Source organism: Amblyomma americanum, chromosome 2 (assembly GCF_052857255.1).
Source record: "Amblyomma americanum isolate KBUSLIRL-KWMA chromosome 2, ASM5285725v1, whole genome shotgun sequence".
NCBI lineage: Eukaryota > Metazoa > Arthropoda > Arachnida > Ixodida > Ixodidae > Amblyomma > Amblyomma americanum.
Genome location: NC_135498.1, coordinates 55,870,295 through 55,976,199, shown reverse-complemented (window position 1 = coordinate 55,976,199; position 105,905 = coordinate 55,870,295). Strand labels below are relative to the sequence as shown.

At 45.8% G+C, this 105,905-nt stretch overlaps 4 protein-coding genes across 6 annotated transcripts; 2 read left to right on the top strand and 2 right to left on the bottom strand.

The window, feature by feature from the left end:
- Positions 1-16,966: 16,966 nt before the first annotated feature.
- Smg5 (Smg5 nonsense mediated mRNA decay factor) lies at positions 16,967-54,411 on the bottom strand. 2 transcript variants are annotated; one of them, XM_077654402.1, is made up of 21 exons: positions 53,997-54,411; positions 50,270-50,368; positions 49,241-49,361; positions 48,382-48,544; positions 47,186-47,302; positions 46,383-46,554; positions 42,963-43,055; positions 41,107-41,181; positions 40,354-40,487; positions 38,707-38,853; positions 36,643-36,717; positions 34,684-34,747; positions 33,428-33,548; positions 33,051-33,129; positions 29,377-29,510; positions 26,693-26,833; positions 22,733-22,976; positions 21,392-21,482; positions 21,028-21,108; positions 20,063-20,226; positions 16,967-18,291 (listed from the first exon to the last, which is right to left on the bottom strand). In XM_077654402.1, exons 1-21 carry the CDS (start codon positions 54,065-54,067, stop codon positions 18,215-18,217), a joined length of 2,463 nt encoding a protein of 820 aa, XP_077510528.1. In that variant the 5' UTR covers positions 54,068-54,411; the 3' UTR covers positions 16,967-18,214. The 2 variants fall into 2 exon arrangements, with proteins under 2 accessions (XP_077510528.1, XP_077510529.1); XM_077654403.1 differs by lacking the exon at positions 42,963-43,055 and having other exon boundaries at positions 53,997-54,213.
- Positions 24,000-24,871, top strand: LOC144121286 (vacuolar ATPase assembly protein VMA22-like). The gene has a single exon (XM_077654407.1). The coding sequence runs from the start codon at positions 24,020-24,022 to the stop codon at positions 24,650-24,652; it is 633 nt and encodes a 210-aa protein (XP_077510533.1). The 5' UTR covers positions 24,000-24,019; the 3' UTR covers positions 24,653-24,871.
- Positions 54,412-54,683: 272 nt separating the features above from the next.
- Positions 54,684-61,652, top strand: LOC144121284 (T-cell activation inhibitor, mitochondrial). Its single transcript, XM_077654404.1, has 2 exons — positions 54,684-55,889; positions 56,491-61,652. The coding sequence occupies exons 1-2, from the start codon at positions 54,832-54,834 to the stop codon at positions 56,927-56,929; spliced, it is 1,497 nt and encodes a 498-aa protein (XP_077510530.1). The 5' UTR covers positions 54,684-54,831; the 3' UTR covers positions 56,930-61,652.
- Positions 58,045-85,723, bottom strand: LOC144121285 (uncharacterized). Of its 2 annotated transcripts, XM_077654405.1 has the most exons (9): positions 85,529-85,723; positions 81,693-81,852; positions 78,317-78,465; positions 77,536-77,718; positions 75,427-75,543; positions 72,605-72,691; positions 71,021-71,159; positions 69,516-69,606; positions 58,772-60,721 (listed from the first exon to the last, which is right to left on the bottom strand). In XM_077654405.1, exons 1-9 carry the CDS (start codon positions 85,661-85,663, stop codon positions 60,685-60,687), a joined length of 1,098 nt encoding a protein of 365 aa, XP_077510531.1. In that variant the 5' UTR covers positions 85,664-85,723; the 3' UTR covers positions 58,772-60,684. The 2 variants fall into 2 exon arrangements, with proteins under 2 accessions (XP_077510532.1, XP_077510531.1); XM_077654406.1 differs by lacking the exon at positions 69,516-69,606 and having other exon boundaries at positions 58,045-60,721.
- Between the last annotated feature and the right edge of the window lie 20,182 nt (positions 85,724-105,905).

The window sequence follows — 105,905 nt, the reverse complement described above, 5'->3', positions numbered from 1 at the left end:
TCTGTTTTCCGAACCGAGGAGTGGGGGAAAGAAGGAGAGGAAGAGCGGGTGGGGGGGGGGGGGGGGTGGAGGAGGTGCATGTCGGCTGCGCGGATGGTAATGGATCAGCGACGAAATGGCCACGGACGCCCGCCGCCGTGTTCCCCTCCGTTGTTTGAGCGTTTCTCGGAGCGAGCAACAAAGAATGAAACAGCGGTTGCTTGCGGAGGGGGGAGGGGGGGGGGGGGGGGGGGGGGACTACCGCAGGCAGGGACGAAGCGGGGAGGGCGATGGAGCGCGCCGGCAATGGGAAGAGGAAGCGAGACTATCGTCTCCCTCTCCACTTCTCATGCGTCGTCTCCCCCCCTGACCCCCGCAACTCGCCGCTTCCACATCCCCTCTTTGCCCGGTCCGGTTGTTTCGTGTCGGGGAGGGGTGTGCCCGCGCTCTCCGCACCCGGCGCGCGAAACGGCGAACCGCGCTTGTTCCGCTCCCGCCGCGGCTCGCCTGTTAAGCTGGAAGCAAAAAGAAACGAAAACGCGGCGAAAACGCGGCTGGGTTGTATGCTTTATCTACACGGCGTCAGGAGAGGCATACGTAGAAGAGAAAGAAAGGCTGTTATCTTTATATCATACTGATACGGTATTCTGACGGTGCAATTCTCTTCATTGCGCGTTGTTCGCGGCCATCTGAAAAGCATCTTTTGAACTCATTATGCTTAAACATGTGAGCATGCAGCCACTGATAAATACCGTTATGAATAAGACTGGCCTCGGTGGTTTGTCGTCTCATGGTTTCCCCAAAATGTCGCGAGGCTGTGTTTCAGTGGTCTAGCTAAAACAGGGGAATACTTTGCAGAACTCGTTCCGGCAGAACAACTCAGCCCCGACCCAATATATCCTTCCTTACAAGCACGAGCGAGCTGGAGAGTTTGTTAGCACTAAGAAGTCGTCGAAATAGAGTCGACGATGCGTAAATTTACGTCTTGCCCACAGGGAAGGCATGTACCCAGCATACTAATTTCCAGCTTGCGCGCGTCAAAAAATAACGAATGGATCATGTAGCCTGTTCCAAGAGACGATGTAGTGGCGGAGATTCTTATCTATAATAGAGTTTACGACTCATTCAGATAAGCTGTTTGTATATAGGTTACGGGGACATACTCATGTAACTGCAGATTGTAAATGAACATAGAAGCATCAACGAATTACTTGAAGGGACACTGAGGTCGATTTCATCTAATGTTCGTTTTTAGTAATAAATTTAATTCTAAAGCTCTCTACGTCCATGTTGACGTTCATCCGGTAGCAAAAGGTGCGCTTATTGCTGAGACAATTGGACTTACAACTTTAACCTCCACGCAGTTCATACCAGTGATGTCTACACCAAAAAGGACGGGCTGCCACTGTTCTGAAGTAAATGGCGGCGTAACGTAGCCTCTGGGATCGGCGCACAAAAATCGGTGTCGACGCACGAGCACTTTACTTGTGAAATCGGGTGATGACGGCGATACCTATAGTTTGATGTTTGGCCTTTTCTAGCTTATAGCAGGTCAGTTTTCGGTGAAATAGCCTCTTTGGCAATAGAAAACGATACCCTGCCGATACTGGCCAGCTTCTACTCTTCTTCAGTGGCCCTTTAAATGGCGTGTTAATGAGACAGACAGCGGGCGGACGGAGGGACATATATTAGTGTTGGCAGAGAAAAAGAAAGAAAAATAATGTTGGCCAGCCAGACGGGGGGACAGACAAGCAGGCAGGCAGAGCACGGTACTTGAAAGGGCCTCACCGCAAATGAACCTTCAGGCAGTTTAAGCCCTGCAGGTAAGCAATAAACTGCGTTCGATAGGGTCAGAAGCAACAAGCTTAATTTGACCGCCATAGAGCACGCACTTTTGTTCCGGTTCATGTAAAGTTTCCGTAATGGTTAGGCAAAACCAACCTAGGGGTTACTTACTCTTTACCGCAGGGCGATCGCTATTGATCGAGTCAATCATATGACTTGTCAAATGTCTGTGTTTATAATGCTTCGTAACGCTGCAGCACGCAGGAACAGGGATATAAGAAGTGTAGTTCTACCAACTGATCAAAACAAAATGTGTTGCTGACGGAATGAATCTGCAAGCTTGCCAACGTCACAAAGCACACCGCATTTGCAAGGGAACTTTGCAGGCTATGTACTGTTGCTTCGCAGATGCGAGGTTGTTTAAATTCTCTTGCGTGAGCAGTGATCCTTGACGAGTTGGTAGATGATCGCTCGGTAGCCTTGCCCGTATACGCTCTTCCGCAAGTGCAAAACGCGGAGGATGAGTGGCATATATGGACCACGGTATTTTCTTTTCTTTACATTCTCGATCAAAACAAATAGCAGATATTATATATCTATCTGTATTAATAATTATGCTGAGAAAAATACATAACATCTAGCTGTACCTTACCGATACTTCACCTATGGAAAGGAAAATGATAGGTGTAACGTTAAGAAACAGGAAGATTAATGCAGAATGGGTGAGGGAACAAACGCGGTTTAATGACATCCTCGTCGAAACCAAGAAGAAATGGGCTTGGGTAGGGCATGTAACGCGAGGGCAAGACAACCGATGGACAGGATACCAAGAGAAGGTAGGCGTAGCAGGGGGCGTCAGTAAGATTGGTGGACGGATCAGCTTAAGAAGTTTGCGGGGATATGGTGGCCGCAGCTGGTACAGGGTAGGGCTAATTGGAGATTTATAATAAACTGCCCATCTCCAACCAAAAAACTGATTTCAAACCCAACGTTTGGAAGCCGGCTCGCTCCGTGACTGGGGGCAGTAGCTGACATCTTTAAGTATGGTGGGGAGGAGGGGGTCAAAGGAACGAAAGCTGTGATGCGAAAGGCGTGGAGGAGAGGGAGGAAGGGAGGGGGGGGGGGGGGGGGGCGTTAAGGCTGTGAGTCACGTTGTCGCGCTGTGGGGAGGCGGTCAATGGCGTTTTTTTTCTTTAAGTTGCAGAGTAAAGTACCTGGGCATATACTGGGGGCAGGTTTCTTTTTGTGCGGTTGATGTTGTTCGGGGTGGCTTGGATGTGCCAGGATTCGAGGAGGAGCCTTTTGCTGTAATTTGTTTCGGTTCCGAGGATGCTGTCCTCCCTCGAAGTTGATTCTGTGGTCTGAGAATCAACTTCGACGAAACAAGCAACCCCTCGAAATCTGTGGTCTAAACTAAGAAGATAATGAGACGATTGCTCCAAAGCATTACGGCTTTCCGATGTCCGTGCGGGGTCCGGTTTACAACAATAGGAGGACCGCGGGGCTCTCGGGGACTCTTTTCTTCATGGCTTGAAGCTCTCTCAGGTTCCTGGAACTTTTCTTCGCGGTTTAAGTTGTCATTTCAGCGCCCCCCAAATCCCCTTTCTTCACGCTTGAAATTCCTTCGGTGGGCTCGAGAGGGGGAACGCGCCAGTACAGGGAGCATGGAGGTGGATGGCTTTTTTCGGGCGCTCCGCCGTACGCCTAGGATGTGTGCATCGAGTTGGGGCTTCAGTCGTACTTGAAGAAGCGCTTACAATCCATGCTCCTTCGTTATACTTGGGGAGGAGGGAAAAAACTATATTCGGGACCAGTACTAAATTCCAGTGAAAAGGAGCGCTTGCTGCGCCATGGCCCATTGGTCATCTGCCGAAACCGAATGAAGCCAAGCAGGAGGAATGGCAAAGAGGCTAAGGAGGAGGAGGGACTTTAATTAAACAGGAGAGGTCTGCCTGGTTGTCGGCCTGGCTTGCTACTCCAGAAAGAGCCTAAAGAATTCTACGGGGCATTCGATTTTGTCGGCCTTTCTTTTTGCATGAGAACTAAGCTGGGTTGATCGATACACGTAAATATTCTGAAACATGCTGAACACGCAAATGTCCCCCCGATATCCCACCTTCAGAAGCGTTCCGAAATGCACCAGTGTTAAATAAATAAAGAAAATGAATACCGGTTTGTTTTCGAGCGTGGACGATGTTCTGCGACTCCAGCGGCGGTTTAGATACAGTCCAAAGCGCCATGGCGCCATACCGTGGGCACCGCTGGTATCACTAGCAGTTGCTGCCATGAGCGCGACCTTCAAAACGGGCGCGGTCGTCGCTTAAGTGACGCGTGGAACAAACAGCTTCAAACGACTCGCTGAAAATTGTGCAGTGGTTCATTTCGACAGTGCCAAATTTCATATAACTGAATGCACATTCAACGTTTTTGTTCTTGGCTCTGGGACTTATTGAGGCTGTCAGAACCCACGAACCAATACGGTCAGTATATGACTGTGGTATCTTGTGCGGTATTCACGCCATGTGAAGAAATGAAAATGTTCAAGAAACGTAGTTCTTATTCCCACGCCCTTCTGCCTTTGGTTATATTAAACGCATTATTGTTATGATACGTTCAGTGGGTAGGTAATATGGGGTGCTCTTTACAGTGTAGCTGTTAAGCACCTGATTCTGCGGTGTCTCCTGCAAGAGAGTGAGTGTGAAGTTCGCTGACCTTTCTTTCCGCGAACTAGTCGGCCTCGTGTTCCCAAGGAACGCAGTGGGGTCGGAAGCGGTTGTAATGTGATGAGCGCGTCGCCAACAAAGGGACCCGTCCCGTCCATGCCTCCGCTTCCTGCAGCGGACGTCCTGGTTTACCCCGCGCTGTCACGGGCATAACCCATCTTCAAGAAGCCTAACCATGTGCAGCTGTCGACATGTGTGCGTCGTCAAGGGGTTGACGAGGCTTCGGGAATGCAGGAGATACGGTTGAGTAGGAGCCGAGTGACCATGAAGCGCATTCTTCCCTTAACGAGTGTGGTCTTTTCGTTTTTCTGTAAAAAAAAATTGAGTGATCGTCTCCTCGCACCGCAGCGGTGGCCAAGTGGTTGAGCATCCGCCTCGCATGCGGGAGGTGCGGGGTTCGATCCCCAATGCCGCCGGGTGCCCACCGGTGATACAGTGGGTGCAAGCTTTCCCCTGGTCTGGTGCTCGGCTTCTTTAGGGTGAAATGCTTGGGAAATGGGTCTCTGGCCCCACCTTGAGTAATCGAAAATACCTTGTTCCATGGCGCTCTTTGACCAAAGATGCCCTTGCGCCATTAAAATCCATCATCATCATCATTATCGTCTCGTCGGCATATGCTTGTCTCGCATGTACGTGTGCGAAAGAGAAAACAGATGACGATTTTAGGAATGTAGTAATTGTGGTGCCGTGGAAAATGGTAGTCTTGGTTGTGCTGTTTGTGTGTTTGATTGCAACCTCTTCTTTCCGAAATGTTTACTCAGTACTCTTTCCCCAATCTGTGATTAGTTGGCGGAAACCTTATTTTCCTTTCCCTAACCCGGATTGTCGAGGTGAGTCGCTTGTAATCTTATTGGTTGCTGTCCCCGCTAAGAGCGGAGACAGAGGGTTTAAAAACAAGCGCTCTGGGTTGAACCGAGGCTGAATTCGTCTGATCAACGGTTTAGTCATGTCGTAAATAGTTCTCTCCTTGCTCGTTTCTTCTTGTTTTATTTGTGTTGTAAATAAATAGTCAACCTTCTCCTTTCCTCGAGTAACGTGAATGTTTGCGAGTTAGAACCACCGGGTCATCAGGAAACCCCGATTTCATCATCAACAAGGTGTTTCCTCTCATCGCCACCTGAAGGGGATTGCAACTGGCGCAGTCTGAAGAGGGGGGAACTCAACTGCGAGGAGGACACTCGAAGGGAAGGGTAAAGGCCAGGAAAAAGGCTTCCTCCTCTCTTTAGAGATAAACCTGTGTTCCTGTAGCGACCCGAGTTATGCCCAGCGTCGCCCAAGTTCCGAAGAGGTCGAAGGTGTTAGTACACGCCAGAAAAAAAAAAAAAATGCAGGGACCTGATTGCAGTCTGGCGGAGGCCAACAGGAGACATCCCGGCCAGGATAGCACAGAAATGTAACGATATTCTTACTTCTTAGTGCAATTTTTTTCGAATGTTTTCGAAACGTGACATACAAACGTTGTAAAAACCTTTTCCTACCGTTATTTAAACATTTAAACATTATATGTGCGACTTTCCCTAAAAGGGTAAGTAGTCTTGAGAGACCGACCCGCCAATTGTGCCGATACGTCACAATTTCAATTAACAGTTTGCAAGCAATATTGGGAAACAAGGGCGTCATACACTATACAGTATACGAGACAAGTGCAGTCAGATATACTACTATAGACTGCACTGAAGCTCCGCCAACATTCAGGACCGCCGAACAGAATTCCTCCATGAAAAAAAGTATACCATCGTTAACGATAGTCATGTTATCTAAAAAAGATGCTAATCACGAGAAGAATTATAAGCTCAAGGTTTTTTTTTTGCTTCTGGCTTGCTTCATACAGTCTAGCACTAAAAAGTTTATTTTATTTTAACTGTTTTAATTGGTAAGCGGAGTAATAGTACAGTGAACTAGAATAGGGGTGTAGTAATAGGACGCTGCTGATCGTGGCCAGTGTTAACAACTGTTGTTTTCTAAAGTTGTTTCGTACTATTATACTTGAAACTCACTCATTTTCTAACATAAAGTACATAGGCGATAATGCTGGCTCAGTTAAGATACAAAGTTTTGCTACTGAAATTTTGGGGCTGTGCATGCAATCTATACGACAGGTATTTATACTGAAAAGTTGTGCTATAGGACACTTAATAAAAAAGCGGTTGGGAACAATGGACAGTGGTCCGCCGCGTGTTCTTTATTAATTCGCTGCCCAACGACAACAGTAAATGGAATTAGCTTTTTAATGTTTGGCTATATGTCGAGGCATCGAAATTTCTGAGCTTATTCATCGTCTTGTTACATATTTGTCGTTTTGGTCACAAGAAACTTTAACAAAGGACTGGTTTTTTGTTGCCGAGGAATTCTGTGTGGTGGTCATGAATGTGGGCGGAGCTTCACTGCTGACTCCATTTGTATCCGAATATATAGTTGCAAAACATCATTACTGCGCGGGTAAAGTTCTGAGACAGAACAGTTTAAAATATTGGTAATGTCCTTCTACGGTATGTATTTTGAGCATTATAATAACATTACAATTAGTAACGTTGTGTTGTAGTAATGATAAGAGCATTAAAATAACATTTCAAATAAGGCATCACGCAACATCAAAAGTTATTCGTTAATTTCTAACATTTAGCATAACGTTTGAATGTAATGTCTCTGCAGCTTACACAATAGTTTATAACATTATAATGTTCGATGGCGGTGGTGGTGAAAAACTTTTTTAATGCTAAAAAAATGAGTTTGGGAGTCTCCGGAATAATTTCGACCACCTGAGGATCTTTAACGTGCTGTGCGATGTCAGTGCACGTTCCCCAGGTGGTCGAAATTATTCCGGAGCCCTCCACTACGGCACCTATTTGTTCCTCTCTTCTTTCACTCCCTCCTTTATCCCTTCCCTTACGGCGCGGTTCAGGTGTCCAACGATATATGAGACAGATACTGCGCCATTTCCTTTCCCCCCCAAAAAAAGAACAATTATTATTATTAGTCAGAAGACCCCGCTGCATGGTCGGAATCCTTAGTCCGGGACACCGCACGACGAGCCCCGTCTCGCGCCCGCTTTACAGAGCCTTTTGGGACTCCAGTGTGGAGCAGGTGAGGAGGGCAGCCTCTCATGCCTCTCGGGTAGGGGTAGGAGTAAGGTGAGAATTCTGGGTACATGCCCACACCACGTGAAAGATATCGCAGATCGCTCCACAGTGCAGGCAACGCCATGTATGTTGGGATCAGAGTGTTTGGCTATGGAAGGACAGAGAAGAGTTCCTGTCTGCAGGCGCCGCAGAGTTACTCAGCCCCTTGGCGGAGGCCGGGTAGAGGCGGTGGCTGTCGCAGTAATGGATTAAGGTTTCGCAATGGATTAAGGTTTCGCGGAACCGCAGAATCGGTTGATGAGCTTCTGAGCCAGTAGAGCTAGGATGAAGAGTCCGGTGTGTAAGCGTTCGGGCGGCCGCATCAGCGATGCTGCCTGGGAATGCTCAAGAGGACGGAGTCAAGACTCAGGACACCTGAATGCTGTTACTATACTCAGGGCCGGCCTTACCTCATTCGTCGCCCTGTGCGAACTCCTGCCAAGGCGCCCCCCCCCCCTTCTCGATTGATTTTTTTTCTTTCTGGGGGACACCTGACATTAAAACAAAATTGTTTTGACGGTTCATTAACGTGACCTGTGTATGGCCTTACCTCATTCGTCACCCTGTGCGAACTCCTGCCAAAGCCCCCCCCCCCCCCCCCCCTTTCTCTATTCATTTTTTTCTTTCCGGGGGACACCTGTTATTAAAACAAAATTGTTTTGACGGTTCATTAACGTGACCTGTGTATTTCAATGGCTGAAACCTGAAGGAAGACAGTGAATCAATAGCGCCAGCCAGAAGTCCTCACCATGACTCCGCCCTAGGTTATACCTATAGGTCCCAGCGGATCACAGACCGCTAACATTACAAGCAGCTGTTACGGTTTAAAAGCACATACGCAAGCAAAGAGGCTTATCAGTGAAAAATAAGTTTGTTTGCATTTCCAGACAGCTTCAGTTATTCTCCAAGAAGGTTGCGCGCACGAACAAAGCGGAAATATTGGCTGTCTGATTGATTTAAACCTTTATAAGAAACCAGCCAATGCTAGCACATGAATAGAGGGGCCATGCATGAAGACTTATTCCCAGACTTGAGAGGAAGAACCCGCCGTCACTTGCGAACAGACCATTTGCTTTTTTTTTTTTTCGGGTAGCAGCGCCACCGAAAAGAGTTAACTTTTTCCACATGCCGCTGTCAACCTTCCGCAAAGTAGGAAAAATGATACTTTGTCCTTGATACACTGTCAAAAAAAAAAAAAAGCTCCCATCACACTGAAGACCTTTTGTCCTTCACCTTTGCCGGATCGAGTGTTGTTCGTGGGCGGGCCGTAGCCGGGATGGTTGACATTTGAACTTTTTCGGGTCCGCACGCGGAGAAATTCTGTCCACAAAAAGGCGCAAGGTGCTCCCTCCCTCCCTAGAGATACTGCCGTTCGTCTTCTACTAGCGTGTGAACAGCTCTGCGCAGGCACGCGCTGCTGTGTCCAGCCGCCGTAGCCACTCGTCTCATCAGTCCTGTAGCCGAACATTACGAAGACTCAGACCACAGAATCAACTTCGCCGAAACCCGCATCCTCGGAACCGAAACAAATTACCAGAAAAGGCTCCTTCTCGAATCCTGGCGCATCCAAACTACCCGCAAACAACATCAACCGCACAAAAGAAAACCTGCCCCCAGTATACGCTCAGGAACTTCGCTCTGCAACTCAAAGGAAAAAATGTCGCCATTGACCGCCTCCCCACAGTGAGACAAACGTGACTCACAGCCTTAACCCCCCTCCTCCCCCTCCCCCACGCCTTTCGCATCAAAGCTTTCGTTCATTTGACATCCTCCTCCCCTCCATACTTAAGGTGTCTTCCACTGGTCGCTCTCGCTCTGAGCGCATAGCGAGACTAGTCAAGCCGAATGGTCAGCGAGTTTTTAGAGCGGAAGCGCAGGAGGCAAAAGGGGGACGTAACTTCCGGAACCACTACGCGCACCGCTGCTGATACGTCAACAGTAGCCGCTCGTAAGGTCCCTTGATTACCTTTAGCCGCACGTGGCCGCACACAGTTTGCATCGCGGTCGCCGCTTAGCCTGTGTCGATCGCTACCCCCGGGTTTCCGTCCCACGGACGCTCATTTTTCGAACATCGCCTTGTGGATAGCACTGTCGCCCTCGTCTGAGCTGCTGCTGGAATCGCTGTTGTCATGCGACAGCAACACAGACCGCGTTCCTAGAGTAGTTATCCGGCGTCTCTTGGACATTCTGCCTAACACAGCGCGGCACCCGCACAGCACAACGCAGCAAGGACGCTACTAATCAAATCAAATCAAATCAAATCAAATCTTTATTTTCTCTCTCAAGGAGGAAGAGGGGGTGGCGTGTAAAAGCCGCATGATTGCGGCTTGACGAAGCCCGGGCCCCTCATGTACAATTCGGCAGTAGATTGAAAAAAACAAACACATTTAGCATCAAAAAGTTAGTTAGAAACAGATTTCGTTAAATACACTTCAGCTTAAACGCAATGAATATAAAAGAACTTTTCAACACCATTCAGAAAAAGAATCTGCAGCAGTACAGAGCCCTTCATGGCAGTCAAAAACACAGGATACAATAAAGTAAGCAACAAGTAACAAACATAAAGAACACCAAAAAGTACAAACACAAGCATACAGAATTTATCAGGCGTTAGCTGCAAGAAAATGTGCCTAAACTGCTCGTTTGGACATCTTTTCCGGGCAGATATCGATGGCCGCAAGGTTATTTAAAGGAACAGCTGCGTGATAAGAAATGTACTGGCGACCATAATCTGTACGACAGAAAGGCACAACCCATGAGTCATTTCGACGAGTATTGTAGAAGGAAATGTTGGGTCGAAGATTTATAAAGTCCAGGAAGCTGCGATTACACGTCAAACCGGACGAGCGATATGTAGACGTGAGACGAAAAAGATAGATGGATTCTATGGGAATAAGTTTAAAGTGATGAAAGTAATCAGAATATGCGCATGACATGGAATATTAGCAATTGCACGCAAGGCACGTTTCTGACAGATTTTAAGTTTCCCTGTGTTTTCCTTAGATATGATTGGACCAGACTAGATGGCAGTAGTTTAGTGTAGACAGAAATAGTGCGTTATAAATTACGCGTTTAACTGCGGTTGATAGGAAGTGGCGGTGTCTGTTTAGTATCCCGCAAACCTTGTTAAGTTTATTCCAGAGTACTTCACCATACTTATTCCACGTAAGGGTCTCAGAAAACGTTACGCCAAGGGTCTTAACTTCGTTAACAATACTTACTTCCACACCGTCTAAAAGTATCTTACCTTCGGGGTTAACATTTGAGTTCTCAGTGCGGAAAAGAATAGCCTGTGTCTTTTTAGCGTTCAACCGTAAATGATTTCTTTGCGGCCAGTCGCTAACAAATGACAGTGCATGGTTTGCAGAGTAAATTAAATCAATATTTGCCCCTCTGAAAAACATAGCAGTATCATCCGCGTAACCAACCCATGATATGGCGTCATGCAGGGAACAAATATCATTAATATAAACAACAAATAACAAAGGCCCAAGGATACTTCCTTGCGGTACGCCGGAAGGGATGCTTTTCATGTTAGAATTACGATTATTGTGATTTACATATTGGCACCTGTTATGAAGATATGAAGAAGATTTGCACTGCCACGCATTCCGAAGTCCTCCAGCTTAGACAGTAAGGTTTCATGATGGACACAGTCAAACGCTTTTGAAAAATCAATGTACAGACCTAGTACAAGTTCTTTACGTTCAAAAGGCGTCAATGATGAGTTCCTTTTCAGCTAACAGTGCTGATTCCGTGGATTTTCCTTTCACAAAGCCATACTGATACGGCGAGATCAGAGAGAATTTGTTTAGGAAACTGTAAAGACGCGTGTGCATTATCTTTTCCAAACCTTTTGGAAATATAGGCAGTACGGAGATGGGACGAAAGTTATTGATGTTATTTTTATCACCTCCTTTGTATACCTTTGCGTCAAAACCCTCCACTTGCTTCTGCCTACGCGCAGGGGGACGCAGAGGCCACACACCGCTTTCGCGAAATGGGGGAAGTGGCTCGATCTGTCACGTGGACTCATCTCGGAGCCGCTCCCACTTTTTTCTCGGAGCGCGTCAGAGCGCTCTGATGGAGGCGAGCGCTCGGAAAGAACCAGCCGAATGTATTCAGAGCGGCCGGTTTCGACCAGCCGAATGTGCGGTCGCCTCTCAGAGCGCTCTAGAGCGATCTGAAGCGACCAGTCGAAGACACCATTAAAGACGCTAGCTACTGCCCCCAGTCACCCCTGATGAAGGAGCTGAGACGGCTTTGAAACGTTGGGTTTCAAATTAAAATTTTTGGTTGGGAATGTGCGTTTATATTGAGTATTCAAACCCAACCAGACAGGCAAATCTGTCAAAATGTCTAGTTACCAGTCAAGGGGATCTCCTCGTGAACGGAAGGCAAAGAACGCCGCTACGGCTACGGCATACTAAAGCTGCCAACACTGCGTCGTCGCATCTGTTGACTCGTCCGTCCTCACTTCGTAAGAGGTGCCAATTCTCGTGCCGCGTGTTTTTGCGACGATGGTGTCAATTGTTTTTTTTCCCTCTATGGTGGTGAGGCATGCTGGCGTGACTGGGGCCTCGCCAGTGTGCACGGACAGGAAGGTGATCGCACAGAGAGCGCGGACCCCTCAAGCTGATACTTTTAACGGCAAAGGATTAGCTTTTTTTTTTTCTCCGCTGCGCTTGCCCGGTTGGAGCGGGGACACGAGTCTCCTGCTTGAAGCCCCGCTGGCTTTGTTGCTGGCGTGCTTCTTCGGAACAGCTAGGCGACATGCGGAGAGGACGGCAAAGACAGCGGCACTGACTGATCCTCTGTGCGAGTCCTTCTGAGTCAACCGAGCCTAATGCTTCACGCGGCGCCCCCTTCATGCTGGCGCCCCGTGGAACGGCACTGGCCACCCACCCCAAAGGCCGGCACTGACTATACTAAGCAAATAGGCAACTGAGGCCCACTCCTACAAATCACTAGCTGGCCGTTACTAATAGCCCCGTCGCTTTCTAGAATTTCGAAAAACCAGTTAGCTTCGGCGCTGTGGCTCTGAAAAATTTGGCCTCTACGCGTGCGTTTCAAACATCGCGCGTCCTTGACGTCTGCTGCAGCACCCGGCCACATACCACTCCACGGCGCGCGTGTCATGTGACCTTCAGAGGAGTCCTTCGCTTTCATGTCTGCTCTAGAGCAGCGATATGGGCCGTACAGCGAGCAGCGGAAAGCTGTTGGCGTTGCAGTGCGCACGTGCCAAAGGCGCGCTATGTTCAAAACACACGAGCGAAGGCCAACATTTTGTTGAGCGGCAGCGCCGAAGGTAATTGCTTTTTCGAAATTATAAAAAGGTATATGGCGGATAGTAAAAACGGCCAGCTACAAGCCTGTAATTGCCACTATAGCCGTCTAACTAAAATAATTAGGAGTTTCCGTGTTATGAATGAGTTACCGAGTTTACTAGTTAACATGACTGCGTTTGTCACATGATTACGGATTAATTCAATAAATGATTGCTCAAATTCTATTCGCTCTCATATCGCTCACGACTGAACGTCAGTGCGCGGAGGCATATATACATGCACAAACGAAGAAAGGCTTGGCACGCATTGTGCATGCATTCAAACAGGCAAAAAAAGAAAGGTCAGAAATGTTAAACCACAACATTTTTCGCTGTGAAAAAAATCGGTTCCAAACCTGCAACCTCCATCTGCAGTTAACGCTTTCAGCCCAAACGAATACTCCACGCCCCCCCCCCCCCCCTTCCCCCCCCCCCCCCCCCCCCACCCCTGACAACCATCGTGAAGGCGATTGAGACTTCTGAAGAAACGCTGCTGCCTGGCGTTCGCGGAATCAGTGGCAGAAGCAGCGACGACAATGGCGTCGACGAACGGAGCGCTGTTCTCATCAGTCACGCTGGGGTTGACAATTGACGGAGAGCTGCGCCTTCGACAGAGGTTCCGCGTTTCGGACAACAGGCGAGGAAGTGCAAGGTCTTTCACCCCCTGCTGGGAAACGGCTTGACACTCCTGTGCCTCGCGGGCGCATTCCAGACAGTTTGCTGAGAGAGACCCCGATTGCGGAGACACACCCGTCTCTTACAAGAGTCTCTTTACTGAGACGCACTCTCAGTTGCTCTCACTTGTACAGTATGCAAATAGCCTGTATAACGTTTTTTCCTTGCTTTTTCCTTCGTTACCACGTCTGCGACCTCCTCGTCCCTTCTCCGGCCCGACCACGCTACCCGAGTTCCAACAACTGGTGGCAGCGGTGGGATGCTGCTACCCGAGTCCCAACAACGCACGGCGATGAGCGCTCATTTAATTTCTTCTGTTGACCGGCAAATCACTTCGCAATAATAAACGATGTTTGAAAAGCTACCAGTAAGCGAAGCTTTGAGTAGCACAAGTACTACTGAGATCAATAGGCCATCCTCTGTTGCACCAGCCGTCAGCTTGATTCGTGAAGACCAGGAGGCGTCACGCCTTCCGACATCACATCCACATATATTGGGTCGACCCCTCACGCGGGGCAATTAAGGTTGGCAGTAGTATTTTACTGCCACGCACTGGAAAGATTAGCCGGCTGTGCACTCATCGGGCATGCGCCTTTGCCACCGGTCCCCCTGGCTGTCGGCGCTGCGGCCACGCACTCCCAGTTCCCTTTGCCTGCCCGTGATCCTGAAGGCCAAGCGTGATAGTCTGTGGGGAAGGGGAGGTGCTCGCAACGCTGCGGCTTGGGAAACAAGGAGTGGGCCCTTTTACCAAGAAGCCGCAAGTTCAAAGCAGCGGCGTTGTCACGAGATAGAATATCATCTCTTGCATATGTGCGACAAAGTGATGGATTCCTTCATGCTCTTCCCGCGGTCGGCATACAGCTGTCTGCATCGCAATATATGTGAGAATGCCCCCGGTGACGCCTCACGATGTGCGGTGCCTTTAAGATATGGCCCGCTGACCACTTGTATATTAAAAAATATTTTGGTATATTCCTTTGATATCAGAGCCTGAAATGTGTTGACGTGAACCCGTTTCATAGATTTACCGGAGCACAATAGGCACCAAATTTCTGGTTGCGAATTTTCTTCTCTGCAATGATCATGCATCCGTGGTGTTCGCCTATGCGTCCACTTAATTTATAATTGAAGTTCTTTTTTATTTAAGTTTCAACAGCCGCAAGCGATGGCTATGGGGTCAAAGGTTAGCTTAGGTCATGCGAGGCACGAAAAAAACTGCGCACTAGTCAGGGCTTCTACACTTATCCCGGCTTTCGAAGCATGTTTTTCTTCATGCCTCACATCATCTGCATAGAATTCTGATAGCGTAGTCATCGCTCTGCTCTTAGGCGAACACCATACGGCGATCCATGCAATGCGTCTTACGCATCATTACAAAGAAGACAACCAACTGAAATTTGGTGTCTGTACTTCAATTCTCCTCTACCCCTAGCTAACCTCATAAAACAGGTATATAGAGCTCTACAGCCGGATACAACTCAAGAACGGAGCGGCAAAAGCCCCTCGAGGGTAGCCTTCCAGCCACAATGGCTTCGACGTCATGGCATAGGCCGGCCGGTGCCTTTTCGTGAATCGAGGGTTTCTAAAGATGGGAAGTTGACGCTTCTTTCTCAACGATATAATTGGTTTTTGATGGAAAGGAAATGGCGCTGTATCTGTCTCATATATCGTTGGACACCTGAACCGCGCCGTAAGAGAAGGGATAAAGGAGGGAGTGAAAGAATAAAGGAAGAAGAGGTGCCGTAGTGGAGGGCTCCGGAGTAATTTCGACCACCTGGGGATCTTTAACGTGCACTGACATCGCACAGCACACGGGCGCCTTAGCGTTTTTCCTCCATAAAAACGCAGCCGTCGCGGTCGGGTTCGAACCCGGGAACTCCGGATCAGTAGTCGAGCGCCCTAACCACTGGGCCACCGCGGCGGGTATTTCTCAACGTCAAAAGCGAAAGAAAATCGCCACCACCAAAATGCGTGGCACTCGAACTGAATGAAAAATTTTATTGAAAAATTTGGGAGGGTGATGTGGGTAGGGTCCCTACTCCGGGACACCAGCGGCTGCCGCTTCTATACGTGCTCCTGCTAGAAGGACCCTTTGGACCATGCACCCGCACAGCTTTGTCCATCGCCGGCGCGACTAACGGGTTTGCAAGAGATGATTGGATTGGTTTTGTGGGGTTTAACGTCCCAAAGCAACTCGGGCTATGAGGGACGCCGTAGTGAAGGGCTCCGGAAATTTCGACCACCAGGGGTTCTTTTAACGTGCACTGACATCTCACAGTACACGGGCCTCTAGAATTTCGCCTCCATCGAAATTCGACCGCCACAGCCGGGATCGAACCCGCTTATTTCGGGTCAGCAGCCGAGCGCCATAACCACTGAGCCACCGCGGCGGCTTCCACGAGATGACATGAAGGGAGGGGGGTGGGAAGCACAATGTCATCCTTGCATTTTTATTGGCTATCGATGAGTAACCGGTTTTTCCGCCGCCAGTTCCATATTGATCAACAGAGGTGGCGAATTTCGGCCCCTCTCAATGCTAAATGCCCTAGTACGCACCAAACACTTCAAACTGGGGCTTGCGTGCTTTGGCTTGGCACAGAGGAGGCCCAGAAAATTTGAAGCCTTATGTCTAACAGTCATGTCTCATGCACAGCGAGTCATTGAACGCCACTTGTATAACGTAAACATACAAGCCTCAAGACTGTATTGGCAAACAAGATGAAGGCTTGCCTATTTGTAGCCAAAAAATATCAAGCAGCAATGATGTAACTTCGCATCCAAATTCCACTTGCATGGCAGTTCTATTTGATATAAACACATAGCTTCCTCACTATCAACATTTGCATAGAACGCACAGACCAGAACTTTGCTGCGCTCCCCGCATGTTGGAGCAAAGAAGTGCTCGTACCCGGAAAGCCCGATTGCTTGGGATAAGTTAGGTTCACAGATGACTAATATAGGGAAGTGGTTGTTGAAAACATATTGCCGAAAACTTGAGATTCATGACTTTAGGCCTCTTGCGTTCCACTGGAAGACCGCAGCGCCCCTGACTTCCTCACGAAACGTGGGAAGTTGGCCAGCCATTCTGTTTTAAAGATCTTGTAGTGCTGAAACCAGAGAGTCCAGTACGACGTTTCGGGCGGTTGACGATTGCAGGGCCTGTATCAGAGGGCGAATGGCATTGACCACCGTCCTGAGGATCACGAGGGCTTGGCGATTTTGCTCTGGGAGCCTTTCTCTAACGACAGGTGAGCTCGGCGATGGGAGGTTGCGCTGAGGAGGCTCAGCAAGACGTAACGGCGGAAGCGCTGGCCAAGCATTCACACACGAAGAGGCACAAATGAAACACAAACCAACACTGCCAACTCAAAATATCTTTATTTGAAATGAACAATACCCCATTCTGAATGGCACTGATTTTAACAAGTGTATCAAGTACAAGTTTGCAGACTTTGGCATCTGTAAACACAAACGAAATGTTGCAATAACTTGACCAGTACTTGTAGCCTTTGTGAAAAAAACGTACAAGACAATAAAACAAAACAAAAACCTGACTTGCTACCATGTCACCTGGAATCATTACCAGCGTTGGACAGCATCAAGACACTTCAGCACAGTACTTTGCATGCGCGAAATTAAAGGAACAAAACAAGTGGCTCTTGCACACCAACCAATGAAGCAAAGGTGTCATACAGCTGAAATTTTTGAGCACAGCTGCCCTTGTTACTGCTGATATTATTCTGACTATCAGGCTACAATTAGCCTCAACCACTGAGTGGGATACTCACCAGTAGAGAAATTTCTGGTTACAATCAAAATGTGAACGAAACAGACACACTGTCAGTTGAGAATGTTGAAAATGCAAAAAAATATTGATACGAAACTGAAGCAATTAAGTTTATTGTGACAAACTTAAAATTTCTGAATAAGATGCAGGAGTGCTACCAGTTGTGCATTTTTCTACAAATAAAGCCATGAAAATTCTGTTCACGTACCAAGCGTTTTACTACGATACCTTGAACAGGGTGCACAACATGCCCTATTCGCAGCGCCCCCACCTGTACCTAATTGGAGACAAGGAAAAGGACACAAAAATTGGCCAGTAGTGTATTTGAAGAAAAAGAAAAGAAGATGGCAGAACCAAAGGTTTGTGCGCCTGATTTTGTTGGATGGAAAAATGGAACTGGGTTTGTGCTATCTTTCCAGTTCAGCTGGTTGCACCATGAGCAAATGCAACCCAACAGGACTGAGACTTCAGCATGAACTTGTAAACTGAATGAGAACTCCCCACCATGTGGCTGACTGTTTTGCCTCAAGCTGTATGCAGCCATTCGTTCAAGGGCAGTGTACAACTGCCAATGAGCTACAGGCAACCGGTCGACCTTTCACAGCAAAGAAGCCACTTGCAAAACCATTTCATCAGAAGCTGCCACAATGGGCACATTCCGACCTATACCTCGGCGCTTAGACAGGATCTGCGCAGCTTGTCGCAGACTAGAGCGCGGCGCCCAGGTGAGTCGTGGGTAGGCCTGGTTTCTCCACCCAAGGGGTCGTCCATTCTGCTGCCAAGCTGTGTGTGAAATGAGCTCTAGGCAGTCGGCAGGACTTCACCCGGGTTGCGTTCTGGGCACATTCACAGTCAGCCACTTGGCAGCAAATGTTTCCACGTCCTCCATGCTTATGCCTGCATTGTTGAAGGGCAGTCTTCTATTTGAAAGTCACCCAAGCACACAGTAACTGGCAAGCAAAGGTAGCCAGCAAGCAGATGCAATGGAAGAGACAGTCATTTTCAGTGTAAGCAACATTTTTAACAGCAACTGCAGATTAATTTGTTGAAACTCGAAATGGAAAGTGCACACAAGGAAACAGAGGCATGTCCCACTATACTATCATGAATATGTCTGCTAAAGTTACACCATGGCAGTAGTTGGAAGACATTGCATTGATCATGTTTCGAGCACCTCACTAATAGTTAGAGGGACACTGAGGACAAATTCAAGTTGGCTTACATCTATCTCAGCGTTCTAATGACAAAGACGTTACTTTCACTCAGAACAGAGCTTCTGTAAGCTAGAAAAGGTAAAAAACTGACAAGGCGGTTACCACTGTGTAACACGCGAGAGAATACGAGGGCGACTTCATATCTTTACAGTTCTAGAGAGCTATTTTTAGTTTTCTCCCAACACTTGTTTTTCGGCTGGCTGTTCTCTCCAGTCTGCTGCTCTAGATGCGCGGCGCCACTGATGGCCTCCTGGGGCGGCACGTTTCACAGCAGCTGCTGCAGATGGACCAAGCTCTAATTCCTCTGTTATCGCCATACCCTCCTTCCTCTGTCCATTGCAGCCACCCTCCCAATGGTTCCCATGGTAACCACCCAAAGGTTACACATTCCTACACTCTCCCCATACCATCCTCCTTCCAGAGTAACTACCCTCTGGGTAGTTCCCGTAGCAACCACCCCCGCTTGCGCCTTACGCTCTTGCCATACCTTCCTCCTTCCATGGTAACCACCCTCTGGTTATGGCTTCCTACGCTGTCGTCATACCCTCATCCTTCCTCCTAACTCTCCTCCCACTGCCAGGGTAAGTGCCCCCCTGGTGGTTCCCATGGCAACCATCCACTTTGTGACTTCTTATGATCTCGTCACACCCTCCTCCTTCCACGGTAACCATAATCATGTTGGGGGACACCTTTGCTCTAGCCGCACACCTTCCGCTTACGCCTTCCTATGCTCTCGCCATACCCTCCTTCCGTAGTAATCTTCCTCATTCTTCCCGGGTAACTACCATCTGGGTTGTTCCCATGGGTGGCCTTCTTAGGCTCATGTCATACCCTCCTCCTTTCAGGGTAGCGACCCACTGGCTGGTTCCCACGGCAACCACCCACCGGTTGGTTGCGCCTTTATACGCTCTGGCCATGCCCACCTCCTTCCACGGTAAACATCCTCTTGGTGGGGATTCCCCCACTCAAGTTATAGCCCCTTTCTTCCATGGCAACCTCCCTCAAAGTGGTTCCCATATCAACACGCTCACCGGATACGTCGACGACTGCAGCATACTCCTATACTACTGCTACAACGACGGGAATGTGAAACCCAGGAATGGGCGCTTAACAGCTGTCGCTATTAAAAAATGAAATACATGTGTCCCCACCACTGGCATTTTCGCAAGTAAACCGCAGTGAGTCAAGGTAACTTCCTGCGCACAGATTCCCCAAGGCTAGGCTACACCACCGCTCACCTCGAAATATGATCATGGAGTCCTTTTCAGCCCTGGCGTCACAATTTTGAATCAAGTGGCAATAAAATAAAATAAAATAAAAATAAATACTTATCTCAAATAGATGTGTATTTTTGCTGTTGGACGTTTATCAACATAGCTAGGAAGAGCTATAGAAAGAGCTATAGCCACAGAACTACTACATGCAGCCCAGACGAGCGGTGGTGATGTGCTTGCCTGCGGTTCGGGCGAGTGCAGTTGCATTGGGGGGCAGACCTCCCGCGGCCCCCGGTGGTCCTGAGCAGACGAGGAGTGTGACCATGGGCCGGTCGGCTGGGTGTCCTCCTCGGGGGCACTGCCGCTCCAGGTGGTGGCAGCACTCGAGGATCTGGAACAGCTCCCTGTGTCCACAAGCATGGCAACAGTCAGACAAACCACTCTCGGCGCTACTGTGATGCAGAGTGAAACACTGACACAGAGGCACAGTGCAGGAACGCAAGACAAAAAGATTAGTGCATTTCTCATCCGCTCTTCTACTTGTCTTGTGTTTCTGTGCTATGTCTCTTCTGTGTCAGTACTGTCAGTGATCCTCCAACACGTGATGCGCAGAAAGTGTGCGCAGCGGAAAGAGCGGAGTCATCTGGCAACCGTGGGGGGGGGGGGACAAGACAGACAACAGACTATGGATTCCGCACTGTACGAACGGGTGTATTCACTGTCAACTTAACTTTGTTTAATGAACAGTTATTTCAAAAAGCAAAGAGGCAATCTGCTGTTAATTTCTGCCCCCCCCAAAAAATTTTGCCTACAGCACTGTGATGCAATCTGCCATGCACACAAGCTCCTAGTAGCAAAGATAAATGCACGGAACGCAAAACCTAATGTTAACATTGCATCAAGAGAAAAAAGCATGCTGTTAGTCTGATGCACTTTTTTTTAAAAGCGACAACTGCTTGATGAGAGGAGTGGATCCTGATTATGTGTCTGCCACAGCTGGGCATAAATCCCGAAAATGTGTGCTGACCTGTGAGCACCATGGTAGCAAAGAGACATCCTCCCTTTCTCAAGTGAACCAGCATGTGTGCACTCCTACCGCTATGACATAATCTGTACACGAGAATTTGGCCCTCCAATAGCCGATGCTGAGAAGCCCTTCCCCTAGGATAATTGCGCAGAGAAAAGGCCAACAAGCAAGCACCCACCAGGCTTCCTTCTCCTTGCGCTTGGGATACTTCATGGGTGACAGTGAGAGGCGCTCGTGGCTCTTCTGGGAGCGCACATACCTGCACCGAAATGAGGACATTTGTGGTAAGTATCCACAATCACCGCAGAAAACTACACCCTCTCCACCAAAATTGATTAGGTTTTTCTGTGAGTTTTGGCAGCATCTACTAAGCTGGGCGCTTATGCCTGAACAAGAGTTTACAGAACTACACAGTCTAGTGTTTGGCCTGTTACATCGGCTCAAATTCAGCCAGCAAGCTACCTAACCGCTGTGCCAGCTCCTTGTTCATGAAACATGCTAGAGTGCATACTGTAAAGGTACTGCCAAATGTGTCTAAATACCTGCTGCCTCGACGCAGCTCTCCTTCCAGCCACCGGATCGACTCGCGGGCTCCAACACTTTCCCGCTTCAGCAGGTCCAGGCTTGAGATCACTGGAAGTAAACAAACAACCAGACTTTGTTAACACTAGCATGCTCCATGACAAAACACCACCAGCAGGGCTGCCCTACAAGTAATAAACCAGTGCACCATAGTTGGATGCAACTCAAGAACGAAGCGGCAAATGTTCCTCAAAGGAGTCCCTCCACCCAATGGCATCGACCGCTTCTCCCACTCTTCCCTTTGACAGATTCCTTAGGACCTACAAGCGCAAAATCAAAGGGGGCGGCTGATGAAAGGGGAATAACCAGGGATTCATCGGATTAACCGCGGCGTCATGAAAATCGGTTGACGCCATTGGTTCGAAGGCCTCCTCTTTAAGGGGCATCTGCCATTTAGTTCTTGGGTTGTATCCGACTATAGGGTTTCATGATATTAGTGTGCACTCAAAAGAGAAAGAGGCAGCCCAAAATAGAGATTCCTGTCGTCCTATTCAATGCTTAATTAAAAATAAACCAAAGATTTTGCGAGTTAATTTGTGAGTTTTAAATGTCATAACCCTAACTTCTGAGCCTTCTCTGCAGAGTGAAAGAGACATGAATGAAGCATAATTATAAGAGATGTGCTAGAAAATTTCTACACAATGCAGAAGACTAAACTTAGCTAACCTGTTCACATCTCATTGGGCTTACCATTCCATGACATGGAATGTGAGCAAAGTGGGTTTCAGTGTCCTCTGGAGCAACCTATTCACCAAACTAAGCCACGAAAAAAAAAAAAAAATGCTGCTCTTCACTCAAACAATACTGCAACAATACTTCATTAAACATTGCCCACAGATAGTAACTCCTCTGCTAAGTATTTGTGCTACTTGCATTTATTCTGTTCTAGATAATTAGTGTTTGTGCAGCATGAAGCCCGATTAACCTCAGCGGGGGCTAATAATGTCTTCTCTTATGGAATCATCCCAACCACAACAACTGCGGGACAAAGGCCGCTTCCATATCCTTCCAATTAAGCCTGACCTGCACCAGTTGTGGCCCCCCTTTCCCTACAATCTTCCTAATCCCGCCTGCCCACCTAACTCCCTGTTGCCCCCAGCAACATTGGCCTTCCCTTGGAATCAACCCTGCTACACTAAAGGACCACTGGTTATCTTCCCTTCGCATTACATGTCCTGCCCATGCCCATTTCCTTTTCTTGATCATGGCTAAGATGTCATTAACTCTAGTTTGTTCCCTCACCTATTCTAGAAACAAAAGAGCTATAAACTTCAAAATGCTTGAAAACGAGGGAAGCTCACCATGTGATGGCACAACAAGCACGAAGCGCCGGGAGGCCACCAGGCGGCGCAGGTGGACCAAGCGAGCGCAGAGGACCTGTGTGTGCGGCACTAGGAAGGGTGGTGGCGCTGCCTGGCGGCCTGCCTGACCCAGCTGCCCCTCGAGGTCGCGCACTTCTTGCTCTAGCCAGAGGTGGGCCATGCTGCGCATTAACCGCTTGCGCTCGTCCTCCCCTCCTCCCCCTTCACCGCTGCCCAGGGCATCCTGCACCGTCACACAAGCAAGAGGTATGGTCACGTGACACCACCACACGGCACCACACACGGTTTCACAGGAGACTGCATACAACTTTTGCTACCTTCCACCTGTCAACAGTGCCTTTGTATCTGCAGCAGTACGGGGCACGCAAGTGCACATGCTCCGAGCAAAGCTTTCGTTCCTTGACTGCCAAGTGCTGTAACAAACCTGCAACCTATGTTTGCAGACTTGGTGTCATCAACCAAAACGATACAAAACATAAGGTAATGAAGTATACTTTGGCTAGCAGTGGTAATTATTTCTGGAAGAAAATCAAACAGTATCGGGCGTTATGCCTTCTCTTTAGCTTAGCTTTGATCAACACAGGCTGACACGTCAGATATGCTGTCAACATATCAGCTAGCAGCGCAGCATACCTAGAACTCGGACTACCCAAGTGCCTGCATCCTAGTGGCACAGGCATGAAATTGTGCATATGCTATGGTCGAGCGGCTGGGAATTTGACTGTACACATATTCGCTTCACAAGCTGTCAGTCATAAAGAAAAAACTACATCCAAAATAACTTCCACTGACATCCGAGCGTGTCAATGGGCGTGTCAATGGGTGCGTCCTATTTTGGCGAGCGTTCACAGTGCCAAGAAAAAAACTAAACTCCTGCCGTTAATTTTCAATACAGAAGGGTATTCTAGGTTTTTCTGTCGTGTGGGAGCATGTTGTTAGGTCATGAGTTATGCTTGTGTGGCAGCTTTCCAAACCACCACATCCCTGTGCACAAACACGTTTAGAGACAAGCATAGAAAAATATGGACTATCCCACATTAAGATCAGAAACCATAAGCAGCGACAAAAAAAAAAAGCAAAGTGCACAGCTAGCATTCCGAATAGCAAGAACGCACGCGGGATTTCCACCGTTTTGAAAACGGCGCGCCAAAAAATTCGCCGGCAATCCGCCGAGCACGAACGACAGCGCTGCCATCTGTCGCCTAGCGGGAACACCGCATGGGCGCAGAGGGTCACGTGCACATCGCCATCACGTGAGTGACCAATATGGCCGACGCAGCGCGGTCCGAAACCGCGGAAACCGCCGAGATGTCCGAGAAAGCAGCAGGCAAGCAGGCCGACCTTTCGGACAGGGAGCGAGAAAAGTTGCTCGAAAATACAATTGGTGCCGCCGAGAAGATACTGCAGCTGCGCGAGAGCCTCAACGAACTGATCGAGACCGGGCTGCTCGAGTTGGCACGCGCGCGCTACGCGACCGGCAACAAATCCGTGTCCACCCTGCAGCTCAACATGGGCGATGTGGACGCGTTGCGCACCGTGCGAAGCCACTTCGAAGATCCGGATCGACGTTACCCCAGCTTTGAACTGATAGACGCCGGGTCCGGCGGGCCTCAGAACGCGGACAGAGCGGAGGGCGGAGTCCGGCAGCGCAACCCAGCGAAGGAGCAGTCAGCTGACGAGGCGACGCAGTCCCCGCCGCCCGAGCGCCCTACACCAAACGACCCACTGCGCTGGTTCGGCGTGCTCGTGCCTCAGTCGCTGCGCCGCTCGCAAAAGTGCTTCGTCAACGCACTCGAGGTCATTATGGATGTGGCTAACGAGCAGTCGCGCTTCGCGGCCGAAATGGACGCGTACCGGGCAAGCCAAGGAACGGCGGCATCACGCGCCGCTGAACCGTGAGTTCACCGCATCTCGAAATAACCTACGTTAAGCAGCCTTCACGTGCTCCTGGTTCAGCGATTCAGCGCATCGAACGGCCAGCAAACAGACACATTCATCGCCGTGTATGCCATCGCAGATTCGAGCACGATTTGTACCGAATCTGTGTGTCGTTCCTGCGAAACCTGTACAAAGCGCGTTGTGGACCAGTTTTTGCATATAAAGACTAAGTACCGTTTACAGTGACGTTGTCCTACTCGGCACAGAGCCAAGCGTAGAGTGGGACGTCTGCAGCGCAGTGAGCAGTAGTAGTATAAGGAATGTTCCCAACGATAACACACAGCTCAATGGTAAAGCAGTCTTATTCTTTGCCCGAGTGCCTCAGCTGGCCGCTTAGCACATGCGACATATTACAGCAGTCTCTGACAGACTGTTGTGAAGGTCATTTTGCCAAACTTGTGCGCCCAGCGCAGCTGAGGTCTTCTGTTTCCTGATAAAATGGTGGTAATCTACTCGGCACATGAACAAATGATTTACTTGCAGGAAAAAAATTGCTTGCTCTAAGCACATATTCAACGTGAGCCAGTTCACGTAACCATACGAAGCCTCAAACAGGAAGGGAACCACACACACATCAACCATCTTTGTCTTGAGTACACCCAGACCAGATCAAAACAAGAAGGATGCAGTTGTGACTGAACAGAAGCATAGCCTTCTTGCCAGTACCACACTTACCAAATGCAATTCCTGGTGGGCGTGGTTTGGAACTGCTGTAAGCAACTTTCTGGTGCGAGTTCCATTTTCACGACTCAATTTCATTCTATCGCAGAACAATTTGCACACATTAAATCTTGCCAGAGGCCATGGCATGCGCAGAAATCGTCATCAGCAGCAGACAGTACCTTTGCACCAAACTACCGCACAGGGCTTCCACAACTGAATGATCTCAACGTTAACGCTGTGTTCGAGACTATCATGATTTACATTTATTTGGTGGTATGCAGCATGCATACAAGGCGGCATGCCGCAGGTGCTTGGCACAGATGATGGCAAAATGGGCTTTATGAGAACAAATGGAACTGCGATGAATGATGAATCCTGTGTGCACTGCATTGTTTCTGTGTAGTGCACACAAATCTGGTGGCATTTCAAAGGTGCAGTTGAAACTGGGTGCATTTTGGTGGGCACTGTTTGTATGCTTTCTGTATCGCCACAGCCCGAGTAGCTCCGAAATCACACTTCAGCCAATTTTGACTGATGCCAAAAGACGCAGTGCTTGGACATCCGAACCACTTAGAACCAACAAAATGTGCTCCATACTTGCAGTATTTGAGCTCTTTACAGCATACTTTTATGCCGGCTCTACCTATGAATTGTTAGCTCATGACTGCTTCCCAGAAATTGGCTAGGAACATATACAATCATAATCGAAGGCAGGGCTGACCTATCTACAAGGGAGTCTCAATTTTTAATTTCACCGTTTAGGGTTATGACTACACCATTTTGTTTCACAGGCTCAATCCGGTTTTTCACATGGCTGCTCTGTGCATGCGCAGTTACGTTAGCAACAGGAGCAAGCGACAGACTGCGGCAGCTGTCAAGCACAGACATTCCACTTCATAGGCGCAGTTGCCGCCTTGTGGAACCAGACTGCACCTGCATCGCTGATGTGCATTTGTTTCCAACCAGTAGTAGTAAGAAACTTTATTTGGCTGCAAAATTAAGTGCCAGGAGGTCAGCAGCAACCAGTTTTCAAGCTCTCCACTGAGGGTGTTACATCTAGAGAAAAAGACGGACTTTGTGGTGCCAAAACATTGTTCCGAAAAAGGTGAGTTTTTCGCCGCCTGTGCCAAGAGATATCCAATACAGCTGGCAGATGCAAAAGTCTTATTGCAGGCAAAAATTTACCAGCTTCCTATTGATACCAGAGACCTATGCAATCCTATGCAAAATGGTGCCTCTCAAGAGACCAATAGTTATCGCTACCTTAAATGAACATGGAGGCAACCAAATGCCTGCCGCAACTAAACAGGAGACACTGAATGAAGGAAAGCCACTTGCATTGCTCAGGGGCATGGGTGACAAAGTGCCATTGGTGAGCACAGGTACCCTGGCCTGGAATTGGCCACGGATGAACTGTAGACCGGAGCCCGGCCTCTCGGACAGCCACTGGCCAAAGCGTACCAGGTACACCAGGCGCAACTGTGCACAAGGAAGCGACACCACATGTTTACTAATCCAACAACGAGGCAACATGCAGATGCATAGCTTACACGTAGTAGCAGTAACTACCATCGCAAAGAAATGCAATGTGCTTGAAATTCTTTCATGCAACAGTTTTTTACACTGTGAGAACTTCTATCTGAAATTGCACCTTTATGCAGTGTGATGCATAGAGATATAAGACAAGGTGTGCAAAAAACAATCTGTCACAAAAAGTAGCAAATTAAACTGCTGTCAGCAACTTAGTTGGGCAGATGCTGCCACAAAGGTCTCACTGCAACATTCTTCTGTGCCTGCAAAATAGGCCAGCGTTCAACTTCACAAACAGTTATGAGCACATTTTGCATCTTTTTCATACTTCACACAGTCCTTTATTTTTGTTAAGCTTCTTGGCTCACAAAAATTCTGTGGCCGATATTATTTCCCCAATTATCCAATTCAACATGTTCTCACATCTCTTTGCAACTGTGCATAGTCAACGACCGATTTTTTGGACTCTCTTGGGACCGTGAAAACTACCGAAAAATCAGGCAGTCCGGCGTTTTTATGGAGGAAAAACGCTAAGGCGCCAGTGTGCTGTGCGATGTCAGTGCATGTTAAATATCCCCAGGTGGTCGAAATTATTCCGGAGCCCTCCACTGCGGCACCTATTCCTTTCTTCTTTCACTCCCTCCTTTACCCTTCCCTTACGGCGCGGTTCAGGTGTCCAACGATATATGAGACAGATACTGCGCCATTTCCTTTCCCCCAAAAAAACCAATTAAAAAAAAATCAAATTTCACCGAAAAAATCACGACTTATTATCAATATGCCGGAGGAAGGGGTCAACTGTATTGTACACGTTCTAAAGCTCCTCATGTCAAAATTTTGCCACTTGACATGTGCACAGACGATGGGTGGCGGCTGCTTTCACGAGCTCGGCCTGGCTGTGCTGCCCTCGAGATTTCGCCGATGAACGCACAGGTTGGGACATAGTCTAAACGGGAAAGCGAACACGCCGCTGCGGGAACTGCACTGCGCCCGCAGTATGATGGACCTGGAACAAGAACACGATGATAACGAAACAATAACAGAGAAACAGCGCTCCGTCGGCGTTGGGCTTCGTCATTAGGCCTAGTAACTAGAGCCAAAATCGGCATCGTATCTGGCGCTCTTTCTGCGGAGGCTTGCGTATAATGAGAGGCGTCTTGCCTGTCATCAAAACGCTAGTTGTTTACGGTTTTGCGATAGAAAAGTCAGGGTTTCGGTGCGTTTTGCCACGAGTATGCTGACCTCACTTTAAAATGCACCACCATTTCCTCCCGCACTCGCCATCTCCGTGAAGCCACACGCCTCCCACACGCTTTGCTGCTGCCTCTTTCCCTATCCAGGACAAAAGACTCTGCACAGATGAGTTCCGAGAACTCCGACTACCGTTCAAGTTCGTGCTGCGGAACACATTCAAGAACAGTACAAATTCGAAACCATGCGGGCGCAATGTGCCGACTCGCGCAGAATTTCAGCATCGCAAGTTAAGAGGCTCCCTTTAAACTTGAACTTTGTTTGTTTTCTTTGATCAAGTTTTTGATCTCTCCTGCAGTTTGAATTAATGAGGTCCCACTGTACGCATTATATGGCGGCTTGGGTACTGGCGGCAAGTGCAAACGAGGTCCGAAAAATCGAGCAGTCAGTTGTAGTGCGTCCGAAATTTCAGGCACTCTTATACATTGGCTCTATGGGCCATGTCGCGGTGCTGCGGAAAAGTCCGAATAATCAAGCACGCCGAAAAAATCAGGCGTTCGAATTTTCGGTCGTTGACTGTGTTCATTTCATTTCATTTTAATACCTTAAAGACCCACTGGGGGTATTACATAAGGGGTGGGTACATACAGTCAAATGAACAAGTGTTATGTTGAAAAATGGTTGGTAACAGCTTCGGCGAATGTGGATGGGCATGAGATGGTAGCGATGTCATTGTTTTAAAATGTTTTAAAATGACCAATCAGTGGTCATTCTTCCCTTGTGCATGTTGTTTTCTCATTGCTACTTGTAAAATGACACAGCGCATCTGTATCTCAACAGTCATGCATTTGCACAGAAGCCAAGGTGTCCTCAAGGCACAAGCTTTAACTTTTAAAGCTGATGCTATTAAGCAGCATGTAAAGGTAATGCTGTTGAAGTTTAACGGCACCACTCAAGTGTTGAACAAACAGCCATACAGCGGCCTGTGATGAAGGAAGGCGGAGAAACAGTTCCAAATATGCACATGTGTGCAAAAGTGCTCGCCACTTCCAACCTGTTCTGCCATAACACATTGCCACAGAGCGCCCACTGTACAGCAAACCATGCAGGTATGTGCTGCCAGTGAAGTAGTACAACTGAATGCTCCTTTCGTGCATTCCATGGCAGCAGACTTCAGTAACACCGTCTTCTTAACTACATTCCCAAATAAGCGAGCGTCTCGTCAATTTGCACAGCCCACTGTCAGAGCCACAATGTTCGCACATGACACGATGACGGCCTTCAACCTGAACACGCCATACCTGGCACTCGTCGCACTGTTCTGTTCTCAAATCCCAGTTGATCTTGCTGTGTGCTGCGCAAAGCGCAGCAGTTCCCTGCAGGCAGATGTCTTCCGGCAACGGGAACAATGTTGCAGTGTCTGGCAGCGCCACCTCTGCCCAGCACACAAAGACAAAGTTTCGCACTTTTACAATGTAGTACAATCACAATACGGTGACACTGCATTTAACTGCAACATTAATCCAACCATACGAGAGACAAATGGGACCCAAGCACAGGAAGCCGAAGGAGACTGCACTGCCTGCCTTGCTTACAAAATTAGCTAATGCCATTATCTGGTTAGAGATGTGGTCACACCACTACCCACGGCAGCCATATGTTCCTATTACTTGGGAGCATCAGCACTATCAAGGTGGGACGCAGCAAATAAAAGGGCTAATTTGGTAACAATTCACAAATTTTCAAGCATTCTTTTTGGCAATCCTCAGGTCTTCATATGTCTCGTACTAAATAATCGCGGCCAAATATGCAGTAAAGACATTTTTTTTTTACGAGTGACTGTAGAAAACTGTGAGCAAATCATACTGTCTCAGAGCATTGTGGATTTCGCGGCTTTTCAACAACAGAGCACTGCCACCTTAGCATCAATGTAAAAAGGAGAGATGAGAGCTTCTGCTGGTTGAAATGACACACTTCTCTGACTAAAATCAAATGCAAATGAGGGAAATAAACCATAGGGTCAGTTTTTGCAGCTTTCACTTTTTCTGCAGTTGCTATCAGTCATCCCTTTGGGCTTCGTAACAAATGACAGCAGAATGATTCTGTTTGCTGTGCATGCATCCCGAGACTGTGAGGAGTGCAACAAAATCTCATTTTTTCTATGTACGCATTCAAAAGTTTTGGAAGCTATTTTTGTAAGAATCATTTTCATGTAACTACGCATGCTGGAGTTCAGCTTTATCTGCAAGAGCACTGGGCATCTAAAAAACAAACTAACAGCATTATCGCACAGAACAGGGCTTTTGTGAACATGCTGGCATAAAATACTTGCGCACTTTTTTCTCAATTATTTAACAGATCGTGGATGACATTACGAAGGTGTTATATGTTATTTCTTGGCAACTTAACAGCTAGCCAAAACAAAAATGCAGTTCTGAAATCTACATGAAAAATTACATATATGCACCAAATTTGGCTACATTTCATGCATCAATAACGAAAATAGTTTTAACTGTCGCATCCCCAATTAGGTACAACGAACTTCCATTATTTCAACACAGTTGTGACTTGCAAGTTCAGTATAAACTACACGATGCATTCAAAATTTACAGCGACTCTATGATCTTCTTTTGGTGGTGAGCGCTCATGCTCAGAAGCCAGCACTGTAAAAATGACTGTGCAATACCAATACAAAATTTGAAGGTTGATCTTTGTCATATTCATGACTAAAACAACAGCTCCAACTTCAGCCATGCTCAGTCATGACTCTTGGACGTTTTAATTGCTGCTGCTGCCTCACAAAGACTGTGCACCGCTCAGAAGCTACATTTTACACCAGGTAACAAGGGGCCCACCTCACAAAATGGTCTACATGTAGAAAAGGTATGTGATGGGGTCAGGGTCTGTGCGGCTGCCAACGGTGATAGCTAATAATAAGTAAAAACATCAGCTGGTCACAAATTATGTTCACATGCATTTGTAAATCCACCCGCTCGTTAGATGGCACTACGCACAGCTTCCACAGCCCTACGAGGTACCAGAGTATAGTACATGCCATACTTTGGCAATGCCCTTCACTAAGTTCACTTCTCCAAAACACAACCACTGTTTTTATTTACCTATTTTTTTTGTGTGTGTGTGGCTGTGCAGGGGGCAGTTGCATGCCAGGAGCATGGTCACATGAATATACTGTGTTCAGAGGTGCAGAAAAAGAGACTTCTCAGACAGTACCTGCAGCACAACTTGTGACGCCTGCGACATGCCCATGTCCGATTCGCGGTTTGAACGATGCAATCCAGTGGAATGCTGTTAATTTGAACATCTCATTTATTAGAACCGATACTTTGGTCCCATCAAGGTGAAGTGCTAAAGAACTGCTGCATAATTCAAAGTTTTTGGTCCCCTTCTACTTCAAATTACCAAGAATCGACTGTACTTGGTGTTTCATGCTCAAACTAACAAGCTTTATGTTCCTCAGAAAAGCACAGACTTATAGGGGCCTTTGCATGCAACCAAGTTAATGTGAAAGGTAGATTAACCAATGTTAGAGTAATAAAATTTGAATGTACTAGCAAAATTATTCGGTTTCCTCAAGTACTAATGTGGAAACCGACAGCAGTTAGGTTAGCTTAGTGTAGAATGCCCATGTGCTAAGCCAATGCTGTGGTCTATGAGGCATGCCTCGGAGAAGGACTCCAGAATAATTTCGAACCACCCAGGGGCGATGTGCACCAAAATCTCAGTACACAGATACTTTTGCACTTTGCTACCAAAGAAACGGAGCATCCATAGCTGGGATAATGCCCATAAACTTGTCCTCATTAGCCAAGCCACTCAGGGACCTTGGATGGTTGGCTGACAGTAGCGATAAGCACAGTGTTAGCCGTGCTCTCATAGCAAAGAAAATGCACAAGTCACTGTCAATTTGTCTCTGAATCTAGGTGGCTTGAAATCCTTGGTGCAATCCTTTAACTTCAAGAAGGTAAAGTTTCTGAAGGATGGTGCACACACTACAGTCGAAACCCGCGATAGCGAAATCTCGAGAATACGAAATTCTCGCCGCAACGAAATATTTCCGAGATCCCGGCAAATGCCCATAGGGGCCAATGTATTTCGTATCTCTCGGTAACGAAACATTTTTGTACCGCAATCCCACGATAACGAAATTTGCTGCAGCGTCGGTCCGCATACTGTCTCCCATATTATGAATAACAGCGTCAAAAAAGCACTCAAATTGAGCAAACTGCAATAGCGCACTTGCGTGGCTACAGCGAGAGCATTGGCGCCTGGCAACCTTGCAGCCGGAACAACTTTAAAAACTTTAGCCACCTTGAGCCGGTGCTAGCCACCATACCGGCGCAGCGCGTGTCCTCTGTGATCGGTTCCGGGTGGTTGTTTATCTCGGAGGCTATGTTCAGGGAAGGCAGCCTCGCAGCGACACCATCAGGGGGCGACACTAGATCATCAGCGCTGCACTTTTAGGCCTGCGAGCGGTGCACATGTGTTCGTTGTGTGTGGTGGCGGTGTGTATGAGCAGCAGTCCGCACGTTTGCGTTTGAGATGTCTCCGCCAGCCAAAAAACGTGTGCGAAACTGACGACACCGAGGACCAAGGTCCACAACATGGAGAGACGGTAAACCCGAACCCGAGGAATGTGTTGGACGCCTTTGACACGATCCGGTCGTTCTTAGGCGCACACGACGACGACGTGGCAATGGATCACTTCTTGCAGTGTGAGAATAGAACCATGAAGTTGCTGCAAGGCAAGGCTCGGCAAACTAAGACTGACTTTTGGCAATAAATTTTCTTTTTGCGGGCTGTTTTCTATCTTTTCTGTCTCATTTTCGCAGCAACGAAATTCTCGCGAAAGCGAATTTTTTTGCTGTCCCCGGCGATTTCGTTATTGCGGGTTTCGACTGTATTATCACACCAGTAAAGCAACGATGACTCTGCAAAACTGTGACGCTGCACTCACCAACTGGGTAGGCAGGTGAAATGAATGGCAGCAGCAAGTTGAAAAGGGAAGCCAAGTTCTGCCACAGCGGTGTTCTGGCCTGGTTGCAGCGAACAGAACAGAACGGACAATTAAGGGCAGGGGGTTCTCGCACAAGTTAAGGGGCTGCATCATCACATCCCCTTTCACCGTTGTGACAATATGTCACGGCCATGTTTCACACTAGGTTTTCTCAATACAACAAACACAAAACTATAACAGTGGAGTGCCCAGTAGATTGCTTACTACTTGCCACTGGTTTGGGCTGTACAGAAATGAGTGGCAGAAACTGCTGCTGCTGGCTACCAAGAAGGCACAAAAATGGCTCGAGTGATGCCCACCAATGGAAGCACACTTGCCTGTGTGCAGGGTCCGATGATGTCAGCACGTCCCAGCAACCAGTCACAGAGCACTTTCACCGTTGGCAGGAGGCCAATACGCGACAGCTCGGTAGATATCACGTCACTGTCTTCGCTAGCACTGCAAACACACAAGGCCCTGTGCTTTCAATCGTCGCCGCTATGTCCAGGTAGCAAGCAAGCACCATGGGTGGGATGCGAACCCCAATGTCTAGTAAATAGGCCAGCTAAGAAAGACTACCAATGGCAATCTTAGAGGCGTCCACATTTTGCTACACTCTGAACACAGCATTATGGGCATGCCCTGCACCGCGGTTAAAATGCATAGGCTGACTGCCTACAACATAGCAGCTTATATATAGCATGCTTCCTGGATTGATACCACGTTTACTTGATTCTAACACATGCAACCATTTTTCACGGTCAGGAAAAAAGAAGAAAAAAAAAGTGCAATGCTTTAGACTCTAACGCGCATCATATTTTCATGCTTCGATAAAGAAATGAACTACCTTCTCACTTGGAACAATCAACTATTATTGCAACCGCTCTAATGTCATGATGAAGTGAACAGCGCCACTACCTCATCCGCCTTTCCCCCACCTGGTCGGCAAAATCGTTATGCCTCACTGTTGCTGTCGGAAGCCTCCTTGTTGCAATCAATGGCCAAAATCATTTCATCCTCAGTGCCGTCCATGGCGTTTGAAATACCGCACTTCTTGAAGGCCTTGTTGACCATGGCAGACAAGATTGTGCACAATGCATCCTTCACCCATCCTGCAGTGAGTCATGCTTCATCCTGTTACTTGGGAGTTTCTGGAAACTAGACCTTCCTTTGCCCACTGAAACCTTTGCACATTGATTTGATGGTAAGAACTGTGTCTCTCTGCCCCCGCCAATCAGGCACACAAGTTTTTCAGGAAAACCAAATGCATTGTGAGGTGCCCCGACTGCCACTTGCTTCGGCACACAATTTAACCCTTTATTTTTTACAACCAGGCACTGTAGTGAACTCAGCACGTTTTTGGAACCGATGCTTCGATGTTGGCTCAAGTCCAAGTCGGTGCCTTGCCGAAGAGAACTGATTTGATGGAAAGAAGCTAAGTCACAAAGCTAAGTACCAAACCATTCCTGATCATCACCTGAATGAACACTTTGTTGAAGTTCCATGATTTCGTGCAGCGGCAAACATAACCAGGCCGGCTACAATGAAGACAGCCTGTGCAGGAATAGCACAACTCAAAGAAACTTCCGCCCACCTGCTAAGAGGAGGAGTACTGCTTGACGATGATCCTTGATCTGCTTCAGTGCCCAGAACCCAGCCTGCAGAAATTAAAAAAAACAGTATATGAGGGCTGATGGCAGAGCCGCAGCGCATAGTGCCATAGCTCGGGGCATGCTAAATGGGACTTTAGTGTGGCCGGCAAGGTCACTTTCTCGACAAGCAGAAACTGCATATCAGGCAGCTTGGTGTGGCTAAGTGGCTCATCTGAGAGTGTGCAACACTGCCTCGGGAAGGAAATTGTAAACTGTGTGGTTTAGCGTATCAAAGAAACACATGGACTATGAGGGAAGCCATAATGGAGGGCCCTGGGCTAATTTAGACGACTTGGCTCTCTAACGCGTGCAGACACTGCACAGCACATGGGCGCTTTTGTATTTCACCTGCATCGAAGTATGGCCGTCGCAGCCACCAACAATAGACGGGCAGAGCCGCCACCGTGGCTCAGTGGTTATGGTGCTTGGCTGCGGACCCGAAAGATGCTGGTTCGATCCCGACTGTGGCGGCTGAGTTACAATGGAGGCGAAATTCTAGAGGTCCATGTATTGTGCGATGTCAGTGCACATTAGAGAACCCAGGTGGTCGAAATTTCCAGAGCCCTTCACTACGGCGTCCCTCATAGCCCGAGTCGCTTTGGGAAGTTGAACCAAACCAACAGACAGGTAGCAGCACAGTGACAGCTGTTGCTGAGTTTAGCATTTTAAGCAGCAGTGTGTAAGCATAAGGCAATTTTATGATTTACAGGGTACTGCTTCTCCTAAGTAAAGTGAAAAGATTCAAAGAGAAAAAGAGACAGCTGTGCTCAACAAAAGTTTACACTACTAACGCTGCAGTGACAACCTAGCAGCAGCACGTCCACCTTTTAAGCTGGCAGTAGCACTAATTTGAATGGCACTACAGTTAAACCTAGATATAAACGAAAACAAAAAGTCCAGGACTTTGTTACATCCAGGTTTTCATTAAATGCAGTTTCGTGAGAAAACTCGAAAGGACAATGCAGAACATTAGCAGTCGCCATTACCTCTACCACTGCTCATGCAGGACCGCTACGAGTGGGGTTGGGAGAGTGGGGAAGGTGAGGGCATTGTGGCCGGCCTAGAGAACAGTGCATGCGGTTGTGCCGCCGCCGTAGACCGCGCCAGAGGCTTCTTCTCGCATGTTCCCTCTCTCGGTATGCCCTCTGCAGTTAGCTGCCCCATGAAACAGACTCTTCGCCTTGAGCCGCCTGTGCTCTCCACTGCACCCGCTTCCGATGTGCAATTGGAGCCGGAAGCACGCAAGCAACCACGTGGCGGCGATGAGAGCACACTGCTCATACCATTTTTTTTGCTATGCCGTATTATTTTTTGCTCCTCTTGAACACGAACTGTTGTACCATGTGGTATGAAGTTCCAAAAGCGAAAGCTGTGGAGATGCACAGACAGCACCTGAGCACGGCGCGTTGAGTCAACAGTATTCGCTCACTGCGACCGTACGCATTCCTCTCATGTCAGTTCGTGGTTTATCATCATGAAACTTAACTGCCAAATTTCGTAACTCTACATAAGCTAACAGGTAGTCGGTGTAGCGAGTTCATTATATAAAGGTCAACTGCTGCAGCACTTTTGTTACATGGAGGTCTCAAATACACGCATTTCAATGGGGATGGCGATGGGGAATCAAGAAACTTTGTAATATCATGGAGGTTCGTTGCATTCAGGTTTAACTGTATTGCCAGGGGTAAAAATGCTTGGAAATGACACTATAAATAATGCGACCTCACTCAAACTGGCCACTCGATTTTAAATGATTTGAAATTTATGTTGATGCCACACAAGTGAGGACTTCTGAGATGAAATCACAAAGTTAACTATTGTCATGGAAATGAGATATCAGCTAAACATGCTGATGTATCTTCACACTTTTACTTGCACCAAAACAATATCAGGAGCCTGACCGTTAGTGGTGGCAGTGATGTTGGTGTCCTCTGGCAAGGCAAGGTCAGCTGATGGCTCCAGGACTGCACTGGCATCTGCACAGCAAGTTCCCAATGTAAGGCACCCAACTGGTCCACAACATGCACCATGCACAATAGAACAAGATATAAAACCGTTATAAACTGACTTGCAAGAAGCCTGTGACTTGCAAGGCTATATTTTCTTTTTCTCTGCTTTGTTAGGCAGACATGCATGGAGCTACGTGCTCAGGAAGCATCTTTGCCACTCTCATTAAGGCTACTAATAATGATCACCAGAGCTGCCTTGAAGAAAGCATTCACCAAGTCAAGGTCACGGACAAGTTCCTATGTACACCTAAAAGAAAACACAAAGCCAGAGCAACCACCTCTAACTTTTCGACACCGGATGAAAACCGCCATTCTGGCCTTTGCTTCTGCCAAAAAAGTACTACAGTAAAGGATAAACAGTCTGACCCTTGGCTCTGTTTTTAGAATGCTCACAGACCAGATTAGCATTTGTAGCCTCATTTCAACTACATTATTTACCAGTTCTTTTTTTTTAGTTTTCTTAGCAAAGTTGACCAAGCATTGCTCAACCTTCTATCAGGCAGCTTTGCAGCATGCCAGTTAGCCTAGCCCCACAGAGTCCCTGCGTCACTAGTGGCCCAGTACACACACTGAATCACTGACTTGCATACATGGCAGTAATTAAATTACTGTAATGAAATTACAGTAATTAAATTACTTTTCTCGGAAATTTGTAATGTAATTCATTACTTTTATGGGCTGGTAGTTTAATAATGTAACGAATTACTTTTGAGAAGTAATTTCATGGAAAAGTAATTAATTACTAGCAAATTACTTTTGCTGAATTATGAGTCCGTGCTCCTCCTTGTATGGGCCATGCTTTGGCCTTGCTTTTGCGGGGTTGAGTGTCTGCAAAACAAGAAAAGCGCGTGGCCAGCAACAGCCAGCCCTCCAGCGAAGTGGCGCAGGGCCATCAGGAGAGCTCCATAACCATGGCGCACCGTATTGCACCTACACGCACACACACATTGCGAGCGCTTGAGCGAGTACTTCCCTCTAGACTGCTTCCTGTCACGTCGCCACACTGACAAGAAATCGCACAACTGACACTTAACGAAGTTGGGTGTGAGTTATCGGGACAGCTTCTGTGGCCGGATTTGATGACCTATTTTTAACTAAAGGGCGACATAGGCAACATGCTATCCATGTGTGCCAACGTGCCTCCAGAAAACAGCAGATATGGCAGCTTGTCTGCGCCCCTTTCCGGGAGGATGAGCCTGAATAAGCAGTGGATGCAAATTCTTAAGAGGGTGGGATTACGCATGCGACCTCATCTACGTCAGCAAAGCGGCTGTTCAATGGACTACCGCTACCTTTCTTCATCATCATCATCAGCCTGACTACGCCCACTGCACGACAAAGGCCTCTCCCAAACCTCTCCAATTAACCCTGTCCTGTGCCATCTGTGGCCACCTTGTCCCCGCGAACTTCTATTCTCATCCGGCCACCTAACCTTCTTCAAAGAGGGGCAAAATTTCCAGCGCCCACTTTGAACCTTGGTGACGGTGCAAACAAAGGAAAGGAATCTAAAAATTTTGTAGGAACTATGACCAATGCGCAACTTTTATGCGTCTAAACAAAAATTATTGTAAAAGTAATTTTCATTACTTTTGGGAAGTAACTGTAATGCAATTACCTTTTGCAAGCAGTAATTTGTAATGTAACTTAATTACTTTAGCGAGATTTCTAGGATAGTAATTAGTGATTTAATTGCTTTTAAAAAGTAATTTTGCCATGTATGCACTCCTGCCCCCAAATTGTGAAAATATCACTAGATTAATTAGTGGGGTAATACAGTAAGAAGAATTTACACTCTGACCATATTTATTATGAATGCTCCAGTTATTTCACTTGTCAATGGTGTAGCCAGCCCTGCACAGCTTCAAGCAGCCCCCTCGACCTTCACAGCCACCACGCTATATACACCATAAAACTTGACTAACATGCTTCGAGCGAATGCAAGGAACACGAGCTCACCAGTGTCGCCATGGCCAGTGGTTTCCTCGTGCTTCCGTGGTGGTGGTGTCAGGGAGCACAGGGATACCAGGTGAGTGCACGTGACAACCACGTGGGAGAACATGTTCAGCGTGAAGGCAGCGGAAGCACTGCTCAGGGGGTGTGGGCCTGCGCCAAAACCACCTTTTTTTTTAGCTGGGCTGCGTGGACCAGTCGTGGTTCTGTGGCATTTGATTGTTTACTCTGCCAGTGCAACCGAAACACGATGCCTGCCAGACATGAAATCCTGCTATGGTCTAGTTCAGGGAACTTCCTGGGCTACGGCCAGATAAACACAAACCCCTTTCAACCCTGCCAGCATGCATTACTCACTTATTGAGCCAACCTTGAGCGTTTGCACATCCACAATTCGGCCACAGTGTGCAAACATGTGAGAGACTGCCCTTTTATGTGCACCCTTTGGAACCTATTTTTGGTGAAACCAAGGAATTCTGTAATCTCGTGAGAAAATAAGCAAATTGGCAGCATTGTGCCTCTTATATTGTAAAATGAAATTTTGTAGTTGTTTTATACTCTGAAACAAACTTCAATGAAGCAGAACCTAGCTCTGAGAATTGTTTGCACGGGGGAAGGACTTGGAGAATCAAATCACACACACAGGGTTTGGACTTATTGGTTTTTATTTTTTCAAAATATGGCAGACTTTTTTCGCTGTTGATTTCAGAATGCAATTTTCGCTTTTTCTTTCCTGGCACATAGTGTTTTTGAAAAACGAGTTACTTTTTTCGGTGAGTTAATGTGGCAATCCTGTGTGGTCAGAACTCCTTTAGAGCCTATGTCAGCATGGACTTTCATTTACCAGTAATTAATGTGCGAATGATAGTACTTGGAGGTGTCCTTGTAGAAGGGATTGCTATCGCCATTAAAAAAGTAATGTGAGTTGAATGAGATAGCCAGCAGACAAAACGCAAGTGCAAGTTTACTTCTAAGGAATAGGTTGACATGTTGTCATTGGGTTGCCGCGCTGGAGTGAGCAAGAGGGCGGGGCATCACATAGTCTGTGTATTGATGGTAGAACTGCTCGTCAGTTGTCGCGGTAGCCACAACATCCTACTTTTTTGTGACATTTCGTGCCAGTGTCCCTCCGTGCAGTTGATAAAGTTACTTAACCAACTGACTGTTTTAAGATGGTGATGATAATGAACAAACAGTTCTTAGCTACCAGGCGCGAGGAGATGATGGTGCTGTCCGGTCTGCAGAGGTGTGTACGCTTACGGAACAATACCCACAACTGTACAACTGCGCTGCTTATTCAACCCTATATCACAATCTCATCATGCTCCTGGCTCACCTAATTATATAATTTTCAACTTTGACTGAGTGTAACTTGTACTCAACAGCCAGCTAGCTATGCCTTGCATGCTAGGAATGCTGACCTTTTTCAGTTCAAACCAAAATCTGAAGAATGAATTTGGCATACTTTTATTGTTTCTTTTTTTTCCGGTTCAAGCCGAAAACTCCTACCCCTACACATATGGTGACCTGAAGACGAAACAAAAACACCTCACTACAGCGGAAATTTTGTTCTAGCAGCATTTGTTAGAGCAAGATATGACTGTACAGAGAAATTCAGCCAACAAGAAAAGGAAAAGACACAAGAGTGGTCACCTGACTTGTGCAGCTTGTCAGTGCAGATGATGGCCATGACAGCAGCTTGAAATACCAGGCTAGCCTTTTCCTCAGGCTGCTCCAAAATGGACACCAACTGAGACAAGCAGTCCTCACACAGGCTCTGGAGACCGCTGAATAAGCAGGGAAACAATTTGTTCAAATCAGAACTGCACAAGTGCACAGACTTGTCAGTGAGCGGGACAAGTAGATATTGACGAGTACAAGACAGTTGCGACCCCAAGCCTATGCACAAAGGTGGGTTGGTAGTCAAAAATTTGCTGTCAATCAAGTCTGCATTTGATCTACTTTTAAGTGTGCCAACCGGGCTCTTAGTGCAACGCCAACACAAAAATGTTTTGTGCCAGAAATGAAAAGTGGCAAAAAATCAAGAAAGGTTTTCCTCTAACTCCAGTACCGTCACACGTGGACAATATTTAGCATTGTGCAAGAGTAACAGTTACGTGGGTGTGGCAGCAGGCTTGTGTTCAAGTGTTATGGGACTGCGACCGGCGTAGGAACCTCCAGAACATCAGCACACCTTTTTTCCACGATTTGAAAAGTGCCACAGAGGTGAGATCAGTACTCACAAACATCATATAACCCAGCATCAACATCTGCACAAGTGTTCCAAGAATTCAGGAGGTGCAAAGGGAGGGTGCTGGGTATAGATTCATAATTTGCGGACCATGCTCGCACTGGCAAATAAATACAAAAAGATTTGGTGGCACAAAAATCACTGTGGTCGCTCACCTAGTGTCGCTGGACGTGTAGAACTGTTCACATAGCCTTAGGTAGCTGCTTGTGAAAAGTGTGGATGGTGTGCACCTGCATAGAGTTTCACAGCAAATATTTAGCACTAGACTGCCACTCACAACAAACCAATTATTCAGCAATCACGCACTGACGCTGAACAGTCAAACCTCAATATAACGAACCTGAAGTTAACAAAACTCGCAAAGTCACAATTTTTTGTCCCCCCCCCCCCCCCCCCCCCCTCCACACACATATTTTTGCGATTTAACGAAGTGCTTTTATATCGCACTTTTAAGTCTTTGCACACTGCGTGCATGCACACCTTGACAACCAGATGAAAATGAAAACTTTAGCCGAGACTGGCCAAGATTTGCATGCACTCTTTTATGCTGTAGAGCAGAACAGCAGAATGTATCGCTACGCCATCTGTCATGCACTACATGTGAAACTCGTGCGTTCCACCACTAACCACTTGTGTAGTGCAGCGTACCCTGCCGCCTGCCATTGGCTGGGCGCTGCTTTGTGCTAGGAGGTTCGATGTATCCGTTTCGTCTTCTGATCAGTTATTTTAGGCCAAAAGAGGTCTGCCATACTCGCTTGGGCTCTTTCTTATGGTATGTCAACAAGTAGTCCCTTTTGACAAGGTAAGTTGTTGGGCGAGTTGGTTTCGATATTCCATGACCACAGCACAATGAATGGGACGTAGAAGAAGGACACAGGCAGGGATACAACACAGCGCTGTATTTTTACTGAAGTAGATCAAACTCACATCCAAAAGAGCCTTTGTACGAGAAATGAAGTTCGACAAGGTAAGTTGTTGGCGAGTTGGTTCCGATATTCCATGACTACAGCGCAACGAACGGGACGTAGAAGAAGGACACAGGCAGGGATACAACACAGCGCTGTATTTTTACTGAAGTAGATCAAACTCACATGCAAAAGAGCCCTTGTACAAGAAATGAAGTTCGACAAGGTAAGTTGTTGGCGAGTTGGTTCCGATATTCCATGACTACAGCGCAACGAATGGGACGTAGAAGAAGGACACAGGCAGGGATACAACACAGCGCTGAACAACACAGTCCCTTTGGAATGGCATCATCATTGCTCGGCACCTGCTGGTGGGTGCGTGGTGGTTCGTGTGTTTATGTAATCTGCCGCGGCTTGAGAAACTGTTCATATCACTTTGAACAGCAACATATTGAGGCACCACCCAGGGGGACTTCATTTCCAATCAATAAAGATGTTTTTTTACTACTACTACTAACACACTTTGGCTGGAAATTTTTAAAAAGCGTATCATCACGAAATTGGCATTAACCAAAATCGTACCACCAAGATTAAGCTGTATTTACAAGGTGCCATCCATCAGGAGTGTCCTCGGGACCATAACCTCAAAATAACGAAATTCGCGATTTAACAAAGTTTTCGGCAAGTGTGAGTGTGACCTTGTTATATCGAAGTTCGACCATTTTTATATACCCTAGCAAACCTATTACATGAAGCCATGTTTATATACATTTGCATCATGATAATTTGAACTTTGAATGGAACAAAAAGTTTGTTCAAGTTATGTGGAGTTTGATCATAAGACAGGCAGGCTGGTATGAGGGAATGCCACCCTGAGTTGCATGGAGCACGGATAAGCGCATTGCACATACATCAGCACACGCTAGAAATTTCTGTGCCTACGTGGCAACTCAGCAGAAAAAGCAAGTGGGGTTGAACTGCAGTGGCCAGCAATGTGCGTCAGCACAACGGTGATGCCACCCAGGCACTGTTTTAAGGAGGGTTCTGCAATGTGCATTCTGAAACCTCAATATATACGCTGCTTTGCATTTCAGAGTGCATCTCACCTCTCCCCCTGTGCAGCAGGCTGGCTGCTGTTTTTGTCCAGTAGGCGCAAGAGGTTTCCCTGGGCACCTTCAAATGGCTGGCTGCTCTGCAAACTGTGGAACACACAGGAGGACCATCCACTGAGGTGATGCCCTTCAGGGCCCGACACATGGCTTGTTCTGCTCCTTGGCTCATTCAACTCAATTCCACTAAGGATAACTCCCGGCAAAATGCGCACTTAACCAACATGAAATACAGTCCAACAATGAATGCCACTTGCAAAAAATGTCTCACAGCTGTTTTTCCAAAGGAGAAATTTTGTTCAAAAGGCTATGGCAGCAAGTACAGGTGATGGAACTACAATGTCAACAGAGCAAGGCAAGCGTGGTACCCTTCAGACATGCAGGACTACTGCAAGCAACCACAAACAGTCGAGCAGTGTTGGAAGGGATGTGCTGCAAAGGTGTGGCTCCAGTAATGTCGTTCCCAATCACGTCAACACACACCACAAGGCTGCAGATACCAAAGGTTCTAATACTACAGTGCAAAACATGCGACCAGTGAAGTCCACCCATAAATGGTACAGCATAACTCGCAGATGTTACGAGACAGGAAGAGAGCAAAGTGGATCAAGGAACAGATGTGAGTTAGCGACATCCCAGCTGGAAACAAGCAGAAATGGGCATAGGCAGGGCATGCAACATGGAGAAGTGATAACCGATGGTTCCTTAGGGTAACGGAGTGGATTCCAAGCAAAGGCAAGCAGAGCCAGGGGCAGAAAAAGAGAGGTGCACAGATGAGATTAAGAAGTTTGCAGCGATGAAGCGGCTGCAGCTGATGCAGGGCAAGGTTAATAGGAGGGATATGGGAGAGGCCTCTGTCCTGCAATGGATGCAACTTAGCTAACGGTGATGATGAACCAGCCGATTGTGAGAGCCATATTAGAAATATTCCCTGCACACAGCAGAGCTACTGCTGTAGCCTTTTAAATTCTGAACCCACAAAGTATTTCAAAAACAAAAAATAAAAATACAAAAATGCCGTAAATGGGCACACGCCAGGTCCGCACGAGGCTATTTCACACTGCCACTATGAATGACCAGTCACAGGATACACCTAATGTGACATGGCTATGCTCGTCTTGTCCCTCTGTCATAAATCTGCAACAGTCTCTTTAGGAAAATGCAACACACCATGTTGCTTTTCTTTTTTTCACTCATGCCTCTAAGCGAACCAATCCTCAAGAATTTCAAAAGTTCTGTGGCAGCCATACTCGCACGACACACTATATGACGACACATCAATTGTTCAAATAGACGCTTCCAGTTCAGAAGACCAAAGGCATCTGCCAGCTGCAAGCAGTTGGCTTTCCTGCGCGATATAAATGCAACACATATGAATGCAAACCTTTCAACTGCTAACTGATGCTCCAGGTGTTATTTTATTGCTGTAGTATTTTAGAAGGTCAAAGTCTCAGAGCTAAATCCTGTGAACCTAATTAAACTCCTCTTCTCTCCCCTGCTAAAGAACGTCCTTCTAGGGTACTTTTATAACTTTCTTAATCAAGCATGAAATGATTACTGGTGGGGAAAATATAGTTTTGGCCAAGCTCTCACAGCTTTTCCCAAACACAGCCCATCACCTGCCACAATGTATTTACTAGTGCTTACTAGTGAGACAATTTGGGAGGTCTGTTCATTACAGGGGGTAGAGTTCATACTGTGGTCAAGTAAAATTTTTCCCAGTTTGCAATGACTAATGCAGGGGGTGCATTTACAATGCGAGTCTGTTATAAGCAAAATAATAAACAGAACAAATGCACAGAAACTAAAATTTCCACGTCTTAAGGCCAAGAGTGCCATGCCATCAATTCCATTAATTCTATCATATGCCATCAATTCTATCATAGGCCCATCACCGACAGCATGTGTTCAGAAGGGCCAGTACTGCCAGTGCAGCGCACAGTGCATGTGGAAGGAAGAAGAAAAACCTCCAAATGTCACAGTGAAAAAGACAACCCACGGAATGACAGAACGCAGACAATGAACCTCGATGACAGCAACAGTTCACGCGCTTCTACACAGCGTTTCTAACTCAGCTGGTTTCAGCCACGAGACAAGCTGTGTTTTTTGGAAATCTCTTTGCTTTATTCTCCTTCGTTTGCCACAACATTAAAGGGACGATGGCAGTAGCGCGAAGGACAAGAATGACAAGATGAAGTACGACACGACATGGGTGCTTTGCCGGAGTAGAACAATGGAACATGCAATACTGCCCGTTGTAGAAGAAACACATTGTGGCAAAAGTGGAAAGCTGGGCTAGTTGAATTGAATTTATGATGGTAGTGGCCCAGCTTTCCATATTAGTGCAGTGCATTTCTTCTAAGACGAGCTTTATTGCATGTTCGAACTTCCACCTTTCTAGTCCAGGAAAGCGCTCGTGCCATGTCGTACTTTGTCCTGTTGGCCCTGTCCTTTGTGCTAATGCCATCATGAATTAATTTCAATTAGCCCAGCTTTCCACCTTACTGCAATTAAGCTCAGAACAACTCCATCCCATCCAATTCCAGTTCTAAGTAATAATAATTGGTTTTTCGGGAAAAGGAAATGGCGCAGTATCTGTCTCATATATCCTTGGACACCTGAACCACGCCGTAAGGGAAAGGAGGGAGTCAAATAAGAAAGGAAGAGAGAGGTGCCGTAGTGGAGGGCTCCGGAATAATTTCGACCACCTGGGGATCTTTAACGTGCACTGACATCGCACAGCACACGGGCGCCTTAGCGTTTTGCCTCCATAAAAACGCAGCCGCCGCGGTCGGGTTCGAACCCGGGAACTCCGGATCAGTAGCCGAGCGCCCCCAGTTCTAAGTAAAAATCAACTCTACGGCCTTCTGACTATGCTCACATCTGGTCAGCAGGAAAAGATGCATTAAAAAATGGACTTAAATGAACCCCCCCACTACCCTACTCTACACCTCATTTTAATGCTTCAAATTTTCCAGACAATTTTACCTCGCGTAATGAACCCCCCCCCCCCTAACCCCCCAATTTTCAGATATTTTCGGAAAACAATTCACAGGGACACGTAATTTTATCATGCGTTGGCAATGCCATAGTATTAGCAGCTGTTAATGCTTTCAGTGGAAGTGATGTCACTTCCCTCTAGCCAATGGGAGTGCTCCCATTTGGTGATGTCACTACCCTCCAGCCAATGGGAGTGCTCCCATTTGGTGATGTCACTACCCTCCAGCCAATGGGAATGCTCCCATCCGGTGACATCACTTCCCTTCAGCCAATGGGCTAATTTCATGACTGACAATGCATTTTGGCTCTATGGAGCTTTTAATGCTGATACATCATGCGAGTAAACACGGTAATCTGTCGATGAAGGCCAACTCATCTCCTCTGTGTCCCTTATAAAGACAAAGGATCAATACTGACCACCGCAGGAAGTGGTAGGCTGCCTTGAAAGAGTTGCCACTGGCGAGGGTGCCCAGCTGGTTGTGGGGCATGCCAGATGCTGGGTCCAGTGTCAGGGCCTGCCAGTAGTAGCGGGCAGAAAGCTCGGCCCAGATATTGCACTCGTCATCCTCGAGCTCACTCAGGTAGCGCGCTGCAATCACAGAAACGACACAACTGTGACCTACCACTGCTTTTGGAGGATGGTCCAACCTACACCTCCGCAGTCACTGTGACCTTCCCAAAGCAGCTGCAACTCCGGCTCGAGAAACTTGATGCAAGCCCTTTACTTTTGACAAACCACAGGGCACTGCCCTTTGGGTCACACAGAAATGCATGAAAGGGCTGCTCTTTAGGTAAATGCACAGCCAGAATACACAAATGCTAGGCAGGTTGCCGGCGAATGACAACAAAAGAAGACTGCTGAATAAAGGATGCTCCACATATCTCTATACTTTCCAACTTAGTGTGAAAAAATATAAATGTGCATCCTCTTAGTAGCACGTATGTGCTATTACTGATGCAGCGAATAGAGCTTGGAGTTAACGAGAGCCAATGCTGTTGTGTACACCTCTCAGCAAAGACAAGCATCAGCAAAGCCATACTGCCAAGCTCAAATACTTAAGTTTGAGATAGAGAATCACTTTTAACACAGCTGGCTTCACTTTAGCCTGTGTTTGGCGACCCTACTTATTTTATTAGCAACAAATTAAATTTCATTATGCGGACAAGAGGTGGTGCAATGTTTTGTACCGCTACCACTCCGATTGGAACAACGGACTCACCGAGATCACCCAGAGCAATGAGAAAGCGGTGCGAAGCCTGCCTGGCCCACGGCTGGTTCTCTTCTGGGAGTGGGCTGGGTGCATCCTCGCCAGGTTGCCGCTGGCTCCAGCGGCAGCCTGTACAATGATGGTCCCACATGACAACCATACTATGACCAAGTGCACAAGGGACGGAACACCTGATTATGCCATTGAATGTTGCATTTACCGTCAATTTTTTGGTTATTTCTACACTAAATTTGAGAATGACTTTTGGATATTATGCGCCAAGAGAAAGACTAGTTACAAAGCAGAAGAAACTGTGCTTGGCACGCATAATTATGGAGTAATCAATAAATAAATGCTCAAGCATTGTTCGCTCTCATGTTGCTCATGACTTAACGTGGCTTGTAAACTTGCAGACTTGGTGTGGGCCCGAGACCATGCTGGGGTGCTGCAGGGCACCCACAGTGATCAGCTGCCACAAGCACACTGCGTAGCATGGTATCGAACCCTTCGGACCCAGCGGCCGATACTCTGCAACACTCATGTCAGTGCAAGCCCTGTGCTTGAACGCTCGTGTTATGTTTGCGGGCAGCTGTCTGTGAACTAACATCTTGCATGGCAATTCAGACAAGTCCTAGCCCCTGATGCCACTTACTAGATAATATAAGCAAGTACGGCCAAGCACTCAGCTATGAAGGACTGTGGCAGAATTGCAGGTCGCCTATCACTGTTGTAATGACACCATAGACAGTGCTGCCAGTTACGCTGACCACAATCAACACAAGCATATGCACGCTAGTGAAATTGCTTTTCTTGCTAAAAAAACGTACATGAATGTGCGTAAAAGCATCGAACTTTGCCTAGACCATCAACCCCGGTTTTCGAAGGGAAGTGGACAGCGCATTGAAATTGCCTTTAATGTCTCTCCAGTGCAGCCTAACATGGCCATGAGAAAATTGCTGCCTTACCAACTCAGCACTTTAGAGAAGACAGCTATCTTTATCGATTGAAACAATTTGCTCACAGCACAGCGAGGTTAACATTTGCTCACAGCACAGCGAGGTTAACATGCAGTGGCAAAGAAGGCAGCTGAACACCTTCAGGGCTTCTGCCAGCAGTGCAAGTCCCAAGTGAATGGCCCCTGCACTGCTATGTTGGCCCCCCGTCTTATGACAGTCCATAACATGCGGCTCTCTGCAGGCACCACTCACCCCTAGGCAGGCCACGGTGTGTCCAGAGCAGTGGCACATCAACATGTGCCTCCAGATCCAACCGAGCTTCAGCTTGCACCCTCAGCAGCAGGTGGTGGTAGTGGCCCAAGCCAGACAGCAGGTGGGCTCGTAACTCAGCAACAGACTCCTCGTCTGTGGAAGCCTGGGTTACAGTAAAAGGCCCCACCATGTTCCATCTTTTATACCTGGCAGCTTCGTGCCAATGCCATCACTGGTTTTTGCATTTCTGGTCTCCAAAACCATTTTTCGGCTTCTCACTGCTTTTCTCAAGTAGCCCCATTTGCACATACGGCAGAGAGAAGGCAGCGAAGATGAAATTATTGACAGCCTCAATGAACAACGGCATAAGAGAAGTCCCCATCCACAAGTCAACGTTTCTAAAAGAGGACTTGTCTTTGTCATAAAGACAACAACTCTTGTCAAAACGTTGGTTAGTGGGCTGTGGCTTCCATTCTGTCCTTGTTCATTTGTGCTGCCTACTTGCACCTAGCAGGAATTATTAGCAAAAAAACTCGCTACCCCTCTGGCGAGTCTCAAAGCCATTCTAAATGATTAGCACATATGAGGCCTCCGGTGGCCGCACTTACTACACTAGCTGCATCTTGCCGCTGAGAGCACACTGAGTGTACACTGCACAAGAGAGTGCAGCCTGAAATGATCAAGCAACGAAACAACAGTGCACAAATATTTTAATGGCGCACAAAAACTATAAACCAATGGACCAAATAAAAAAAAAGCCCCATTAACACCAGCTTCACAAGAGCTCGTGGAAAACCACATCTGTGTATGTGATATGGTTACCTGTACTGAAAGCCTGCAAACATGCAAAAAGCAATACCTTAGTAGCTTTGAAGTGCTGCACAACATCATAGTAAACCTTGCGCCAGGTGAGTTCCTCTGCTTGACGGCCATACTCCAGGGGAGCAGTGAATAGGAGGCGCTCACAGTAGTCCTTCAGCCTGCACGCACACGTAATACACAAAGTGAGAGGGCAAGGCATTGCTGCGCTCACCAGCGCAGGAAGTGCTGTTTAGAAATGCCAGTGAACTATGCACCCAAAGGCTACTGACGTTAGCTGTTAGCACACGTATAACAAGCAATCAATAGGTCGATCCGACGGTAATGCATGAGTATGGCTCGTTGCTACTGAATAGGTCGCCACACACTGATTGATTTCTTTGCTCTTTGTTGCTACTCATTACCGTTTAAGCCCAAGGCGCATGGCTTGCACACGCGCAGTAGTGGCGGCACTGCTCAGCCCACTCCTTTGTTCTCCCCGGTGCCATGCGCGCCTGTCCCCACGGCAACTGGCACCATCTCCACGTAAGGGTATTCCTTTCCTGCTCTCACAACATGTCCTGTGGTGGCTTAGTGGGACGTGTGCTCGGTTCCCTACCCAAAGGTTGTGAGTTCGAATTGCGGTCGGCAGGTTTATTTCCGGTTTGTTTCTTTTTCTTACATTGCTCCTCGGTGGCCTCAGTCGTCGGACACTGTTTTCTGACATGGAGCCTCTAATGCTCCCACATTAAAATCCCCAGCTATGAATTACTGCAGTGAGCGTCGGATTTGAAACAGTGCCAAAGCTGGCCAACTCAACTCGGATGAAACTGCTTCAGTCTTCATCTAAATGACTCTTTAAAGACAAGCGGTAGACTGGTAACTTCACGATATCTCTAAAGCCGGGCAATGTAAACAAAAGGCCTAGAAGGTCGATAAAATCACTGTTTAAGTGACAATAATAGTATCTTGTCACACACACACACAAAAAAAGCACGTTTACATTGAGTGCACACTAGAGCACAATGGCTTTCTTCATAAGAGTGGAAGTAACTGGCAGCCGTGTTCTCCCGTTATGTGCAGCACATACCTTGCCCTGAGTTGTGTCACCTCTGGAGCCACATAGGCCCCAAATGAGGAAGCGCCACGGAGCCACTCCTCCAAGCGGCGAGCTGCTTCTGAGGCACTTCTGCAAAATGGGGCACAAGCACAGAAACATCTGACTACTCATGCAACGAGCTGTGTGCAATACGGTGTCCGGTAGGCGGTCTCAATACTAATTATATTATCAAATGAAACTATGGCCTCTTATAGCTGGCAGCAAGTCAGGTTTCCTATGGTGATTCGTACCCTCATTTAATTGCCAACTAATGGCAAACGTAATAAGGTACAACTTTGGGCTTGTTGGTGCATCACTCTTGAAAAACACAGTGCATGAAGACAGGACAGAGCACAGACAGCAGAGGTTTTCATGATAACTGTTTTCATGTTTTCACGATACCTGTATCGGCGTCCTAATCTTTCCGTTTCTTGCTCTGTGGCTGAGCATGCGCACTGTTTTCCTCGAGTGTGGATTTCAAATAAACCTGCAGTCGTCAGTTAGCGCTCGTCCTGTGTTGTCTCTGCACTGTCCTGTCTTCATGCGCTATGTCTTTTTCAAAAGTAATGGCAAACCTGCTACCATCCACAGGGGATGGTGCCACTGTTTTAGCAATGGGTGTCGCAAGTACAAAGTGGATTTGGCAGGCCTGATTACCAGTTCGTGAGAACGATGATGCTACCATCTACAGGGGATGGTGCCACTGTTCTCGCAATGGGTGACACGAGTACAAAGTGGATTTGGAAGGCATGATTACCAGCTCGCGAGAACGATGATGCTTATATATCTTAGGCAAAAACACCGTGCTTTAAAAATGTGGTGCTCATAGGATAGCAAAACTGAATGCAAGTCCTGTGAAAGACATGAGCATGGGCTAGCTCCTGCATTAGAGAGAAAAAGCCATTCTCATCTTAATAACAGCACCTGCCCAAAATTGTCATTTTTGAATATTTTGGTCGCCGGCTACTTGGCTACGACAAATTTTGGTAATTTGTTCGAACTTTATTCGCATGATATTCGCTCTGGGAAGCATGTACGCTATATGATCATACCAGTTTGCTTGTGGATGGAACAGAACAACCCTGCATCATCAATATAGACAAAAAAAGTCATCATGGGGAGGTAAAACTATGAAGAGGACAAATAAAATAATCACAGCTCAAAACTTCTGTATGTTTCAATCACACAATGAGGGCAATAACAATACCTGTCCTTAAGCAAAAGTAACGTGACATAATAAATGAACAGAATCTAAAACATTTATGCACATTGAACAAGAGTAACTCATGTGCCTAAGTGTAAACTTTGCTTTTCAATTTTGAGTCTTGTCCTCAGAGTTAATGAGGAAGTCAAACACCTGCTATCGAGCCCAGCTGCATTACAGCAATGCTGTTATTGTTCACACTTGTCTGCACAATTGCAAATGCAAGACGTGCATTTTATGAGAGCACATAGAAATATGCTTTTATTATTTGCTGTTACTTTTAACTGATCGTTTGGAAAGAAGAATGTAAACTATGCTGCAGCTTCTAACCTTATACTGGGTGATTTTTTTTAATGTTTACAGGTTTTTATTTTATAAATATGAGAGATATGTCAATGCGGTCTATGCAGGTGAGTTGTAGAGCACGGCAGACATATGTTCATGAATGACTTCAACAACTAAGCAATTGCTTAACTAGAACTGAGTGATCATACCACAAAGCTGAACGCCACCAACATCCAAGAGGAGCCCAGCTTCTAAATTCTCTCCTTATGACTTACAATGACTTACACGACTTCTCAGCCAGCTACTTCATAGCAATCTTTGGTCTTCATACTCAAAATGCCACAAGCCTTATCACGACATAGTATAAGGGAGCATTAGAGACCCAAGAATTAAGAGGATGAGCTAATCACACAGCTCTTTTCATTCCCAAAATTTTGTCTTCCTTTCAACGCAAATGTTGAAGGATAATAAAGAGATAGTTATAAGAATTTTTGATATATGCTATAAACTTCGCAATATTCTTTGGCACGGAGTGATATATCAAAATTCCGAATATTTATTAATCAGCCAGACCAGGGTTATCAATTTAGCAGCACACTTGTTATGAAATGCTGGCCAACAACTAAAAAGCACACCCCCTCCTCTCTTAGAAGCCCGTCCTACATAGTATGCCACATTCAGCAACTGCAGTGTATTTCTAAAGGCGAACATACTAAGTGCATTTCAATCTGCCTCCAAGCATAGTGAGTGCACACCTCGTTCATCAGTCACGCAGTAGTGATGCAATTATGGAATCAGAACAAAGAGAAAATACCAGCAAAAGGTCACAATCAAGCTTCTGCCCCCGCAGAGTTGAGTGGAGCAAGTCAAGCAATACGGCTAAGCACATTCCTCAAAGAAGGAACCCCACAGGTCCCTATCAACACTAAATCAATATCAAGGGAAATTAAATGTGCTGGGAAAAAGCAATGTACTCGTATGTGGCAATGTGTGAGGAATGCAAGCAGCAAGTGACTTCAGCTGTAAATGTGAACTCCTAGTATAACAGCAGAGGGAGTTAGTAGACAGCTAGCCTAAAAGGTAATAACCCGGATATTAAAAGGCATTTAATGGTGCGACGCCTGGCTCTGCACATAAAACCATCATGGCAACCATATATAGCAAAGGATGCGTGCATTGGAACGGTTCTTTGCAACTCTGCCATTATCGAACATGACAATTGCGAAGTAATTCTTAAGTACTACTAAGGAAAGGATGAGATACTGGATTAATTTACAAAGCCAGCCACTATTATTCGTAGCGGATTCAGGCAGCCGACTTCCAAGAAATAGGTACCGCTGGTAACAGATAAGAAACGCTTCCACATCCTGTGTTTATTATAAAATCAGAATTACTGCCTGGATTCAGAGTGGCAAGCAACCGGCGGCATTGCTTCAAATGCCCAAGATTGCTGCGATGCGTACAAACCGAAACCACTAAAAAACAAAAAAAAAGAAGCAAAACCCCGGAACTTTACAGGCGGTAAGAACGCTGCATGGGGAACGCTACCGCGTTGCTTACTGGTTTGAACTGAGCGTTTAGACGCACAGCCATGTGCAGTTGTTACCCCGAGATACCAGCGAGGAGAAAAGAAATGGAGACGCCGATAACTAAAACGCCTTAACTTAACGCGACCACTCGTTTTACGCGCGAACATTCGCCCGAAAACTGATTACACGTTGCGACGTCAGCATGACGTTCACGATCACTTCCAAAGGAATCGTAACATGAATGCTTTTATAAGCAATGAAAATATGACACACCAGCGGCTGCATTAAATTTTAAAAACAGCAGAAATCGCAAAGCTTAACAGTGAATTCGGCATCACGACGCAAAGCCCCGCGTCAAAACAAGCAGTGCATTGTTGAACACCTCTGTCAAGCGATTTATAGCACGATCCTTTTTCCGCTATTCTCCGTGACGCAGCACGAAGATTGGCCTCATAAAGATGAGCCAACGGTTATTCTGGTGCGTATGAAGGGACGCTATCGTTCAACGCCCGGTACACTCAAAGCAAACCAGCGCGGCGTTTCAGACGCATGTTGCTGCGTTCGCCACGAACGCGCGCTGTTGCAACGGCCAGCCGGCTGCAGTAGTACGTGTCCGGAGATAGCATGGACATTTTTGCCGTTGACGATCAGCGATAATGCTGAAGATCGCAGCGAGTAGCAAAATATAAGCCTAACTTACCGATATAGTCTCCTGGATAACTCCGAGCTTTCATACTTCGCTTCAGTGTATGTCTTGGCACCCTTCTGCATTATATCACCTGTTCATTTTCATGGGTTTTCGCTCCCTGCTACGCACTGCTATGCCAAAGTACCACTTCGCGGTAAAAGTGAAGCTGTCGCTGGCATAACATGCTGTTTTACGTCCGTCGCACATCTGGTCATCTGCGCCCGTCTGCACGCGGGCGCTGATTGGGTCGGACTCACCATCATATGCCGACCGCGCTTGGCTTGGCGCGGCTGTGCGGTCGGCCACATCTTTTGCTGTTTGCAAGGCGGTTTGTGTTTAGCCTTGTTTACAACCGCTGTCATGTGGATGTCGCAAGCGCAGCCTTGTTTAGAACGGCTGTCATGAGGAGGTCGCAAGCGCGAGGCACAAGGCGGACAGGACAGTGAATACTGCTATGTTGAAAAAAAAAAAAAACAGGAGTCTTCGGAACGAAGGCGCTTCAGTTCTAAGCCAGTCTAGGCCACTACGGTCGTAGACAGGTGTCATTACTTTATTCACTCTTGTTTTCTGTTAATTTCTTAGGAAGACGAAAGTATAGTTACACCTTCTAATAGCGATGCAGCGATCGAATGTTACATGATTTGAACAATATTATTACTTTTTGTAAAAATTAAGCCGAGCCAAGTCATAAGTTGGATTGTTGTCTGCTACGGTACGGCGTCACAGCCTGTCTTAACGCAATGACAGTGCCAAGATTTTCAACATTCGTGCCCCTCTGGACGCAAATAGCAGACTGACGACCTGGGCGCATACCTCTGGGACTACAAGCCGCGCAAGGTCTGCTGAAATGTCTACGAACACGATGGTATGGGCGCGGACCACCTTGCGATTTACTCGCTGCCGCACCGCTCGCTGGCTGTCCAGTCAGCCTCCAAGGACGGTAACCTGGAACGATGTTTCAACAGCTCTACGCCCGTTCTACTTCATCGTGCACCCTGACATGTTTTGGAAGCATCCGACCGAGAAACAAACGAACGAGAACTCTCTCAAGCAGCTGAACGCCTACATAGATGCTCTGTTGCTGAAGCAGACAGCGAGACCACTGAACCTAAGCTTCTATCTGCGGCGTACGAACGCAACGGCTGTTCCACCGCAACCGTTCAAGAGCGTGGAGATTAAGCTCGTCAGTCAGAGCGTCCACACTACCGTGCACAATGTTTTGACGTCTTGCAGCCTTCCAACTGACAACCTGGACTCGCTCAATCCGAAACCGCAAGGAGCTCCTGCCGCTCACGACAAGCCGGGCAGTGAGCACAGAACGTCTTCGTCCGCAAGGTACGAGTATGAACCTCCCGTGGGGAACGACTTCCATGCTCGTCACGAGTGGACCGTGGAAGGCCGACCCAGCTGGCAGCTTGAACGCTTTCTGCGCGACAACGTCCGTACGGCCCGCGAGCGTTCGGCGCTGAGCGGGCCGGTCCGTGCCGAAGCGGTGCGACTTTCCAGAGAAGTCGTGACCGACCTGGGGCTCGAAGACCTGCGTTGGGAATGCGACTGGGGCTCGGGCCACTACCGCGGATCTCTCGAAAGCTTTCGTCGCCTGTGCCAGCAGCACCCCGACGTGGCGGCCAACCTTCGAGGGCGTACGGTGGTGCTCGGCAGGACCACGGGCGTCTCGCTGGACGGGCACGTCGTGCTGAGCATCGAGGACGTGCGCCACAGCTGGCTGTCTCTGCTCCGCACCCTGTCCCGGTATGACGCGTACGTGGAGCTGGTGCCGCCCGCCGAGCGCGCCCTGTCCGAGGCTCTGCGCGGCATCCGCGTCGAGCACCGCAGGTTCAAGCCGGCGGTGGCCGCCAAAGCGTACGTGCAGCAGCTGAGCAAGCTCACTGTGGCCCTACACAGGTGCGTGCTGCGTGGCATATGTTGGCGGCGAACTGCGTACGTATATATTACCTAGCAGGATCCTGCGATTTGGCTTTCCGCAAGACTACAACTTGATCTGTTTTTGCACTCGAACTTCGTATATTTTTGTGTGTGTCTGTAATTTGGCAAGCACTGATGGATGAGACTGAACCATGCAAAGAGGTGTCAGCTTGCAATGGGGGACGTTTGAAGGTTGGCTCAATATAAAGTGCATGCAAAATTAATGTGTAGCACAACATTGCCAAGAACATGAGGGGCCAATGGTCCAACCCCTGTTTATTTAAAACACTGCAATTTCATTGTGGTTTTCTTGGTTTAATTGAATAACCAACACCTTGTTTGTTAGTTCTGGCCATATGCAGTGTTGGCACAGGCAAGGCTTTAGCGATCGGACCATGCAATGCTTAACTCTGAGGTTGTGCTGGAACAGAAGAGTAGCAATTTGGGCCTGTTGGTAGGTCATGACGAGGTGTGGAAGCGCAAGAACATAAGGACACATCAGAGAAGTGGACGGGACGAGCGCTGGATTCATGGTTAGTATCAGTCATAGCAAAGGGTCCGATTTTTGCTTCTTCTCCAGGCACATCTGGGCCAAGGGTCTTCCCAGCGACTGGCCAACGCGACTTTCAGATCACCAGCTGGGTGTCGAATGTGAGGCAGGTCCTCTGATGCTTTCACCCACGGGCCAGTTTCTGGCCCCTGCTTCGTGCCCGCCGGCACTTCTTGTGGATTTTGTTGGATCCCGGCTGTCTGCAGCTGAGCAAAGACGGCTCCTGTACCGAACCCAGCGGCGCCTGGAGACAGAGCTGCATCAGCTCTGCATTGATGTGCTGCACCTGGAGTCTCTTTCCAAGGAGGACGACGTCACGCCAGACCGGATGGTGGTCTGCTGCGAGCGGCTCCTCAAAGCAGCCCTTTGGCTGGAACCACTGCTTGATGGCTGTCGTCTGCACGTGTCTCACTATTGCAGTGTCCTGCAAGATGGGCTCGTCTGCCTTCCATGGGATTGGCACGAGTAGAGAATTGCATGAATGTAGTGGGAGTGGCATGAATATAGTGATAGTGTGTGAAGGAAAACAGAGAGGAGGAGGAATAGCATCACAGGTTGTTTTTCGATTTCCTTTCCTTACTCAGGAATGAAATTCGGCAGAGCTCTTGAAAGTGCTTTTATGCGTAGGTTTAGATGTGTAGAATTCCAAAGGTTAACTCCTCATTGCTTTGTAAATGTATGCAGGAGTGTTCAGGATGTGTGTGGTGAAAGGTGCTGGCATGCAATCAGACTGCGAGTTGGAATGCTGAACAATGACATCACAGTGCTACTCAGAAAGACAGATCGTGTGATACAAAAATTGTATTGTTTCTAAAGGGCAGCTGCAACCTTATTCGTGGTAGCAGTATAAAAAAAAAAAAAGAGGTGAGAACTTTGCAAGGAGCACAGACTTTGGTCATATGTGAAAATTAAGCAAGGACAGCGCAGCCTCGGGAGAAAACCTTGACTAAACATGCTCCAAGAAGCAAATATTCATAGCCCACCTTCAGCTTTTCATTGCGAGAGCTTCATAGTACAATGCACTGCTTGGTGGGAAGGTATAAAAATGAGTGTCCATATAACACTGGAAATGTGGCAATTTAGTTCGGTTCTTGACGAGTTCCTAAACGTCTTATGTTTTCGTTCATAAAAAATTCTTTGGGACTTGAGTGCTATTTTCTATGCTTTGTGATTAAACTAACAGGCTTTCTTGCATGTGAAACAGGAATCTCCGAGAGCACTTCAAGTACAAACTCGGAGATTATTGTCCCTGAACTCATAGAATTTAAAAGAAGGTGATGCATTTCCTCCAGCCATGGTTATATACAGGCTTATTCCAAGCCTAGGCTAGGTCACAAGGTTTACTGTAAGGCGCTAATGTCTGGTGCAAGGGAATCTCTGCATTAACGTTAAGCAGTGGTCAAGAGATTGTTCTCTTTGTGCTCCCAGCAGTGGTAGCCTAATTTATGTCCTGAATTTGCATTTCGTGCCAGTTTTTACTATTACTATAACTGGTACACATGACCCTGGTGGCTACATTGCAGCCGGCATCAAGCAGTACTCATGGTGTATAGAGAGTGATGTCAAGAAGTTTGTCCAGATTACTTTGTAAAACAACACAAATGCTTTATTGATTGCCATTGCTAGTGAAAAAAATGTACAGCTTTGGACCATGAACATGAGAAATTGACCCAAATTAACATGTTGAAGATTTCCAACTACAGACAAGAGAAATGCTGACTCGATGACATAAAAGCAGTATTGGTCTCTCTTCAATAACTTGCAGTCCTTTCCGGTGCTTCTCAAGGTATTCATGTATATTCCGTGTTTACATGCTGCTGCAAAAGCTGCAGACAAGGACTGTTAAAACAGCTAAACTGTGCTCTGCAGTAATAAGAATTCAACTTGCACCGTTACACTTTCACAGCTTTAGTCTACTATTTCAATTCAATTCAATTTATTTTTCCATGTACACATGGTGAGGGTCGAGGGAAAAAAGCCAGAAATTGTGGCTTGACGTACCCCTCGGCCCCTACATTGCAGGGCAGCAGGCAACATGCAAATTGCGTACACAAGTAACGTCGCAAAATGCAAACAAGGTTTGTTAGAACGGTTGGTGCATCATTAAAAAAATAGCAAATAAAGCAACAGAAAAAATTACTTCATAGAAAAACAGGTCTTTGGTTATTCAAATCAGGTCAACACTTTATGGAACGAAAGAGATAAAGAAGCAGTGAAAGCATGGTGAAATCTAAAAAGTAGCACATACGTCCTGTATATCTTTGTGGCATGCTCGTGATACATGAACTTTTGCAGCATGAAACTTATTTAAAAGACGGGGCAACGTGTTTGCTAGGCTATATGCACCATATATTCTGCGGCATGTTGGAATATGCCAGTTTGCTGTGTCTGCTAGGGTAAACTTGCATATTTATTTATTTAATTCACATTTTGTTTTATGTCCTTATATCTTTCAGCCAGCCTAACATTAAACATTTCAGATACTTTTACGGCATTGAACCGGTGGAATAAATCACGTGTTTATATCAGGACAGACATTTAGTATTGCACATAGAGCCTTCTGTAAAACGTAAATCTTATTTTTATTGGTACCTGTAGTTGTTCCCCAAACTAAGTACGCATAGTTTACTCGGGACATAAAGAGCGAATTATACAGAAGTTACAGCTTGCCTGGCTATGAATGCTACCCAGGAAGTGTTAGCTGTTCATATCCCTTGAATTTCAGGATAATGCAATGGAACATTTTTTAAAAGCTGCGTGGTGCTCCAGCTTTATGCTACAACATTCAACTTTGCACCGTGGATAGTCCAGTTTTGCAAATTACAGAAAGCCAAGAGGAGATATAGTGTACCCACTGGTTTGCCATGACAACACAAAGGTCTGCCTAGCTTAATAGGGCTAGCCTCCAATGCTCTCTAACCTGACCTGTCAAAGCCATGTTTGAATACGGCAGTTTTTAATACGTTTATATGGGTTTGAATATGAGAGTCACACCTTGCAAAGCAGGTGCAGAACAAGTGCTGAAAATATAAAAACATACAACAGTAAATGTCAAACAAACGTGTCACAAGTATATGCACATGATCAAGACATGCAATGTTCACTGTGGTGTTTGCACATGAGACACACCTAAACGAGTAATTTGTGTATCACATCATGATGCATTGTGTCATAAGGACCACTCAAATGAACGTTGTATTGTTTCTACCTTCATATTACCAGTCTTCTGGCATATGCTATAATGAAGGCACTAGACAGAAACCACTGACTGCAAGCATTAAGGGCCAACAAGTGGTTTTGAGCTGGAAAGCACGGTTGAACCATGGTGACAGGTTCAAGGTGCAAGACGAGTGATTTATAATATCTGGTGACATTGTTCAAAAGGCACACAGACTGACTGCAAGGCATACAAGGCAAGGCACATGCTTTGTTGAATCTCAGTATTTCAAGCAAGTAGACTAGTTCAGCTTTAAGTGCTGACAGGTCGCCAATGATCTGCTTACATAAATTAATACAGATCCCTACAGACATTGCACAATGATTTACGAAACGAATGAATAACAAACCACACAGTGCGTGATAGTCAGAATGTCGGAACTTTTTGCCAACAACAGGGAAGCCCACAAGGAGTTTGTTAATGGAAAGTAGAAGTTTCATGTGAGGTACAAGAGGCGTGCTAGAGCTGTTGGAATAGTGGCTGTAATTTTTACTGGGTTCAATCGGTTTGTTGATGACCACTGTCTCAGAGATCATGTCGCGTGGAATGAAGCACACACCACACACGAGGTTTTCATGTTTGTTGCAAAGGAACAGTGTGCATCAGTTCAGTGTTTGTCAGTGCAATCTGACGATTAACAGTGTGATAATACTTGTATAATGCAAGGAATCAGTGCGCCCTGGAAGACCATGTGGCTGGCATGCAGACAACGATAAGTTCCTTTTGCCACTTGTTGCTTGATTGGTCAGGCAGTGACATCACAGAAAAGACGTACACGTATCTTGACTGCAAATAGCACGCTAAAAGCACTCCAGGGACAATTCATTTGCTTACTGTAGATGTACATTGTGCTTTGAGCTATGGCATGGCACTTGTATTGGCTGCACAAGCCTCAATCTCTCAGGTGAGCAACATGAACAGCAGAGCCCGCAGCTTCCAATATGTGCAGCAGGCTTCACAGCCATGTTTTAAGACAAGATCACACTCCATCTTCACATGCAGTTTGGTTACTGGGTTCTTGCTTGTTGGTCCCAATGGCTTCCACTGGAGTTCCCATGGACGTCAAAGAAAAAAAAAAAAAGGCGGGATAAAAGCTCACACACTATGACATGACTTTGCTTTGTCATGGTGGTTGACCTGCCTGCACAGGTCAACTCACAGAACGTGTAAGAAAAGGCACGTTAACACAGTTAGCGATAGATTGGTGCGACAAAAGGAAATAACGGTGTGCAACTTCATGTCCTCTCTTTCCTGCATGCAATGAATGAAATTACGGCATCAATTACAATACACATTGGACACGGCAATGGGCCTACAGGTATTTCTGATTTTGCACAAGCCGGTTTTCTAATGAGCTGATACATATGCTACTTCTCCTTCCAATTTATCAGGTGCTTACTGTTTCATAACCACTATTTGGCTCTTTTTCCAAATTCGTGAGCACAGAAAGGGTGGTAAGGTCGACTTTGGGGGTGGCGACCATTTCCTGACTTTCCTCACACATGCACTGATAGTTTTCATCTACAGATGCTGCCCGCCGAGTCATTTGAGTAACTCAGGTGGAACGCTGGTTGGCATCGTTTATGGTCAGAACTAGGGCGGTATCTGATCACCTTCGAACCTCTGACTTTCGTTCTTGATCAAAGAAAACATTCTTGTGAACATAAAAGGCTGACTTGAGGAGATTTATAGTTGAATCAATTCGGCATGCACTTACATATAATACAACAGTCATGCCAAGGATATGTGCTTGTAGCACATCATAAGCATCTAAGGTGCAAACTATGGCAGCTCATTCCATGTATTTTGCAATATGCAGAGGTCACAAGATAATTTTATGGCTGTAGCATCCTGTGCCTTACACTTCCTTCAACAAAATTCCCTTCTGTGCTACAGTTTTGACATTTGATGCAGAAAAAATTGTGTGAAGATGCTTTGCGACTCTGTTGACAGCCAATAAACATTACCAGCACTATTCCCTGCTGCCTGTCGTGCAGTTTTCACTGCTATGCCAGGATAAAAGTGATGGCAGGGAATCATGCATGCCTTTGAATATGTTATAAGGGTACAATAATATGCCACTGTTATGTATGTCATGTTAGGATTGCTACAGTGACTGAAGACATGTTAAGGTATTGTGCTGAAATTTTGTCTTTCCTTGAAAGGATTGAAAATATCTTCAAAGATGAAGGCAAACAAGCATAAGAAAGATGATGACAGACGCTTATATCACAACTGCTATAGAGCCTACAGCTTCCACTACACTATTTGTTTCTCCGATTTCATGCTTGCTGCCGTTTAAGCACTTTATAGTGCACTGATCCTGCTCTCTTATCCAGCCAGTCTAAAAGATAAGGGAGCACAATGTGTCTGTGGTGCGTGGATGAGCACATGAAGTATCGGAGACAGATATTACATCAGAAACTCTTAAAGAGGGCAGTATAAGGGAGTGGAGGATCAGCTGCACATGCAGAGGGTGTCTATTACAAAGTGGCAAATTATCCCCAAAGGAGGCACCCCCAACCAATGTCATCGACCAGCTGTCATGATGTCGTGGCTAATCCCCACGCACCTGCTAGCGTGACATCCCAAGGGGGTTGGCAGGTGCAAGGAAATTAACCACAGATTAACCACATCAACCACTGTGTCATGACGGTCGGCTGATGCCATTGGCTGGAGGGCCTCTTTGAGTGGGATTTACCGCTTTGCTCTTGAGTTGTATCTGACTATAGTTGAAAAAAAAAAAAACAACTCAGACTTTTCAATCTCCACAGGTGTGATGAAATGGCAGCAATAGGTGCTGCTGAGAATTGGATATGTAATTCATTGGATGCTAGCTGCAGCTTCCATAAGGCTGCCATATTTTATCAAGATGGAGGGCAATCAAATGTTGGAATCATCTTTGCATTAAAAACATCCAGTGATCAGTATAAAAGAAACAAGCTTGGGCTCTTCATAGTACGATGGTATTGATATTACGGCAACAAAACGGCCATTCTAAGATACCCCTTTTCATTCCAATATACTTTCACTTCTTCCAGCAACAGAAAAAACGATACTCAAAGGTCTCGCCGAACCTTGTTACAATGCCCGACTACCTCTGACTGACAAAAGTAGCGCTGTATGAAGGAAGCTTACATTAGTAAAAGCAATACACACGCATTTCTTCAAATGACATAAGAACCAATACATTATTTTCTAACATGACAAAACTGCTTTATCATGCAGCCATGTGGAATTTAGATTCAAGGGCTTTGTGCCCATACTGCTTTACAAGGTGTGCTGAACAAACCCCAGGACACATAAATGTGTTTGAAGAGAACTTGCAAACCCTACATCCATGATGTAAGTGGTTAACAATTTACAGTGTCGTGCAGCTAGCCACACATCCACTGCTTACATGGACTTACTGTTTCCAGTAGAACAAACTGAGACTGCATTATAATTGACAACCATGATGACTACAAAACTACATACATTAATTTGTTATTAATCCCTGAAGGTGTTCATGAGCACTTAAAAAATGAATATCTGCTAGGCACAACCAGTAAATGTGCAGATACATACCATATTTGTGCGGGTAAGAGCCGCACATTTTGAAAAATAATTTTGGCGTGTTTAGGCCCTTAACCAAATAAGGGGTGTTGCAGTTCAATATTCAAGCTATAGTTTGGGAAAACTGCTTTACTGGCCCATACAGTCCGATGCTAGACATGGCGCCTAGGTGCCTATATGGCACCCACACAACTGTGACCCTTACCCACATACATACAGTAGGTGCCTTGAGTCATAATGAACCCAGGCCATCAGATGGCCAAAGGCAGCCTGAGATATCAGCGGTACTTTGTTTACAGGTTTCGCTTTCACATACATGTCCATCTATTTGTCTCTACGACTTGTTCAAATGTTGACAATACTGTTATTTTTAGAGTCTGCACTATATATATATATATATATATATATATATATATATATATATATATATATATATATATATATATATAGTTCTTCCTACATGGTAGCAACCCCATCGTTAACCTGACACTGCATCGTTACTGCAGATAACCTTGGCCTGCTAATAAAACCACATTATTGGCGTTGTTAAGGGGGGGACACTGGTCTTTGGGATCAAAAAATGACTCCAAAATCAATTTTTTAAAAATGTCATTTTTGGAGCCTACAGCTACTATTGTTCAACTCTACCAGTTTTCTCCTCCAGGGAATTTGTATTTTGACCATAATATTAAATTTAGATCACTGTGTGGGCTCAATTTGTGTAGGAGCAGGCGATTTAACACCATGAAAATTTTGGACACCAGGCTGTCTTAGTACGTCAATATCTCAACGTCTAGGACAGACAGACATGTCATACTGTTTGCTAAGGGAAGCTGAAGGCACAATGTATGCAATAATCGAAGCACAATTGTTCAATCATGAATTTATAATTTTGCAAAGTTTATCAATGCATGATATTCACATTTTGAATGCTGCTATTCTAAGTGCTGTAAAGTTACTAATGAGGGCAAAATGGAAAAACTGCTTTGATAATTGCACTCTTTACTCACTGTACTGTGTAGCCATGGGTTAAAAATTATATTTTATTGAGCCATTTTTCTGTACTGAGGTACTAATAAATGACTAATTAAAATTAATTATCTTAGTAAATAATGAATCAATTAGAAAAACATTTCTATATTTGAAATCAGTATAAAAACTGAGCAAGGTGACACAGTTTCATTAGGATTGGACTAAAAATAAGAAAAATAGGTCTAAGACCAGTGTCGCTCCTTAAAGGGACTATACAATGAATAAAAAGTCGCTTGTAAATGTTTTCAATGCTTAGAAATGAAGCTAAGAAGCATTCACACCAAGTATGAGTCTTCGGAACTGAGCCGGCAATGTATTCTGAATTTTTAAAAACCGTGTTTTTCAAAATTCGCGGGCCGATTGGTGTGCTCGTAGTGACCGATTTTGAAACTAAAATCGTGAAAAAAGACGTCGCTGTACCCATGACGTCGCCAGGCCACCACACGCTCTCATTCGCTGGAGCCGCGGCAGCTACGACGTCACAGGCGCACTTCCGGTAGCCGTGAAAATCGTCTGCTCGTGCTGCCGCACGACCCTCTCGAGCAAGTGTGAGCGAGGACATTGCCTTCGCGCGTATGGTTTCAATTTTCCTCTGCCGCCTCCTTCTGTCGGGTGTTCTGGAGCCACTTGCAATGGCTCGTCGAGTCGCTACTGTCGTCGCTGGCATTCAGCCGGTACGGCGTGAACCCATAGGGCTCGATGCCCATCGCGGCTGTAAGAGCGAGCAGTCGCGCCTCGAGATCCGGGTCCATTACTGCTAACTACAACAGACGACAAGCAAAGAAACCCCCCGCGCGCCGCAATCACGCCACCGATGCTGTTGCTGGGGTGCTAGGAGCGGCAACCGAAAGTTGCAGAAGGAACGTCAGCGGATGACGTGTTCATGGGCGGGGCCCAGTCCCAAAGCTGTTTTCTTTATTTTTGTCTGGTGCTCCAAGTGTACAAGTTGAGGGGGGAGAGGAGGAGCGTAATTTTTAATCGTCTATATCTTCGTTGTTATTGATGCTAGCTCAAAAATTCTTGCGTTGGGGTGACGAGTGATGAAATGCCCATCTCTCGTCTGCTTTACGTAATCTCAATTAATTTATTGCATAGTCCCTTTAAGGGAGCGACTTGTGAGCCAAAACCACCCTGTTGTCTCCGCTTCCTTCATCTGTCATCCCATAAGTGCAGTTTTACCCTGAACACGTGTGCCTTTTTATTCAAATTTCTGGTAAAATTTGGCTTTAATGAAATAAATTCCGAATTTCAAACAAGATCTTTGCTCAAAATTTGCATAATTTAGTTAGCACTATTGTTTTGTACGGCACCACTTTGCAAGCCCATAGTTTCAGCAGAAAAAAAAAATTAAAACCAAGAACCCTGAAAGGTGGTCATTTTCCGCTTGGTCAGGAAAGAGTTAAGTTGCCCTCAAGAAATGCTACTGCCAGTAATTCCATCCACCTTGTCTCGACAAAAGAAACAGCATGTTATAGTGACTAATGCCATTCAATGGCAAGGAGGCTGGGCATATCTATTAAATGCAGCTTAAAAAAATATCCACCAATAAAATAAAACAAAACATAAAACCCAAGAAGCTCTAAAACCCACAGTTCTTCATGACGCCAACATAGCATTCAATAAATGTGCAGTTTTGAAGAGCAATACCAAAACTTAACTTGTTCAGTGCAAGGGCAATATTCTCTCAGTTATCAAAACAACAAAAGGAATACCATGAAGGCTGTGAAGAAATAGGAATTAAGCACACCTCACACGAGTCACAGATACCTGCACTGAACATAGATGTTGTGAAGCGGCAATGGTATGATGTTTCCAAACACCAGGATGCAAGCACATTTAAACCTGAATCAGAAACATGTTCTTCCAGGCATGGCTTTTAGGCCAGAACTGCATTTTTACTAGCCTCATGCATCTAGTGCACCAAGAAGGGGGGCGAGGATGATAAAAAAGAGTATGCAAGCAAGGGAGCACAGCCAATGGCTACAAAGCAATGGTACACTGTTACAGCTTTCATTCGTAGCCATTGCCTGCACTCGGGTGGGTAATGAGTAGCTACCCCGTTGCTCGATACCCGCTCGACCTAGGGATATTCTTCTAAACACTTTGGACTAGGGGCATACGCAGTGATGCAACAACTTATCGACAGCAGTGGTGTGCAAGATATGTAACGAGGCCTGGCTAAGTGCTTGAAATAATCGCATTTACGCAAGCAGCAACTCCAAGCATCTTTGGCTTTGGTCCCACATTGGGTTGTTGCATAGTAGCCAGCAAAGGGATAGTACCATTAAAGAAAGAGCAGTCATGCTTAATTATATGCATTCACAGTAAACAAAGAGTCACCTCTGCGCATGCTATGGTGCTGCTGCTTTTCATGCCACGGGATGGCAGCGATCAAGATTTGTGAGTGCAAGCTTTTAAGATGCCCAAGCCCATAGTGCCATGTGCAACCTCACCGTGCAGCCCTCCACAAGGTACTCACGGCTGCTGCACTGAAACTCCACTTAAATGAACTTCATAACTGGGCAAGCTCTCATATATTGTACTGGCAGGAGAGATGCAAATAAAGTGCAAAATTGCACTTTGCAGTAGCTATGCATAGTATTCCATGCAAGCATCCCAGCTCACTTTAACAAATCTGTTCTACAAATTAAAAAAGAAAATCTGCACTGGAACCACATGTAACCATTATATTACATTAAAAAATTTATGGTGAAGACTAGGCACAACTTCCCATGACTAAGAGCAGAAGCAGGATGAGGCAGTGGTTTAATACTTGCCCTATTTTGCTTCCACACTTTGTCCTGGCTGGCTGTGTCTAGTTCTAGTTCTTATTGTTGCCACATACCATTTGACCCAAGAACCTGTACTTCCCAGCAACCCATACACTTATCACACGATTTTGGTTGTCAGCTACTGCACACTGAAACTTGTGAATACGTTATGACAACATTTTGCCCACTGTCCTTAGATTTGAAAATGGGGGCTGTCACCTCAATAAGCGTTACAATATCAATTTTGTAATATACAGTCACAACATGTCAACTAGGTGTGCTGTTTGTTATCTGCTGCGACAAGTATGACCATAAGCCTTGTCCAGTCCCGTGCAAAAGTTTCACAGCATTTTCACTGCCATGCTACGGTGCCAATGGTAGTTCCACCTTTTACTGCTTGCATGAGGACTGTTATCAAGCTGTATAATATTGCCACACCGCTGACACTCTCTTGGTGCCACCTTGTGGCCGAACCTTATAGCTTAGCGCGTAGCCGAGCGTCTTCTTTGTCTTGAATGAGCGCAGCTGTTCGGTGATCCTCGCCCCAGTAAACGGCTGTGCTGTCTTGCTTCTTGCTAGATTTTTTCAGTTACAATATCGCGATACCTGTTTTAGTACTGTAAAGAAGTGCGCCTGTGTGCAAAAGGCTGTTAAGTACTGCGCAACCTCAATGCTCGGCTGCATGAACTATAGAGAAATGGGAAACTAGGAAGCATGCTCATTAGCATTTTGAAAATACTACATTGAGCAAAGCTATAAACAGGGTTCTCTGTAATCCCATTTAGGTTCAGCACATGTGCCCAGGAAACAGAAGTATACAGGCACCTTATGAAGACATGACAAGACAAAGCTGACACACACGTGCTGATTTACAGTTATGGCTCATGATACATGACATAATGTCAGCCATCATAAGTGATCGGATATAATATTCACTGCCAATTAGAAAAAAAAATCGAAGGCATGATGTGATGGACATCACGAGAAAGTATAGCAGACCAATCCAAGTTCACTCACAACAGGAAATGAAAATGTGGATGATGGTTTACATTCAGAATGTAAACCTATTTAGGACAGCACAGAGCTTAATAAGGCTGAGTTGTAAGTCACCACTGCATGCATGTAGTCATTGCCTTTGTCTAACATCAGCCTTCATTACTATCCTTCCTGTCTTTACTTTACCCTATCTGTCACCCTTGCCATTCCTTTTAGCTTGGCTGGCTGCTGCATGTCAGGTGTCCAAGAAACAAGTGGCAGTTCCTGTGGCCTGAAAACATCCTTAATGTTCCTTAATTCTGGTTATTCAGTGTTCTTTAACGTTCCCTCTTACTTGAATTACTGCTATATAAAACATTAATACGATCCAAACTCGAGTATGTGACACTGGTATAGGATCATGCTCATGAGAACTTAATTTGTGATCTCGAGATGGTGCAGAATAATTCTGTATGTTCTACCCTTGCTAACTACAAGCACGCACCTAGTATAACTACTGTGAAATCTAATCTCTGCCTCCCATTGCTCACATCGCGTAGAAAAGTTCCGTATCGCCCTGTTCCAAAAATTGTACCATCATCCCACTCTATGTGAATGCCTCATCCCCCCAGCCAATTTATGCATCCCACCGCATTGATCATCATCACAAAGCCAGAATTATAGCATGAAACACAAAACGCTTCTCGCAATCATTCCTGCTGCGAAAGTTATGTGACTGGAGCCACCTTCCTGCAGAAGTTGTTGACATAAACAATTAAGAGCAGTTTCGCGAAGCACTAGCTTACTTCGTATATTCAGGTGATATTTAATGTTGATGTAACCAGTACTTTTTCTTCTCAATTTTTTTATATTTATCACTCCCTCTGTGTAATGAGTTTATGATTTATAGTTTATCACGGTTTAACGTCCCAAAGTGACTCGGGCTATGAGGGATGCCGTAGTGAAGGGCTCCGGTAACCTCGACCACCTGCGGTTCTTTAACGCGCACTGACACCCCACAGTACACAGGCCTCTAGAATTTTGCCTCCATCGAAATTCGACTGCCACGGCTGGGACCAAACCTGCGTCTTTCAGGTCAGCAGCCGAGCACCATAACAACTGAGCCAACGCAGCAGCATCCCCTGTAATGCCTCTGGCCCTGAGAGATAATACAAACAAACAAACAAACAAACAAACAAACAAACAAACAAACAAACAAACAAACAAACAAACAAACAAACAAACAAACAATTTTGCATTTTATACAAATGCCTGTCACAGCAGCCTCATTCTCCCTTCCTGCTATGTCTGCACTGCGCTGTGGCATCAACTAGCCTGACTGCTCATCTCAGCTTAATCTCTCTCTCTCTCTCTCATGCACGCACAGTGCAACGTTCATTCACGTGGAGTTTCAAAGAGCAGCGTGCAACCTTGTCGTGCCCATCACCAAACAGCGACGTGCCAGCCGTGCAGAGAGCCTTTGCCACAGCCTGCAAAAGCCTCACCTGCAGGGTGAATGCGCTACACCCACGTCAGGAGCAGAGTAGCGGTAGTAAGTGGAAGGGCGCAGCGACTCCAGTGACTCTCCAGCAGACACTGCTCTCCCCATGTTTAAAAGAGAGCCCCCCTTAGTTGCTCAGCAGTAGCTGGCTCATGGGCAGCGATCAAAGACAAAAGGCGCTGTGAAATCATGAAAGCTTGCTAGTGAGTAGAAGATACAAAAAATCATGAAAGCTTGCAAGTGAGTAGAAGATACAAAATGTGCAGTGGAAAACTATGCAAAGGCCAGAAAATCTGTCTGAAAAAACCAGCATTAGTTCATCCTATATTAGCAATAAGCTCATCATAAAGTAAGGCTTGTAGTGTTAATGTTGGTCCTACTTAGGAGTTCTACATCTCTTTTCAGACAAACAATAGATTAGTTTAAAAATTCTACCGCTGCTCTTATAAATGGTGACATGCGCCCATTTCCTTTAAAGAAGTAAGTGGTCATAGGATAAACGATAGTGCTAAAATGTCAACACATGAGCATTTGCCAGAACATAACATGTGCAAATTAAAACCTTTAGGCCACAAGCTGCTTCGCCAGTAGCAAGCAACTTTGGCAACTTTACAGATAGCCAAGCACAATCTGAATTTCTTGAAACCAGTGGCCTTGGCTAGTGGTGAAGCCAGAAATATCTACATGAAAGGAGGCATAAGACTTTGTGGAAAAAGGGCATACTGAAACTTAGCTGTCAGTAAGCCCCATTAAGCAAGCTGAATGACACTTCAGGTGGAGGTCTGGGCTCCAGCTAGTTGGCTACCACCTTTTCGTCATAACCACATGTGTAGAGTCGTCAGCAATGTGAGAGAGAACAAAGAGAATTCGTTCATTGATATCCATAATTGTGTTTGACAAGAGCATTTTTTTTTGTCAGTTTTCTAACTAGATATCCTCTTGGCATAAAACATCTAAAAGTCACTCTCAAATTTAGTGGAGAAATAACCCAAAAATTTGCAATTTTCTAAAAAAGTTTGTTCCCTCTCATACTGCTCACGACTGTACACCTTTGGTCAAAAACTGCCAGGCCGCATGGTTCACTCTTCAGTCAAGTAGTGGGGGCCCTTATGACAGCTTTGAAGCTATAGGTCTCTGCCGAGTGAGAAAGAACCCTTGTCCTCAACTTTTAACACTATTTGGCTTTTTAAGGTTCAGTTATGGTTCTAAATTGCAGTTCAAGAGCAAACACTGCCACCTGATGACTTTTGATTGAGGCTGTACTTAGCAACGGCAGCACACTTACACGCCTGCTGTCACAGTGGAGCATGTATTGCTAACAATAGTGACAGTGTTACACTCTTATGACAGCAATTGCCTGTTTTGCTGCAAAATCTTGCCCAACATCATCACTGTGTTGATCCATCGGTGACTGATCTTTCTCCAATATCTGTCCCAGTTTTACTCTGTGTTGTAGCCTTTGCTTTCCCTAACATTTTCAAAGAGATAAAAAAAAGTATGCACGCTTACGTTTTTCCCGAATCCCACGGCCAAAGTTGCGCACCACGATGCCCATGTTGATTGCAAGCAGCACCCGAATCAGCAGGGCCACTACAGCACATGCCACTGTGGCTCGGTAGAGTGCCGTCTCTGCTTCATTTTTCTTCAGCTGCAAAGAAGAGTATCAAGCTTCGTTCAACTGGGAAAGTGGTATTCACTCAGGAGGCACTCACCGGCTAGGCTTCACTGCCTGTCAATCCACTCAATAGAGAATGTCTCTATTTTGACAGAGCCCACTCAGAATGATCATGCAGCTAATTCAAAAGAGTAAATTTTGCCTTTTTTATTACTTTTGGGCACTTTTTGTGGATTTGTTACATGCCAACAGTATGGCTCCAGCGACTAACTGGTGCAAGAAATTAAGTTAACCTGTGTGGCAAAACACCAGTTTTACATAATTTCAAAGACAGGCTCATAGCTAGTGTTACGTGAAAAAGTCTGATTTCTGATTGAGGGTTGTAATTCCTACACTGTACTGCAGAATATTGGTTGTCATTGTTTCATGACACACTTTTCTTTCACCAAACACTAATGTAACGCAAACTTGAAGATTAAGCTAGGATTTATATTTAGATCTTTTGAGTTATCAACCAACGCAGTTACAACATGGTTGCCAATTGAACTTTTAGATGTTTCAGGTCATCAACCAATCCAATCACAACATGGTCACCAATTTAACGCACACAGCTTTTTAACCTCTGGAAACTGTCATGCAGAAACACTGCCAAGGCATGCGTTAGAAGCAAAATCTTCTGTAAAAAAATAAACAAATAAATTTTTGAAACACATTTAGAAAAAAACGACCATGGTGTCAGCTATCATGCAATAACTGTATTCATACTGCACTTCCCACAGAAAACTTCCTTGTTCCACTAGGAAACAATTCTGACGACTGCTGCAGCTCGCACAATTCTTCCTGGAGCAAAGGGCTAAGTGTGGTGCCTCCTCATTTACCATGCCTACAAAATGACTGTGTCCACTCCCAGCACCTGCCGATAAGCGTGTGCAAACAGCGATATTTTTATTCTGAAGCAAATATAGAGCAAACAATTTTCTGCTAGAATGCATTTCAAATCAAAGTGGTTGACACTGAATTGGAGGGAACATTCTGCGGTCACCAAAATGAAATAAGCTGACACAATGAACTTCCACAAGCTGCATGTTGAACGAGCTTAGAAAGCAATCTTCTCAAAATGGATGGAGACACCATGTAGCTATGATAACATGAACTGATAACAAGATAAACACTGGTAAAAGAGTGCAGAAAAGCATGTTTGGGGTCAGCTTAATGGGTGTTAGGCAAGCCCAGGAGCATGCCTCAGTTGTGTCTTGTATCATTACTACAGTCCGCCTCCAACTTCTTTTTACTACTGCAAATTTTCTTATGCTTTGATGCTGTTGCTTAGTTTTGCAAATGTGCATTCACAAGGGTTATCACCACAGGGTCCTTCCACAAAAAAAAAGAGATGCAGGCAGCACCCTTGTGTTGGTGTTTATCTCACTGTTGATAAGTGTTAGAAGGTGTGTTTGGTAAAGAAAAGGGGGTTTACTTACATGATAGAGCCTTAGACCTATGTAGACGACATTTGGGAACCATAGCAGTACAAACAAACATAGCCATGCTTTGCTTTCCTTGTATATCTGCAGTGAACATGAGAAAAAAGTTTGGTCACACGTTAGAGCTGCCACTTGCAGGAAATAAATTTCCTTATGAATTTACAAATTCATCACCAGCTTCATTCTGCAGCTATATGCATAAGCATGCATGCAAATTGTAAATTTCAGGGTTTAACCTCCTGAAGAAACACATGGACTATTAATGATTGGATATCAGGAAATTAAAAGCGCGGTAACCGCCTCACTTTTCAGTGGACACTTCAACTACGCTGTGAGGGAAGGGAGGAAGGTGGGAGTGAAAGAACAGAGAAAGAGGTGCCATAGTGGAGAGCTCCAGAATAATTTTGACCACCTGGGGATCATACAGCACACAGGCACTTTTTGCGTTTCGCCTCCACCAAATTGCGGCAGCCCTGGTCAGGTTCGAACCCGAGTACTTTGATGTACTACGAGGGAGGCCATAGTGCAGCGCTCTGGTTTAATTTAGGCCTCCTGGGACTAATGTACACTGACAATGCACAGCGAACTGGTGCCTTTTTATTTCCCCTCCATGGAAATGAGACTGCTGTGGCCGAGATCAAACACATGAACTTGGGATCAGCAGCTGAATGGCAAAGCCACTAAGCCACTGTGGGGAGTGAAGTTTCACTCTATATCTATAACATGAACCTGATGCTATGAACGCTATGAGGACCTTTTGAGTGGGGGCACGAAAAACTGAACAACACATAGTGCATAATGAGCAGAGATAGAAACTGCCATTAAAATAAAACACAGACGATTTAGGTTTCACATGCCAGTAGCATTACAGTAATTATTTCCCGCATTTTCTTTTTTTTAGCGAACTCCAAGAGATACTGGCAGCTATATTATATTTTCATCTTGAGTCAATATTGCATGGCTGTTTTCAAGTCAACGACCTTCTTCAGCTACACAAGTTCCACTGAATCGACTAATATATACCCTTAATGGCAATATCTTCACATGCATACTACATGAACCACCTCCTTTTTATGGCTGCTAGGTGTCATGTGCATATTTCAACAGCTTTACAAGTGCTGTATTGAACACGTGTGCATCAAAAAGAATGTGGCCATGCATTGTCGAGGGAAGAAAACAGAGGAGGAAAGTGCACTGGCCAGATTAGGGATGAGCATGAGTCCAGCTGTTGCATTACGTATGTGTGCATGTGGTTTATGGTTTATGAAGGCTTAACGTGCCAAAGCGACTCAGGCTATGAAGGACACTGTAGTGGAGGGCTCCGGATAATTTCGACCACTGGGGTTCTGTAATGTGCACTGACATCGCACAGTAGTACATGTGCATGTGTATACACAAAGAAATGAATATGTATGTAAACAAACAAATAAAATACACAGCTCCACGGGATGATGTGGTGATTTCATATGCTAGGGGCTAAGCGTGTGGAGTGGCCTCACCGCCATGCTCTACATCAAGACATGGCAAGCAGCATAACCCTTTGGAAGGTCAGGAACCATGCCAGTGAGTACAAGAGAAGGGAAACCAGCAAAAGCAGTGGGAAGCATGAAGGTATAGAAGAACGGCGTGCTCTTCAGCAGAGGAGCATGGACCTTGGAAAAAGGCCGGGTGTCTGAAACAGGATACCACAGAAGAAACATGCGCACAAGGCAAACCAGCAAAGACGGGAAGAACAAGTCGCAATATGTTATGCTCCAAATGCTGACTGGCGGTGGCATCTGCAGCAGTAAGAATAGTACATGAAGAGTGCAGTTATAACATTATGTCCTTCTAGGATATGCCTCTGATGAGCACCTTGACTGTGTGTTCTTCAATAAATTATTTCTGCTGCTTTTGATGTGTTTATCATGTTTGAGTTGCAGTAGCAGCAGCGCTGCCAAGGCAAAAGTAAAAAACGCACACACAGCAACTAGAAGCAGGAAATCTATGCAATCAGACAAGATTCCATCAGCCAGAATTGTCTGATGTCTTCCCGAAATGCCAAAACTGTCTTATTCAACTGACAGAAGTTGCAGTGAACGTGGCGTTCGACATGACACTAGCTGGTTGTTGGAAATATACCACGTATGCATGAATGTATTGCAAGCCTTTAGGATCATAAAAAAAAATTACGGTTACAATGCAGGTATGGACTGTTCCAGAAAGCCCTAGCTGAAGGTTATATGTGAACATAGCTTTGTCTTCCATGCTGCCTGTATCATTTAAGAAGGAATTCTTCAGCAATGCTGCAGGAATACACACAACACAATCAAGTGTGGCAAAGCCTTCTATGTGCTAGTGCATATGACCTCACATGCACCTGTGGCCGCCGTGCCATCACTGTTTCATGTTTTGCGCTGCCCAGCCCTGCACCCAATGTTGCTTTTTTCCCTTCCCTACTCTTCAAAGCTCTTTCTTTACCCTCCCTTTCTCAATGGCCCACGCAGCCTTCTTTCCATGCTCTCCAGGGTTCTCACCAATGTATCCTTTCCAGGAGAATGTTGGTGCTACGGAAAAATTGAAGGCGCTAACCTGACTTGGATCCTCAGTGAAGATTAGTTCAAACAGAAAATCCAAAGCCGTGTAAATTATGAATTTTCATGTCACATACATTAACTGCAGATGTGAACAGTTGTGGATAGAGAAAAATAGTCACTTACGAGTGGCTTCACCAGTTCCCATAAATAGATCAAGTGTAGCCAACCTCGGCCACACAGCATAAACTGTCACAACTTCCGTAAGGCAAAGCAGCAAAGTTCTACAGACAAAACACCACTCACTGTGCGGATTCCGGCCACAGCCCAAAATATGGTCACTGGTACCCCCACAGCTAGGACAATTTTCTCAGTGTTGTTCATATTCGTGCCATTGTTCATGACAAAGATCAGCATGGTGCCCTGCAAGCAAAGAGTGCCAGATGTCATTGGCCAGTTGGCCACAAAACCAAATTAAAAATGCAAAACAACACTCAATAGGCAAATGCTAAGTGCCTATCTCAACTGGATCTGTTAAATCTGACTAAAGGCAATCTAGTTATTCATGGAAGTAGAGTGTAAATTTGGCCACATATTTCTTTTTATTTACTGCATACTGTAGATCATTTTACAGATCCAAGTAGGGTGGAAACACAAAAAATCACTTCCCACCCTATAACATTCATTGTGCTGAAAAATTTCACTCATTTTTCATAGGAGGAAAAAAAAAAAAATTGAAAGCATCAGAATGAGCAAAGTATGGGATTAGTCAACCGAGATGACAGTGAAGTGTCAGTTGCATCAAGAATGTGGTAAAGGATCAAGTGCCACTTTACTGTTTACTAATAAGTGAATAAATTCTCACCTTATAATTTTCCTTCCTACTATGAGCAGTTGGATACAGCTTATATTAGACTTTAATTCTTAATGTAATTCTTTCTAAAGCTCTTGAAAATCACAGAAATTCGAGATCCTGAAGTGTCACCTTTGCAGCAATCTGGCTCAGTAACAAACAGGTTTCAATTAAAACTCTATTGATGATAGTGTTGAAGCACTTGTGGTAGAAAAATAACATTCACCTTAAACAGCACCGTGCATGACTGACTTAACAAAACCATGTTTAGAGCAATTTAAGGTGTCAGTTTTCCCCTTTCACTGCTCTAACAAGTATAACTTACACAGAGTTTTTGTACGTTCTCCCATGAAAGACATACAAAGTTTCAAAAACAAAATTTCCAGAATTAATCTGAAATTTGCAGCAATCTCTTAAACTGAAGGATTTGACCGAAATCCCACTTTATCAAATAACCAGATCTTTACCGTTGCTTTTAAAGGGACACCGAGAACAGTAGAACAGAAAACGGGGCAAGGTGGTGAAGGTTGAGTGCTTCGTATGTCTGTTTCTTTCCTCACCCCGATTCTTCTGCGCTGTCCACTATGCTAAACTGAGGACAACTTCGTTTAATAATTGTTGTCTTGAGCAAAAACTGATTTCCTATCTCTTTCTGGCTATGCTCACATTTGTCCAGCAGCAAAAGACACATTTATCACCACAAAAACTGGATTTAAAAAATGTTTCCGCCACTCGTTTAAACTCGTGATGTCTACACCGAAAACAATGGGTTGCTGCTGTTTTGAAGTGAATGGCACTATAGCATAAACTCTGGGATCTGTGCCCAAAACACCAAACTTGGTGTTCATGTGCACATTTTACTCGTGATGGGCACACCTACATTGTTTTTTTTGGTATTTTTTAGCTTACAAAGGCTCTGTATTAGGTCAGAGTGGTCTCTTTGCAATAAGAAGGCCCCTATCGATATAGACCAAGTTCTAATTACCTCAGTGTCCCTTTAAATGCGTTCAAGTCCATATGAATTGGTGTATAGTCATTGACTGGGAGCATTTCTTCATTTCCCAGTGTGTGTGAAGCATACAGCAGAAGCTTGGCCTTTTTGGCAGGTATGTAGTATGTGGTGCTTAACATAACAAAGTTGCATGTGGGTTGTGACAGATGCTATAATGCTATAATTCTGGCTGCCACAGTCTTTTTTTTGACGCATCCCGACATCACACAGTCCACAGGTGTTTTTGAATTTCACTTTCACTGAAATGCAGCTGCCATGGTTGGCATTCGTTCTTGTCATCTCGGGCTCAGCAGCAAATCCCATGGCCACTGTGCCCCATGCTTGGTGTAAGAGTGGCCTTCCGAACAACCTGCAGCCTACTGTATACTAATGTTTACACACTGCCAAATGCTACTGCTGATTCCTTCAAAAAATGATGAGCAGGAATAAACTTGGAAAATATAGCGCTACTTTTCACCCTCAGCAAAGGTGTTGTGCCATGGCTACACTGCAGTGCAGTAGTTGTGGCTGACTGCAGGGCTCTTAGACAGGTCGTCACTATTGACCTTACCTGCAGCTGCACGTCGAAGAAGATGAGAGAAGCACAGAGGAAAAGCCATCCAATCATGGACTGCAGATCTTCCTTGGCGTTGATTAGGAAAAGCAGCTTACGGTCGCGCCGATAGCGAAGCATTACCCGCCCGCCAAGGAACACGATGGCAACTAAAAACACGACGGCAATGCCTAGCCGCACCTGCGTAGAACACGCAACAATTTGGATTCAAATTACTGCACAACAATGCATTTCAATAAATTCACTTCAAGCGCAGCTAGAAAAATATTCTGAACCACAGTGAGCACCTCGACCTAAAGCAGCGCTACAACTTGCCACTCAGTAGTTAAGCATTTTTTTTTTTCACCTTCGCACCGCTGAAGCTCTACCAAAGGTGTTTGAGAAAAAAATAAGGGGAAAAAAAAAACTAACGATCCAACACACTAATAAACTGTAGAAGGACATCTGACTTAAAAAATTTCCACATGAAGTGCCCTAAGGTGGCAGTCTGGGCATGTTGGTGATTCATGATGGAAATGTACAACGCAAATAAAGACGAGGACACAAGTAAGACACGTGTGTTCCATGTGTCTTCCTTGTGTCCTTGTCTTTATTTGCACTGTACATTTCCATTATGAAGTGTCAGTACTAGGTATTTAATGATTTGCTTCAAAGCAAGTTAAAATGCGAGGCCTTGGTCCCTATACATCATACCGTATATTAACATGCTACTTGTGAAAGATGTCTTGCATGCCAGTTACCAATACTTAGTATATATCATCTAGACCATTTTCCGCACCCATTTCAGAGTTCTTTCTCCAGCTGCATGTGCAGAGGCAACGTTGATGATCAGGTAGCTGATGAGAAGAACAGTGCTGACCAAGAAGACTGCAATCTCATGGTACCTTTCTTTCAGTATGCCATGCACAATGTAGAAGAAACAGAATACTGGAAAAAGAAAGAAAGAATAAAAAGGTATTGAAAATGCAAAGGCAAGAGGACTATCCATGGAAACTGCATGCAATTAAGCAGTGCACTAAATAATTAAACAACCAATCATGTATGTGTACGTTCTATGGGCACAATGTGGCAACTTGATCAAGGGTGCTCTAAAGTGGGCAGGTCTGCGCGCCACATAGCCGATTGCAAAATGACCTGTTTATATTTGTGTTCACCTATGCGCAATGTGTTTATCACTTAAGCCTACTCTGGTGTAGAAATTACTGGTTCAAACACTGCAAGCTGAAAATTATGAAAAGAAAAACAAAGCACCATGCACTGCAAAGGTACATGCTCTGTCCGCAGTGACTTATGATTCAATTCTGGACGCTATGAATGCGATGGCGATAGATGGCAGCACGTAACAGCACTCAGCTTCTTTAACAACATGAAAGATTTGTGACTACAGCTTGATATTTTTACTTTCTGACAGTAGAAATAATAAGAACAGGAAAAAGAGAGGCAGATAGGAAAATGTTTCTAGTTGGTTACACCGTACTGGGTGAAGATAGGATAAAAAAACAGGGAGAGAAAAAAAGAAAGTTGAAAATGTGAATGATAGGTGTAAACAACAAGGGTTATTTATTCAGAGATATGGAGGTTACATTACTGCATACTTATAGGCCATTGTCTGCTTGACTCTCTGTTGGGCTAGGATTGGCTTGGCTTTAGCCAGCTTTGGCTACCTTGACATTGGACACAAGAAATTCACAGCATCGTCACAGCCTGTTTCCCATTAATACAGCAGTTTAGACGAGTTTGGTGTGAGAAGACTTCATAATTATAATGCAACCCAACACGAGGACACTAAACTACCAATAATTTATTGTGAACCGCAGAGTAGAATATAAGCAAGCTAAGCTTCATGCATGGGTAGTAGAGAACTTCAATGAAAATACAGGTATATTAGCTGCTTGTGAGATAGTGAAACTGATGGATGCTTTGACACATATGTGTCCCGTAAAGTGTAGCTCAACTTCACCTCTATAATCTCATAGGCCAGCTGGGCGCTATTCCTGGTGATGACGGTGCATTTTTTTGTAAAGTTTATGGTTTACAGTTTATGGAGGTTTAATGCCCCAAAGCAACTGTGGCTATGAGGGACGCCATAGTGAAGGGCTGCGGAAATTTTGACCACCTGGGGTTCTTTAACGTGCACTGACATCGCACACTACATGAGCCTCTAAAATTTCACCTCCATTGAAATTCGACCACGGCGGCCGGGAATGAACCCGCGTCTTTCGGGTCAGCAGCCGAGCGCCATAACCACTGAGCCACTGTGGTGGCTTTCGTAAGGTAGGCTGCAGTCGTGATCACACATACTGTAGTCCGCATAAAGAAACTGCCTGCACATGTTGGTTACACTGTAACAATGTTCATGGCTGATCATTCAGACACTTCCCACTCTGCCCCATACACTTTTTTCTACAAGTCATTGAAATACAGTAGTGCGCAGACAATTGACTTTGCACATTCTGCGAACTTGACCTTAAGCTCCTTCGTTCGTCCAAGCTTGTTAGAGGTGCCAAGCTTGGTCATTCTGCGCTTGGTCAATGCTTGGTTATTCTTGCTCATAAGCTGCAGAAATTTTAAAATATTTTTTTGGTATCCCTGCCATAGTTTTTGTCCAAGAATTCTGTTCTCTGTTATGTGGTAGTTGTAAAGACAGCCAGGTGCAAAGCACCGCTTTCATATTTCTGCACCAAATCGAGCGCCCCCCATTTTCTCAGTAGGTTAGCCCCCGATAGCATGATGCACTTGTTGTCCTCAAGAGGAAGAACACTCAAGTTAAACCAGCATGTAAAAATACGGACACCAAGAAGAGAAGCTGCAGGAGAAGCAGTGCCGTGTTTGTCTTCTTCTCTCGATGTCCATGTTTTTTCATTCTGGTTCAAGTTGAATATGAATATTTGCCAGTTAGCCCAGTTCACCACCATAACATGAAGTGCCAGTTTGAGCCAAACTTCACTTTTCCAACTGCTATGCATGGTGATCGAATGCAGAAATGCTTTACCTAGGCAAATGCTACAGAAATTTAGTGCTAAGTGTTACTCAAGCAATATTAAAATACTCTGTTGCATTTCAAAGACAAATTTCCAGTGACTACAGTTAATAATGGTCCTTATACACTGTTCCTTGCTTTCGAGCCAGGTGATGATGGGAATGTTATAATACAAGCATTTCTGACATCACTGACAGTGGCATTACCGCACTGATTCTATTGGTTAACATTGCAGCTTTTTATCTGGTGGTTGTAATATATCCACCACACTCAAAGTGAATAATCAATTGCACTTCGGATGATAAATTTTATACTCCTCCACCATGAGTAAAACTACAAAGGCAAAACAAAAATAAAAGAAGGAGAGCAAGAAACATGAATTCCAGCCATAGGTCAAGGCTGCAGTCATTAGAAAACCTGAGTGCAACAGCAACGCTTGTTGCAGACCAGCTGCCGGACGTGATCCAAACATTTTCCATTATTGTAAAAGCTCTCTCATTTGTAGAATGTCTAGTGTTTAGATGATGAAAAGAAGTAATGGATTGATGGTTACAGTACCGAGCGGCTTGCTCTCCTGAAAAATGTACATACATCCTTTCTTTGTCTAAAAACAAAGCAGTAGCCGTAAAAAAAAAATAGTCGATTTACGTAGTTAGGCCAAATTTGAATTAGGTGCGCTAGCAGTTCGGCTTACACTTCGGTTACGGTGTTCAGATCCAGTGTTCACGGATGGCAGTTGTTCGGAAAGTGATAATGGGTTAATGTCTATATATATGCGGAACCGTTCATTCTCTCCATTCATAGATCCCTGGGAGTGTTGTTCCTATATATACGTAGCCCACTACCCGGTGGGCAGGTGAGCAGCCTGCCAGAAAACTGGCTTCAGACAAACATACAATGGTTAAATGCGGGGAATGGCCAGTAAAGTGCTAGCATGCACACGCACACACACGCACACACACAATAGACTTTAGCAGAATTGCTTCGAATGGTGACGTAAAATGCCCCAATCTGTTAAATGCATGAATGTGGCAAGCAATCTTTTGTCATAAGACAGTATGCACCAGTTCCATGCAGTATGTTTTTTAAATTAAAGATCTCAGATTTTTCACACTACTGGCTTTAGGCTAATGATTTCAATAACTAGTTTAACACATAAAAATAACCAACTTACTTGATGTAAAGCACAACATGATGGCAAAGGTGTAATCATCCGAGTCCCTTTGCAATGTTATCAATCGTTCTACTGTGAAGCCCAGAGACACGATGAGGCTCAACGATGAAATGGCAAAAAACGTCCATTCTAATGAAGACAGAGCTCTGAATGGCTTAATCTGCAATAAAAAAAATACTATTTACTAAGATACAAGATGGTAAGTTATTAGCACATGAAAGTACAAGTGTTTGTTCTAGCGATATTCATCAAGATAACTTGAATAGAAGGCAGTATAGCTCCTGCAGTAATTCTCACCTATAACATCTCAGTCCCTGAATAAATGGTAACTGAAAGCAAACAATACACTGGTTTGCAATGCGTTTTGAACTAAAGTTCATTGCAAAAAAGCAAATACAACCCAACATCCTTCATCGCTGCTATCACCGACACAGAAATTCAAGGAAATCACCGCCGATTTTGTATATCCCTCCTCTCTGTAATGCCTCCGGGCCCTGAGAGTATTGAAAGTAAATAAATAAATAAAAGGTGAGGAGACAGCAGAAAAAGCTAATGGCAAAAACAAATGTTTTTTTTGTCCATTTGCAATGTGGAATGCATTTTGCGGTTTATGAGGTGCTTTTGTTGTTGTTAACTGTTGCAATAAATTTTTGCACTAGTGAAGAACCTGTCCAAAAAGTTCCATTCTGATTCGTACAGCAGAAAACGAAAAGTTTGACTTCACTGAAGTGCTGGAAGTGCACACGCCGTAAGCATCCTCAAGAAAACCCCTTGAATGAAATTTCTGAAACGTATCTATGGCACTCTACAGCAAATAACTAGATAGTGAGTACCCTCAATAGCAGTGCTCTTTTTTCACTTTCGAGTGCACGTGAGCACAAATGTCAGGCATTTTCAGAAAGAGAGTTATCTTAGGCACACTCACTTTTCTCATCAGTATAATAGATATGCATATAGATTTTAATGTGAGGTCAAAGAAGGAGGACCCCTTCTATCCACCAGGGAGATATGCATAACATAACTGAATATTCCGTGCAAATCAGGTGGGTGGTTAAAAATTTCACCTTTTGCCTGGTGCCTCCATTTAGCTGGCTGTACCGGTCTACAGTCATGAAACTATAGGTTGCAACCCAAGCAGTGCAGGTAATTGGCCCAATACTGGAAATGAATGGTTTCACTGTGGCCCTTTCTAGGACCAGATTTTGCCAATACACTTCCAATATTGGGCCGATTACCTGTGCTACTGGGGAATATCCTGCAAGTCATAAAAAGCGTGGTTTAATGGGGTTTAATGCTCCGAAGTGTCTGAAGTGACTCAGGCTATGAGGGACACCGCAGTGAAGGGCTCCGGATAATTTTGACCATCCGGCGTTGTTTAACATGCTCTGACATCGCACAGTACATGGGCCTCCAGCATTTCAAGCCTCCATCGAAATGTGACTGCCGCAGATCGAACCAGCATCTTTCGGATCAGCGGCCGAGCACCATAAACACGGAGTCCTAGAAAGCATGGCGTGTATCCCTATATAAGTTTCTCCATCTTGAGGTTTTCTCTCCTTTTCTTGAAATTTGGAGGATAAAATTAAGTGCTATTTTTCAATTTTGGATTTGAGTCAAAATTGGTCTATTCAAGACAAAGTTGCATAATTGTTGTTTTGTTTAGTTACTTTTTCCGGCAGAATGCAGGACAGGTTACTTTTTACTCATTTATTTTATAAACAATCTTGTAAAAACACACTGTATCGAGAAGCTGTTTCCCAAATTAAATATTTTTTTTCTCACTTACAACAATTATTTTATTGTGTTCAGTGCCATTCCCTGAGAACCACTTCTATGTCCATGCTAGCACTGCCCATCTTAGCACCCACAGTGAAAACGTTCATTTAACATCGCAGTGGCCATTTTAAAAACACTACAGCATTACAACAAGATGTCGTTAGCGGACTAGTGCTTGATACAAATATGTCAATAAAAATTCAGTTAGTACCTATGTTCTAGATGCTCACTTCTACAAGGTACTTTAAGTGGAAGCCATGCCATGATAGACAAGCCTTAAAAAACAAATTTTAAGTTGTCAATTGTCTCAAAACACTACAAGAACTGATTGACAAAATCTGCTTTTTCATGCAGTGCCTTTAGCTTTTGCACTGGCAAACAACATTTTCTTAGAAGCAGACAAAAACTGGACGTAATCTAATATTTCAGAAACCTGCATAGGATATAAGAAGCAGGTGTAGTTGGTTTTTATCTGAAACACAAAGGGGCCTAATCATATTTACCACAGAACAAGTAGCAAGCTTTGCAGGACAAAAGCCTTTCCCTTTGATCTAATAGCAATAGTCTTGTGGTACGCGCCAGCTGTGGTTACTCCACCCTCGTAGACATTCTAATGTCATTTCCTCACCTGACTGCTTTTCCCACCTACCTTCCCTTCCGCACAGTATACTCTTTTCCCCAAACAAGTACAAGCATCAGCTTTGCACACGTCCTGCCCAATACCATTTCCTCTTGATTTAGGCTTGGATATCAGTACAACCAACTAGAATGGAGTACCTGGCTAGCATGGGAGCCATTGGATGACCAGCTCTCTCTGGTGCTCCATGCCGAGGATTGTTTGAGCGCTTAATCTGTCGCTCTTTAATGAAGTGGTTTTTCTCTCTCTCATATCCATGAAAACTCATATAAGCAGCCGCAGAAATTTAAAAAACCTTGCATCTGTACTTTCAAGACTACAAACAATTCATTCAGCATGACTAACTTAAAAACACCTAACAAGATTCGATGCACTGCGGCGAAAAACAGAAAAGTTGACAGTGCTGTGCATATAAGGAAGGCTTGCAATGTTCCCTTGCTAGAATACGAGTGAGAGGACACTCATACATTCACTGTTCTAGCTGTGTGCATGTGTATGCTGTGCACATATTATGGGCATATATGTAACATATCAAGCAAACAATTTCACAACGTGAACTCAATTACATCACTGTAACAGCTAGTGATAGTGTGATCGATAGTGTGACAGTGTGATCGAAGTTATAAGATCAACATAAAAAAAAACAATACGCAAACTAATGATAATCTCGCAATTTAATTCACTCAAACGACTAATTCTATAATTTGTATGCAACAAACACAATCCAGCGAAAATAAAAAAAAGAAACGGTTTCTGCACCGTTTTCACAACGACACCGCAGACACCACAACTGTCTCCTGGCGTTAAACAATTAACTTATCAAGTACGCCTCTGACGTTTACTGGCGGATATCAGCGAATGCAGTTTCCAGATAAGCAATATTGCACGCACTACGGGCACTAAATTTAGCGATGTGCCAGGCCCCTTAACGATCCTCTTCCACGAGTGACAGCTTCAAGCTGATATGCTGCGCTTATACATACATTTAAGAGGCAAAGGAGCACGGTTACAGTGTAACGAAGGGCAGGGAGACAGACCTCCGTGCAGTACGGTTGATATTTATTTTATTTTATTTATTATATGCCAGGCATCGGGAATTTAAAAATAATTAAACATCTAAGCTGTCAAACACAAAATTCACGAAATTACACATTAAAATGCAAGGATCGAAGGAGAAGGCAACGCGTCTTCGCGCGCGTTCTTCGTGCGCTTGTCATCAGGATCACACGCGGCCGACAGCACGGAGGGGGCCACTAGGAGACCTTTAAAATGCTGTACAGTGACCGCGTGACTGCGTTCTACGACTGGCAGCGCAGGCACTGCGCGACATTCGAAATGTAGTACGTCATCGAGGCACAGAGCGCGCCTGACGCCCCGCGATGCCGCTATCAACAGCAGCTGTCGAGGCGGCAAAGCACGTTACCGGTCCGAAGAGCACGGTGTTCCGGAGATCTGGGCCAACTGGTATTCCCAGCTGGCTGAAGGTGGCGGGCGGGCTCTCGCGTCCTGTGGTGCCAAGTTCGCCACCGGCGGCAACAGCGTCTTGGTGGCTAACCATTGTACCGGCAGCAGCGCGGTGCACACCCACCGGCGGCGATCGGTGATCTCAACTGGCGGCGGCGCCTGCGTCGTGCGCGATAGAGGGCGGAGAAAAACGCGAAGCCGCGCACGCGCACTTCTTAGAGTGGCGCGCATTATGAATATGCCTTGTGTCATGCGCGGTGGCTGTACCAGTTTGCCTGACTGCGGGGGATCTCTGTGTGTGCAGGACGCTTCGCTGCTGTTTTTTTTTTTGTGGTCCGCAGTACAACCTTTCGGAGCACGGGGTTACCGGGAAAGAAAACTCAACAGAGACTGCACACAGTTATGCGAAGTAAATTCAGTTCTCGAAGAAAAAAATGTGCTGCTCCAGGAGAGGCCAAATTTCTTTTTCGAGCTGTTAGCTTTATGCAATATGTCGTTGATTATGTGTAATTAATGATTGCATCAGTTCCTGTGCCTCGACGCTGTCGTTTTGCGGACTCATATTTTCTAGCGCTTCGTGAACACAAGGGACAAGAACACTAATACACAGGACGTACGCTAGTCTTCAACTGTCGTTTATTAGAAAAAAAAAACATTCATTATAAGACATCTCAATTGCTGATATTCACACACGCGCAGTAGCAACGCCGCGTTTCAAGAACAACAATTCTTTTTTTGATAGATAAACAGATGGGGTGCTGACACATTTTGAACCTTCTTTATCAATGCACATAGCTTCGAAAATTTCCCGTTCCGATTGCGTTTTAGTGTTCCTAGAATGCTTGTTTCATGCAAGATTGGTGTGCAGGGTACAGGGTCAGGGTCGCCAGGGTACCGTTCGATGAGACAGCGTTTGCAGTGCACCGCGAGATTCCCCCCCGCCTATATGGATTCTGTTGCCAAGCGGTGCTCTCTCAGCCTTTCCTTAACGCATCTTCCCGATTGCCCAATGTAAGCTTTGCCACAAGTGAGCGGGATTTTATAGACAACACCGATTTTGCATGGTACAAACTTCCTTTGGTGGTTCTTAGTGCACATTGGCTTCCTTGCCTCGCTGTTCACGAGTGGGCACAAGCGCACTAGTTTCTTCGGGGCAGTCAAAACAAGATCGACGCCACACTTTTTCGCCACCTTTTTTAGACGGTGCGACATGTTGTGAACATACGGAATAGCCACAAGCTGAGTCCGCCGCTGGGGATCGTCACGGTTTTGTTGCCTCCCAGTTCTCACTTCCTTCAGCAGCTTTTCCGCAACAGATGTCAGAGTTTCCTCTGGAAACCCGGCGTTCTCTAGGCGAAGCTTTCGCAGTCTCACACTTTCTGTGATGCAATGCTCGCACGATTTATTGAGAGCAGCGCGGAAGGCATTCATGGCAATACCCCTTTTTACAAGTTTAGAGTGCGCCGATAGATAACTGAGAATTTCTTTTTTTTGTTCTCGGCTACCGTACAGCTACGGATACCGTACAGCTATAGCTATAGCCCGCGTCCCGCCTTCCAGGTGGCAGGAGCAGTCGCTACCGCTGCGTGACGATGCAAATTATGAATGTGTATCCATCAACGCAGCAGCAAATGCCCCTAAAAGGGGGTCCACCGGCCAATGGCGTCTACCGATTGTCATGAAGTTATTGTTAATTAATCCGATTTCACCTAGGAACTTGCCATAAGCCTGCGATGTCACGTCACAGGATTAGCCGCGATGTCATGAGAACTAAAACCCCTTTTGAGAACCGCGACGTTGTTGGTTGGACGGCCTCCTTTGAGGGGTATTCGCCGCTGCATTCTTGAGTTGCATCCGTCTAAAGTAAAGGAACGCTGAGCGTCAAAATTATGGAAATAGTCGTCTGTTAGGGTTCTCGGTTTCCATTTATTGCATCCATTTTTCATGTATGATGCTGACCGGTCGAAAAGTTGCAAATGAGATATTAATAGCAAACCTAGAGCCAATATAGCATGAATTATATAAAAAAGTACCTGCGTCTTGTTGCACCACCAAAATTTCTAGTTTCGAAGTTTTGGTCGAGTCTGAGATCAGAATTGCGACTTTCTATAACAGCTAGCGCTGTTTTACAGCGATCGCTGCTGCAGGAGACTGACAGCTGGTGCGGAGGAATGCAATATCTCTGCGTCCTAAATTTCAGTGAAAATTTCTCTCTTATTTCTCTTGTTATTTCTTTTTGTTCACACATAACTCACGTCGACAGTCTACTTGAAGTCGAGGAGCTCAGACTGTTGGGCTGGTTGCTGAACGATCACTGCAATGAAAAACTGGCACAAAACAGACGGGACCGAGGAGAGAAAAAACACAGAAAAGAGCGAAAGACGAGCTCGTCTGCGTTTATGCTCTCCTCTGTCCCGTCTGTTTTTCGTCAGGTTTTCCTAGCAGTGACATTCTACTACATCGCAAGCATCCGTCCAGATTTTGCTTAAGGAAAAAAAGAAAGAAATGCCTCCATTTCGGGCGGAAGCTATGCTCCCGCCCGAAATGTATGTATGTATGTATGTATGTATGTATGTATGTATGTATGTATGTATGTATGTATGTATGTATGTATGTATGTATGTATGTATGTATGTATGTATGTATGTATGTATGTATGTATGTATGTATGTATGTATGTATGTATGTATGTATGTATGTATGTATGTATGTATGTATGTATGTATGTATGTATGTATGTATGTATGTACTTACGTACGTACGTACGTATGTATGTATGTATGTATGTATGTATGTATGTATGTATGTATGTATGTATGTATGTATGTATGTATGTATGTATGTATGTATGTATGTATGTATGTATGTATGTATGTATGTATGTATGTATGTATGTATGTATGTATGTATGTATGTATGTATGTATGTATGTATGTATGTATTCTCACTCGGCATATTTGCGACGGATGAAATCGACACTCCGCTAAATACATGTGCTCCTCGAGTGTGGGAACCCTTTGTGCATGATAGCGCACGTATACAGCGCCATTTTTTTTCAGTTTCTTTCGTTGTTTTGTTTCTGCAGCGCAAAAAACCGCTGTCAGAGTCCAACCGTGGCGTGCCGAGGCGTGCACAGGTGCACGATAATAGGTCGGCTGTGATTTTCCGGACCTGACAACTGCGCGGCGACCTTGTGCAAGCGAGTGGGAGCCGCTTTGACTCGTTTCATTCTTCCGCATGGCGTAGTTCGGCCCGTGGATGCCCTGTTAAAAACCCTTGTTTTGGATGAATGTATTTGATACTCCGGGCGCCCATTTTCCGGGGTTATAAACAGACCAAAACGCCCTTAAGGGTGCGAATTTCTTTCCAGTACACTCTAAACATGAATGCACCTAAATGGGTGTAAAAAGAGAGTAAGATGTATTCCGTCGTACTCCCTTTTATAGAAGGGAGTTCGCTACAGGACAGCTTACACCCTGTTTACTCCTTTCTGCTTAGAGAGGGAGAGAGAGAAAACAACATTATTGAAAATGCCTGCAGAATCAGCTAGGCTCCCTCCACGCGAGAATAATAATAATAATAATAATAATAATAATAATAATAATAATAATAATAATAATAATAATAATAATAATAATAATAATAATAATTGGTTTTTGGGGGAAAGGAAATGGCGCAGTATCTGTCTCATATATCGTTGGACACCTGAACCGCGCCGTAAGGGAAGGGATAAAGGAGGGAGTGAAAGAAGAAAGGAAGAAAGAGGTGCCGTAGTGGAGGACTCCGGAATAATTTCGACCACCTGGGGATCTTTAACGTGCACTGACATCGCACAGCACACGGGCGCCTTAGCGTTTTTCCTCCATAAAAACGCAGCCGCCGCGGTCGGGTTCGAACCCGGGAACTCCGGATCAGTAGTCGAGCACCCTAACCACTGAGCCACCGCGGCGGGTCAGGACAAGCTTTTACCGCGACGCGGCCACTACGTCAGTCTCGTGCGTTGTGCTCCTCGAGGTCTTGGTCCCTCGCTACTTCCGTGGGTCCGAGAGGGCCGCCGCCCCCTTCCTCGGGGTGCTGCCCCCCTTCTCCTCGATTTCGCTCGGTCGCTGCCTTTCTAGAGCTGCCGAGACCTGCTGGACGGCCTTGAGTTCGTCTCCATCATAGCTCCTCGTTGCAGCCTCTAGCTGCGGCGGGATCGCCGTCTTCTCGCTGGCTTCCCGCGGATTTACACTACAGTCCCAAAGGATGTGAGCCGCGGTGGCTCTCTCCTTCGCGCACAGTCTACACACGTCACTCGCGTACACACGCGGACACACGTGCTTAGCTAGCACCGGGGTGAGCAGGGACCCCGTCTGTAACTGTCTGTATAACACCGCCTCCTTCCGGGTAAGCCCCGGGTGAGGTGGCGGCATAGTCTGTCTGTTCAGTCTGTACCATTTCACTATCTCGCTGAAGATGGTCATCTTGTCCTTGGCACTGCACCGCGTCCAACACTCGGAGTCGGCCGTGCTTACTGCTTTCTGCTTAGAGTGCACGCCTTGGTCAGCGTTGTGCGGAGCGCGTCAGAACATAGTCGGAAGCTCAGTCTTTCCACCGGTGAGTTGTCAGAACTGAGAAATAGCCATCAGGGTGCTTGCACGGGACGAATAAATGTCCCGAGATTGATGCTCTGAAGAGAAAAATACTGAAGGCACTTAAGACTGCTTGCGCGCTGTGAAGGAGAAAGCTGGAATGTCTCATCGTGAGTTTACACGTTGTCAGTTGGAATCCCTGTCGCGAGCTATAGCCTCCAACTTGACTGGCAGCTGTATGCTGCGTGCAGAGAGAAACCGTGTGACACCACCCGGACGGTTGAGTCATAATTTTCATACGAATGTCGGGGAAGGCATACATTTGGAGGTACACCGTGAGTTTATATGTAGTCGGTTGGAATTCCTGTCGCAAGCTAGCCTCAGAGATGACCAGCAGGTGTATGTACGTGCCACGAGAAATCATATGACGTCACCCAGAACTCTGTATGACGAACGGTTGCATCATAATTTTGCCCCGTGCATTCATGGGGCAAATTCAAAGGGGTGTGACATGACCGCAAATCTTGTTTTTTTTTTTCCCAAAAGTACTGCAGGAAATTACTTTTGGCAGTGCAATAGAGAGCCATAAATTTATTGGAAGAAACGGGGTAGGGTCGAGTGCAAAGTCTAGTGCATTTGGCATGGAATGACTCAAGAAAGAGCACACGTGTACAGAACAAGCGTTGTCCCGAAGTCTAAGTCGTCCTAACTGCTGGCTCTGATTACAAATAGCAAGAAGGAGCAATGCTCGCCTGGAACCATTTTGGCGTTGCGCAGTGTGGCTAGACGATGACAGACTCGAATTCAGAAGGGGCCTCTGGGAATAGTTCACAGCCGCGGGTATTGGTAGAAAAGGTCTTTCACCGCCGCCGCGACTTCCTCGGGTGAACTCGCATTTCATTGCCATCGGTCTGGTGTAGAGACACAGTAAACCAGGCAGCATTGAGAGCTGTTTGTTTTTTGTTTTCGTGCGCGGCATAGCAGCAGACGTGCTGCGTAGGCGCCCAGCTCACTTACACGGCGTGCAATTGGAGCTCGCAGCAAGGCAGACATGCGACACGCGATCGCGCGGTATTGGCGCTTCGTAGTTCGAGACAGAGAGACAGAGAGAGAGAGAGAGAGAGAGAGAGAGAGAGAGAGAGAACAAATCGAAAAACATTCCCGTGGGAGAGACGCTCGACCGCGAGCTCGCTGTACCAGGCGTTATAACACGCCACAAGAAGCCATTCTGCAGCCATCACTTTAAAGGACGCACCTGGCGTTAGAGTAGCTCGAGCCATGATATAGAGGTGTAAAATTTCAAGAAATTTTGAATGCATTTTGAATGACTAGTTAGAGAGGATTTAAATGCAAATAAATTGACATTTATTCGCAGTCTGATAAGTAGTTAAGTCGAGCAGGTGCGAGCTATATATATATATATATATATATATATATATATATATATATATATATATATATATATATATATATATATATATATATATATATATATATATATATATGTGTGTGTGTGTGTGTGTGTGTGTGTGTGTGTGTGTATATATATATATAGGCGGGAGCGGCTGGAAGAAACCTTGACGGTGGGCAAAAATAATTTTTTTTAAATTTTTTTCATTGCCCAGAAGAACGAAAGAAAGAATCGCCAAATTTCTACCTGATCTTCTTATACAGCATCACCTCACTACGGACTGTAAAAGTTGGTCTAAACATACCCAATAATTCTGGATAAAGGCATTTTCGAGCGGCAAACCGTTTATGAACGTAATTTTTTCAAATGTAAGATTTCACTTTAACATCCAATATATCCGCAGATAACCCGACGGCAGTCTTCAATTTTTTATTCTGTTAACGTTTTTGCTACCGCCAAAATCGTTCCCCATTGGTTTTCTATGGCAGTCTTAACTGCGATCGATGGAAACAGTTTGATAGCAAGATTTTGCTGCATATCAGAAGAATGGACTATTACCTTCAATATTTCCTTAAAAGTGTCTTACAGTTTTCCGATTTTCAAAACTTTTATCCGAGAATGTTGGACATGGAGCTGTTTAGGAGCCTGCCTAGCATCTGGAGCCGTCCACATGGTGGCAACGCCTTTGTAGCAACCAACCAGCCGCTGACCTCAGTCGCATGTCGGCTACTTCGAATTTCTCCATCGTCTGCGTCATGTGAAAGAAACTGGTCGAAGTTCGGTAATGTGCATACGAAGCTGTACAACAGACTCGCGGTGAGCGCGCATGCAAAAACTTGTGTGCACGCATACCACCGACCCTAAAGTGGGAAAAGGCGCACAAGTAAGCATTTTCCTACCAAGCAGTGACGAGTCAGACTGATGCAATGCTTTGCGTCGATTGTATTTTATGCAATATGTCACCATCTTTTCCTGAAAAGGCTTTTCAGCACCTTTGTTTTTGGTGCAAAATAACAAAATTATTTTTATTTCTGATTTTACAAACTAAATGTGCTTAATGAAATGTGTTCTCGTTTATTTCAAAAAATTTCGTGTTTTTTTTTTCTGAAAACAAAAAAACAACAACAGAAACACGTCTTTTATTCCGAGCTCTAAAATATTTGCGAAATTTTACGTCTCTATAAGTGCGACCAAAATAAGATATGGGCTGGGACGTATCTCAAGCAGATAGGACAGAGCATACAACGCGCGAGGTCTCTGCGTTCCACGGTCGGAAAGCGGTATCTCTTTTCACTCAACTCCCCCCCCCCCCCCTCCCCAATTCCGGAGCTGCAGTGGCAGGGCTGGTGGTGGTAAAAACTTATTTACACAGAGTAGTTTGGGACACGGAGGCCCCTGGGCCCACGTACATACGGCCCCACTACACTCAAACGCTCATGTTCCTACGGACTATGACGTCGGCAGTCCGGTCCGTGCCGGTCTTCTGCCGGACCGAGTCCTCAGAGCGCAGCAGGGCCTCACAATCTTCGCAGCTGGTGAGGTGCTCAAGTCCCCACGGGGGAGGAACCACCAGGCATTGGAACAGAACGTGGGCGATAGTGGCGATGGGGTGGGTGGTTGCAGGGGGTGCAAGAGGGGAAGGCGAGGATTTGATGGTAGCGGGACCTAATTTAAGGGGATGGGAGGGTTCGCGTCGGGAGGCGGCGCCATGGGTATGGCGGTAACTGTCAAGGGAAGGGTGAGGTGGAGGCTAGGGCTGTCTCTTGGCTCGGGAGGCCTGAGTCAGCTCACTGAACGTTTGCATGAACTCATGGGAGAACTCCGACGCGGGGGCCGCCTGTGCCCGGTGCATCAGACCTCGGCCTAAGCTGTTGGCTGACTCGTTACCGTGGTTCCCCGCAGGCACCCAGAGCAGCTCCACGTGGCGGGGCGGGTTGGCACCAGTTCGGATCAGTATGCTAATAGCAGGGATACGAACTCACCCACGCGCGACATTTAGTAGTGCAATCTTCCAATATGTGAGTATATAGCGGGCTTCCGCGTGGCAAACGCAGATGCGATGGCTGCCTCCTCAGCCACTTCTGAGGAGGCACCCGGGGAGGGGGAGAGTAGCAAGAGATTGAAGGGCATGGTCCACCACGGCTGCCGCCGCTTCCTCGCCTGAGCATGCGGCGTCCACCCATACGCATATATATATATATATATATATATAATTGGTTTTTTTTGGGAAAGGAAATGGCGCAGTATCTGTCTCATATATATCGTTGGACACCTGAACCGCGCCGTAAGGGAAGGAATAAAGGAGGGAGTGAAAGAAGAAAGGAATAGGTGCCGTAGTGGGGGGCTCCGGAATAATTTCGACCACCTGGGGATCTTTAACGTGCACTGACATCGCACAGCACACGGGCGCCTTAGCGTTTTTCCTCCATAAAAACGCAGCCGCCGCGGTCGGGTTCGAACCCGGGAACTCCGGATCAGTAGTCGAGCGCCATAACCACTCAGCCACCACGGCGGGTCAGGCATACGTCTCGGAGCCGTAATATTTGTGGAGCGCCTTTGCCCTGGCTCGGCGGCGGGGCTGATCGGTATCACTGAGACGGCGCAGCGACCGAGAGGCCCGGTTCGGAGGCGAGTTGCGCCAGGGTGCGCATGGTGGTCGCGGAGTGCGCGACCACTAGTCTCGAAGTAATAACTTTATTGCTGCGTAAGATTTTTGATTGAAACTTTGTTGACTTATTCCTTATATATACAGCTGTGCGTGAACGACAATTAGTAAAAGCACGCAATTGTTTGTGTTATTGTTGTGTTTTTTCTCAAAAAGATGCCTACAGGAAAACCATTGTTTTTGGTCGTACCAGTTTTGTACGACAAGTGAGGGTGCCATAATAATATTGGTTCATTGCACAGCTCATGCCATTGTGTGTTTAAGTACAACAGAAATTTGCCTTGCGATGACCTAAATTGAAGTTATGACTGCTGGCGTCAGATCTATTTCTAACACAATTTCTTAAAAATTAAAAATATAAAGATTAAAAAAATCTGTTTTAGCACTGATTACAACAAAAGAATATGGTTTTTAAGATAGACCACAAATTTTGCTGTTTGCGCTTTGTTGCGGCTATTAAAAAATTTCCCCGCAAAGTGGCACCAAAGCTTGGCCTCCCGCGCTTTCGTATACCGAGCGATACATTTTCTGGCCTTTAGTGAGGGCTCAGGTGAACAGTACACGGGTAGCGCTCGCAGTGTTTGCTTGATCTTCTGAAACGAGGACACCCTCCGGCCAGAAAAAGTGCAGTGCGCAAATGTATAGCTCGTCCGGCCGTTTGCAGTGTATAGCTTTATGGACTTCTATCTGCGTGGGAGCGGACAGGGAACGGAGCATGCATGCCGACTGCACAGAACAGACAGCGCAGCCTATAGAGACCGGCGATAACGGGGCCGACGACCTACAGAGGCGTCTCTGTTGCAACACCAGCTGTTTTTTTCGCATGCCTACGGCTAATCACTCTACCTTTATGTTCTTATTATCTCTAATCTCGCCTTCCAAGCGAACCTTTAGAGTGCCCTCACTACGGCGGTGTGGCGTTGAGTTATTGTGCGACTGGGCTACGCCCCTTGTTCAAGGAAGCTCTCATGGGCTCCTAGGCGGAAACAGCCGAATCCGGTTAGCTGCGGATGCTCTCATGGGCTCCTAGGCGGAAGTCAGCCGAATCCGGTTAGCTGCGGATGCTCTCATGGGCTCCTAGGCGGAAGTCAGCCGAATCCGGTTAGCTGCGGATGCTCTCATGGGCTCCTAGGCGGAAGTCAGCCGAATCCGGTTAGCTGCGGATGCTGTAATTCTCACTTCTTATCGGAGACAGGCCTAGACGGGCGTCTCTAATGTAGCACGTGCGCGTGATTTACGCGTGCATTACGCTTCTAAAACCGCGCGAGAGACACTGTATTATGTCGTCATAACCTCGCATTTGCACTTTATATCTGTTTTTTTCCTCTACCTATTTCATGGTGCGGAGTATCGCGGACCACAGAGAGATTACTCCGGCCGACCTTTTCACTCATCGTGTCATTGAAGCCCTCGCCCTTTCTATAGTCGGATACAACTCAAGAACGAAGCGGCTTTTTCCCGGCAGAGGACGCTCTTCCAGTCAATGGCGTCGGCGGATTCTCATGACCCTGCTAGCGTGACAATGCAGGCAGTGACAGATGAAAGGGGATAGCCCACACCCTCCATAGTCGGGGATAGTCCCCTCCTTGCATTGTCATGACGAAAGTGGAAGGCGCCGACCAAAAGAAAGGATGGGATGACGTTTCGGCTCCCGTGGGGGTAGCCTAAACGTCATCCCATCCTTTCTTTTTGTCGGCGCCTTCCACTTTCGTCATGTACCATCCCGACCAGACGGGTTTCCGTCGGACTCTAGACTTCGATCCCTGCATTGTCACGGCAGCAGGGTCAGCAGAATCGGCCGACGCCATTGGATGGAACAGGGTCTTGTGACGGGAAAAAGCCGCTCCGTTCTTGTGTTGTATCTGACTGCAGACATCTGTTTTCGAGATGCCGCAGATCTTTGCCACCCTGAAATCGCATTGCTAGCGCGCTCATTGTCGCGCCTCCAGCGCGCGACGACCATCCGAGTGCGCGCGTCGGCTGCGTGTGGCCAGGGGAAAGACGGGTGCGCCACGGACTTTCGTCGAGCGACGCGTGCAGTGCGTGACTGCGGTGCAGTGGGAACATTGGAGCACATGCTCCTTCGCTGCACCGCTTCCGCAGCGCCGCGTCGCGAGATGGTCGCGGCCTACAGGGCGCTGTTGGGAACCATCCCGGACAATCTCGAGGCGCTCCTGTGCCTCGCACCCGTGACAGAACAATCATGAGCCTGTGCGCGTTCATCGAGATGGCGGGCTTGACTTTCCGCTTGCTCTTCGCCAGGTAGTGCACGCGGGACATGAACGCTCCGTGGGTGCTACCTCGGACGGTACCTCCCTTAGTGACTCTTCAACTGCGGAAGAGACCGCTTTGAATTCTCGAGAGCGTCGGAATGAGACGCTGCGTAGACGACGTGCCGAGGAAACGAAGATTTCGCAATTCGACTTGGGGGGTTAACCAGAGTTAAACCACAGACAAATTTTTTAGAAGACACTCCACAATTTTTTTTCAATGACATATGCACAGATTCTGGCTTTCGATATAATTCGGAGCATGCAGCTTTATACAGCATACATATTTTAAAATATCGAAAGAAATTGTGAAACCGTACCATTTTTTGCCGTTTTTTGTCGGAAATTCGGTAATAGCCGTTTTTCTTCTCTAGATGTTTAGTACCGATAACCAATGTTACAGGAAATAAAACTGCATACATCGAAGTAAAAAAATACTAAACTTGCAAAAAGTATGTTTTGAGCTATAAATGCCCGTTAATTTGATCCTGAGGTGGTCCAAGTAAAAATGCAACGGATAGCGGGTTACGTAGAACAGTTTATTGCCTTTCATTACTGAAATTTTTATCGTAGCAACTTTTGTTTAAAGGGACTATGCAATAAATTAATTGAGATTACGTAAAGCAGACGAGAGATAGGCATTTCATCACTCGTCACCCCAACGCAAGAATTTTTAAGCTAGCATCAATAACACCGAATATATAGACGATTAAAAATTACGCTCCTCCTCTCCCCTCACAACTCGTGCTCGCGGGGCACCAGACAAAAATAAAGAAAACAGCTCTGGGACTGGGCCCCGCTCATGAATACGTCATCCGCTGACGTTCCCTTTGCAACTTCCGGTTATCGTTCCTAGCACCCCAGCAGCAGCGTCGGCGGCGTTATTGCGGCGCGCGTCGGGTTTCTTTGCTTGTCGCCTGTTGTAGTTAGCAGTAATGGACACGGACCTCGAGGTGCGACTGCTCGCTCCTACGTCCGCGATGGGCATCGAGCCCTATGCGTTCACGCCGTACCGGCTGAACGCCAGCGACGACAGTACATGACAGCGACGACAGTAGCGACTTGGCGAGCCACTGCGAGTGGCTCCGGAACTCCCGACAGAAGGAGGCGGCAGAGGAAAACTGAAACCAAATGCGTGAAGGCAATGTCCTGGCTCGCGCTTGCCAGAGAGGGTCGCGCAGACGATTTTCACGGCTACCGGAAGTGTGCCCGTGACGTCGTGGCTGCCGTGGCTCCAGCGAAAGACAGCGTGTGGTGGCCTGGCGACGTCATGGGTACAGTGACGTCTTTTTTTCACGATTTTAGTTCCAAAATCGGTCACTACGAGCACACCAATCAGCCCGCGAATTAAAAAAAAAACATGGTTTTTAAAAATTCATAATAACTTGCCGGCTCAGTTCCGAAGACTCATACTTGGTGTGAATGCTTCTTAGCATCATTTATAAGCATTGAAAACATTTAAAAGCGATTTTTATATTCATTACATAGTCCCTTTAAAGGGAGAAAATAATTTTTTAACTTGAGCTTTTGCGCCGCAAGTTCCGGTCGTCTCTTAGTGGCTCGTCTACACTTGGTGCTGGAGTAGTAATGCAAAAATTGCACCGATTAAATCCAATACAGCCAAGACGCTACATCGGAAACAACCGGGTGTGGGCCACTGACGGCCACAAGGGTCAGGTACCACGTGGTACTGCTGCGTTGCGGATTGCTTCTACACCGGATCGCTCAGCTCATTTCCAGATCGACGTCTCACAAGCCCTTATGCTGATGCTTACGTCTGTCATGGCGCTGACAAGAATGTGGCAGCGAAGAAGTGGCTGGATTCGTTCGATTAAAAACAAACTGGTTTATTTGAGCTTAAGGATACAAGGGTAAAACGAACTGGTTCATTAATACGTAGTAGGTTCGAAGGATCTGCAGAGCTGGGAGGACCGTGCTGACGCGTCTCGTTTCGTCGGCGTCTCTCGTTGGTCCCTCTCCGGGAAAATGCTCTCGCTCGAAGCTTGGAGTCTCGCAGCGCGCCTGTCGACGGCTCACGTTACGTCGTTGTTCTTCGCTTGCGTGATTCCGAGGCTTGGGAGATTTAGGAGTTCGGAGTACGGGCGCGGGCGGCCCTCGTGAACGCGTGGTTTATGTGGCACGGAGTCGAATGTCTCGGACCACGGGGCCTGTGTTTAGACAAGCTTCAGAATGGATGTGCAGCCGATACCCAGTCAGCGTGGCTCGAAAGCACCCCCCCCCCCCCCCCCACACACACACACACCCAGGCGTGGTTCCGCTCGGCGCTCACCTCGTGAGCCGGAAAGAGAGCCGGATGAGGGACGCCTCGTGGTCGCTGCTCAGGAGCGTTAAGTCTCTTGTGATGGCGTGTCGGGTCCACGTGGTGCGTAAGTAATGCGACCGCTAACAAATGACTGAATGCGACAGAACCACACAGAACAACTAGCTCACTTGGGCATGTGCCGCCCCGGCAGCGTTAAATAAATCTTTTCCGACGAATGCCTGTCCTACTACTCTATGTTCCCATGTTTTCCTGCCGTGCAAACCTCACTTAAGAACACGAACTCTACATTTAGTCTGGCCACAGTGTCGGCAGTGTCGTGCTCTGCGGTGAAGAGGCTTTAAAAGACGACGCAACTTGAGGCGCGAGAGCTCAACTTCAGAGATTATTTTCTCGCTTTAAACAAAAATTACCTCGATGAAAATTTCAGAAATGAAAGAAAATAAGCTGTTATACGTAACCCGCTATTAGTTGCGTTTTTACTTGGATCACGTCAAGGTCAAATTGATGGGCATTTATGGCTCAAAACACACTTTTTTGCAACTTTAGCTTTTTGTTTATTTCGACGTACGCAATTTCATCGCCTGTAACATTGGTTATCGGTACAAGACATCTATAGAAGAAAAATGGCTACTTCTGCATTTCCGAGAGCAAGAAAATATTTTAAAGAAACAACGATAAAAACGGTACGTTTTCATATTTTGTTTCGATTTTTAAAAATATGTATGTCATATAAGGGCACATGTTATGAATTATATCGAAAGCCAGAATCTGTGTAAACGTCTCTATGTAAAGGTCTGGGATGCACGGTCTTACTCAGCTTTTTTGTATAGTTTGTACAAAAACAGTTTGGAGAAAGACGAAATATGAATAGGTACCCTGGCAAGATGATAGCGCCTGTGACAGAGAGGAACTCACAAAAGCGACTGGAAAACAAAGAAAGGGCACAAAGAAAGAGTTCAGGTAAGACAATTCGACCGGTCTTCATACCATACGTAAAATATCCAGCAAAAGTTTACGGTCTACCGTGCCGTTCATCATGAAACTCTACTACATCGCAGTTCGATGCCGATGCGCCATACTATAGTCATCTGCAACGCATCGCGGGAACCACACCAAAAATCTGAGAGAATCAGGCCTAATCAGGGTGACGGTGCAAGCGAGGGAAGACCAGGTATCGTGGGAGCACGCTACATGCTTCAGAGGAGCAGTTCAGTGTAGCTTACTATGGCGTAAAACGGCGAAATACGGGCCGCGAAGCAGCCGAAGCGGGCAGCGAGCCAGCGACGATGGCAACCAAGGGGACGTCACTCACCGCCATTATCACGCGGCTGACCGGAAGCAGACTATATAGACTCTAGGTGACGGCGTGAACGGCGCAAAGTGATGTTTTTTACTCGGGGAGTATTGTGACCAATAAACTCTATTTCGAAATGGGAGTTAAAAAGAGAAGAACCCTCCTTTAAGCTCCAATGATCAGTAAAAGGAATAAGATCACTCTACCACATTTCGGCCCATACTGATGGAGTAAATGTTTCCACACATGGAGTTTGAAGGCCGACGTCAACCATTTAAACTCCTTTCGGGGGTGATTCAGCGACTGCGTTAGACGTCCCTTGGCCACCGCTACTGGATTAGCGTTGCCTTCCGAGGTATCGGAGGTCCTGTCGTTACTCAGGAAAGAAATTGGGCAGAGCTCCTGAAAGTGCTTTCTTGCGTAGATGTAAACGTATAGAATCCTATAAGTTAGCTTCTTATTGCTTTGTACAAGAATGTTGATATCCTCAGGATGTGTGTTGAAGGCACTAGCACGCAATCAGACTGCTACTCAGGAAGACAGATCTTATGATACAAAAATTGAATAGCCACTAAAGCGCGGCTGCAGCCTTCTTCATAGTAGTCTGTAGTATATATGTTTTAAGTTGAACCTTGCTATAGTAAACTCGGATGTAGTAAAGTAAAACTGTGATCCCATTGCACCTTCCATAGGCGACTGTACATTTTTTTTTGTTTACAGTAGAGACGTCCTTAAAGCGAAGCTGAAACGGTTTTCAAATTGCATGAAACGCTGTGGTTGGGAAGAAGGGACTGAAAATCATGTGTGTAAATTTTTCCTCGATTCTGTTCGCAAAATGAGCCGCAATCGCTTGCTAAAAACCCGCCGCCGACACGCCCTCTTCGTTTCCGGAAGCGCCGAATGGGGGGACGGAACTGGCGGAAGAGACGCCATTCACGGGTAGTCTGCCGGCCGTCCTGCTTTGCTTGCTGCTTTTCGGCCCGCGCTTTGGTGAACGACGGATCCATAATTTGCAAAACGCAGTTCTCAAGCCAGCTGAAGCAACGCGCTAGGCAGCAACACAGTCGGTGTTGGCCGGAGATCCCGTAGATGACGTCACGACGATCCCGGCCATTCGCGGCGTTCGCTCGGCGCCCTGAGACTCTGGTGCCCGTTTTATTCCAAAAAACAGCTTTTTGCGTTTATTTCCGCCCTTTTCGAATGCGATATTCTTTTTCAGCGGACTAAAGACTATAAAATGCCGCATGGAACTCAATTTTTTCGAGAAGTGCTTCAGCTTCCCTTTAATAAAGAAGTGGATTTAGTAAAGAACCTCTGTCCGTGGCGACGTACTTTCGCCGAAATGACGACATCGCGGCAAGCGCGCAGTCTTGGACCTGTCGCACCTGCTGATGGGCGAAGGCGTCATCGCAAGACCAACAGTCGGAGGCAGATAAAAGTAGACTTTAAACGATAAAATGGTTTTTTTTTAGATGGCTTAACCACAATGTTTGTGAGCTGCGAGAAGAAGCCAACCCTTTGAAAGCTTTGAGGTCGTGAGGCAAAGCGCGCGGCGCGCACAGAAAAATAAAACTGGTTATGAGCGCGAAATGAAGACGGCATGGGTCGCTGAAAAAGATAAGAGAGTAAAAGTGTAGTGAGGAGTAGGGAAAAGAAAATTAAGGGCGAAAGTTCGTCGCATTGGGCCGCGCAAAGCAGCGTCTGCAATGCGTAGGTAGTTTTGCCGCGTTCCACTGTGTCGGGCGCGTTTCTTAGCTATTGCATCTTAAATGACACTGACGTCACGGAAGACGACGCCATTTTTTCTCTCTGGTTTGGGGGACAACTACGCGTACAAATATGCAAAAGATATTTGTTCTTCAAAAAAAAGTTTCTGATGATCCTTTATGACTTGCCATATTACAGTCACACACAAAGCTTTTTCCAAAAAGCTGGAATAATACCAGTGCAGAGCCTATATAATTATAAGTTAACGGTCGCTTTCAAACGAGATATAACAGAAAATCTAATGTTTCTACAAGAATTATCATTGTTAGAAGAGAGTGTTGCAACATACACAACCCGTCACAAAGAAAAGTCAAATGTTATAACTCATCGCACTAATTACCTTATGGAAAAACTGTCGTGCACTCTCCCAACACTCCTTAATCAGTACAGTAGAACTAGTATTGATCTTTTAAAAAACTAAACAAGAAATACGCCAGTACTGTGCACTCGTGCCAAAACTATCCCATTGACTTTTTGTTTTCATGTGTAGATTTCTATGAAGATTTGCATATTTATTATTGTTTTACTTTTAGGTTATATTTTAATTGCAGATGTTGTAAATATCGTAATTTTGTGTGTGACTCAGAAGCTGCCAATAATGTATTTTGTGTCTGTTTCGTTTGCTTACTGTCGCCTTGTAATAGATGACTGTGGGCCTTAATCAAGCTGCTGTTTGTTCGGGCACCTATTACCTGCAGCCCCCTCCATCTCTGTGATGGAAATAAGCTGTATTTATTATTTATTATTAGTATTATTATGTTCACGCAAAACTTAGCTTTTTTTATGGAGTCAAACTTCCCTCCCCCACCTCCCGTTATATTCGTGCGAATGCGGTACTTGCACAAGACTTGGACAAAAATTGGAGGGGACACTTAAGATCTGCCTTTAAGGTATGGCGCGATAGCGTATTGAGTTCACTCCCATTTATACAGAAGGTCCTTCACTACTTTGCATTCGTAGATCCCTGGCAGTCCTCATACCATTTCTGGCACAGTGGTGCAGCGGTTAAGCGATGTGCCACTGCCCTATGATGGCAGGTGCTCCCAGTGGTGGGAGGCCCAGGTTGCTCTTCCAGAGTGACCAATCATCAGTTTAACGACCACCTGAAATGGTGGGCAGTTTGCTCATTATACGGTGACCAGATTGTGATGATGCTGCCAGGTCACGTGACCTAGGTGGCCCACCTGCCTCCTACGTTGCTCTCTGGCACTGCCTGCCAGAGTCATGCTCGTGATTTTTCGCTCACAACGCCGACGATGACGTCGACAACGCCGACACCGGATTTCCTGGACAACGCGCGGCCCTTACCGCTGTTACGTTAAATGTAAAACCTGGTAACATAAAACGTAACAAGTGAAAATAAATCATCAGAACATAATATAATGATAAGAACAGAATGGAAGGTATTTCTGACTGTTTCTAGCGAAATTATCAGACAGGAGCCATCCTCAGAGCTATGCCTTCACCAACTACTGACATAGTAAAGGCACTGATATAGTAAAGAGTTTTACTGGTCCGAGCGACTTTACTATAGAGGGGTTCTACACTTCATGTAAAAAAAAAAAACAGAGATGAAACTTGCAAGAAACAGATTTTTGCGCGATGTGCGAAATAAATAAATAGAGTAAGGCCTTGGGAAAAAATCCGACTAAACATAGTCTCAGAAGCAAATAAACCTAAACCCCCTTTAGTTTTTAAATATGCGAGCTTTTTATATTTTGCAAAGAGCACCAAAGCACTGCTTGGTGTGAGGGTATAAAAATGAGTGAAATCCCGTTTGGTTCCTCATCAGTCGCTATAACTAAAGACGTCTTGTGTTCACTTCTGGGGAAAATTCTTTGTGGCTTCATTGCTATGATTTCTCGTTGGCAACGAAGCTAACACGAAGTTTGCTTGTGAAAAAGGGTTGTCTGAGAACACTTCAAATACAGAATCTCAGATTGTTTCCCCTGTCTTCACAGAATAAAAAAGAAGGCGATGCAATTCCTCCAACCACGGTTACATACATGCTTATTCTCAGCCTTGGTGAGGGGGTTAGGTCATAAGACTTAGTGGAAGGTGCAAAGACATCTCTGCCTTAAGGTGGGCTGCGACCTTGTTCTGTAAAAAAAAATGGACATTGCAAGTTTCTGTTGGAACATTACCTCAGATTTCAGAAAATATATTAAACTTGGGTATTTGCGACGTCAAAAATGCTTTTTTCATCCTTTCTTCATGGTCACGTCAAGCGGAAAGATGGGAGTGTTGGTATTTGTATCTGTATTTTTTATCAAAAAAGCATTTTTATAGCTTTATGTATCTTTTTCAGGAACTACGAGGCTTAAGCAAACAAACAAAATTTTACACAAATACCAATCAATGATTTTTACATGACTGGAACTAGAATCATTAGCCTAAATGAGTTCGCATTTTTATGACTGAAAAAAAATCATGGGTGGCAATTCTAGAGCACCGAGAAAGAAAAAATATATTTTCTTCGCTAAAAGAGCATAATTTTAGTCTTGGTTATGTAACAGAACAGGTTCTGCTATCTTACAAAATTTCAGGACTGTGCATCTCATAGATTTTGAGAAAAAAAAGTACAAAAGTGAAAAATAGAATTACAAAAATAAGCAATACTGAACAAAATTTCTTCTACTTCTGGGCTGTAATGCAAGGTTCATCCATTTAGAAGACAGCTTACGCATTTCATAGCCATGTCTTTTATTACGGCTACTCTACAGCCAATTTTTCAAAACCATTTTCCGTCTTGCCCCACATTATTGTTCGACAGACCGCTCGTAGTGCTCCCAGCGGTGGTAGCCTAACTTACCTCCTGATTTTGCATTTAGTGTCAGTTTTGTTTCATTATTCCTGGTAGACTACCCTGGTGACTGCATTGCAGCTCGCATCAAACAGTATTCATGGTGTGTAGACAGTGATGTCAAGAAGTTTGTCCAGCTTTGTAAAACAAGACAAATGCTTTATTAATTGCCGTTGCTAGTGAAAAAAAAAAGTCTAAAGCTTTGAACCATGAACATGAGAAATTGACCCAAATCAACATGTTGACGATTTCCAACTACAGACAAGAGAAATGATGACTCCAGAACATAAAATCAGTAGTGGGCTCTCTTCGATGACTTCCAGTTCTTTCCTGTGCTTCTCAAGGTATTCTCGCATATGCCTTCTTTGCATGCTGCCACAAAGCTGCAAACAAGTACTGTTAGAACAGCTAAACTGTTCTGTAATAATAAGAATTCAACTTGCGCCATTACACTTTGCACAGCTGTAGTCGGCTATGGAAGAAGCAAATACGTATCTTGCCTGGCTGTGAACGCTACTCTGAAAACGTTAAACGTTCATATCCTGTGCATATGAGAATAACCCAATGAAACATTTTTAAATAGCTGCATGGCGCTCCAGCTTTGCGCTAGAACTTTCACTTTTGCAGTGTTGATCGTCCAGCTATGCAAACTACAGAAAGCCAAGACGACATATAGTGCTCATTGGCCTCCTATGACAATGCAAAGAAGGTTTGCTTCGCTAATTAGGGCTGCCCTCTAATGCTCTCTAACCTGACCTGTTGAAGCCAGGTTAATGTGTGAATATGACAGTCACAACTTGCAAAGCAACTACAGAAGAAATGCTGAAATATGGGAACATACAGCAATAAATGTCAAACAGAAATGTATCAGAAGTGTATGCACTGGATCAAGATATGCAATGTTTATTGTCGTGTTTGCATTTGAGATAACAATAACAGGAGCAATTTGTGTATCACATCATGATGCATCGTGTCAGAAGGACCGCACAACAGATTCTGTGGCAACACTACCTTCATATTTCCAGGCTTGCTGCATACCTCGTGATATGTAGGCTTCAGGATTGAGGCCGCTGGACATAAACCACCGACCACAAGCATAAAGGGCCGATAAGTACAGTTTTAATTTCGAGAGCCCAGCTGAACTACTGTGACAGACTCAAGGTGCAATACGAGCTTTGTGATTTAAAATACCTGATAACATTGTTCAAATGGCATACAGACTGACTGCAAGGCATACAAGGTAAGGCACATCCTTTGTTGACTCAAAGTAT

Coding starts and splice junctions, on each gene's coding strand:
- LOC144121286 (XM_077654407.1), top strand. CDS start 24,020: ATGGCCGACGCAGCGCGGTCCGAAACCGCGGAAACCGCCGAGATGTCC.
- LOC144121284 (XM_077654404.1), top strand. CDS start 54,832: ATGTCTACGAACACGATGGTATGGGCGCGGACCACCTTGCGATTTACT. Junction 55,890..56,490: donor CTCACTGTGGCCCTACACAG/GTGCGTGCTGCG, acceptor CTTCTTCTCCAG/GCACATCTGGGCCAAGGGTC.
- Smg5 (XM_077654402.1), bottom strand. CDS start 54,067: ATGCAGAAGGGTGCCAAGACATACACTGAAGCGAAGTATGAAAGCTCG. Junction 49,362..50,269: donor GTGACACAACTCAGGGCAAG/GTATGTGCTGCA, acceptor GTGTGCGTGCAG/GCTGAAGGACTACTGTGAGC. Junction 33,549..34,683: donor AGTACTCCTCCTCTTAGCAG/GTGGGCGGAAGT, acceptor GTGTGTTTGCAG/TGCTAGCGAAGACAGTGACG.
- LOC144121285 (XM_077654405.1), bottom strand. CDS start 85,663: ATGGTTAGCCACCAAGACGCTGTTGCCGCCGGTGGCGAACTTGGCACC. Junction 81,853..85,528: donor ACACCGTGCTCTTCGGACCG/GTAACGTGCTTT, acceptor TTTTTATTGCAG/ATTAAGCCATTCAGAGCTCT. Junction 78,466..81,692: donor CATGTTGTGCTTTACATCAA/GTAAGTTGGTTA, acceptor TTCTTTTTCCAG/TATTCTGTTTCTTCTACATT.